The sequence below is a fragment of the Mytilus galloprovincialis genome, chromosome 12, assembly GCF_965363235.1.
Source record: "Mytilus galloprovincialis chromosome 12, xbMytGall1.hap1.1, whole genome shotgun sequence".
NCBI lineage: Eukaryota > Metazoa > Mollusca > Bivalvia > Mytilida > Mytilidae > Mytilus > Mytilus galloprovincialis.
The window spans coordinates 9,737,042-9,858,468 of NC_134849.1; the positions used below are offsets into that span (position 1 = coordinate 9,737,042).

Sequence of the window (121,427 nt, forward strand, 5' to 3'; positions counted from 1 at the left end):
TATTTCCCGTTGTATTGCCTTTCTTAGATTTCCAAGGGTCCAGTCGTCGTTTCCGTTTTCTCTTGTGATATTACTTTTTACACTAATAGGGAGCTTGCCAAGCATAACTGGGATTAACAGAGAACCATACGTATCTTGGCACTGTCCTAAAGATTCTAATCCGCGGATATAAACTTCTGACTTATCCGAAAATTACGGATACTATCTAATGTGTATGAGGGTGCTGGCAAATCTAAAAGAGCTTTCATTTAAGCGTTCACAATTTTGTGTGTTTTCCCAAAGCGTCTTACTAATAACTCCACGGCTTTGTGATAGTTTGCGCTGGGCAAGTTTAAACCATTTATGACATTCATAGCGTCTGCATCAAGAAGTGATTGTAGGTACGTGAATTTCTGGACATCAGTAAGTGTATGATTGCTGTGAATTGTGTTTTCAAACGACTCCCAAAAGTATTGCCACTCAAGATTATCTCCAGAAAAAGTAGGTAGGGTTAGCTTCGGCAAGCGGTGATTTTGACTAGACAGGGAACTAGTTTGTGAAGAAAATCTTGGGATGAATTCTGTGTTCATTACAGGACGGGTTTCGGAATTGACTTCATGCATGTTCATGACGGGGCGTGTGTTTGGAATACTTTTGTGAGATAATTCTGTACATGTATGTGTAACAATTTGTGCTAATTTCTTATAACGGTGTAAATGCGTTTCAAGATCTAAATTATACTCATCTGCATCTGTGATTTCAACTTCTATATCTTCATCCGATGTATTTTCCAAAATCTGTTCATCCAGTTTAAGAATTACACTTTGTTTTTTCACTATAGCGTCAATAATTGGACCTGCAATGTCAATATCCATCTCCGAATCGGTGTTCAGCTCATCTAGTTTCTTGAAGAATTTCTATTTCCAGCTCGAATAGACTTGATTCTCGACGAATCCATCTTTTATCTTGGTCTCGGTACCAATCTCGTGATCGTATAATTGTAGTTTGCGTTGTGTTTTGAATAGAGAAAAAAGACGTCTATACAAATGGATGATTTAATGCTGAAATACAATGACGTTAATACATAGCAACCATGGCCCAGTTGTTCAAAAGTGTCGTTAAGCTAACGCAGTCGTTAAAGTGTCGTTAGAGTGTCGTTAAATTTAACAACTTCGTTAACTGTTGTTCAAAAAATTTAACGACAAAAATAATTATAACGAGTCGTTAACTTTAACAACTTCTGGGAGGTCGATTAAATATTTAAGTTATTGTTAAATATGGCCGCCTTTAGACAAGTACCTGTTCCACCTCACAGAAAAGAAAGGCATTTTCGCCTGAAAGATGACCTTTCTTTGAATTTGTCAAATGAGGAGTTACGAGAACGGTATCGATTTGGAAGAGAGGGAATTAATTTCATTTCTAATCTAGTCAGTGATGATATTACAAGAAAAACAAAGAGAAACCATGCTCTCACTGTACCACAGATGGTCATGGTGACCCTGAGATTTCTCGCTACAGGCAGTTTTTTGCAAGTAGTTGGAGACACAATAGGTAAGATTTCATTTATATATTTATCATATATGATTTAAAATTAAGTAAACATTAGTAAAATTGTGTTAATTAATTGCTATAATGATCTTTGACTGATGTTTGAATGATAATTTCAATTTGTTAATTTTCGAATAATATGTAAACAAACGCCGGTAAATACACATTTTATTTTTTGTTCTTAAACGATCTCCCAAATTGTATGCTTTTGGTCTGTTTACAGGTTTGCACAAGGGAACTGTCTCGCGTATTGTGTCTGATGTGTTGACATCACTTTGTAACAAACGGGATCAATTCATCAAGTGGCCAAGGAATGTGGACGAAACAAGAGGAGACTTTTACCGTCTAAGTGGTTTCCCGAATGTGCTAGGGGCAATAGATGGGACACACGTCCGTATCCAGGCTCCATCAGAAGATGAAGCATCATTTGTTAATAGGAAAGGGGTATACTTTGTAAATGTGCAGGCTGTTTGTGATGCCAAAGGTAAAACATTTCTCATCTAATATGACATTGACCTTCGTAAATAATAAACTGGTATCAACTTTTCATATAGAGAGCTGTAACGCGTATAAGTACATGTATGAATCCCGCGTAATGTGATTGTCTCTATTTATCCTCGACAATATATCGGCAGACAGTCGCTATTCTTATGGGTATCAAAAATGCACAACTAATGACTTATTTGTTTTACTCCTATGAAGCACCATTTATTACAGAACATTCAAACACAAAAATCTTGCATTTTACCATTTTTTTAAAAAGATCTCCAATTTCATTTTCAGAAAAAAATAAAATAACAAAAATACCGAGCTCCGAGGAAAATTCTAACCCGACAGTCCCTCAGCAAATGAAAAAAATCAAAAGTTCAAGCACATCAAATTGAAAACAACTATCATATTTCTGACTTGGTACAGGCGTTTTCTTATGTGGAAAATTGTGGATTAAATCTAGTTTGATAGCTAGGTAAACCTCTCACTTAAAATTACAGGACAAAAAATAAACAGAAATTAACACCTATACATCACCGTACGGCATTCAACAATCAGCAAAGCAGACACTGCATAGTCAGCTTTAAAAGGCCCCAAAATGACAAATGTAAAACAAATATTAGTATGATATGACTGTGCATGTTTCACGCTATACAGACTTCGTAAGCAGTGTCAAGGTCCTCACACAAAAACTACTCCATCAGAGTTAGACTTAAATCGACACTACATACATAAAATTAACTGGCACTATCACAAATGTGTTGACAGACACTTAGTGTTATCTTCTCTCATATCTGTAAATACCAGTAGTATGCTGGTGTTAGTTTAAGAAGAGAATCACTGAAGAGACATTAATTGTAGAATTGCCCTTCTGGTGCAATAAAATTAGTACTGTTTATGTTATTTAAACTGATTGTTGGTAGATTACAACATCTGTTAACTGCTGCCTTCTTCGTCATTTTCTTTTAAAAATTTGTCCTTCCTTTGTTCTCTTACAAAAATGTACTTTTTAACTAGTAATTTTTTACTCCTTACAATCTTCTATAAGTTTGGCTATTTATCTTAGTCATACAGTTCCCAATACTATAAATTCAGAAACAAGTGCATGCATCTATTATTGCAATTTCAACATTAGACAAGAATTTGACAATAAATAAAATAAAAGCTGGATACAAATATATGCCATAGATTTTGGAATGCTAGTTGTTATTATGATACAAAACCAGTTGCATTTATCCCAATCATAAAATCCTCGCAATAATTTTAAACTATGGTATGTATTTTAACATCCTTAGTTTTCTCATGAAAGAAAATCCTGAAAAGCACTTTGAACATTCAAATATAAATTTTATTTTTTTTGTTTCTTACTTTTCTTAATATCTTAAATATTTAAATGTACTTAACAGTGAGTGGTGAATCCCAAATGGCCCCCAACAATAGTGTAATACTTACTATCAATTTCTTTGGGCAAAGTTAGTCCTTGGTAAATTTTTATGAATTTTTTTTCATTGTGTTTTTTTGGCTGTCATTACTTTACTTGAAAAGGTTATTAAAAAAACAAAGTCTGGTGCACAAAGAAATCAAATCAATTGTTTCTATAAAACCATCTGAAATCCACTATTTTTTTACATAAGAAAATGCCTGTACCAAGTCAGGAATATATTACCCATTTGTTTGATGTGTCGGAGCTTTTGTTGATTTTGTCATTTCATTAAGGAAGGACTTTCTGTTTTCAATTTTCCTCAGAGTTCAGTATTTTTGTGATTTATACTTTTTTGATATACATATAAATTCAAACGTTTAGCAGATGATACTAATTGACACCATGACTTGTGTACATGTTTATTATTAATTTTCAATAACATTTTCATGTGGTTAAATCAAAAGTAACAACAGTTAAAATTAAAAAATTAAAAAAAACAGCCTGAAATTCCAATCACTTGTAATTTATGACTGTATATTATACATGAAGAGTATATGCTGCTCAAATCAAAAATAATAATTCCACAATCAACACACTTACCAATATATACTACATTAAAATGAAAAACAGGTATTTGTATCTGTGATTATGGTGCAACAATTGCAGGAATACAAATGTTAGCAGAAAACAAGTATTTCAAAATATTTCAACATAAAATTGGGGAAGCATCAATGACACAACAGCCTGGCCAAAGAGCAGAAAACAAGAGTAGTTTTTATCTAAATATTTAGGATTATAATTGCAATTAGGTCATGAATTTTTTGTGCATGGCCAAGAATGATTAGATGTGTAACAAAACATAATGATAAAAGAAAATTGTAATTCAAAAAGCACACATCTTGAATCTTTCCTCCAACAAATGGTATCAATCTCAGTGTGTGTCTGTGCTTTGTAAGTTCAAACAAAAATTACATATTAAGCCAGATGGAGTCATGTTAATGTGTTATGAAATAAAATTTAAACACTGCCTTATACGGAAGGTGGTATATAACACTATAGGGAGATAACTCTGTAAAATCAGCTGAACATTTTAATAACGTTCTATTGTTAAGAAAATATGAAGCTTTTCAATTAGTGGAAGATATTAGCAAGCAAAATCGAGGGAATTGTGCAAATGATGATACAAGCATGAAAATTACCACAAAGCATCATTATTATATACTTTTTAAGAAATATCTGCTGGCCATTAAAAAAAATATTTTTTTCAAGATGGCCACGGCCATTTTCTAAAATGGCTGTTTTCTTTAGTTTGAAAATACTGATTTTTCTGAAAAACTTTTCTTTGAACTTCTTTTAGTAAAAATTCGTAAGGGTTCCACGGAACCCAGTGTCTCGCCTACTTTTGCTGTTAATCGCAGACTCAACAAAAATGAGGAAAAACATCAATAAAAATTTCCCTCTCGATACTGTCTTTTGATTGAAAGAAGCTTCCAAGTTTGGTAAAAAAATCCAGGATAGTTTATGAATCTAATAAATGATTTATAAACTTTAACTGCAGACTGTATGTAATGTTAACTGGAAGAAAAACTAAGTCCATTTATAAGTAAAATACGGAAAAAGTGATTTTTTTTTTTTACAAAATTTACTTCTGAATAATATCTTATGATCAGAAACAAGCTTTTGTTTAAGTTTGGTAGAAATCCAGGATAGTTTAAGAACATTATAAAAATTTTAAAAACTTAAACCACAGAGTGAATGTTTTGTTTCTGGCAAAAAAACTAAGTCCATTTATAAGTAAAATACGGAAAAGTGGAAATTTATTTTTACAAAATTTTCTTCTTGATACTATCTTATGATCATAAACAAGCTTCTGTCCAAGTTTGGTACAAATCAAGGATAGTTTATGAAAGTTTATTAAAATTTTAAAAACTTTAACCACAGAGTGAATGTAATGTTTCCTCGCAGAAAAACTAAGTCCATTTATAAGTAAAATACAGAAATGTGGAAATTTATTTTTACAAAATTTACTTCTTGATACTATCTTATGATCATAAACAAGCTTCTGTCCAAGTTTGGTACAAATCAAGGATAGTTTATGAAAGTTATTAAAATTTTAAAAACTTTAACCACAGAGTGAATGTAATGTTTCCTCGCAGAAAAACTAAGTCCATTTATAAGTAAAATACGGAAAAAATGGAATTTTAGTTTTACAAAATTTACTTCTGGATACTTTCTTATGATCATAAACAAGCTTCTGTCCAAGTTTGGTAGAAATTCAGTAGAGTTTAAGAAAGTTATTAAAATTTCAAAAACTTTAACCACAGAGTGAATATTTGTGGACGCCGCCGACGACGACGCCGACGACGACGGAATGTAGGATCGCTTAGTCTCGCTTTTTCGACTAAAGTCGAAGGCTCGACAAAAACCAATTACCTGGTTTGGTGGATACCTTCCATACATCAAATATTTATTCAAAATTAAGATTTGACATATCCAGTATTTGCGCATGCGCGAAAATGTAACAAAATTCTTTCAAAAACATTTGAACTATTTAACATATACATGTATTTAGTGTTTTTTGGATTTCTAACGATATTATGAATTGGTTTAATAACATTTTTCAAGGTTATGATACACATGTGTTTAACACTTTTGCGCATGTGCAAACTATTTATAGACATCAAGAGCGATTTGTATGCACTACCAAGCATTTCTCAGGTACTCGATGGTTAAGGCGAAAATGTTGTTAATACCGGAGAAACATCCATTGTAACTGCAGATCAGCCACTTTTGGAAATGCCTAATCAAATTCAGTGGGAATGGCCTGATTTGTAAGGAAAAGATAAGTGTATCGTCATGTTTGGTGGATTTCACATTTAAATGACTTGTTATAAAACTCTGGGTGATATATTGCGTGATAGGGGATGGACATTTCGTCTTACTGAAGCCAATATTTCCACACCAAGAGCAGCAGATTCTTTTAATGTATTTTCAAATGTACCTAGAACTAGACAGGCGTATCAGACAACCGCATGTATTTTGCTTGAATTGTTAATTTCGGATTAAGAAAGCTCAACTCAGAATATATAATTATGACTTGACTCTGTGCCTTTCAATGATTTAAAAGACTGGTGTAAGGAAATAGAGTCATCTCGACCACAGTTTAGTGCCTTGCGTTCAATTATGAATTAAGAGCTTCTTCTGATTTTGGTATTATGCTCATTTCATGAGTGAGATTTCGTACTTTTCAAAAAGTCCATATAAAGCACGAAAGCGTATTGTTTAAGGTCTTATAAACTATGCTAGATCGTTACCGACCGTCTCCGAGATATGACTTCCCTTCCCGAAAACAGAATAATGCAATTGTGAAGGGCGATGTTGGTGCCATAGGATTAACCGAAGATCCCGTTTAGACAAATGGATTGTAGCTGGATCAGGAGTCAGTATACTAGAAGATGAATTTGAAAGATCTAGTGGTTTGGGTCATTCCACAACAGACGAACAACATAATGAAGACTCTACGAAAACACAAAAAGATTTCTTTAAACAGCTTTAAAGGCATTGTAAAGTGATGAACGAGTTTGGAAATTCATTTCTAGAAGAGTCGTCAGATTTGTAAAAAAAAAAATACTCCGTTTAGGAAATTGTTGATTCGGAAACAGGTAAGATATGTAAATAAACTTCAAGATATTGGTCCAAACAAAACGACGATCTATGAAGAAAATGCAAATCGAAGGAGAACCTGCTTTTTATAACCAAATAAAAAAGAACAACTTCCTATTTTGGCCACAAAATTAAACTGGAAATGTCTTTGTCAAAAACAAAGCTAGCGAACCTTAAAAGTGATTTCGATATATATTTTATAGGATTTTCATTTCTTGTCACAGTAGACAGTTTTACTTGGAATATTTCTTTATCCATAAAAACTAAACTGCTCGTCCGTCTTTATCTCAGGATGTCACTTGAAATAGTGGTATTAAATCGCTGCAAAAGGATTTACTTGAAACATTCTGCGATTTGCTGATCCAATTTCGGACGCATTTATCGTTGGTGGGGCAGCAATGGTTAATTCTAGGGCACAAAATTGGGCAAAAATATTTCATGATTATGCTAATGATGTCATTCTGCCTTATATAAAGTCGTGCATCGATAAGTATTCAAAAGTAGACATTGTATTTGATGTTTACTAAATGAATAATTTAAAGGCTGTGACAAGACAAATGCAAGGTTCCTGTGCCAGATTGAAAGGTGTTGATTCTGGTAGAACACCAAGGGTTTGTAGTAGTTTTCTCTGTGAAGATGACAACGAAACGAAATTGTTCAAGTTTCTTGCTGACAAAATTGCTTCTTAAGAGACTAATAAAAATGTGTATGTTACTCATGGTGAAAATATTCTTTGCAATTTCAATAAAGATACTTCCTTTCTACCCCCTTGTTATCATGAAGAAGCAGATACACGAATGTTTTTTCCATGTTCGGCATGTTTATGAAAAGTGTTGTAAAATGTTATTTTATGTAGTACTGGCACAGATGAAAAGTTTCAGGAATTGCAGCAATCGCAAAATTAGATAGTACAAATTGTGGATAGGTTATGGAAGGAATAACGACTTTTGATGGCTTCCTGTACATGACATATCAAATGCGTTTGGTCCTTGTGTAGCTCTTACTTTCGTCCATGCATTCAGTGGATGTGGCACTTTGTCGAATTGTCGTGAGAAAGGGAAGATGTCAGCTTGGCTTACAATGGAAGGTTTTCCAGATGTAAAGGACGTTTTTTTCGGCTGAATCATGAAGCGAGGCACGATGTGAATTGTTTGCCAGAAAGCAGCGGCATTGTGCTGCAATTCCGCCTATAAGAGGTTCTTTTCCAGAGCACATCAAAAGATAAGTGGGCTCAGCCTGATTCATGTATTCTACAGGTACATGTACCAAGTCATGAAAACTGGGGTTGGATGAAAGAAAGAATGACAGTTGGAAACCAAAATGGACTTCTTTGACTGCCGTTGCATCCTCATGTCAGGAAATTTTGAAATGCGGAGGCGAAATACAGCTGTGTTGGTAACTGTAGATGCTACCGTTCTGGCCTTCCTTGTACGGGTTGTTGTATAGGCAACTATCAGATAATTAAAAAGAAAAGCAACCTGTCTTTCTAACCAAACTAGGTATTTAAAATTAACAAAGAGTGTTATCACTTGTTAATTTGATGGAAATAATAAAAATCTTTTCTACGTATTTGCCGCCATTTTTTAACCGGAAGTCATCATTTTTTTCATTTATGTGTTGTTTTGTCGAACTTAGGAACTGTTTTTAACGTTTAATCATAACTTACATTGGATAACACCTATCACACATCTTTCAAGGATTTACATCCCATGTGAAGTTGCTTGAAAGTATAAAAATTTTGACTTTTTGGTCGGAATTTTGAAACCGGAAGTCACCTTTAGTTTCTTAATGTATTGTCTAGTCGTAAGAACTGCCATTTACTTTTTATCAAATCTAAAATTGGATTTTACATTTAACACACCTTTCAAAGGATTACCGAATTATTGCCAATTTGTAATGACGCCATTTCTGAAATGTGTGGTGGCCATTTTGAAAAAATGATTTTTTTTTCTGGCCAGCAGCGGATTTTTCCTTAGTATCATTTAATCTGACTTTATACCAAATTTCATGCTTGTATCACGATTTGCACAATTATGTCCATAATATCTCCCACTAAATGATCAAAATTAGTGTTTGTCAAACTGCTATATATCCAAAAATTTTTTTCCAATAATGTGGCTGGTTTTTTTTTGAAATTTGATATTTTTGTCCAAGGATCAAATTAAATACTTTGTCAATTTTTTTTAAAAATTAAACTTGTCAAATACTTTTAGTCAAGGTGTGTGGTACCAACTTAACTGACACTTTTGAGTAAAAAAAAAGCAGTTTAAGGAAGACAGGTCTCCCTCCCAAGACTGGTATATTCTGACTGAAATGCATTTGTATTGTTTAAGCAAAACTGGTTTTACTTTAAGATTTTTGTTTTCTGGACGTAGCATAAATATGTGGTTTAAATTTTTGCGTTATATTCTGAAGGTTTTTCTTTATAAACATTTATCATAAGAAATAAATTTACTTTCTTAATGATCATCAAATTAAACACCATCTCAATTCAATTCGTTTGTCAAAATTGTATTCATTTTACCAATGTTCAAATATTAACAATATTCGAATGAAAAAAATATATTACATGTTAATAAAATACCTTTTAAAATACAATAAAACATTTAAAAAGACTATTATGTGTTAAACACTAAAGATCCACATCAGAGACAGTGTAACACTCCCTCCAGTATCTATGAATATCAGTGGTCAAAATGTGCATTGGTGCAGCAAAATTTGCATACTGTAAGTTATTTCAATGACATATTCTAACTAGCTAAACTACAATGGACCCTAACTTAATGGGTAAAAAATGGCAAATAAAGTATGCCTCTTTGTTAAAGAAAAACAAAATCAAAATTTACCAGTTATCTCTTTTATAAAAAAAAATTCATGTCAATATCTACAGGGTAAATGATTTTTTTTATTCAATTATTGAATTTGGTATAAAATGAAAAAGGACAGATAAATAACTATAGTTGCTGTGGCAGAAAAACTTGTTTATATCCCTACATATATTGCTTGTCAAGACAGGGTTTCACAAAAAGTGAATAATTGGCAAGAAAAATAATGAAGCGTAAGCTGTTCTAAAAAATGTGTAAGGGTTCCACGGAACCCAGTGTCTTGCCTACTTTTGCTGTTAAGCACACACTCAACAAAAATGATGAAAAAAATCAATAAAATTATTCCTCTTGATACTATCTTTTGATTGTCAGAAGCTTCTGTCTAAGTTTGATAAAAATCCAGGATAGTTTAAGAATCTTAAAAATGTTTTAAAAACATTAACTGCAGACTGAATGTAATGTAAACTGGAAGAAAAACTAAGTCCATTTATAAGAAAATACGGGAAAAATGGAATTTCATTTTTACAAAATTTACTTCTGGATACTATCTTCTGTTCATAAACAAGCTTCTGGCCAAGTTTCGTACAATTCCAGGATAGTTTAAGAAAGTTATTAAAATTTTTAAAACTTTAACCACAGAGTGAATGTAATGGTTCCTGGCAGAAAAACTAAGTCCATTTATGAGTAAAATACGGAAAAAATGGAATTTTATTTTTACAAAATTTACTACTGAATACTATCTTATGAACATAAACAAGCTTCTGTCCAAGTATGGTAGAAATGGTAGAAATCCAGGATATTTCAAGAAAGTTTCAAAAACTTTAACCACAGAGTGAATATTTGTGGACGCCACCTACGACGGAATGTAGGATCGCTATGTCTCGCTTTTTCAACAAAAGTCGAAGGCTCGACAAAAATCATAAGAATACCATAATGAAAGTTACCCATTACAGTCCCACACAAATAAAACCAACTTCCCTGGTAAAAAAAACACATATACTACAGATTAAAATATTGAAGCAAAACTATCCTTCTAAATTAAATTCTTTGAAAGATAATTCAATTATAAAAAATGGCCACTCACTATTTTTATATTGTATTGGTCAAAGCAATTCATTGCATAAATCTTTATACATTTTCAACAGACATATTCCAAATAATGATTTTTTTTTTCAACAATGAAATATTACTAGGACAGCACACATCTTAATTGTAAACACTTTTTTTAATAGCTTCAAAATATTGATTTTTCTTTCAAACTTAACAAATTTAACACTCTGCAATCCTACTGTCTATTTTATCCTACCAATGAAATTTGAAATGAAAACCTGATGATCTGACATTTTTCAATATATTGAAAAAACCTTAAATAACTCTGTATACATTTCCAAACAATTCCCTACAAATTTACTAAAAATTGATTGCTAGGGGTGTTCCATAAAAACAAACATAGGACAAAAAAGGCACTTTGAAATTTCAGCTATGGGTTGTGTTAATGACGTTTTAGTAGTAAAAATGCAAGAGATATTGTTAAAATGATACTATACTTGTAGGTGGTAAACCAATTTTTAAATTTCCACCTAGGTACTAATTATGTATTAATTGAACAGCCTTTCCATATAAGCATTAATGGAACAGCCTTTACATATACAGTAAAACTTATTCCAACAATTCATGTTGATTCAATGGATGATATTTTAAAGAAATTTTTATTCCTTCCACAGATTCTTACTCTGTGTGCCACACAGATCATGTGTGATGAATAATGTGATCATGTCTTGTAAGATGAAGATATGTTTAGTTCAAAGGTGGATCATGTTTTGCGTAATCGTTTATTTGAAGTTGGCGTCTGTGATGAGATTCTTTTACTCTGCCTTGTTGGTGTAGAGGGTACGGATGAAGCAGAAGCACTTGATATCACTATAACATCCTCAGGAACATTCAGAGTACCCCCAGAGGCTCTGGTCGAGGGCTGAGAAGTACCTCCAGAGGATCTGGTTGAGGGAGAAGGGGTAGTTCCTGAACCTCTGGTGGAGGGTGTTTGTGTTCTGGCTGGTGGTGTCAAGGTAGTTCCTGTGCCTCTGGTTGAGGGTGCAGTTGTATTTCCTGAACCTCTGGTCAAGGGTGTAGGAATTCTGGCTGGTGGTGTCAGAGTAGTTCCAGAGGATCTGGTTGGTGGTGTCGGAGTAGTTCCAGATCTTGTTGGTGGTGTCGGAGTAACCGCTGAAGTTCTGGCTCTTTTATTTGGTGACGGGGCATCACTGATTGTTTTTGTCTGTATGTTAGGTCTACTTGGAGGAATAGATCTTGTATTCTGCATTGTAACACCTTAAAAATAAATTTGATTATTTTTACTACAACATTGAGGATATTTTTAGGGTTTTCTTGATAGGTTTCTCAACAACATTTATCTTACCATATAACTAATTTAGATAAGACTAAGAGTGGCCCATGTTTCCACGAATAAAGAAGTTGGAACAGTACAGTTTATAAAGCCATCAACACTGTTAAATGCAGGTTTGTTTGTTATTGTAGCAGTTCAGTGATTCTGTTGTTATGCCTTTTTCCTCTTACGGTTGATATGTTTCCCAGAGTTTTGGATTGAAACCTTGATTTGTTTTCCCTAAATCAATTTATGACTATTGAACAGCTGTATACTACTGTTGCCTTTATTCAAACAAAACAATAAACATGAAAATGTTTTATTCATTACAACAAGCAAAAGATCCTGAAGTGTACAAGTAGTCGAACATAATGTGATCAGAATGTAAAATGAAAGTTTTATATTTAAGTGATTAAAATACTCTGACTTGATTTTCAACAAATAAAAACATTGTTAAATACAGGTACTACCAGAAAGGCTCACAAAATGATACATCTGCTCCCCCAAAATAAAACAATGGAAAAGACTATGATTAACTTTAACAGCTCAATCTAAAAAATTAAATAAGTTTGCGATCTGGTTATATGGGGCAAAAATTGAGAAATCTGTGGTAATAATAATGAATTTACAGTAAAGGATTTTCATTTACCTAATTTATACTCTACATCTTTGAGTTGTTGCTCAGCTTCCCGACATTCTTTATGTTTACTTTGCATTTCAGCATCTTTATAATGGTCTACTTGTTCTTGCAGTTCTTCCTGGGCTCTCTGTGTACGTAACAATGCTGCCTTATAACTCTGTACAGTACCTGTAATTGTAATTCATAGATAAATCCTCAGTGAAAGGAAAGGTCATTTATATTTTCTGAGGCAAAAATAAGAATTTTTTCCTATTAGAATATACATTTTCACATGTTGCTAGGATGGCTTGTTTATTCCCTGCTGCAAAATTTTAAACATATGAAACATATCTATAATTTGCATTTTGTGGAGAATAATATTCATTTCCGTACAACCGTACTCCTTTCCTCACACACAAATAGTTCCCAAGCACACTCATTTGATGTATTTCACCTATGATTTATGCTGTTCCACAATAGGCATTTCAGGATTTAAAGGACTATTGGTAATTTACTGTTTGTACCCCAAAATAAAAATAAGTGTCACAGCATTGGTTGAATTGCCATTGGTTTGGACGATTTGAACCAATCAATCCATTTGATGTACACTTTTGAGGATATATTAACCAAATTGCTTCCAAAGTTGAAAAGGTGAACTATGAACTTTAAATGTCAGTCCTATATTGATATAGAAATCATTGACAGAAGGACTGAGTAGAGGTGTCAAGAGGATTAAGATCACACCTATGTTTCCCTGGTTCATTCCCTCTATTCCCACTTTTTATAAATCTGGTAAGAAAAGGTAAAATTTCATGTGGGAATAGAAGGAAAACTTGTGCAAACAAAGGATTATACTGTACAAACATTTTTTAATCAACTGTTAATTGACCAGGTTTTTTTTATTAGAACAGGTAATAAGTTATTTTTGCATCTGTTTAAATTCTGGTTTTTTTTTAAACAAGATAAATAATGAAGTTAAGTTAACAGTTTTCACACATTATTTTACATCTTTGATTATTGGTCCAAGTAATTATATTTTAAAGTATACTTTTATTCCACATCTTAAGCCAACAGGAATCACCAAAAGCATTAAATTATCGTTTATTTAAAGTTACTTTGGAGTTTGAGAAACATTTATTTTGGATGACCGGCAGATATCCTTATTTCTTAAATTTGGAACTTTGAACATGAAATCTCCAAAAGAAACTGGAAGATGGCAAAACATAGAAAGAGAAAACAGAAAATGTGTATTGTGTAATTCAGATGCCATTGGTGATGAATACCATTACATTTTTAATTGTTCAGCTTTCGATAATTATAGAAAACAATGTATTGCATTTTACAATTATTAATTATAGAAATAGAACAAACACATTGAAGTTTTATGACTTAATGATCATGAATTCCCCAAAATGTACAGAACTGAACGAACTTTGTAAACTTATTAAGGAGATCAATAACAAATTGAACTTTTCTGGGTGGACAATTGTGAATGCCTCTATCTACATTCATACATTATTTATTTATGTAATTGTATTGAAATATGTATAATTATCTCTATACCTTTCTGTAATTTGGTTTGTGAGAATAAAGATATATATATATACATATAAGATTATACTTGGTTATAATATTATTTATATCATGATTTATTAGTAAAGCAGACAATTTTTTAAAGTTACAAATTCAAAGATTTAAAAATAAATCTGACTCCAATCTATTTATCATAATTTTTCTTCATTTTTAAGTACAAATTCAAAAGTTTAAAAATAAATCTAACTCCAATCTATTTATCATAATTTTTCTCTATTTTTAAGTATCAATTTGATGAAAAAAGAAACATATTACAAATAAACAAGGTATTATACCCAAACAGTGTACCAAATATGTTATGCTTTAAAAAAAAATACAGGTAAATCTTAGGTGAAATTCTAATTAACCCTGATTGTTATAAAAACAAATTATTTATCAAAACATCTATTGTTATTTGCAAGTGGGAATAGAAGGAATAGTATTTTTAAAAAGTGGGAATAGGAGGAAGACACCGTTTCCCTTTCAAATCACATACAAATTTACCACAAATTAAACCCAAACCTACAAAAAATAATTCCTTTTCCAAATGGAGAACATTAAATGCCCTTTTAATATTTATTTTAAACTACAACTAGAACTTAAAATAAAATTATTGGTTCACATAAAACACAAAGAAAAATCTCTTATTTTCAGGATTCATAATTTTTTGGAAAATAAACTTACTAATCAGAGTTGATGACTCATCAAAGGTCGTAGGTAATGGTTCACCAAACACAGCTCCTCGTAACTTTTCTATTGGTAAAGCTTTGTTCATTAATCCTCCAAATTTACCATTACTTCTAACTCTGTCACCATCTCTTGTTAGTATGGTGGGACAATGGCAAAACTTTACTAACTAAAATACAATAAAATATCATCAGCAATGAGCGATTCTTCTCACTCTGTTGCCATCTCTTGTTAGTATGGTAGGATAATGACACAAGAGTGCACACGCTGAAATGTCTCGCCTTCTATACTAATCATTGATATTATGTTGATAGTCCTAAGTAAAAAGCTAAGCTTTATAACAACTGTACCATAAACTTAACATTAACCAAGATAACTAAACAAAGACCAATGAACCTTGAAAATGAGGTCAAGGTCAGATGAACCATGCCAGGCAGACATGTACAGCTAACAATGCTTCTATACAACATTTATAGTTGACCTATTACTTATAGTTTAAGAAAAATAGACCAAAACACAAAAACTTAACACTGTGCAATGAACCGTGAAAATGAGGTCACGGTCAAATAAAACCTGCGCGACTGAAATAAAGATCATTAAATATTTCCATACACCAAATATAGTTGACCTATGGCATATAGTATTAGATAAAAAGACCAAAACTCAAAAACTTAACTTTGACCACTGAACCATGAAAATGAGGTCAAGGTCACATGACATCTGCCTGCTAGACATGTACACCTTACAATCATTCCATACAACAAATATAGTAGACCTATTGCATATAGTATGAGAACAATAGACCAAAACACAAAAACTTAACTTTGACCACTGAACCATGAAAATGAGGTCAAGGTCACATGACATCTGCCTGCTAGACATGTACACCTTACAATCATTCCATACAACAAATATAGTAGACCTATTGCATATAGTATGAGAACAACAGACCAAAACACAAAAACTTAACTATAACCACTGAACCATGAAAATGAGGTCAAGGTCAGATGACACCTGCCAGTTGGACATGTACACCTTACAGTCCTTCCATACACCGAATATACTAGCCCTATTGCTTATAGTATCTGAGATATGGACTTGACCACCAAAACTTAACCTTGTTCACTGATCCATGAAATGAGGTCGAGGTCAAGTGAAAACTGTCTGACAGACATTAGGACCTTGCAAGGTACGCACATATCAAATATAGTTATCCTATTACTTATAATAAGAGAGAATTCAACATTACAAAAAATTTGAACTTTATTTTCAAGTGGTCACTGAACCATGAAAATGAGGTCATTGGACATGTGACTGACGGAAACTTCGTAACATGAGGCATCTATATACAAAGTATGAAGCATCCAGGTCTTCCACCTTCTAAAATATAAAGGTTTTAAGAAGTTAGCTAACGCCGCCGCCGTAGCCGCCGCCGTAGCCGCCGCCGCCGCCGGATCACTATCCCTATGTCGAGCTTTCTGCAACAAAAGTTGCAGGCTCGACAAAAACTGAACTAAAATACAACAAAATATCATCAGCCATCAATTATTCCATCACTATTCATAATGGCTAGATAATGATAAAACTTACTTAAGGGGGCTCGCGGGTCTAAATTATTTTTTTGTATTTAATATAGGGTTTCGCTATATTTTTCTATAAATGAACTTTACCTCATACTTCATAGAAAAATGAAATGAAAAGATGGGGTTGCCGTCCATTTACGCTCACAATCTGCCTTTGAAAGAAGCATACATTTTTGTAAAAGTGCTTATTTTCTGTTGAACTGATAGGAGAAAAAGAAGTAATATCGAAATAAAAAAATAACTAAATTACAGAAACTGCTAAAATTTTACAATTATTTAGTTAAAGTACAGCTTATTCGAAAACGACAATAAAAAATATAGGTCACCAATGAGTTAAAAAAGATATTTCAATTTTAATGCCAAAAAATGGCATTTTTGCACTAAAGGGAGATAATTTGGAGCTTTTCAATGCTGTTTACATTTTAAAAATCACCTGGGGCAAACAGGAATTGATTTTTTTGAATGATTTTTGTACCATATGATAAAGTAACTAGAGGTAATTAATAAAATTTGTAATAAAAAATGTTTAATTTTTTTCTGAAAATCTCTTACCCGCGAGCCTCCTTCAATACAACCAAATGTCATCATCTCAAAATGTTGGAACAGTCAAAAGTATTTATCCATTGAAACACAAGAAAATTCTTCATACTGAAAACCTATCAAACTTGAATTTGCTTAAATTGGAAATTTAAAAATGGAAACATGTCTTAACTAGTATGAAAATTATGCTTACTACCAATAGCATAATCTTACTCTGTGAAAACAGTTGGAAACCTGTCTAAACTTAACATTCCTGTGAAATGTTGATCCCTGTGAAATGTTGATCAGGGTCAGAGGACAGAGGTCATAGACCACACATTGAGGGTTTTTCTCATAGTTGAAGCCGTAGCGGTACTTCATTTGGACTTTGATGGATAGTTGTCTCATTGCAATCATACCCCAAGTCCTTATTTTCATATTATCTTCAATTAACACTTAAGTTGTGAGTTCGAACCCACGGTATAGCTCAAAAAGTTGTGCTTTAATGAGGCGTTAAAACACCAAAAATAAAAACAAAATTATCTACATAAATACTGCAGGATAAAAATTGTATCAAACAGACATATACAAAATATAAATTTAAACCTAAGATGATTAACTATACCTCTTGCCTGTATGTGTTTGCACTATCTATATTGTCTAAAATTAATGTATCTCCTAACAGCATACCAAATACTGTAAATATACAATATAGCAATATGGTACATTCATGGTTAACACATAATAAATGGTAAAATTACAAATTTCTATTGACAGTCCCATATATCCCATTGTCTACACAAGAAAATGCTGGTAACAAGTCAAAAATATGACATTTTTTTTATCCATTCATTTGATATCTTTGAGCTTTAGATTTTTCCATTTGATTATTGACGTTTCATTTTGAAATTTCCTCTTAGTTTGTTATTTTTGTCATTTTGTATTTTCTATATCCTTTCAGCACTCTTCTGTCTTTCTAAAAGTTAGACATAAAATAATGCAAATGGACAACTGATGTGTAGATCTCCATGTCAAAGTAATAGGATTAATACTTGAATCTGCGTTACTTTATCATATGCCCAATTACCAAAACATATTTTTAAAAAATAAAAGAGCAAATACAACATTTTAAAAAGCTCTATATTTGATTTTACTTTAATTTTCAAGAGAATTCAAAAGGTAAACAACCTGCTGACCACAAGTTGTTTGAAAACTACTAATGTTGCATGACAAATTTAACAGTAAAGGTTTTGAAGTCTATACGTGTAAGGGGCATAAAACTCTGTGTTAAATGAGGAAGCTATAATATTAAGTTGAAAATCCCCATAGTACTTTCATTTTGTTTTGTAAGTTCATATCATACATATTTGTTTTTCGTTCATTTTTTGTACATAAATTATGCTGTTAGTTTTCTTGTTTGAATTGTTTTACTTTGTCATTTCGGGGTCTTTTATAGTGGACTATGTGGTATGGGCTTTGCTCATTGTTATTGGCGGTATGGTGACCTATAGTTGTTAATTTCTGTGTCATTTTTGTCTCTTGTGGAGAGTTGTTTCATTGGCAATCATACCACATCTTCTTTTTTTTATACATAAGAAAATGACAAATAAACAACAACTGTAGTTCACCAACACCTTAACTTCTATATTAATTAGATGTCAGAAGATGTGGTATGGGTGCCAATGATTTTTCTCTCTATTCAAGTCACAATTTGTAAAAGTAAACCATTAAATGTCAAAGTAGTCTTTAACACACTTTGGCTCACAACGAACAACATTATTTCCTTTTAATTAAAGACTTGGCAAGTAAAAAATTTCATTCCATAATAAAGAAATTGCATAAATTGATAATAATCAATAAATTATAGTGAATGTATCAGTTGAACATCATTTCTACATAAATGACAATATTTTAGCTTACCTATTTTACAAGACTCTGCTTCTTTAGGGAAATTTAAGAGATCTCTGGCATACATGGGGTTACCAGGAGGACGCCAATTTCTTTTGTGTTTTATATGTGGTAATGGTCTATAAAACAACAAAGTTGTAGAGGTTCAAATTATTCTATTCCACAGAAATGGGCCAATATGTGCAGTTCAATACTTTTAGGTTTTAAGGTGGTACCTAACACTACAGGGAGATAACTCTGTAAAGTCAGCTCAACATTTTAATTATGTTGTGTTGTAAAAGGAATATTAAGCTTCTCAATGATCAAAATTGGTGTTTGTCAAACTGCTATATAACCAGTGTAATTTTTCTGACAAAACGGTTGGTTCAAAAGTTTTTGAATTTTTATATTTTTGTTAAAGGGTCAAAGTAAATAATTTGACAAAATTTAATGAAAATTAAACTAGCCAAATTAATTTTAGTGAAAGTGTTGGGTACAACCTTAAACAGTATGAATAAACATTTTGAAACTTAAATCCCAAGTCAAGAGCCTATAATTCAGTGCTTTATATTTGTTGCTGATTATCATATCTATTTCTTGTCATTGTTTCGTACCATCATTTTTTTTAACATTTGTCATGTCAGGACTTTATATGGCTTGCTAGGGGATTGCTTATTGTTTAAGATGGGCAGAAGATACCAGAGTGACATTCAAACTCATAGATGGAAAATAAACTACTTGTTGACTTACAACTTCTAACTTCTATGTCATTTGGTTGAAAAGTATCTCTTTAGTAGTCATACCATATTTTTCACCTGATGATCATTAATTATACGGAAGTGTAAGTATTCAGAAAACAGGAGAATTAATATGAAAACACATCACAATGCACATGTGATGTACAGGTGCTCACATGAAGCTTAAACAAAATTTGCTGTTATGTGTAAGATTATATATGTATTGACAGATAAATTAAAAACTCAGGTGCACATTATTTAACTAATATATATAATACTATTGAATTGCACACAATTTTTCAAGAATTATTGATGTGTAAAAAATTTCCATATTTTGTATTTTGAATTTTCAGTTCAACACGTTAATATAGAAAGTGAAATATTTACTTATTCCAATCTGGTAGTGTTTTTCTATAAATAGAATCCAGGGGAAGCACCTGTTGTTTCCCATCTGTTCTTCTGTATAATTCCTTTGCCTGAAATAAATTTAAAATCAAACATTTTAATCATTAATAATTACAACATATAACACTTAAGTATCCTACATGTATGTTGAATGTTTCAGTTTTACTATAAAACATATGTATAAGTACATTTTAAAAAAGAATATCATTTATCTTTATTGAAATCTTTAGAAATGCACTGATATTGAATTTTTGTCACCTACTTCAATTATCCAATAGTTTTTCCATATGCAATAATCATAACATGAAGCCCTTTCATTAGAACTTAGGTGAACATATGCCAAGAAAATGCAGTGATGAAAGAAAAGCAATGGAAGTTAGACAGTGTTGATTCTAAAGAAACATTTAATACACCAAACTATTTAAATTGTTCGAAGAAAGATGCCTTTCATCAACGATCCATCACAAGGTCTATATGTAAGAAGGCATGTTCAGAAGTTGTTGTATGTTGATGTGGTTCAAAAGCGTTTCTCAATTCTTGTTTTTTATATAGATTAGACCATTGGTTTTCCAATTTGAATGGTTTTACACTAGTCATTTTTGGGGCCCTTTACAGCTTGCTGTTTGGTATGAGCCAAGGCTCCTTGTTGAAGACTGTGCTTTGACCTATAATGGTTTACTTTTACAAATTGTGACTTGAATGGAGAGTTGTCTCATTGGCACTCATACAATTTCATATATCTTTAATTATAGATTCAACAATTCTTCCATAAAAACTTGTATGTTGCAATGCATTTCAACTGGCTAAATCACTTGAAAAATTTAAATAAAATCCATGAATGCATTGTTATTCAATCAAGTGTTTGTGTAGGTGACAACTGAATGTATCATTACCTTATCTGTTGTGAAAGTGACAACTGAATGTATCATTACCTTATCTGTTGTGAAAGTGACAACACAATCCATATCTGAAGACATGTGCCATGACATCACACGAGCTATATCTGTGTCAGCTACCAAAGCCAGATGTCCAATCTACAAATATATACAATAATAAACATGAGAACACAGGAGCTATATCTGTGACAGCTACCAAAGCTAGATGTCCAATCTACACATATATACAATAATAAACATGAGAACACAGGAGCTATATCTGTGTCAGCTACCAAAGCCAGTTGTCCAATCTACAAATATATACAATAATAAACATGAGAACACAGGAGCTATATCTGTGACAGCTACTAAAGCCAGATGTCCAATTTACAAATATATACAATAATAAACATGAGAACACAGGAGCTATATCTGTGACAGCTACCAATGCAATATGTCTGATCTAAAACATTAAAAAATATACATATGAATACACAAGCTTGATCTGTGTCAGCAACCAATGCTAGATGTTCTATCTACAAAATATACATATGAATACACAAGCTATTTCTGTGTCGGCTACACATGCAAGTTACTAATTCTATAACCTTGCCTTTACTATCTGAAAAATCAAATTACAAAAATTATTGAACTCCCAGAAAAACTCAAAACGGAAAGTCCCTAATCAAATGGCACAATTAAAAGCTCTAAACAAATGAATAACAACTGCCATATTCCTGACTTGGTACAAGCATAAAGAAGTAGAAAATGATGGATTAAACCTGGTTTTATAGCTAGCTAAACCTCTGACTTGTATAAGTCACATAAAATCCGAGAGTTTGTGGTTTCTGTTGTCAGAGCTAGAACCAGGGCTTCCAAAACGGTCATATTTTCCGGTCATTTGTATAATGTCCGGTAAAAGTCCGGCCGGGCAAAGCATGAAACGGTCATATACTTTTTAGTTTTCAAGGCTTTTTCGGTCATTTTTACATAATTCACGATCTTTTTGACCCAACCTTTTACCTTTAAAACATCAACACATTTCCGGTCATAAATGTGACATGATGATTAATTACTATCAAAACAACACCTACTTCAATACTTTCTAATTTTAATCAAGGCTAATTAGTAGTTGGACAGCTGAAATCTACCTGTTCAGTTGACAGGTGAACTATGTTCGGTACCGGACATCGTATAAATTAATCGGTTTATTCACAGTTTTTTTCTTACTTTTCAGCGGTTTGTTTCTAATTGATTTAGTCCAAAAGATTAAAATTATTAGAAATTAGTTTATCAACATGATTTGATAAAAAATTTAAAAAGGTTTTAATTGAAAAATCGTCAGAACTACGTCGTATGAACTAGAACACGTGTGCGCATGTGCACAGGTGGGAAATTTAATTATGCATCCTACATTTCTTCAAAAATGCTAAAATTATCATTGATACCTGTATCTAACGTTCATTTCAAGTATTTTGTTGAAGAAATAATGTGGAAAGAGCTTCTTCACTCTGTCGTTCTTTGTAAAACGTACACGGATTTTACGTATCCGTTTATGGTCCATGTTTTACCATTGTCAAGTCAACATCCGGTTAGAACAATGTGAAAACGAAGTTTTTGACAATGTCATTTTGCACAAATAAAAAGTCTAAGGCAGATATGAGCACGCTGATGTGCACACTTTGAATGATGCACTGTCAATTTAACAGTTACATCCGAACATCAAATTCATATCATATCAAAGTAAAGTTTAAAATCGTTTTTTTAATGTAATGTCAATCATTGAAATGGCCATCTGATTACCATAATTGCCTTTTGTGACTAAGTCTTAAGGGATTAAAATCGGGATCAGATATGAAATGTCCGGCTGGCTCAAATATTGTTTGGAAGCCTTGGCTAGAACCATATAATTTTTATAACATCAGCTTTCCTAGAAATTGCAGTTCTAGTGGAGCTGAATCCACGCTGATTTTATTAGCTCACCTTTTGTGATTTGTGGTTCTTGTGGATCCTCAACCATATGAATAATAAGCTCACCTTTCCTAGAACTTGTGGTTCCTGTGGAGCTGTAACAAGTGAACATATCCTCCTTGGAGCTGTCATTATATTTTCTCTTTGCCTAGTTCTCTCAGAAATTAATCGATCTACACTATCAACCTATAAAATATGTAACACTTCAAATTCTGACAAACTGTTTAGCAATGAAGGTCATCAGCAATCATTTTATTCTAAAAAGTAGGTTTCTTCTTTGATAGACTATTAGACAAATTAAGGAATATTTGTTTTTATATTTTTTTTTAATTATATACATTTATAAAAACTGAAAATTTCAAAACAATCTATTAAAGGACTGTTTATAGTAATGTCAGTTTGATAATGTGAAAGGTTTTTAAGCCTTACAATACTTAGGGGTGTTCAGAAGTTCAAATTAGTGCATATATGTGGTTGTGTGGATCATAGGACTTTTCATTTTTAAATTACAAAAGTCATGGACCTACATACCCATTGGTAGCCTTTGGCTGTTTTCTGCTGTTTTCTGCTATGTGGTTGCATTGTTGCCTCTTTGACACATTCCCCTTTTTCATGCTCAATTTTATTCACACTGATAGTAATGCTTGATAAACGACCATTAATTCCTTATTGAGGACCCTTTACTTTAAATATTAAATGGTCCTTGACCTTTCATTGTTTGAAGCAAATTTGAACCTGTAGGGATTGTGGTAAACTTACTATTATTTTCAAGAATAAATGTACAATATAAAACTCACACTTTGTAACTGTACAAGGGGTATTTTCTGTCGTCGTAAATCTTCCTTTATTCTGTTCTCCTCTAACTGTGCCTCATGTACAGAACCTAACAAATAAAGAAACAGAAAATTATCTATAGTCAGATATTATGTTGATTTTCTATGAAGTCATCCCTCCCTCCTTTATCAGACCAACTTTCCTTTGCATTTACATGCAAAATTTCCTCCATTTATGGTAAATTCCTTTGTTAAGCCAGTGGCCATCATTAAGATGTTTAAATTATAAAAATTCTCACTAAATACCGCTTAACAAATAGAAAATATGTGAGCGAGTACATTTCAAATATGGCAAGACATTTCAGTAAATTACACACAAAAAGAATGTTTCAATTTGAATAAGGCTTTGTTTGGATGTTTATCTTCATCATTCTTAACTTTATTTTTACAATCTTAAACTATCAAATACACTACAACCCTACTTTTGAGTTCCTTGATCAGCTGTTCAGTTGTTTCAAACAAAGATTTGTATGTTCTGATCACAGTTTGAAGTTCATCTCTGTGTTTGGATAAAGCTGCCATTTGTGACTGTTTCTTTGCATCTGAAAAACAAAGAATTCATTTTGATTTATGATAATGCTGCAATTTTTAACTGTTTCACTATATTTAATGAAAGATTTCAGCATGCAATCATCTTTACTTGATTGATTAAAATGAGATATGGGTGTGCATCAATCAAATAGCAACCCATAGACACAAACATAGTAACTTTGACCTTGAAGATAGACCTCAAAATCAATACAGATTATTCTCTCATTATAAGTGACCAATTCAACTGATTTTTATAGTTTGTTCTTATGCTGTACTGTCCCAGGTTAAAGGAGGGTTAGCACCTTCAAACTAGTTTAATCCTGCTACATTCTATATATGCATGTCCAAAGTCAGGGGCCTATAATTGAGTGGTTGCTGTTTGTTGCTGTTTATCATATTTGTTTAAAGAACTAATTTAATGTGTGTTCTTGTTTTGTGCTGTATTACGACTGTCTTCCGTTATGCATTACTTTGAACATAAATCCAGCCATTAGTTGTCTTGTTTAAATTATTTCAAATGTGTCATTTCAGGGCCTCTTGCAGCTGACTGTGTCGTATTGTTTTTGCTCATTGTTAAAGGTCATAAGCTGACATATAGTTGTTATTGTTTGTGTCATTTGGTCTCTTGCTTCTCATTCCAATCATACCACATCTTCTTATTTTCATATATATCAAAGTAATGTCCCAATCATATAATTAACATTTGCTTCAGCATTTAAATTTCTTACTTCTGGACATCAGTTGTCTTAAATTTCTTCAAAACAGAAATAATGCACATTGTAATTTGGACAGAGTGTGAAACAATGGTTTTCGTTAATGTAAGCACAAAATGGTTCACATGAGTCTTAAGCTTGGGAAGTAGAAAAAACATCTGGCCAAAAAAATGGTCATTAGATAGCTTAATAGCTACCTTTTATTAATACTGCAAAAGAGGCCTAGGGTGAAACAACTAAGTCACACTATAACAGTTATAAATGAAAGGAAATATTTAGCATAAAGCTAGATCAATAACTCAGCAGTGTATTCTTTTAACACTACATTCATTAATAATTCAATGTTTGTATTGTTTTAATCAGGTTAAGTTTATTGATCAAACAACTCCCTGCTGATTATACAAGTACAGGTAAACCAATTAAAGTCTTGAAAAGGTGTTTATTTTCATTTATTATTCAATAAAGATAGAAAAATACCATCTATATTGTTAATAAATCAACTTGTTTCTTTTGTAAAAAGAGATGAATTTTATATGTGAATGAAACACAGGATGGCTTACAAAGAGCAACATTACTCGCAGAAATTGGGATTTATAATCGTTAATGGACAAAGTTTCTTATACAGCTAAGAAAGTGCCTTCCACATGTTCTAACAACCTGTGAAATTATCACTGTAAAAGAAGGTAAGATTAAAGGTAAAGTAATTTTCACATTCAATATTTTCTTTATATTTCTTATTTATCATAATACTGTGGATTCATTTATTTTGTGTACCGATTTTCATGGATAAAGAAAAGCTCGTATTTCAATGGATATTTGATTTCCTAGTTTTGTCAAATTTAGCTCACATATATACGCCTTTAAACATTTTAAAATAGTTGTTTACTATACCATGATATCATGAAATATTGGTACTCCTCAAATAATACTGTATTGAATCTACAGTATATATTTTTAAGTTTAATTATTTTTTTTGAATATTGTAAAGGCATTTATGCTTGATTTTTAATAAACTACATCTGGTGAATGGTGCAGAATTGTCTGCATTATATTTATTTTGTCATAATTAAGTCTTTTGTTGTTTTTAAGGAATATATTTCCCTTTTTGTTTGCAAAGATCTAATTCCTTGACTGATTTTGGCTAAACTTTTTGTTCTTTTTGGTTTATAAGCTCTTTATTCTTTTTAGATTTTCAAGTTTCAGCATCACTGAAGATTTATTTATTGTCAGAATGGAAAACTTGGTATCATTAATCATGTTAATGTTATTGCAGACGAAAATAACTCTTGTAAAAGTTTTGTCAATAGAAAATATTTGACCTTGCAAATCAAATATAAATATTAATTAAAAGACAACAATTAATTCAAAATTCAAATTATAAATTTTTGGCCTTTAATAAATGTATGTATAGCCCTTTGTCATAGCTTTTTTTTAACAATCCAATCAATGTTTATATTACAGATTTAACACCATAAGATGTCTGTTGCCAGCTCGGGATATGATTCATGGAGTAGGAGAAAGGGGAGACAATCTAATGAGAATCAGTTACGTTCTAAATCTAGATCAGCCACACGGTCTCAAACAAACCATCCAATTTACTCCGTGTTCAGAAATCCTCAGGGTTACACAGAATTAAATCTGACCAAGCAGCTTCTAACAGTCGTTCCACAGGAAGTATCTCAGTTCAATAGACTTGAAGTCCTGAATCTGTCACACAATGCATTAGATGACCTTCCAAGCTCCCTTGCACGGATTCGAACTCTGAAGTTTCTTCTGGTAGCCAATAACCTGTTAACACATCTGCCTGAGACAATCACAAATCTGACACATCTGATAATGTTAGATTTAACACATAACAAATTGACAAGTCTTCCACAGAATTTGGGGTCATTACGAGTCTTACAAACACTCAAACTAGGTCAAAATCAATTTGAAACTTTACCACATGACATTGGTCACATGACCATTTTAAAAGATCTTGATCTTCATAGTAACAATCTGTGTTATCTCCCCTTTACGATTCAAGGATTACGAAAGCTCAAATATTTAAAATTAGCAAATAATCGGTTCGATCAGGTGCCGATTCCAGTCTGTAAACTGCATTCACTCAAAGTTCTCAATTGCCGTGGAAACAATTTACAAAGCCTTGCACCTGATTTTGAAGCTCTTACAAATCTGAGGGAACTCAATTTATCCTACAACCGTTTTGAAAGTATTCCAACAGCTATTTATAGTCTGAGTGAACTGAGATATCTGAATTTAGCAGGGAACCAGTTAAAACATGTGTCCCATCACCTGACCTGTTTACAAGGACTCCAGGTTTTACATATTCAGGGGAATAACATCACATCTTTTCCCGATGGTTTTGTTCAGATGCAGTATCTCAATATAGCATCCAATCAACTTACAACATTATCAGTGGTCAACAGTCGAAGACTGAAATATCTAAATCTGAAAAAGAACAATCTAGAAAGTATGCCACTGGGAGTTTACAATATTTCTAGACTGGAAACATTGAATCTGAATAGTAACAAAATCACCAGTGTTTCTAAGGATATTGTACAACTAAAGAAGCTGAAGTATTTAGATCTAGGTGACAATGTTTTATCCTGTTTTCCAACTATAATTGACAAGATGAAGAAGCTGGACTACTTCAATCTTATTGGCAATAATATAAGTCATCAAGTCAAACTGAAGAACAAAGATAATCCTGAACATACTCATTTCCGTAAATCAAAAAGTGCTCACAAGCAAAAATTATCAAGTTCAAGATTACAAACAATTAACCACTTATCTATGATTGGTTCAACACCAAAACATTCCCAGAAATCAATGTTTTCTGAATCACATGACCTAGATGAACTGTTGCAGAATGGATTCTCGAGGAAGTTACTGGATAACAATTACGGATCAGTTATAATTCGAAGACAATCAAACGACCTTTCTGATGACTGTTCGTCCTTGACCTTACAGAATCATTTTATCCGAGGTAATAAGAGTGATGCTGGACACAGTGTTGTTACCTCCAAGACAGAAGATGACCTGTTTGGAATATTAAACCAGTTAGAGACCTTCCTAAATCAAGATTTCAGAGATCCATCTAATCTCTCTCTGTCAGGCAGGTCAGCATGGTCAGTGATATCTATAAAATGAAAATGTGGTATGATTGCCAATGAGACAACTCTTTACATGAGAACTGAATAACACAGAAATTAAAACCTAATAGTCACCATACAGTCTTCCACAATGAGTAAAACCCATACACCATTGTCAAGCTTGCTTTATGGGAATTAGAGAATCACTCTCTGTCATATCATGTTCAACTTTGAGATAGCAAAATAGATAAAGATGCAATATTTCGAACTTTTCAGAAAAGCTCTGTTTTAAGGTATATTTATAACAGAGGGCAGAAAAAATGATTAAATACAACCTTAAATAATAAAAGTCTATACCCGAGGCTAAGAACCTGCTATCTGATAATTACAGGACAGTTACTAGCAATATATGGGACCCAAATGAGAACAGAGCCAGTCAGAGTGTTATGGGTATTTTCCTCTCATGACTGAGAGTTTATCTGTCACTGAGGCCCACAACACTAACTTGTTACTACCTTTTTAATACAGGACAGTAACTAGCTGTATCTGGGACCCTAATGAAAACAGAACCAGTCACAGTGTATTAATTATGGGCATTATTTCCTCACGAACTGAGAGTTAATATGTCATTGAGACCCACCAACTTACATGATACTTATGTACCTTTTTGTTACAGGACAGTAACTAGCAGTATCTGGGACTTTAATGAGAACAGAACCAGCCACAATGTTATGGGAATTGTTCTCTCAAGAACTGAGAGTTTCTCTGTCACTGAGGCTGGTGGCAACTTCATATCAGCAGTTGAACCTAATATGTCCATATCTATACCTCAAAAGTCAATAAGTGGAACATTACATGCTAGTCTTAAGGTATGTCCATATATTAAAATTGAGAATGGAAATGGGGAATGTGTCAAAGAGACAACAACTCGACCATAGAGCAGACAACAGCCGAAGGCCACCAATGGGTCTTCAATGCAGCGAGAATCTTCTGCACCAGTGTTGTCCTTAAGCTGGCCCCTAAATAAATATATATACTAGTTCAGTGATAATGGACGCCATACTAAACTCATTAGTCTAAAGGTACATCCCTATATTTATACATGATAGTCTAAATGTAAATTCCTACAAATTTTAAAAGCATTGTTTAAGTGGTTCAAATTTCATGGAATCAACTTTTTCTAATATGGCAAATACCAAAACTACTGAATCGGAAAAGTGAAAATCAACAATTTTTAACTTGACCTCCATTTTGTCATCAGTAACAACATATGATAATTTGAATACCATTGGTAGAAGGAATCATACATTTTTAAATGGAAACAACATAAAGTGCACTTTTCCAATATATCTAGGACCATCTTCTAACCGGGTAAAGTGAAAATCATCAATAGCTTCATCTTGTCATTAGTATCAACATTTTAAAATTTGAAATGGAAGTCTTGGGTTCACAAGTAATTGCAAAGAAACTTTAGGCCAACATGTTTGTCCACCTTGTTTAAATAATTTAATAACTTGATTTTTCCTATTAAACACAGTTTATAATAAAAATCATTGCATGCCTCAAAAATTTAATTCCTATATATATTTTACAGATTATCAAGGTAGAAAAAGAGATGTTGAGTAACCTTAGAGAAGACAACACAATCATTGCTAACCTCTTGTCTGTTGGACCTATTGTCTTCCTCAAGGCTAACAAAGATACAGACTTCAACCATCTAGTAACCATGACAATACCTTCACCCAAACAAACATCACATGGACATTTAATTCTACTGACAATCAGGGAAGATAACTCATGCATACCCACATCAAGTGGTCACCGGCAGAGACATGGATATATCACCCTGAATGCTTGGCAACTAACAGGGTAAATATTGTACAGTATATCCAATTATTTTCTTGTCTCCTTTTGTTAACAGTTTGGGTCTGAGATGGAACTGTTAAATCACACGATATAACAGATATTTTACAAATATAACTATCTTAACAGGACCTTCATTTTACACTTGATAATAGCTATAATTTTTTTTCCCTGTTGATATAAAGTTTTCATGTTCTTTCCTTATACATGTTATACATTTGACACTTTACTTTATAAGACTAAAAAGAGATAAACAGGTATTTTTCATTTTTGTTAATTTGCTTTAATTTTCATATGTCAATGTATGTAAAGATAAATGAATATCATGTTCTTTATTTTCTTTCATATCCTTTATTTCAGAAAAGTTGCTGTAATAGCCCAGGCCAAATGTAAATACAAAGCTTGCAAATCTATGGAGATGTTACTGAAAGTCATAGAACAATCTGTATAGTCACTTTTGATTTAACTGGAATTGACCAATGCATCTGTATAGTCAATATATAACTGAATAGAATTTAACCAGTGAATTTGTATAGTAAATTGTAATTCAACTGAAAATAACTGCAAGATCTGTATACAAAATTGTGATTTAACTGAATTTGATAGAATCTGTATAGTCAACTGTGATTAGCTATAAAATTTAACCAATGAATCTGTATAGTCAATTGTGATTTAACATGATTAAAAGGAAGAATCTGTATAGTTGATTTTAATTTAAATAAATTTCACAGAATTTGACTGATGATTCTGTATAGTAAATTAATTTTTAACTCAATTTAACCAATGAATCTGTATAGTTAATTGTGATTTAACTGAATTTAACAAATGAATCTGTATAGTTAATTGTGATTCAAAGGAAGTTAACAAAAAAATCTGACACTCACATGTTTCAACTGAAAATATACTTGATTCCATTCTAAAGCATACACACACCTTAAAAATGTTTAATGATTTACAACGGAAGCAAACTTTAATATGACATCATATTCTTTGGGTGAAAAAGTCAAGTAAAACAGTCTGCATAGATGCCAACCCCCTTTTGACACAATCAGTAACAAACTATCAAATTTTCCGTATTTTTGAAAAGTTTTCAGTAATCATTCATAAATGTGCATTTACCAATAAAAATTACTGACGAGTGGTTGCAAAGTGATGTGCACTAAAATTTGTCGTTTAACATGTTGTCTGTGGTAGCATTCCATTCACTAATTGTTCAGATGTTCTCTACTCGTACATTTTCGTTTTGTCAAGGAGAAGAAGAGAAAGGGGGAAAGCTACTTCATAAAATGCAAGTTTGCCTCTTCGGAAGTCAGTTAGTTACCCAACAATAGGTTGATAACTCCTGAGAAACCAGAAGCATTACATTGGCGTTTTCTAAATACCGGACCACTCACCAGGACGGAAAAGTAATGATAAAAATCTGCGTTTTACAAAAAAATAGAAGAACCATCAGAAGTAACCAGGCAGGATATAAAATGTGCAGCAAGAGAAAGTGTTTTAAGAAAATGGCAGAACCAATGGGAATCAAGTCAACGTGGCAGAAATTATTACAACTATCAACAAAAAGTCTGTCAGAAAATACCAAAAGATTTACCATCCAAATGGTCGTTTTCAAGTCTGGTAGATTCAAAAACACTATACAGCAAAAAACACTATAAATCTATATCAAAATTAAGTCAAATTTTTTTAAGCAGCAGCCACAATTTCAATTAAGTACATGAGTGAACATTACATATGTGAAGAAACTACAAAAGAGGAAACGTACACAAGTGTTTACAGTGTCATGTGAGACACTTACTAAAGACTAAAAATGAACGGCGATGATTGGGAATCCGTAACTATTCGACTTTGACCGTAATAGCGTAGTTTTAATCGCAAAATCGGAAAAACTACGGAAAAATCGTAATGGTTGGCATCTATGAGTCTGCTCCAAAAACTTTTTATCTACTAGTCTGGAAACTAAATTTCAAAACTTATCCTTATATGACTATATAAAATTTTGAAAATTTTCACTAGTCCGAAACAATATTTACTAGTCCTGGGCATCAGACAAGTGGCTAACGGTGCAAACTGGTACAATGTCGTCAAAATTTTCTTTTTCAACCAAGGTTCATTTTCAATATAAGAGAAATAAGTTTAACACCATATGACAGTTGGATACTGAGTTGGATATCAACACTCGTTATTAAAAGCTAAAGGCTCGTTTATTATCATATTGAATTAAAATACCTAAAACTGATATCAAGCCATATCTAATTCAATTCTCACTTGTTATGAAATACTTGGTTGGGCTAACCGTTACAAAACAGAAATGTAATGTTACATGGTGGTATTGCATGGTTCTTGGGTAGTTTGTCATGAACCAGTTGACATGGACTTACCGTTACAAAACAGAAATGTAATGTTATATGGTGGTATTGCATGGTTCTTGGGTAGTTTGTCATGAACCAGTTGACATGGACTTACCGTTACAAAACAGAAATGTAATGTTATATGGTGGTATTGCATGGTTCTTGGGTAGTTTGTCATGAACCAGTTGACATGGACTTACCGTTATAAAACAGAAATGTAATGTTATATGGTGGTATTGCATGGTTCTTGGGTAGTTTGTCATGAACCAGTTGACATGGACTTACCGTTATAAAACAGAAATGTAATGTTATATGGTGGTATTGCATGGTTCTTGGGTAGTTTGTCATGAACCAGTTGACATGGACTTACCGTTATAAAACAGAAATGTAATGTTATATGGTGGTATTGCATGGTTCTTGGGTAGTTTGTCACGAACCAGTTGACATGGACTTACCGTTATAAAACAGAAATGTAATGTTATATGGTGGTATTGCATGGTTCTTTGGTAGTTTGTCACAAACCAGTTGACATTTCAGTGTATATTCAGCACCATCTCTGCCTGATGAATTCTCCTGTAGCATCACATTCTACAATCAAGAAAAAGGTGTTTATACTCCTCTTCTTCAAATGTACAATTGAATAAATATCTTCATCTCTTACAAAAGTATTTTCAGAATTGTTTTAAGAAAAATCTGAAATCATTGGGTTAGGGACGACATCAAAAGATCGATGTAGGATAAAAAACTTAAATCAAATAGTTTGGGGGGGGGGGGGGGGGGGGGGGGGTCAACATTGCTGCAAGGTTTGTTAATCTAAAATCGATTTTATATATATCCCTATTGGTCAATCAATTTTTCCCAAATTAAGTTAAGAGGGGGGTGTGGGGGTCAGTGAAAAAACTTATGTGAATTAAGTTTTTTATCCTTCATTGAACTTTTGATGTCGTCCCTTAGTAAATTTGAAAAAAAAAAAAAAAATAATCCAGAACAGAAAACAAGAGGCTACCTTGACCATGTAGCCCTTACTCACCTTGAAACTTAATTGGCTCATTTACAGGTTATACACAACTATGTTATTAAAAGGAGACAAAATCACTTACTAATAATCTGAAAGGACTCTGAAAGAACTGTTCCATAAAAGGCATGTAGCACCCACAGAAGGCACTGTGAAATCTCAACAGAGACAGGTGATTTTATAAGAGTAATTCAGAAACTGCCTCTTAAGACATCTTGCATATATATATTCAAGAAACAACTTAGTAATTTTAAAGCTTAATCATATCAAATTACATAATCTCATCAAGATCAAGCTTTTTCTTGGGTGCACATATACTTTTATGATTCTAAACATACCTTAAATTTTATGGAAATCAAGGAAAATGAAGGAAAATGAAGAAATTTTGTCATAAATACTAATGGCAACTATTATCACTTCTTTCTCTATTATATACTTACGGAAACACTACACTCTCCATTGATGAACTTAAATTCCACATGTTTGACTCCCCCAACAAAACACGGTAATTCTTTTTCCCCTGGTTCTCCAAGAATCTCCAGTTTTAATGTCCCATTATAGCCATATCCAGCAAAATTACTTGAATCATCCTAAAATATTAATTTGAAATTAAATTATCTATTATATTTATTTTTACAAAATATATGCCTATAATAATTGTAACGTTTTAATTTGTAAATATCTTTGAAATGTTTCTTAATGTTAATGTTCTTCAACAGAACAATTCTAATTGTAGTCCAAAGGCCTCATTGGAACATAATTGATAAGAGACTTTCCATTTTCAACTTTCCTCAGACTTCCAAACTTTTGTTGCTTTACTTTTTGATAAATAGCAATTAATGAACTATTTTTTTTTAATTTTTAGTACATGTCATGTATCATATATGTCATGGTACGATGTATCATGATCTGTGGGAAAACACTAAGGAAAACAAGAACTAGTCCAAAGTACACGGATGCCCCACTCACACTATCATTTTCCATGTTCAATGGACCGTGAAATTGGGTAAAAACTCTAATTTGGCATTAAAATTAGAAAGATCATATCATAGGGTACATGTATACTAAGTTTCATGTTAATTGGACTTCAACTTCATCAAAAACTACCTTGACCAAAAACTTTTACCTGAAACTCCCACTTTCATTTTCTATGTTCAATGGACCATGAAATTGGGGTCAAAAGTCTTATCTATAATACTAAAATAACGAGGTCCAAATTGTCAGCCTTCATCACATAAAAACGATGAATCAAAGAATGCAACTTTATATACAACTAATATAGTACAAAGGTGTAGATAAAAAATTACACCACTCCAGGCCCTTTTGTTTTCCAAGTAATTAATATTGCCAATAATTAAGAAGTTCCATGTCGAGTCCGATACCAATACCAATAGTATATTCACCTGTTACCTATTACCTTATCTGTACGTTCCACATCTGACAGGCGCACTAACAAACGGTGTATTTAGGATTATGCTATTTACACAGGTCATAATCACAGGGTTGACACTACTAAATTCCATCAATCATTGTCAAATTGTTACCTATTGTAGTATTTTTTAATCAGTAAGACTTTCTAAGATAACAATACGAATACTAAAAATCTGGACTAAAATAAGGTGTATAGGTACAGTTTTCAATTTGTTAGCGGGCATGACGTAAAACAGCGAATCAAAGAATTCAACTTTATTTATAACTAATATAGGACAATGCTGTTATTAAAAAATACTCCATTCCAGGACCTTTTGTTTTCCAAATTATATAATTAATATTACCAATAATTGATAAGTTCCAATTCGACGGGTTCAAACAGAAAGATTTGAAAGCAGAGAAAACTGTGTATCTTATAATCAACATGACTTTATCAGATGACAATAATAATACTGAAATAAGGCTTGCGCATAGTTATATACTTTAATTCAGTCACGGACCCGCAATATCACGGGTGTGTTCTAGTTTGGCTTTAAAATTAGAAAGATCATATCATAAGCAACAAGTGTACTAAGTTTCAAATTGATTGGACTTCAGCTTCATCAAAAACTACCTTGACCAAAAACTTTAACCTGAAGCAAAAGGAACGGACGGACAGATGGATGGACGCACAGACCAGAAAACATAAAGCACTCTACTAGCGTAGGTGGGGCATAAAAACATTACCCTTGTAAACTTACCACTAGCTGGAATTGTGTATTTCTAATTAAAATCCTTGATTGTGGATTACGTGTGTTAGATACAGTTGGGGTACCAGGTAGTTCCAAGGGACATAACTGTGTTGGTTTTCCAGGATTTAGTGTGAAATTAAGCTGAAATATATAAAATAACTTTTATTCAGTGAAAAAACTGAATCTATGTATTATTAAAATCATAATATTCTCCAAAATCCATAAAAACTTTTGTTAAGGTGTTTTCATATATAATATAACAAAGCCTTAGTATGGAATATCAATAAGATGTGGTATGATTGCCAATGAGATAACAATCTACCAAAGAGCGGCAAAGACCATGAGACAAGCCACTGTAAAACTTGTAATATCATAGCCCATAACTTGTTTTCTTTGTATTTTCTTACTGTAGTAATGTATATTTAGAAACTATTGCGATGTTTTTATTATTGAAAAAAGTGCTACAGAGTTAAACATTTCTTTATTCTGACCAAATAGAAAAATTGGAAAAAAATGTGATTCTCGATATCTTTTAATTGCACTAACAATTGTTTAATCAACATTTTTCCAAAAAAGTCTATATTCTTAGATGAATAGATGAAATTGTAGTTTAATTCTAGTTTCACCATCATCCAACTTTCCTTGCCATGTTACTAAGGAGGCCATATTTCCCATGGTTCATCATTACTTACCACATTACTAAAGAGTTCATGTTTCCTATGATTCATCATTACTTACCACAATACTGGAGAGCTAATATTTCCCAAGATTCATCATGACTTACCACAATACTAAAGAGTTCATGTTTCCCATGGTTCATCATTACTTACCACAATACTGGAGAGATAATATTTCCCAAGATTCATTATTACTTACCACAATACTAAAGAGTTCATGTTTCCCATGATTCATCATTACTTACCACATTACTAAAGAGTTCATGTTTGCCATCATAGTAGGTAATAAGAACATTATATTCTCCTGCTTGTTCTGGAAATTTTTTATCCCTAAAAAAACATAAGGAAAGGTATATATCTTTTAATGAACTGTACAGTTGATAGTGAACTTGACTTGTATTTCTATATTTTTTAAACTTCTTTTAGAAGCTGTAATCTTGACCTTGGACATGTTGAATTTAAAATCAATTGCATTTTTCCACATTCATCCTACATCTTCAATCTGTATGAGTTTTCTTTAAATCAAGCAATTAACACAAGTAACCAACCAACTGAGAAAGCATATTCCCCCCAAAAAAGAAATTGGTATTAGTAGAATTTTCTTCTAATTTTGACCTCTTTACCCCAAAATTGTTAGGTATGTCTTCAATCTGTATAAGATTCATTCCAATGAAGCAAGGGAAACTCACTTAACCATCTAGAAAGTATTTGTACTGGACATCCAGATGGGCTGAACATTTTTCAAGAGGAATTTGAACCACTCTGTAATTGGTATTATTATTACTGCACCCTTTTTTATCAAATAATAATAATTTTAATCTGCACACTTACCTGAATACAAATTCCCCTGGACTATTTTTAACAACTTCTGGACTGTATGATGTGGCCTGAAATTCATTATACTTAAATCAGTGTATAAATAAAACTAGATGTGTCAAAACAACATGAATGGCCCGTCTCAAAAAGTTGAAAAACTGCAATTTCAACATGTGGACACAAACATGATGGTAGTCTTGAACATAAAAAATCAACTCAAATTTGAAGTCGTATAAAAAAAAGTCTGTATAATAGTGATTTTTGACAATTTTCAAAGTCGTAAACCCTTTATTTTTACAAAAATCAGCTGAGCATAACCTAACTAAAACTTGATCTATAACTCATCATGGTTAACTCACATAACAACAAGAATGTGTCCCAAGTACATGGATGCCCCACTTGCACTATCATTTTCTATGTTCAGTGGACCGTGAAATTAAGGTAAAAACTCTAATTTGGCATTAAAATTAGAAAGGTCATATCATAGGGAACATGTGTACTAAGTTTCAGGTTGATAGGACTTCAACTTCATCAAAAACTACCTCGACCAAAAACTTTAACCAAAACTTTAACCTGAAGCGGGACAAACGGACAAACGAACAGACAGACAAAGGGACCCACACACCAGAAAACATAATGCCCCTCTACTATCGTAAGTGTGACATAAAAATCAGCCAAACATCTGAAGGCGTTTAGAAAAAGTCTTTATAACTAATTTATGAAAGTCCAAAGCCCGTAATTTTGGCAAAAATTAGCTGTCTGAGCAGAATGAAACTTAAACTTGATCTGTATAAACTCATCACAGTTAACTTACATACAAAATATCAGCCCAATAACTGAAGGCGTTTAGAAAAATAGTCTGTATAATGGTTTGTTGCGGAATGAGGGACAAATATAAAACTAAATATGGTGAGACAGAGAGTGTATGGAAAATATGTTCTTTATAAATATCACTAGAATAAGACTTTGAAAGTTCCTTCCTTAAGTAAAACAATGTTTCTTGAAGTTTTGAAGAATTGTTCTGTGGACCAGCCTGAATTTGACTTTTCAGAATCTAAAGGACCATTAGTAATATCATTGTTGGTACACCAAAATAAAAATAACTTTACGTCAGTGGTTAAATTTTCATTGTTCAGAATGTTTTTGACGAATTACAATATTTTGCTGTACGCTTTTGAAAATATTACCCATAAAGCATTAGATTACGAATTTGGTATTCCTTATTCCCTTACCCTAGATGCTGGTGTATTATTACTCTTTGATCTGTTGTCTACTTTCCATAACTTCATTGACAAACTGGAGTGTTTAGCATTTGACATTTTGTTTCCATCTTCAGCAATAATGCCAACATAGATATCTACAAAAAAATCACATTTACTGTATAGTGTGTTGTAAATGTATATGGAGGTCAACTCAATAGTTTATTAGATTACGTCTACACTAAAATATAAGAAATATTATCAAGCCCCTGATTTGTAAATTGTTTATTTTAGACTTTTTATAATTTGAATAAATGTTTTAATATGTTATTAATCAAATATAAGAATTTAAATCAAATTGGTGATTATAAATTTGACAGCTAGTGTCCCTTTAATGCATGAAATTGACCTTCATATAGTCATAAGAGGTATTACAAATGTGCGAGTTCACAACGCTAATGGTAAAAATCTAGTCAATCAAGTGGAAAATCTGCTTATTATCTAAAATCAAGTTGCACATACCAGGTAATTTATCTCCAACATTAAAAACAAACTTGTGTCCAGAGTTGACCTTCATCTCAACAGGTTTTGTGGTATCAGGTTGTATCTCTATAGTAATCTTAAAGCTTTGTATTGGTGGATTGCTGTTCATAGCTTTAGGCTCTATTTCGTACGTCCCTCTGAAATATAAAAACATTTTCAATGATGGATTGATGTAAATTTTTATATAGTGTCAGACCAGCAAACATATTTGAGTCGCTGTTGACCTCTTTTCTTCTGATGATATATTAAAACAATCGCAATGTTATACAATAATGCATGCTAAGTTTCTGTTAGGTTCTGTGTAAACTGCTGTAAATTTTAAAAAGTTGAGTTCATATTCATGTATTATTGCAATTGCAAGTGACGCCACCAAATTTTACACTGGATCTGTGTTTTTTGGTAATAAGCATTGTGTATAAAATCATAATATTTGATAAAGGCATACTAAAGTTAAAACAAAAAATACAGCAATTTTTTCCATTTGTAAAGGTCATAAATATAGAACAGCTAGAATGATGCAACCCAAATTCAACTTTTATCTGTGTTTTGAGGTAATAAGCATTCTGTATAAGTTTCATAACATTTGGTTGAGACAATATAAGAGAAAAGAAAACCAATTTTGGGACATACGGATGTAAAGGTTAAACTTTATTATGCCTTCATAGATTTGGTTGGGGGGCTATAGATTATATGTATCAGATATCAGAATGTAAGTTCTTATTATTACAACACTGACCCTGTCACATACTTTGCATTAATAAAAACCTCACAATTATTGCTAGGTTTACAGTACTAAGTTGCTTCACTATAATGATTATAACAAAGACTACTGTTTAATTTACCTTGTTCCCGATACAAATAATATACCAAAGTTGACAGATCCTTCTGGGTTTGTCTTCATCATTGATGGTGCTGGCATCAGCTGTAAAATACACGTAAAATCATTGTTTGGTGGAATTATAAACTAATTTCACCACACGTTATATCGTGGCAACCAGTTGTATAAGTGTAGAAAGCAGGAGTACCTTGAGAGACCACAACTTTTGATGGGAAGAATAACAATCCAAGTCAATTACAGCAGAATGCATTGAATGTGTAGGTGAAGGTAGAATCTTTGGTTAGTTTGATTGTTAGCTGAACCATGAAGTCATTATTAGGTTAGATATACTACCCTCCTTTCGGAATAGTCTAGTCCTACAAACAGATAGATTGAATATCTGTCGGAATAGTTTACTCTTAAAGGAGGGTAGTATACCTAATCTAATAATAACTTCATGCTTCAGCTAGTAAGCAATCATTCCAAAGATATTACTTTTACATACACAATATATGCATTCAGCTGTAAGATAGCAGTCAAATACACTTTGCTGAGGCAGGGTTAAAACTCATAAACTCAGTCAATATTTAACAAATGTAATTTGCATGTAAATTTCCCAAATTTTGTCATTGCTTATTTAGCTGATGACATAAATGTTTGAAGACTATTTTTGAAAATTGAACATTAAAGACTTACAAGGAAAATGTGAATTGAGGATATCACAATCGCACTATCACCTTACAATGTTCAGTGGAAGACATATTTTTTATTGTAAGATTTTTTGGTAAAATTAGTCTCTGTTACATACATACCTTAATCTTTGGATCTTTAGCTATCTGTATTCTTAAATCTGGAATTCTACAATGATTTCCGTTGACATCACAAACTTGTACCATCAAAGCTCTGGGTAATTTGTTATCATTTAATACTGTAACAGGCTAAAAGAGAATTAAACAAACTTGCACCATCAAAGCTCTGGGTAATTTGTTATTATTTAATACTGTAACAGGCTAAAAGAGAATTAAACAAAATTGTGCATGGGATGTTTTAAATTGTAATTGTTCACTAGTTTTCTTTTTATCAGTCCCAGTCATCATGATTAAAAAATGCATTTATACCTTTTTTGATTCTAGCTTCACAGATGAGTCTTTTTTTTTAAGAGGAAAACACGCAACTGGCATACAATAACAAAATTTCAACCCTGATATTTACGACGATTATTTGATAAAAATTCAGTCTAGTACAAAGCAGGGTTAATATTCATATTAAATTAACATGTTCTCATCCTGAATATGCATATTAATTTGTCTCTGGATGTAAAGCAGTCATTCATCATTCTCATCTGGTGTATTGAGAATTAAAGGGAGGTAATAGCATCATTTTGTCAATTTTCATTCATCAAATGTCTATTTTCAATTATGTGATGTGTGATGATTGGATATTTGTCCTCAAAATAAATAAAATTACAACCATGTGTGCAGTACACTTGTACAGGTCCTAAATGTTTTGACACACTTATAATATTACAGTACTGCAAATTCAGAAATAAATGCTGGTTTTTTATTACCCCAAAAAATGCAAATGGATTATAATAGCAATAACTTAAACTCCCGTTTTGAAAACTTTAATATGAATTAACTGTAAAGGATTTTTCTCAATATCATAAAAAATTAAATCACATTTTAATCTCAAATGACAAAATCCCATTAATACATGTAAATGCACACCATAATTTCTGAATTTACAATAATTGCCAATTGTTGTTTTAATTTTTTTTTAACTATATTTATGAATATTTAGTTGATACAATATCGAAATATTTTCAATCTATCATGATACATTCTTATAAATACAAAAAATTAGATTAAACAATGGAAATGATGTCAAGGTCAAAAGTCATGTGTTAGGCCATATACTAATATATTGCACTCATCTATATTTATACTAACTGAGGAATAGAACTTTTTATTATTACGCTGTTGGGTTGTGAAAATCTGTACATGTATATACAAAACATACCTGATTAAGGTCCCAACCAGGTGCTATAAGCTTTGCTGGGGGTCCTGCTGCCACGTCTATTTTGACAAAATCTCTGTGTTCTCTCCATTGGACTTTCACATCCTTTATACCCATTGTAACACCTTCAAACTGTATACCTTGAATTACAAATGTTCCCTACAAAATATCAAATACAGTTAATTCAAAAATCATTGTGAACAAGAATGTGCCCACAGAACACAGACAGATGAAGGACGAACGGACAAATGAATGGACCCACAGACCAGAAAACATAATGCCCCTCTACTATTGTAGATGGGGCATAAAAATGTAACAGGCTTGCAATAATTAAAACTTGCATTTACATTTTCAGAAGTGGTGTTCTTTCATAAAATATTTACAATCACATAAATAATATTTAGCATTTTTTAAGTGGTCAAGGATTATTGACAATAAATACACACATTAAATTCAAAGATGTTACATAAAATTATCACATTGATTTGGAAAATTGCCTCATTTGAAAAATGAGTTCTTTCTACATATTTTGTAGAAACATTAATTTTCAAAGAGTTAAAATTTCGTGGTTTTGTCTCTATATAAGATTTCATGAGGATTTAATTTCATGGTTTCCAGTAAATGGAAATTATATAATATGCAAGTTAAATTTTTTGTGGAGGTTTTAACTTTGTGGATATATTTTTTCAACGAAATAAACAAAATTAAATCCTCCACGAACATTTCTGCTTTTACAGTATAGAAAAATCTTCAACAATAAACTGTTACTAAAAGTACAAATTAAAACTTGAAAATTTGTGTAAAAAATATTCAAAATGAAAAGATAGCTCTTGCTTTGAAGAGTTTGATAAAAAAAAATTGGTACTCAAAATTTAAAAACAATCAATAAAGATTCCCTACAATAGATGTGAAAGCATTTCACAGTGTGCAAAACATAAAGCATGATACCAAATTTCAGGAATCTGAAATTCTAAGATCATGAGAACCTAAGCAAAAAAAAACAATATATTACATTGCATTGATGATTTGATCATAGGTAATATTCCTCTCTAATTAAACTAACCTTTGACTGTGTAACTTTAATGATATTAGTGTTCAGTCCTTCACCAGTGACTATAAATTCACTTGTTGTATTCTTTGGCAACTATAAAAAAAGAACAACCTATAATCAGTTATCTTGTTTGAATTCTTGAACAATTTTTTCTTGTCTGGGCATATTCTACCTGGCTTTACCTTTTTGTTGACAATACAGTGACACTGTAATTGTATGGATAGTTGTCTCATTATCATATCTCCTATTTTTCATATAATATTAAATATGAAACACACCTTTACTCCAGTCGCAAATTAGACAAAATAAACATTGCTTCATCATGTTCATTTAAATCGTAAATTCTGAAATTTTGCAATGTTTGTAATATTGCAAAAAATTGCAAGCAGAATGGTTTTGCAAAGGTAAAATTTTCAATTTAAACAACATTTTTTGTTTGCAACATTTCTTGAATTCACAATATTAAACATCACAGTTTTGTTAACTATTCAATTAATTGTAATAATAAATATATGCTAATTTTTTTACTTACAGTTTATGATTATTTCTCTTTGCCCTACTAAATATACATTTTTGTGTCTGTCCCATTTTAGGAGCATCTGGATTTTTGTGGGTCTTATATGGTTTTTATTTCTAATTAATTTTTAGGTTTTGGAGTTTAGTTTGCTGTCCATTTTCACTGAACTAGTATTCAATTGTATTTAGTGGCCAGCTGAGGACACCTCTGGTGAGGGATTTTCTCACTGTGTTGAAGACTCATTGGAAGCCTTCAGCTGTTGTCTGCTCTTTGGACAGGTTGTTGTATCTATGACATATTCCTGATTTCCATTATCAACTTTATTATCAATTTCTAATGCCTAATCTAAACAACAAAGTAAATCTCACATCTGATATTTCATTCCCGAATCTGTCCTTGACCTTGACATGTATCTCTGAGGCCAATACTTCGCCAATCTTGACCACATTAAATCCCTCGCATTTACATTTGATTTGGTTTGGTTCAGCAGGTTTACCACTAACAATGAAGTTGAAGTCCACACCTGACCCGTCCTGTATAGATATCTGGCAGTATTTGACATCTGACGTGATGGCCGGAACTCTGATAACTGGTAGTATACCTTGTATTACTTTCTCCTTAGGAGTCTTTGGTGTCCAATTTACCTAAAGAATAAAAGAATTTTGTTAAAAAAAGTATTCTTAAAGAGCAGAGTGCTAGGACCAAAATCAAATTTAAGTGAAGAATTATTTGTGTGATCTTTATCTCTCTTCTGAAAGCAGAAATAATAAACCATTCAAAATATCTTTACATTGTATAACATTTTCTAAATTGAATTGTTTCATATTTAACATGTTGGAGACTTTTATAGCCCACCATACATTATTGGTTTTTCTCATTGTTAAAAACAATACAGTTGCCTATGATAGTTTACATCCAATTCATTTTATTAGGTGGATAGTTGTCTCATTGGCAATCATACGACATCTCCTTATTTTTATAGAGTAAATTATTCATCTTTACTTACTTTAATCTTTTTTTTTTCTTTTTTTGTTATCTCTTATTTGTTTTTCAATAGTCAGGATTTAACATACACGTACCTCTTCACTACCACCTGACAAGGGTGTCAAGGGGTTACATATAGAAAATAATTTAATATACAATATATTTATATATATTATTGACAAATTGATATTATGATTGTAAACTGATGAAAGGATGGGAAAACCAATTTGAAAAAAGTCCATGAATGGGTTTAACAAAATAGGAAAGGAAATTATGTACATTTAATGAATTCAGATTTTTAAATTTATTTTTTGTAAATGAACAATATATTTTCAATTTAGAACCAAAACTAAGTTGTTCTCATATGGTAGTTGCTGATATAAATCATAGGAAAATGTATATATTTTGAAATGAATATAGACATCCATTTGCGCTGATCTAGTACACATTTTTATTCACAGCCAAGTTGAAGCTTGCCTTCAGGTGCAGGATTTTTCTCAATGTCTTGAAGACCCATGGGTGGCTTTTGGCTGTTTTCTGCTCTTTGGTCGGGTTGTTGTCATTTTGACACATTCCCATTTTCCATTCTAAATTTTATAACAGTATTGCAATCTGCTATTGAAATATCTCTTGGTGATCTACAGCATTTGTTTTTCCTGCTTGAATGGTTTTAGACAAGTCATTTTGGGGCCCTTTATAGCTTGCTGTTCTTGGATTGTGACTTGGATGGGGAGTTGTCTCATTGGCACTCATACCGCATCTTCTTATATCCATTCCAGTCGTGTGATCCATAAAGGGCAGATGGACGCTTACATTTTCGAACCATCTTTTGAAGTTCATGCAATTCTATCTTTTTTTTGGAATATTTCCTTTATTTTTTTTCTTAATCGCTTTATAAGAATTGTTGCCTTAATTCAACAGATCAAAACCTATCAAAGTTTGATTATTTAAAGATGCACAATAATCAGAAAATAATGAATTTCCGTCTTCAAATGAAAAAACGTTATCCCTGCATTGGATTGTTTACCCTTGTTTAGCATGTTAATAAAGAATTAGAACGTTTAGCCATGTGCTTTCAAAATCATTTCCCAGAATGAATAGAATTCGTAAACATCTACATATTCAGTACCTACCTAATATGATGTTTGCCTTCCATGATGATTGTTTTTTTTTTTTATCTTTTATTTGTTTTTCAATAGTCAGGATTTAACATACGTGAACCCCTACACTACCACCTGGGTATCAAGGGGCTACATATAGAAAAAAATTCAGTTTATAGAGTAAATTATTCATCTGGAAGATTTACTTACTTTAATCTTTGCTGCAATAGAATCATCAATCTCAACCTTTCTTCCAGCTTCATCAGTCAGAGAAAAACCTGAAATATAATATAGGTGTTTGAAACAATATTATATTAACCAAGTGTTCTATGAGTATAGCATGGCAATACATAGTCCCCTGTTAAAAATTGATTGGAATAAAATTCTAACTTGTCATGGTGTAAACTGATTACTGAAGAGAATCTTCTAAATCCAAGGACAATAACTCTGCACAAATCATAAGACCAGAATAAAATTCAAAATGATCTGTAACTTGTCATGATAAAACTATATATTAATTTTCAAAACAATATGTTCATGCATGTGTGAAAAACTAGCTATTTGAGTGAATTTTTAAAGTCCAAAGACCATAACTCTGCACAGGGGACTAACAAAAGAATATGTTAATATAATGTAGTTGTTTGAAATAGTACAAGACTATTCTACTATATACATGAGTTGAGCCCTTTTCCACTGATTTTTTAAGTTTTTTCTTGTGTTGTTCTGTAAGACTCTGGTCCAGGTTTTTGGAGGGTTAGTCCCTCAAAATTTTTTACCCCCCTCACATTCTTTATATGCCTATCCCAAGTCAGGAGCCTGTAATTAAGTTGTTGTTGTTTTTTCTTATCTGTCATTTGTTTTTTGTAAATTGTTTCCTGAATTGATTTTTTCTTATTTTTCATGTTGGAGCCTATTAAAATAATCTGTTCAAATACAATAGTGATTGTAACACTTTCCTCTAGGAAAAAATATCATCACCCATAAAGTAAAAATTGAGAATGGAAATGGGGAATGTGCCAAAGAGACAACAACACGACCATAGAGCAGACAACAGCAGAAGGTCACCAACAGGTCTTCAATGCAACAAGAAATTTCCGCACCCGGAGGCATCCTTCAGCTGGCCCCTAAACAAATATATACTAATTCAGTGATAATGAACGCCATACTAAACTCCAAATTGTAGACAAGAAACTAAAAGTTAAAATAATACAAGACTAACAATATATTTACTAGCTGTACTCACTTAAACCCTGTATCACCTGTCCAGCAATTGCAGCAATTGTCTCCCCTTCTTTCATTGCCACTGTTTTACCATTGTCTTTCAAGTGATGGACATCTATACTTGACACTCTTCCACTTGGTAAGACCCTGACTTTTCTTTCAATAGCTTTAACATCTTTATATCCCTGTAATAAATACATGTAGTAGTAGCAGTAAGACTGCCAATGAGTCAACTATATACAAAAGACCTAAGGACAAAGATGTCAACAACTTGTCATACTGTGGATTAATTAATGTTTTCGTAGATTAAAGAAAACTTGCATTATCGTGGATATATGATTTCGTGGTTTTGCCTATATCTGCGTACAAAGCCAATTGAAAATTTGTTATTGTTGAACATTTAAATTAGTGGTTAACCTGTACCCATGAAACCTACGAACATTGGTATCCAACGAACAAAGGACCATGAATAATTCCATTGTTCTTATCCCTAAATGGAAACAATTTTACCTCATTAGTTGAATTTTAATTGTTTGTTACATTGTTATCCAATCACAGTGTTTTGATGTATGTTTTTGAAAATATTACCCAGAATGCATTCAAAATTTTCAAAGGTGAATAACAGGCCATCTTACCAGTATGGTTAAAACTTCTCGGCAAGATAAGTAAATTTTGATGTTTGCTATCAAATGCAATAGGTAAATGTACATGTTTGTTGATGGACAAAATAAAATGAAGCAATAAACTATCATCCCTAAGAAACATTTCTGTGTCTCTGGGTTTCAAACTGTACATATAATACAACTAGATGTGTCAAAGCGACATGAATGGCCCAGTCTCAAAAAAGTAGAAAAATCTGCAATTTCAATAACACATGTGGACACTAACATGATGCTAGTCTCACATTGATATGTTCATAATTAGAAAATTAACTGTTAATGTGGAGGCCTATAGAAAAAAAGTTTGTATAACTGTGATTTTCAACAATTTTCAAAGTTGTAAACCTTTAATTTTGCCAAAAATTAATGGAGCAGAACAAAACTTAAACTTGATCTGTAACTCATCATGAGTAAATCACATACCAAAAATCAGGCCATTAACTGAAACCATTTAGAAAAAAGTCTGTATACATTTTTTTGTAACTGTGATTTTCAACAATTTCTCAAAGTCCAAAGCCCCTAATTTCAGCAAAAATTAGCGGAGCGAAATGAAACTTAAACTTCAGCTGTATCTCATCATTGTTAACTCACATACCAAAAATCAGCCCAATATTTGAAGGTGTTTAGAAAAAAAAGCGTATAATGGTTTGTTGTGGAATGATGAAATGACAGAATTTCGGAAAGGGTAAAACTATATGGCACAGACAACTTCGTTGCGGGGCCATAAAAATGCTTCCAAAAATTTAATGAATTTCACCTTCTTTGTTTTTTAAAATCCAATGAATAATCATGGAAAATCTATGCTTTCAAAGAAACCTTAACACAGATAGTTTTATTCAAATTTCAGATGCATTTTCATCAACTTAAAACATTTTTTATCTTGAAATATTGAACTAATTGATCAAGGTCATTTACACCCTTACAGAACTAACTCATATAAACAGGAAAGGATGTCAACATTTAACAAGAATGTGTTCATAGTACATGGATGCCACACTCATACTATCATTTTCTATGTTCAGTGGACAGTGATATTAGCGTCAAAACTCTAATTTGGCATTAAAATTAGAAAGATCATATATTATGTGAGACTACCTTTCCCAAAAATTTAACATGAAGTGGGACAGACGGCCGAACAGTTGACCAAATGGACCCACAGACCAGAAAACATAATGTCCCTCTACTATTGTAGGTGGGGCATAAAAAATCCAGCAAACTCCTTCTTACTTACTTGTAGTTCAATCTTAGCTGTTAGTATCTGAAAATCTTTAAGTTTCTTTAAAGATATTGGTTCACCTGTCAACTTTCCAAATCCTGCTGCAGAACAGTCTAATGAGTAGCTTGGCAGTCCACTCACACCTGAGAACTAAATATTTTATACAGATAGAAATTTTATCAACATCAGAAAACCAATTTTTTTATATTATAATTCTTTACATAAAGCTTGGCATAAATGCCTGAGAATTAAATATTTGATACAAATAGAAAGATCAGTATATAAAGTTTGGTATTCAAAATATAATATTTTTAAAGATATTAATTTCATATAAAAAGTTGAGTTCACACCAAATATGAGGTCCAGTCAATTATCATTATTGACCAGTTAATACATGTTTCTCTGAATAATAAATAATACACTACCTTGCAAGTACAAATAAGTTTTCCGTCATTTGTAATATTCCCAGAGTTGTCATGAACTTCTAAGTTAAAAGTGACAGGGTTACCATTCTCTATTGCTACTTCTTTGTCATGTGGTACGACTAAAAGAGAAGGCGATCCTGCAAAACAAAAACATTCAAATTATTACATTCTGTTACACATTCATGTCTCTCAAGTCTTGTCTTGGCTTAACTGTAACATAGACCACAACTCAATAAGACCAAAAATAAAATTTAAATTGTGTGACTTTGACTATCTACCCATCTTACAAGCAGCCTACCCAAATAAAATCAAAGCGCTGTAAGCGATGAAGGCAGTTAACCAAAAACCAAGGCAACCGTAATTATGAAAACTGTGTCAACATTAAACATTCATATATAGTATACATTCATGTTTATCTAATGATTTATTTATTAAGGCAAATAATTTATATGTTATCAAGGTTTCAAAAGCAATGCATATATCAATGTATATTTTTTTATGGTGAGTCTGCAGTGGTACAAGTTCCCAATGATTGCAGTTGTTCTACTTGGTAGTTAACCTTGGTTTTTATTTGACTGCTAGAAGTTCAAGTTGACTTAATATGAACATGTAATAGTATGAATGGACTGGTTTCCCTGGAAAGAAAACTGAGTTTGTGTTCTATAGTACAAAAGTTATGAGACATGAATCAGACAAATGTTCACTACTACAGGGATCAAAGGTGAGGTCTGACTGACCTGCCCATAGTAAATGTAAATGATTTGTTATTTTGTCCCATACATATGAATATATATAATTTAGGGGTGGGGATCTCAACGATTATCAAGTTCTCAAAAAGGTAGGGGTAGGCAGAGGATTTAGGGGGGGGCAGGGGGCCGCCCCACCCTCTTTTTGGGAAAAAAATTGGTTGCTTATATCAGTGTTCTCCCCAGGCCGTTTTAGCGTCGCGGTACCGCGACGCTATATTTTTTCACCGTGATGCTATAATAATTCCCGCGACGCTATAATTATTTTGAAGATGCTATTTTACTTGTCCTCAATTTTGAACTTTCATCTATTATCGATTATGATTATAAAAATTATATCACCTTTAATTGTAATCCCTTTAAGTCGGACACTAAAGGCAATTAAGAGATTAAATAGCTAGGTGTTAATTGCCCTCAGGGTGATAACTGTTTGGATGAGAATATCCTAAGCTGACACTTGTGACATGACTAATACCACGTGTCTGCAATCACCAATTTCGACATGGAAAAATGCAATCACAAAACAATTTGAAATCTACGTTTTGTATTACGAAATTTCAAAGATTGAAACGATTTTTTTTTTTTTTTTAAAAAGGTCGTTTATTTGTGCATCTCTCCAAAAATTACTTTCTGTCTCTTCCGGTAATACGAGAGCGAGAATTTTGGTTTAGAGCTAAACTAAGTTTAATACTTCTTTAAAAAGTTATCATAATTGGCTTAAGTTTATGTTTAATCCATTTAATACATTAAAAGCGTCTTATTCATGCACAATCTTTTGTCAAACAATGTTTATTCTCGGACTCATTTTCGTAAATTTTTCTACGGCCGCCATTGCACATTTTTGTGTAAACTGTGGATCGGAACCGGACCAGATATGACAAAAATCCGCATTTTCACGATAAGGACAACAGATGGACAGTAGACAGAAAAAATATACCAAGAGAGAAAACTACGCATTAACAGACTATTTGTTAGATAACTTTGTTAAAAATACATATCATTTTTATGTAAAGATAAGAAAAAACTGGGACTAATTCATTGAGTGCCATGAAACAATGAATTTCATAAACATGATAAAAAAAAGTTTTTAAATTGATTTTTTTGTTGCTACTTTTGCTACTTTATCTTTACTTGATATAATTTAAAAAATAGTTAATTTTGTGTACTAGATATTTAGTTTTGTATATAAACAGGTTGATCTATAATGAACCATTCATTCATTTGACTTATTGTTGGGTAACTGAAACCACATATTTATATTTATTTGGCACAAGAGGAAAAAAATAATTCTGTAACTATAAATGAATAAAGAAAACATTAACTGAAACAACTGTTTATGTGGTTATAGTTTAATTGTATTCTCAGTTATGAATTGAACAATCTAAACTAAAACATATAAAGGAAATACAGCATCAACGCGACGCGACAAACGACATTAAAAAAAAATACAGTTATTTTTTTTACGCAAAATGTGATGCTATCCAAAATTTCTGGGGAGAACACTGTTATATAGGGAATCACTGAAGCGTGACTGGAACGGGCCCTCACTTATGAAAATTTCTGGATCCGCCACTGGGGGTAGGGTGACCCTATAGGGACTTCCCCTACATTTCATTTTATTTGTTATATTGTCCCATACATGAATATATATGGTTTAGGGGTGGGGATCTCATTGGTTTCCAAGTTCTCAAACAGGAGGGGTAGGGTGACCACAAGGACTTCCCCTATATTTTATTTGATTTGTTATATTGTCCCATACATGAGTATATATGGTTTAGGGGTAAGGATCTTGACCATTTCCAAGTTCTCAAACAGAAGGGTGTACAGTGACCTCAGGGACTCCCCTATCTTTCATTTGAATTCTTATATTGTCCCGTACATGAATAAATGGTTAAAGGGTGGCGATCTCAACGGGTTTCAAATTCTCAAACAGGAGGGGTGGGGTGACCCAAGGGACTCCCCCTATATTTCATCTTATTTGTTATATTGTCCCATACATGAATATATATGGTTTAGGGGTGGGGATCTGGACCATTTTTAAATTCTAAAACAGGAAGGGTGGGGTTGATCCCCAGCGACTCTTCCTATATTTCATTTGATTTTTCATATTGTCACAAACATGAATATATATGGTTAAGGGGTGTGGATCTCGACCGTTTCCACGTTCTCAAACAGGAGGGGGTGGGGTAATTCCAGGGACTCCCCCTATATTTCATTTTATTTATTATATTGTCCTATACTTGAATATATGCAGGGGCGGATTCAGGGGGGGGGGGGGGGGGGGTTTGCGGGCTTGCACCCCCCTTAAATTTGCAAAGCATGGGTTGTTCTCAGCTTAATAAAGAATATTCCGATAATTTTACCTCAAATTTTTTTTAGCCTCGCTCTGCTCGGCGAAAATTTAAGTTTGTGCCCCTCCTAACCTTAAATCCTGGATCTGCCCCTAATATGGTTTAGGGGTGGGGAGCTCGACCGTTTCTAAGTTATCAAACAGGAGGGGTAGAGTGGCCCAAAGAATGCCACCTATATATCATATGATTTACTTACATTTAGGTATATATAATATAGTTGCATTATTTGTGAAAATAAAGAAACTTCCAGCTACTTTAACTGACCCTTCAAAATTGAGAAAAACTAATAACCCTTCGAAATTGCAGTAATATTTTTAAATTAAAATTTGTCAAAAAGTAATTTTGAGTTTCTGTATAAAATACTTTTTCTGTTTTTTCTTTCTTTTACATATATCTTTTGGTTTACAATTCTAGTGTTTATATTCATTTACCATGCATAGATTTATTTTTTCACCTGCTTTGATTTATTTTGTAAATGATCGCCAAACCCGGAATTATCCTTATCCGCTTCCGGAATCGGATCCGATATTGTAAAATTTTGTCTTCACGGCCGCCATTGTTATGTGTTTACAATGTTGTTTTTGTCAATCAGATACGATTTTACTCGAATTTATACAATATTTGTCGGCGATTTTCTGTATAAAGCTAGCGGTTGAACAAAATGAACATCGCTGTCATGAATAATAATGATAAAAATAAGTTTTTAGCTCGTATAATTGGAGACTTTGGTGACTTGCATGGAAGGTTTGCAAAGTAATTTCTTATTTTCTTTCAAGGTGACTACGTCGGGCGTAGCTAGAAACCAACTATCCTAGTCGAAATTCCGCTTGCAAAAGTGGAAAGTCGCGGACCTCGGACCACCGCTAATTTGCACACCTGCCTCTAAATTGAAAAGCTATGAAAATTTCTTTTTCTAATTTGAAATTGCTGCCAACAGCATGAACAGTTGAACTTATTATATAATAGACTACTGACGTAATTGTACTACGTATTGATGACAAACAATATCCCTACGACTTTTGCCATTTGGGAAATCTAAACTACTTGCCTTAATAGATTTTCGGCGATTAAATATTTCATACAATTGTTCTTTGACATCTTATCTAAAAGCACAAGTCGTAATGAACTACACAAGGATTCTTAATAAGCACTACTTCCTATGTGTAACTTCAAAACTTTTGGATAAATCGACGATCATTTAAGGTTTTTCTGGTCATATTTTTTGTAATCCAGAATAAAAAGTATTAAAAAAGTGTTCAATTAGTTATATATAACATAGTAGCGAGCTAGATAATAACAATGGCAAGTATTTCAGCATTTATTGGGTAGAACACAAATCGAGGGCGCTCGCATAATGCAGCTTAACTGCATAAAAATGATGACACAAATTATTTCAATTTTTTTTATTAAAGTTTTTTTTTCAGCTCTGGCGTCTCTTTTCTTAAAATATTACTATTGTTGTTTGCCCAAAAGAAAATATGGCATATTATCTACCCAATCTTACAATAATAAGATACAAGACGATTAATTGATTGCTGGACTTTTCAGTGGAAAATTACTGTAAACCAACTTATTTTCGTGAGCGATCAATTTTCGCAAGTAGAAAAATAACACAAATATAAATAGTCAAGAAAATGTAAAACTTGGATTTCCATCTTAAACTACATCATATAAATTTGAAAATTGGGAAACTAAATAGTAGCGAAGTGGCAAAGAAAGGAAAAAACGCAAAATAAAGTATCCGCAAAAATAAGATAGAAATATCAAGTGTTCTGTTTTATATTAAACATACCTGGTAAAAATCTGATCTTGAGTGTCTGAGATGCTTCTACCAGCTGTTTGATCTTTACTGTTAAACTGAAACTCTAAAATAAACAAAGAGACCTTCAATTTATTCAAGACACAACTATCTTGTCCATCTGTATAACCATATATACTTACAAAAAAAATTTAATATGTTGGCATGAATCTAATATCTGTTCTCAAACTAGATGTGTCAAAGTGACACGAATGGCCACATCCCAAAAAGTTGAAAAATCTGCAATTTCAATAACACATGTGGACACATTCATGATGGTAGTCTCACATATCAAATATCAGCTCAAAATCTGGAGGTGTATAGAAAAAACAAGTGAAACTGCGATCTACTGTTCACTGATGATACCCCCGCCGCAAGTGGATAATACTAATAGTGTAAAAATATGCAAGTGTTCGGTAAACAGGAAGTTGTCGAGTGATGAATCTGAAAACGCATCACACAGTATAGCTGACTTATATAAATCCTGAAACCAAATTTCAGAAATCCTTGTATTGTAGTTCCTGAGAAAAATGTGACAAAAATTTTCAACTTGGCTATCATGTGTAAAATCATACAAGTGTTCGGTAAACAGGAAGTTGTCAAGTGATCAATCTGAAAACGCATCACACGGTATAGCTGACTTAGATAAACCCTGAAACCAAATTTCAGAAATCCTTGTATTGTAGTTCCTGAGAAAAATGCGACGAAAAATATTCATGGGACGGACGGACTGACAGAGGTAAAACAGTATATCCCCCCCTTTTTTAAAGCAGGGGTATAAAAATCCTTATAACTGTGATTTTCAATAATTTCTCAAAGTCCAAAGCCTGTAATTTCAGCACAAATTAGCGGAGTGGAACGAAACTTAAACTTGATCTGTAACTCATCATGGTTAACTCACATACCAAAAATCAGCCCAATATCTGAAGGCGTTCAGAAAAAAACTCTGTATAATGATTTGTTGTGGAATGACGGAATTACAGAATTTTGGAATTACGGAATTTCAGAATTACAGAATTTCAGCATTTCGGAATTACATAATTACAGAATTTCGGAATTTCGGACAAGGGTAAAACTATATGGCACCGACAACTTCGTTGCGGGGCCATAAAAATCAGTGACGTTTTTGATAAAGAAATATTTAAAATTGGTGTTATTTTTCTTTGTCCATAATTGTAATCATTGGCGGATCCAAGGGGGGGGTCTGTGGGTTCGAAACCCCCTTTTTTTTGGCCGATCAATGAATTTGCATGGGGACATATAGTTGGAAACCCCCTTTTGTCCTTGGTTGTGAACCCCCTTTTTTTAAAATGGCTGGATCCGCCCCTGGTAATTGAACCAATTTCATTATATATACAAATCATAGTACTGCCTTCCAATAAGTGATACAATGCAATGCACACAGACAAGCTACAATTTCTTTTTTCTTTTCTTAGAATTAAAATTGATAACAAACCTTCCCAGATCTTTCTCCTACGTTGCCCTTAGCAACACAACCATTGATGAGTAGGTTATTTCCCTTGACTTTTGTTGTCTGGTAGCTTATATCTATTTCACTATAAGTAAACAAAGGAATCAATATTAAATGAACTTTCTTCTCAACATGCACTACAAAAAGCAAACAAATGGGTTGGACACATATGAGACAATAATACACCTTATCGCTTTTTGTCAACTGGACATCATTGAAATTACCATAAAATTTTTACATCGAAGTGAATATATTTTTACATCATAAAAGTAGTGATTTTTATCTGATGTGTCAAAAATTTCAGGTCAAGAGTGGGTGAATATCACCTAGCCATTAAGTCTATCCCAGAAAAAAGTAAGAAATCACTAACATAAAAATGTCAAGGGAAAGTACATTAATTTTTGTTTTTCATCTGTTTAATAGTTCCTTGTAGGTCTTATAAAATGTTTCTGATTATTTTAAGAGAAATCTTAATAGGACCTATAAGTACAGTACCTTTTATTAGAAAGTTGAGTCTTCAAATTTGATTTGTGTTGTCTGTCTTCTCCAATCAGAAAGCAGAAACAGAGTCCATGTTTTAGAACAGAAACCCCCAAATCACACAGATAAAAAAAAAAGCTCCATAAGGGCTATTCCAGAAAAAAATGTATGGGGGGGCGTTGGAAGGCACATTATATCAATAATACATGGGTGATGGGTATCAGAGCAACTTTTCACACTATAATGCACTATAATTCTCAATTACAATTGTCTGGGTGGCCGGTGCTGACAAAAATTGCCTTCCAACCCCCCATACATTTTTTTCTGGAATAGCCCTAACTATAGCTTATCTTCAAGAATTGATAAGTTTGGTTGAATTCTGTGAAGCTATAATTAAACAGTTTTGAATTAGTAAAGTAGGAGATGAAAGATGTGATCCCTATTGGTCACCCTAACTAGACACTGTCAGACAACACAATAAATCAATGTTATTAAGTCAGGGTGAGTGTTTATTGAATAAACTTCACAAAGCTTTATTGGGTAGTTACATTCAGAAATACAAACATAGCTATATAGAGGACTATGGGATATGGGTTTCACTCATTGTGGAAGGCTGAACAGTGATCAATTTGTGTGTCATTTGGTCAATTTTGGAGAGTCGTCTCATTGGCATTTATGTCACATCTTCATATTAATTACATTATATTTAATATTCCTTGAAATCTTTTAATCCTGATGTCTTGTTTGGTAAATATGTGTTAATTCCTATTGAGTTCACACAGTTATCTGAATGATATTTACTCCACATCTGCTTATAATACTAAATGATATTAATTGCCAGAAATCAAAAACTACTTATTTTACTATTTTTGTCTGTTTCTTTTTTAGCCATGGCATTGTCAGTTTATTTTCGATTTATGAGTTTGAATGTCCCATCAAAATCAATTTTTTTTCACACAAAGCATTAGTTGAATGTTTACCTTGCTTCTAACACTGGTGTAAAGGTATCATTAGGTTTCGCGGGGTTACCAAATTCATCCTGGAATTCCAAAGGAATAGTGAAGGGTAAACCTATACGGAATGGACCGTCCAGCATGCCAACACTAAATTTCTCTGGGTCACTTTCTGTAACAAACAAGAACAGTTACAATTATTTTTTTGGGATGCTTCTGGCTTCTGATTATTTCAGTGAATACTACATATGATACACAGATAGTCACTTTGAAAATTTTGTAACAGCCTAAAGTTAATTTTAAAATTTCACTTTAATACTGTAGATTCAGAAATTATTGTGTGCATCTATTATTGCTATTATGTGATTTTAGACTAAATGCAATTTCAATTTTTTGTGATATTGAGAAAAATCCTGTTTAATTGATATTTAAAATTTCAAAATGAGAGTTAAAATTATTGAGAATATACCCCTGTCACATTTTTCGCAATAATAAAAAGATCACAATAATTTCAGAATTTACACTACATTTTACACATGAAATTTGAGTTATCTCCCCCTATTTTTCTAATTAATAGAAACAGAAAACAAGTCAAAAAGACAATAAAAAAAGTATCTGAATATTTTTGAATAGAAATGTCCAGCAACTTAATAGCTTCAATACAATTATACAACCCATATAATTGGTATGGGTTACTTTACATTATTAATCAAAAATCCAGCTGACTGTTCAATATATATATAAGGTGTTAGGTGGCTGCCTGATATATTGTACAAGTCAGATTTCAAATCAAGGTTGTTAAATAAATCCATCATCATGTAAAGAACAACACTTGTTTTTCACCAATACTGTATGTATTCTTTATTAATTCTTACCTATAACTGTAAACTTGATCTTGTGTGATGGTAGCTCTTTGCCAGAGTACACTGTATTACCACTTTCATTTAATACAACTTGTAGAATCAAGGTATGTGCACCTAAATTTCTAACATTCTCTAAAAAGAAAAAAAATAATCATGTTATTATTTGATTCCTCTCAACTTTTAAATAGAAAATTTAAATTGAAAATGGCAGATATGAAGGTATAAATGTAAATGAAAGGTATTGTTTTAATTGTAGAAAAAAATATTTGAATATAACTGAAGATGAGAAACATGTTTTATTAGAATGTTCAGAATATGCAGATTTTTTGCAAACAATATTTTATAACAGTGTATGGAATATAGAAAGTTGTTTTAGTAATTTGAGTAATGAGGAAAAGTTTTATTTATTTTTCATGATGACATAGTTTGCTATTTTACAGAGAAAAAGTATTGTATACTCGTAATAAGTGTATATAATGTTGTTTGTTTTTGGTATAGTTATTTTCTAATACAAGAATGCACACACTGACATGTCTCGTCTTCTTTACTAATCATTGATATTGTATTGATAGTCCTAAATATAAAGCTTTATCACAACAGTCACATAAACTTAACATAAACCAAGACAAGAGGCTGTCACAACGACAGCAAACCGGATTTATTAACATTTATTTGTGTCCTGGCAATATCACAAGAACCATTACTGATGAATGGTGAAAGTGAAAATCGTCAATATCAAATTTGACCTCCATTTTGTCATCAGTATCAACATATAAAAATTTGAAAAGCTTAGATTGAATGGTTCATGAGTAAATGCAACAGCGTGAATGGAAACGCCATTTTACGATCTTTCAAGAACCATAACTCCTGAACGGTAAAAGTAAGCTTTGGTTGAATGGTTCATGAGAAAATGCACGGACACGACTGGAAACACCATTTTTCAATCTTTCAAGAACCATAACTCCTGAACGATAAAAGTCAAAATCATCATTATTGAACTTGACCTCCATTTTGTCATCAGTGACAACATATTAAAATTAGAGAAGCCTTGGTAGAACAGTTCATGCGTAAATGAACGGACACGACTGGAAACTCCATTTTTAATCTTTCAAGAACCATAACTCCTGAACGGTAAAAGTCAAAATCGTCATTATTGAACTTGACCTCCATTTAGTCATCAGTAACAACATATAAAAATTTGGGAAGCTTTGGTAGAATAGTTCATGCGTAAATGCACGGACACGACTGAAAACTCCATTTTTCAATCTTTCAAGAACTATAAGTCCTGAACGGTAAAAGTCAAAATCGTTATTATTGAACTTGACCTTCATTTAGTTGTCAGTAACAACATATCAAAATTTTAAAAGCTTTGGTTGAACGGTTCATGAGTTAATGCACGGACAACATTTGATTGCCGCCCGCCCTCCCGCCCGACTGACCGACAGGCCGCCCAATGTACATCCCCAAATCAATAACCAACATTTTTGTCACAAAAATCCGGTTAAAAACTAAACATTGACCAATGAACCATAAAAATGAGGTCAATGTCAGATGAACCATGCTAGGCAGGCATATGTACAGCTAAGAATTCTTTCACACAACAAATATAGTTGACCTATTGCTTAAAGTTTAAGAAAAACAGACCAAAATACAAAAACTTAACACGGAGCAATGAACCGTGAAAATGAGGTCAAGTTCCAATAAAACCTACGCGACTGACATAAAGATCATAAAACACTTCCATACACCACATATAGTTGACCTATTGCATATAGTATTAGAAAAAATGACCAAAACTCAAAAAGTTAACTTTGACCACTGAACCATGAAAATGAGGTCAAGGTCAGATGACACCTGCCAGCTAGACATGTACACCTTACAATCATACCATACATCAAATATAGTAGACCTATTGTATACAGTATGAGAAAAACAGACCAAAACACAAAAACTTAACTACAACCACTGAACCATGAAAATGAGGTTAAAGGTTAGATGACACCTGCCAGTTGGACATGTACACCTTACAGTCCTTCCATACACTGAATATACAAGACCTATTGCTTATCGTATCTGAGATATGGACTTGACCACCAAAACTTAACCTTGTTCACTGATCCATGAAATGAGGTTGAGGTCAAGTGAAAACTGTCTGATGGACATGAGGACCTTGCAAGGAAAGCACATACCAAATATAGTTATCCTATTTCTTATAATAAGAGAGAATTGAACATTACAAAAAATCTTAACTTTTTTTTTCAAGTAGTCACTGAACCATGAAAATTAGGTCAAGGACATTGGACATGTGACTGACGGAAACTTCGTTGCAGGCTCGACAAAAATGATGTTTTATGCTAAGAAATATTGATATTTGTTAAATATGTAATACAAATGTATTTTTAATGTGTGTTTTACACTCTCTCATAAATCTTTTTAGAGTGGTTCTTTTGTAAAAAAAAGTATTTGTTGTTGTTGTTGCACAAATAAATACTTTGAGATAAGAGAAGGACCAATTTTGTATTTGATTGCTTAGTTTTTTGCTGTACACACTGTAACAGTTTCCTAGCAGCACACCATTTCCATTTCTGATCCAATATCCAAAGTTTACCCTATTCAACAATTTTTCTAATGTTATCTTCAAAATTTTTACCCATTTTTCTGAACCAGTATCCCCAGTTTTTACTGTACTGACTAATGTGAGATACTATAACTTCATCTCGTGATGGTCCTACAAATAAACAAGTTAAACATTGTTTTATTTTCAGAAATATAATCAGTACCAATTTAAAAGCACAATCAGTATAAAATTTCTCTCTAAAGTCTGAATCACACATCGAGCGAAAATTTATCATTTCAATTTTTCTTTCTGATAACCTTTTTTGCAGTCAAAAATGTCTTTTAAGAAACAAATAACTATTTTCTAATACATTTATTCAACCACATTCAAGTTTGCTATTTTTTTTATTTATTCTGCATTATCAGTGTAAAACTAGAGGCTCTAAAGAGCCTGTGTCGCTCACCTTGGTCTATGTGATTATTAAAGGAAGCAGATGGATTCATGACAAAATTATGTTTTGGTGATGGTGATGTGTTTGTACATCTTACTTTACTGAACATTCTTGCTGCTTAAAATTATCTCTATCTATAATGAACTTGGCCCATTAGTTTCAGTGGAAAATGTTAGTAGAAATTTACAAATTTTATGAAAATTGTTAAAAATTGACTATAAAGAACAATAACTCCTAAGGGGGTCAATTGACCATTTCGGTCATGTTGACTTATTTGTAAATCTTACTTTGCTGAACATTATTGTTGTTTACAGTTTATCTCTATCAATAATAATATTCAAGATAATGACCAAAAACAGCAAAATTTCCTTAAAACTAACAATTCAGGGTCAGCAACCCAACAACGGGTTGTCCGATTCATCTAAAAATTTCAGAGCAGACAAATGTTGACCTGATAAACAATTTTACCCCATGACAGATTTGCTCTAAATGCTTTTGGTTTTGAGTTATAAGCCAAAAACTGCATTTTACCCCATGTTCTATTTTTAGCCATGGCAGCCATCTTGGTTGGATTGCCGGGTCACCGGACACATTTTTCAAACTACTAACCCAAAAGATGATTGTGCCCAAGTTTGGATTAATTTGGCCAAGTAGTTTCAGAGGAGAAGATTTTTGTAAAAGATTACTAAGATTTACGAAAAATGGTTAAAAATTGATTATAAAGGGCAATAACTCCTAAAGGGGTCAACTGACCATTTCAGTCAAGTTGACTTATTTGTAAATCTTACTTTGGTGAACATTACTGCTGTTTATAGTTTATCTCTATCTATAATAATATTCAAGATAATAACCAAAAAGAGCAAAATTTCCTTAAAATTACTAATTCAGGGCCAGCAACCCAACAACGGGTTGTCCGATTCATCTGAAAATTTCAGGGCAGATAGATCTTCACCTGTTTAACAATTCTACCCCATGTGAGATTTGCTCTTAATGCTTTGGGTTTTGAGTTATAAGCCAAAAACTGCATTTAACCCCTATGTTCTATTTTTAGCAATGGCGGCCATCTTGGTTTGATGGCCGGGTCACTGGACACATTTTTCAAACTACTAACCCAAAAGATGATTGTGGCTAAGTTTGGATTAATTTGGCCCAGTAGTTTCAGAGGAGAAGATTTTTGTAAAATATTACTAAGATTAACGAAAAATAGTTAAAAATTGACTATAAAGGGCATTCACTCCTAAAGGGGTCAACTGATCATTTCAGTCATGTTGACTTATTTGTAAATCTTACTTTACTGAACATTATTGATGTTTACTGTTTATCTCTATCTATAATAATATTCAAGATAATAACCAAAAACAGCAAAATTTCCTTAAAATTACTAATTCAGGGGCAGCAACCCAACAACGGGTTATCCGATTCATCTGAAAATTTCAGGGCAGATAGATCTTCACCTGTTTAACAATTCTACCCCAATTCAGATTTGCTCTAAATGCTTTGGTTTTTTAGTTATAAGCCAAAAACTGCATTTTACCCCTATGTTCTATTTTTAGCCATGGCGGCCATCTTGGATGGTTGGCCGGGTCACTGGACACATTTTTTAAACTAGATACCCCAATGATGATTGTGGCCAAGTTTGGTTTAATTTGGCCCAGTAGTTTCAGAGGAGAAGATTTTTGTAAAAGTTAACGACTACGACGGACGCCGGATGCCAAGTGATGAGAAAAGCTCACTTGGCCTTTTAGGCCAGGTGAGCTAAAAAGTTAAGTACAAACAAAATTAGGATTTTTAGCTCTGGTGCCTGGCAGGAATTAAAACTAACTTTATACTATAAATCTTAAGGCTCATTCAGACCAAGTTTAGTTAAGTTGAATTCAGATGAAAAGCATTTCTAAAATAATCCTTAGTCAAAACAACTCACCATGCCAAATGATTTTGAGTTCTACCAGCAAACGTTTAGATGAAGCAGCATTCCCAGGAAGCTTACTGATAGTCTCCCCTTTTTTATTGGCTATCTCTATCTTAATGGCACCTAAAAATAGATTGAATAGATTCAAATACTGATCATACAATCAATTAAAATACAGACTAAATTACTGACCTTACAATCAATTATAATACAGACTAAATTACTGACCTTACAATCAATTTAAATATTATAAATATGTTATTCAAGTCTCAGACAGGGTATATACTGTGGCATTTCCGGCTTACAGTTTATCTCTCCTAAGCAGAAGACATGTCAGTTACTGCTAGTAATCCATTGTTAATTTATGTACCATTGTTCAGTTTGCTCAGTTTCTATTCTAACTTCAGACTCAGACTTCTTTTAAACTGAATTTTACTGTGTGTATTGATGTGTTTGTTCTTTCTAAATTGGCTAGAAATATAGACAGGGGGTTGAAATCTCACTAAACATGTTAACCCTGCTGCATTTTTGCACTTATCCCTGGCCTTAGTTAGCCTTGTATCAATTTTATAATTTCAGTTCATTTATAAGTTTTGGGGTTTTGAATCAAGGCTCACATTACTTCAGAATTATAGGGAGAAGTGGCTTCTCTTTTTGAAACTGATAGGGAGAAGTGGTGAGATTTGAAAGAGAAGTGCTCATTCGCACGGTGTTTGGATTTTACTATAGTATAAAGGGTCATATGTAAATAATGTTCTTTTTATATTATTCAATTCATATCTGAGTATACAATTAAAGTAACATTTCAAATTAAAAGTTGTTTAAGTTTAACTAAGGTTTTAAATGAAAGGTTAAGCAACTTTGAAACAATCCATAAAAAATATAGGGAATTATATACACCAATCAATTAGATGTAACCAAAAGTCTCTTAATGCGTGTGGAATACGTAATTTTTCCGTAGTAATTATTGTAAAAGTACGGACTTCGGTCATAGCTGGTCCGGTTCAGATCCGTAGTTTAGAAATCGGTCAATGGCAAACGAATGCAAGAAAATTTACAAAAATAAACGATGTTTGACAAGTTATTTGGAAAGGAACATGATGTTTTTAATGCAATAAATGGATTGAACTTTTACTGGAGGCAACTTTTATCACGTTTAAATGAAGTAACAAACTAATTTTGCCGCCGAAATTTAGGTTGATGTACGTTTTCGACCACCGGAACTTGCAGAAATGCACGAAGTGATAAAAAGTTGTATTTTCATCAAATAACCTGCTACACACTGCAAAGACAATGCTTCAACCTCTTTTCTTAAGATAATCAATCGTTTAGGTCTAAATTTCTTTAATTATCAATAAACTAGAGGCTCTAAAGAGCCTGTGTCGCTCACCTTGGTCTATGTGCATATTAAACAAAGGACACAGATGGATTCATGACAAAATTGTGTTTTGCTGATAGTGATGTGTTTGTAGATCTTACTTTACTGAACATTCTTGGTACTTAGAATTTTCTCTATCTATAATAAACTTGGACCTTTAGATACAGTGAAAAACATTTTGTAAAAATTCACAAAAATTTACCAAATTAGTGAAAATTGTTAAAAATTGAATAAAATGGGCAACAACTCCTTAAGGGGTCAACTGACGATTTTGGTCATGTTGACTTATTTCTAGATCTTATTTAGCTGAACATTATTGCTGTTTACAAGTTATCTCTATCTATAACAATATTCAAGATAATAACCAAAAACAGCAAAATTTTCTTAAAATTACTAATTCAGGGGCAGCAACCCAACAACAGGTTATCCGATTTATCTGAAAATTTCAAGGCAGATAGATCTTGACCTGTTACACAATTTTACACCTTGTCAGATTTGCTCTAAATGCTTTGGTTTTTGAGTTATAAGCCCAAAACTGCATTTTACCCCTATGTTCTATTTTTAGCCATGGTGGCCATCTTGGATGGTTGGCCGGGTCACCGGACACATTTTTTAAACAAGATACCCCAATGATGATTTTGGCCAAGTTTGGTGTAATTTGGCCAAGTAGTTTCAGAGGAAGAGATGTAAAAGATTACTATGATTTACGAAAAATGGTTAAAAATTGACTATTAAGGGCAATAACTCCTAAAGGGGTCAACTGACCATTTCGGTCATGTTGACTTATTTGTAAATCTTTTTTTGCTGAACATTATTGCTGTTTACAGTTTATCTCTATCTATAATAATATTCAAGATAATAACCAAAAACAGCAAAATTTCATTAAAATTACTTATTCTGGGGCAGCAACCCAAAACCGGGTTGTCCAATTCATCTGAAAATTTCAGGGCAGGTAGATCTTGACCTGATAAACAAATTTACCTCATGTCAGATTTACTCTAAATGCTTTGGTTTTTGAGTTATAAGCCAAAAACTGCATTTTACCCAAGGTTCTATTTTTAGCCATGGCGGCCATCTTGATTGGATGGCTGGGTCACTGGACACATTTTTCAAACTACATACCCCAAAGATGGTTGTGGCCAAGTTTGGATTGATTTGGCCAAGTAGTTTCAGAGGAGAAGATTTTTGTAAAAGATTACTAAGATTTACGAAAAATGGTTAAAAATTGACTATAAAGGGCAATAACTCCTAAAGGGGTCAACTGACCATTTCGGTCATGTTGACTTATTTGTAAATATTACTTTGCTGAACATTATTGCTGTTTACAGTTTATCTCTATCTATAATAATATTCAAGATAATAACCAAAAACAGAAAAATTTCCTTAAAATTACTAATTCAGGGGCAGCAACCCAACAACAGGTTATCCAATTTATCTGAAAATTTCAGGGCAGATAGATCTTGACCTGTTACACAAGTTTACCCCTTGTCAGATTTGCTCTAAATGCTTTGGTTTTTGAGTTATAAGCCAAAAACTGCATTTTACCCCTATGTTCTATTTTTAGCCATGGCGGCCATCTTGGATGGTTGGCCGGGTCACCGGACACATTTTTTAAACTAGATACCCCAATGATGATTTTGGCCAAGTTTGGTGTAATTTGGCCCAGCAGTTTCAGAGGAGAAGATTTTTGTAAAAGTTAACGACGCCAGACGACGACGGACGACGGACGACAGACGACGGACGACAGACGACGGACGACGGACGACGGACGCCAAGTGATGGGAAAAGCTCACTTGGCCCTTTGGGCCAGGTGAGCTAAAAATTGATGTTTCATCAACTTGGTAAAAATTGAAAATGTCCGATAACGGAAGCGACTGAAAGCGGGTATCGTCAAGAACAGGGCGACTTGTTTTCGCTTTTGGGGGTCGGAGAAAGCGAAGTGATGGTCGGGAAAGCGACTTCTTCGCCCAAGTCGCCTGGTAGCGTGAGCCCTGTTGAATGACATCCATTTTCACTGAACAAGTACACATTTTTGTTTACGGGCCAGCTGAAGCACACCTCTTGGTTCAGGATTTTTCGTGCTGTGCTGTGGCCTCAGCTGTTTTCTGCTCTTAGGTCGGGAATGTCTCTTTGACACATTCCCCATTTCCATTCTCAATTCTATTTTATTAAATTAAGTTGCTTATTCCTGTAAATAGACATAGTAAGCTATATCTATAGAAAGTTATGTTATTATTTCTATAACACAAATATCAAAATATGTAAGTAAGGGTTGTTCCATTCATCGTATACATTTATGGCAGCCAGACTTGGGGTCAATTACATTGGAATGTAATTAATTAAATTACACATTACATTGCAAAAATGGTCAATTACACTAATTACACATTACACAGTTTTTGAAATGTAATTAATTAAATTACAATTACTTTACTAAAGTAATTAATTAAATTACACATTACATTTCATCATGATATTTTTTAACAATAATTTACATGTTTATATAATGCATGTGTAAAAATTTTCATGTAAGCAGAGTTTAAGCGTTGCATTTGATAATCATTTAATATAGTTATTTTAATGTTTTGTCAATTATTCTGAATCTCTCTGGTCTGAAAACAGCACTTGTACATAGTCTTTCGACAGGAGCTAATATGGTACAAGATATTGTTTGATCAGGACATGGAAGTTTTTTTATTAGAAGATCATTATATTGATAGGAGAGGGAATTTGTTCCTATTAACTTGCCAATACATCAAGGGGTATTTTGACATCTCAGAAATGAACTCATTTGAATTAAACATAATATGAATAAGGAAATTATAAATGAATTTAAAATATTTTTTTATTTTACTTTAAAAATATAAAAAAGTGCATGTCACAATATTGAAAATAATTTTTAGTACAAACAATGTATATAATGTCTCAGTATTAGCAATATTTTGCTAATTAGATAAAATATCTGTAATAGTGGCATTGCCCCTGGACATTTTAATCTGATTAATTGCTGTTTGTTTTTACAGCTGTTAATTTTTATTTCTATAATCCTTTTGTGTATACTAATTTGACAAAATGATTGTATGCAGTGATTTTAAATTCTAAATGAACTGTCTCAGAAAGAGGTTTCACACTGACACATTTTATTGTTTTTGTTTAACAAGGTGTTTATTACTTATCAATCTATTTAGTTAAAGATCTTTCTTAAAAACTGAACAACCCTAATATATATGATTATCACATTTTTTAAATTATAAGACTATTAAAAAAAATCTGTAGGTCAAATAAAATATATAAAAACTTAAGAAAAAATTACAGACTTCATATATTAAAAAAGCATTGATATTAATATTTGAAAAATATATATAATTTTACAATTTATATTATAAAACACAAATCCTTAACTGTAACACCATAAAAGGACATGTAATTGAAATGTAATTCAAAAGTAATTGAGCATTACATGCTTTTTTCAATGTAATTAATTAAATTACCATTACATGTAATTAAAAAAATGCTCAATTACACATTACATTCAATTACATGGAAAATTGTAATGCATTACACTTAATTACCATTACATTTTTAATTACCCCATCCCTGATGGCAGCACTTTGACCTATATAATTGTTAACCTTTTACACATTGTAACTTGGATGGAGAGTTGTCTCACTGGCACTCATACCACATCTTCTTATTTATATTTGACTGTACAACCATTAGTTTTTACATACCTACTGTTTCTCCTGCTGCTCTACTTTCATTTTGTTTCACTTCAAATCCTTCTGGCCAGGACACTAATAACATTGATGGTAGTCTACAACAACAGTTAATCTTGTCACTATCAGATTTAAAGGCTTAGAGGCTCTTTTAACAAAATATCTTACGACAAAAATTTATCCTAGTAAGTTATACTGAGATGTTCATTAATTACAACTATTTTTTTGAAAGATTTTTGTGAAAATGTGTCACAGAATTGTGTTTTAATGAAAAAGTAGGGCAAAAAGTACAGCCTCACTCATAAATGAAAACATGACTAATACCAGGCCAGGACCTTTATTTGAATAAATATTTTTGTAGTTATCTATGAATGATCCATGAAATTCCTAATTTGGCATTAATTTTAAGAGTAATATCGTAATAAATACATGTATCTAAATTTAAGTTAACTTAAAGGAAACTTTATAATGGACATGCAAACCTATTTGCGTTTATAGTGTGTCTTCCTATGTTGTAATTATAATATACTGTTAAAGTGAAGATAAGCACCTATATAGATTGGTTTTCTTATTTGAATGGTGAACTTTTAAAAATTGCATCCACTACTATTACAAACACAAAAATATCATCTGGAGTCCAACCTTCCCTTAATTTTTTTCCTGGAATAGCCCTAATGTTTGGAAAGGTAATAGGGGAAGAAACCAATAAAATTGTCTAACAAAAAAAAATAAAAAAATCTGTTATAGTCCTTACTTACTTAGCTTCTTCTTCCTCTATGTATTTCTTTATAAGATGTGGTGAGGCCTGTCTGTCAAGTTTAGATAATGGAACGACCTTGACCTCATCATACAGGGATCGTGGTTCCTAAAATACATGAGAAATTATAATCATACAAGGGTCTGTCAGTGTCTATCAAGTTTAATTATAGGAAAGACATTGACTTCATCATACAGGGATCACAGTTCCTAATATGTCAAGACAGTAACTGTCAATTTACTTAATGAGTAAATGACATCAGAGGAACATCAATCTTACCAAACACCCCAAGGTTGACTTAGGTCACCTGAGGTCTATTTTTTAATGGTAGTAAAACAAATGTGTGGTTCAAATTTTTTGAAATTTTTATCTTTTTGTCAAAGGGTCAAAGCAAATATTTTGTCAAAATTTTATGAAAAATTGACAAGACAAATTAACTTTAGTCAAGGTGTTTGGTACCATCTCAAGGGAACTTTTATTAAATTAAGACAAGGTTATGAACATTATTATCTGACCTTAACATACCTGTATGACCTCTAAGTCGCCACCAGTAGCAAAGACATCACCTTCATACTCTCCGTACAAATAAAATCTTTTGATTGTTCCAAGCAGTGTGGGTAATGTACGGGTTATTCTAACCTACAATATAATAATAAGTAGTGAGATTTGTATGAGCATTCATCTTTATTTTTTGAGTTTCTCCTTTCTACAATTCGAATAAAATCTTTGGAATATTTTGTTCAGAGCAGTGGTATGGGTATTTTTTCACTGTGATACATGTAGATCAGCAGTTAATTCCAGTAAATATGTCTTTCCTGTAGAACGAGCACATGTTCACATATCTTTAAATATCTTTAAATATCATTTTATACTATAAGCTTATACACTATGTTCAAGTTTATTTTTAGCTAGATATTTCTCGCCTTACATTGAAGAAAGGTTAAAAGTGTCAACTGTTTTTGTGTTTGTAAATGACAATATTAATGACTATCAATTGTGTGTATGGAGCAGGGCTTCCAAAATTTTTTTGAGCCAGCCAGACATTTTATCCTGATTTTAATCCCCAAGACTAAGTCACAAAAGGCAATAATACTAATCAGATGGCCATCCCAATGATTGACATTAGATAAAAAAAAAAAAACGATATTAAACTTTACTATGATATAAATTTGATGTTCTGACATACTGTTAAAATTGGCAGTGCATCATTCAAAGTGTGCACATCAGCGTGCTTATATCTGCCTCAGACTCTTTATTTGTGCAAACTGACATTGTCTAAAACTTTACTTTTGTTTGTCACATTTTCCAAAACCGGATGTTGACTTGACAATGGTAAAACATGGACCATAAACAGATGCGTAAAATCTATGTATGTTTACAAAGCACGACTGAGTGAAGAAGCTCTTTCCACATTATTTCTTCAAAAAAATACTTGAAATGAACGTTAGATACAGGTATCAATGATAGTTTTAGCATTTTTGAAGAAATGTAGGATGCATAATTAAATTTCCCACCTGTGCACATGCGCTCACGTGATCTTTTTCATACAACGTAGTTCTGCCAATTTTTCCTTTAAAATTTTTTTAAATATTTTATCAAATCATGTTTATAAATGTATTTGTTATTATTTTAATCTCTTGAACTAAATCAATTAGATACAAACCACTGAAATGTACGAAAATAATTGTGAATAGACCAATCAATTTATATGATGTCCGGTACTGAACATAGTTCACCTGTCACCTGAACAGGTAGATTTCAGCTGTCCAACAACTAATTAGCATTGATTAAAATTAGAAGGTATTGAAGTAGGGGTTGTTTTGATAGTAATCATCATGTCACTTTTATGACCGGAAATGTGTGGCTGTTAAAGGCAAAAGGTCGGGTCAAAAAGATTGTGAATTATGATGACCGAAAAAGCCTTGAAAACTATAAAGTAGATGACCGTTTCATGCTTTGCCCAGCCGGACTTTTACTGGACATAATACAATTGTCCGGAATATATGACCATTTTGGAAGCCTTGGTATGGAGCAGCTTGTATTATAACTACCATGGATTTATTATTATTCATTGGAGACCAACTTTTCATGTATTTCGTGGGTATTCCTTCATCAACGAAAATTGGTGCCCACAAAAATAAATAAATCCACAGTATTAGCATGATAAAAATTATACACTAACCAATTGCCCTTTTTTGAAGATTTTCCCATCCCATTCCACCTGTTGGAACTCTGCCCATGGAGTCTGTCTCTGTTTTGGTAGGTCAGCACGTACTACCTGACCTTTGAACTCTGTGAAATGAATCTGTTTATCACAATGTTCATGACATTCCTTCAGCCATTGCAGAAACTCCTTGTCTATAGCTGTTCTCTTTTCCTAATGTAAAAAGATGTTCACATGGTCAGGAGGTAGTTATTATCTAGATCATAATCTATAATAAGCATTCTTCATTCCTTTCAAAATCTATGTTAATTAATTGATGCAAAAGTAAATTGAAAATTTTGAAATGTGAGGTCACCATTTTGCACAAAAAAAAAAACTCACACCAAAATGTACATGTCAAGCTAAATATCTCTATTGCCATTTACTTAAAACAGTCAAATTGAATTGAAACAACAGTCTTGGATTTTCATTAACATCAATATCTTTGTGTTTTAGTGATTTTAGTTTGTAAAAGAAATACTTTTGCGACAGATATTGCTAATTTCTGTATATGAATGATATGATAATTTCTTTAATTCTGTATGCATTTAAACTTGTTCTGTCAAGTTTCATAAATTCTTGAAAATCCAAAATTGTTAAAATTTGTCTAGTCTTAATTTTCCCCCAATTTTGTTAAGAATGTGAGATTCTGTATTTACTGTTAAATTGTTGGAGAAAGAGATCATACCACCTAACCCTGTTGACTTTAACATCTGTCTTCTCTACATAGTTAAAATTCAAATCACACTCTTCCTTAACTACCTCCTACTGGGTGGTGGTAAAAACTTTATACTTCAAATGGGTTAGTCAGTCAAAAGATAAATACATTACAAATCATATTATGTTTCTGTATTACACACAACAACTGTGACTGCACTTGCTATAATAATGCATTGATAAAACAAGCAATTTTTTTTATGTAACATCTTAATTTTATTGTTGTGAAATAAAAATGTAATCATATTAGAACTAAATTTGAATGCCTTTTTATTATTTTTATAGAATTGTAAAAGCTTTGATAAATGTTCTTTGATCAGTTCTTTTTCACTCAATAAAATTATAAAAAGAGCATTCAATTCTTAAATTCATCTGAACTAGTCATGCTAGCACCCAAAATTAAAAGTATCCCTCCCCCTAGTTTGTAATTTAAAGATACAATAGATTTTCCTCTTGTTAATAATCACCTGTCCGTTATGTATTCTATGATAGGCTGTGTTTTTTTCCTTCATTCTCATTTCAAGGTCAATGAAGGTCAACTTATTAGTACTGACTTGGAAATGATCATTAGTAAACAATACACCAGAAATTCTGAAAAGAACGATTCATTCTAAATAACGTTATTGTAAGCGGTCAAATGAATGATTGTTTTTTTTTATCTTAACCCACAAGCAAATAGTTTGTTGAATATTCAAGATGAAGAATTGATATACAATTTAACATAATTTACATTATATAACTTAGATCAATCCATTTCACATAAAATATAACAAATTTTCTTAATTTAGTCTGAATATTTATGTATAATCAGGAAATATGTGTGAAATCATGTAAACGGTAGGTAAAATAATTTACAGTAAATTCAGAAATTATTGTGAGCATTTATTATTTCAATTTTAACATGACCAACCAAAATTCAGGAAAAGCTACATACAAATATGTGAATCAGATATCAGCATGTGAGGTCTTATATTTGCAATTCTCAGCCAGTGGTTTAATTGGCAATCAACTACATTTACATTACCCATAATGCATTTGATTAAGGAACAGGAAATTGTACAGTATGAATTACATACCTGTTGTAACATTCCAATGGTAAGTTTTTCCCTTTTTTTGGTTCTGCACACCATTCAAAACTATAAAAAAATAATCAAAGTACACTCAACATAATATTCACTATCTTTATTTGTAAGTTTCCTCTGTCCTATCAAATTTGTTTAGCTGTTCATCTCATTCAAAGGTACAATTTCTTGAGAAAAATTATGGAATCCTGTATATTTTACTTTCCAATTGGAATAAGGAACACTGAAAAGTTTTAACCAATCAAATTTCTGGATCAGACTCTGAAACTTACTCTTCTATAGATGTATATGGAATAAGTCTGCCATTCCAGTAACACTCAAATATTGGTCTCCTTCCCCTTCCTGGTCTGTCATTGGCAGCATAATCATGTTCATCAAACACCTCAGGTTCACCTATAATAAACAATGTATGTCAGACATTCAAGAATCAAAGCACTGAGGGCATTAAAAGTACAGAATGCAGGCATTTTCAATGTGAAAAGTTATGCATTGGAGCATATGAGCAATGGATGGCATATTTTTAAATTAAAATATATTCTTTGTCCATCAACTACAATAATAAACAAACTCTAATTATAATATTAATTTTAACCCTTTAACATTCAAGGATTTTTTACCTTTTCTTCCCGAATAAAGGATATCTGTTTTCAATCAATTGCACATTTCGATAAAAAGCTCACTCAAAGGACAAGTTAGACTCATCTGATAGATAATTGACCAAGGTTTCAGGAAAACTTGATTTAAGGAAAATAATTTCTTACGTTGGTCACGTGATATCCCTCAAAAGTCACGTGACATGCTGAATTAAAGTGACAAAAATGTACAATTCAAGCGGAAAAGCGGTTTTACAGACATTTAGTGACAAAAATAGAACATAGTTTTAGTGTTAAATTAATGCAAGAAGACTTTCGGAAACGTTATCGGTGAAAACTTTATACAGAAAGATGCAAAACTTGTCTGATTGGTAGAAATATCAAGACTCGAAACACCGAAAAATAGTGGATTTTTTTGAGAATTTTTGTCATAGTCAAATAAATGGCCCAAGTTTATGTTAAAGATGTTCTATTCATAACTGCTTACAGAATAAGCCTTTAGGATAGAATTTTGAGTAAATATTGAATGAAAATCTGGTATTTTTGAGTGCCCAGGCTAAGAATGTAACAAAAACAGAGAGAGGGGAGAAAAAGGGCGGGGGGGGGGGGAATTTTCTTTTTGATGTAAATCATGTATTTCAGTTGTCTTAATTGAAATTGAAAGTAAAGTTAAGTTAAGTTACATTTAATATAGGAATTAATTTTTTCATCCTCCGGCAGTGAGGTTTGAACCCGCGATCATCCGGGTGTTGGACTGTGCATCTTTCCACTGAGCTACAGAAACCATTGGAAAACTTATGAAATTTAAGCATATAAGTCACCTTCTCTGTAAGACTAGAAATTAATGTTGGGAGAACATAATCAAACTTCGTTTTCTTAAGAAGCTATTTTTTGAAAATTATTATTTTTTGAAGCAAATTTGTAAGAAAGTTATTCAGAAATGTTCTTTTTTTCGTCTATATGTCACTATTTCTATACCTTAGCGATACGATATCCAACACCCTCATAACCAGACACTAAAGAAACAAAGATTTGTTATTGCTATTTCGACCTGGCTAACAATTTTTAACACATTTTGGATGTTCTCATCTCTTTTGCTATAAAAACTGACAAAACAAAACATGAAAATTCCTTGTAATTTGAGTTTGTTTCAGTGTTGATACTCTATGAATCAGATTTTTTGTATGTGTATGAGTTTTACTTACAGTTTTGATAGTATTCTTGTAAATGATCACGGCACAGTTATCAAAATTGTCATTTTTAAACAAAAAACAGCAACAATTTGTCTTGTGACATTTTGTGAAAATATTCTATTTAAAAATAGAAATAAAACAGTTTTCCCCCAAAAAAATCTTGTCAATATAGGGCAAATTGACATGATGCATGGCATTTTGTTGGTTTCAGACACCAAAAATCAAGTTGGTGGTATACTGATCTGCAATTTGAGCCCACAACCACATATGTACGTTAAAAATTGTCAACGATACAAAACTTCATGCAAACTACTCCGCCACAAATTTTGCTTATCGGTCAAATTGACCGGTAGGAACGTTAAAGGGTTAAGAATCGTACTTAACCCTTTAACATTCAAGGATTTTTTACCTTTTCTTCCCGAATAAAGGATATCTGTTTTCAATCAATTGCACATTTCGATAAAAAGCTCACTCAAAGGACAAGTTAGACTCATCTGATAGATAATTGACCAAGGTTTCAGGAAAACTTGATTTAAGGAAAATAATTTCTTACGTTGGTCACGTGATATCCCTCAAAAGTCACGTGACATGCTGAATTAAAGTGACAAAAATGTACAATTCAAGCGGAAAAGCGGTTTTACAGACATTTAGTGACAAAAATAGAACATAGTTTTAGTGTTAAATTAATGCAAGAAGACTTTCGGAAACGTTATCGGTGAAAACTTTAACAGAAAGATGCAAAACTTGTCTGATTGGTAGAAATATCAAGACTCGAAACACCGAAAAATAGTGGATTTTTTTGAGAATTTTTGTCATAGTCAATAAATGGCCCAAGTTTATGTTAAAGATGTTCTATTCATAACTGCTTACAGAATAAGCCTTTAGGATAGAATTTTGAGTAAATATTGAATGAAAATCTGGTATTTTTGAGTGCCCAGGCTAAGAATGTAACAAAAACAGAGAGAGGGGAGAAAAAGGGCGGCGGGGGGGGGGGGGGGGGGGGGAATTTTCTTTTTGATGTAAATCATGTATTTCAGTTGTCTTAATTGAAATTGAAAGTAAAGTTAAGTTAAGTTACATTTAATATAGGAATTAATTTTTTCATCCTCCGGCAGTGAGGTTTGAACCCGCGATCATCCGGGTGTTGGACTGTGCATCTTTCCACTGAGCTACAGAAACCATTGGAAAACTTATGAAATTTAAGCATATAAGTCACCTTCTCTGTAAGACTAGAAATTAATGTTGGGAGAACATAATCAAACTTCGTTTTCTTAAGAAGCTATTTTTTGAAAATTATTATTTTTTGAAGCAAATTTGTAAGAAAGTTATTCAGAAATGTTCTTTTTTTCGTCTATATGTCACTATTTCTATACCTTAGCGATACGATATCCAACACCCTCATAACCAGACACTAAAGAAACAAAGATTTGTTATTGCTATTTCGACCTGGCTAACAATTTTTAACACATTTTGGATGTTCTCATCTCTTTTGCTATAAAAACTGACAAAACAAAACATGAAAATTCCTTGTAATTTGAGTTTGTTTCAGTGTTGATACTCTATGAATCAGATTTTTTGTATGTGTATGAGTTTTACTTACAGTTTTGATAGTATTCTTGTAAATGATCACGGCACAGTTATCAAAATTGTCATTTTTAAACAAAAAACAGCAACAATTTGTCTTGTGACATTTTGTGAAAATATTCTATTTAAAAATAGAAATAAAACAGTTTTCCCCCAAAAAAATCTTGTCAATATAGGGCAAATTGACATGATGCATGGCATTTTGTTGGTTTCAGACACCAAAAATCAAGTTGGTGGTATACTGATCTGCAATTTGAGCCCACAACCACATATGTACGTTAAAAATTGTCAACGATACAAAACTTCATGCAAACTACTCCGCCACAAATTTTGCTTATCGGTCAAATTGACCGGTAGGAACGTTAAAGGGTTAATGATTATTTTAACCAGGTGCTCCACAGGGCGCAGCTTTATACGACCGCAGAGGTCGATCCCTGAACAGTTGGGGCAGGTATGGACAAAACATTTAAGCGTGATACAGCTCTGAATTTGGATTGTGATCAAATTTTTGACATTATATGGGTTTTTTACACAAAACAAATGTCAAGCCACTCCATCATCATCATCATCTCAATTCAAATTTTAAATGGACTTTGCAACCATAAACACTCATTTAAATACATCAGAAAATTATAAAAATAGAAAATGACATGATAGTCATGTCTGGCAAAATGTCCAACATACATTATCTAAAAACATTTTAGATAAGATAAGGAAAAAAAGCTTCATCAGCAACATTTTATATTGGCAAATTTCCAATGAAGTTATTTACATAAAGTTATTGGCAAAAATAAATAGAAAATGACATCATAGTCATGTCTTGCAAATTTCCAACATATATTATCAACTACTATTCTATACAAAGAAAGATAACTCCAATTGAAAATTAATTGCTATTGCACAATACTTGATATGGAATCCTGATTTGGACCAACTTGAAAACTGGACTCATAATCAAAAATCAAAGTACATGCTTAGATAAAGCATATCAAATAAGCCCAAGAATTTAATTTTTGTTAAAATCAAACTTAGTTTAATTTGGACCCTTTGGACCTTAATGTAGACCAATTTGAAAACTGGACCAAAAATTAAGAATCTACATACACAATTAGATTTGGCATATCAAAGAACCCATTTATTAAATTTTTGATGAAATCAAACAAAGTTTAATTTTGGACCCCCATTTGGACCAACTTGAAAACTAGGCCAATAATTAAAAATCTAAGTACATTTTCAAATTCAGCATATCAAAGAACCCCAAGGATTCAATTTTTGTTAAAATCAAACGAAGTTTAATTTTGGACCCTTTGGACCTTAATGTAGACCAATTTGAAAACGGGACCAAAAATTAAGAATCTACATACATAGTTAGATTCGGCATATCAAAGAACCCCAATTATTCAATTTTTGATGAAATCACACAAAGTTCAATTTTGGACTCTTTGGGCCCCTTATTCCTAAACTGTTGGGACCAAAACTCCCAAAATCAAACCCAACCTTCCTTTTATGGTCATAAACCTTGTGTTTAAATTTCATAGATTTCTATTTACTTATACTAAAGTTATTGTGCGAAAACCAAGAATAATGCTTATTTGGGCCCTTTTTTGGCCCTTAATTCCTAAACTGTTGAAACCAAAACTCCCAAAGACAATCCCAACCGTCCTTTTGTGGTCATAAACCTTGTGTCAAAATTTCATAGATTTCTATTCACTTAAACTAAAGTTATAGTGCGAAAACCAAGAAAATGCTTATTTGGGCACTTTTTGGCCCCTAATTCCTAAAATGTTGGGACCAAAACTCCCAAAACCACTCCCAACCTTCCTTTTGTGGTCATAAACCTTGTGTTAAAATTTCATTGATTTCTATTCACTTTTACTAAAGTTAGAGTGTGAAAAGTAAAAGTATTCGGACGACGACAACGACAACGACGACGCCAACGTGATAGCAATATACAACCAAAAAATTAAAATTTTTGCGGTCGTATAAAAACAGATTATGTCATTTTCAATCTATAGTTTAATTTCTACACAAGTATGTTGATATGTGTACAAACTATTTTCCTTCTGAGGTCATTCATATAAGACGACTTAAAGGTCAATACTTACTTCTGGGGTCATTCATATCAGATGGAAATGTTTCTTTGTCATACAAGAACGGATGATATCTGATAATTCCCTCCACAACTCCCGATCCTTCCACCGTAGCTTTGAAGTCGAACACACTAGCACCAGATCTGACATATAAAGTCTGCATGTCGTCATCAATGTCTCGCAGATTTATAACTTGTGGCACTGTCTGCTTTGGCATAAATAATTTCACCTGTAACACAAATAGGAATAATTACATTTGTAATTGTAACTGTATCCCCTGCATACGATACAGTTACAAGGGAGGTCATGACGTTGCTAATATAAAATGTTATTTTCGCGACGTCAAACTGTGACATATCGGGGAAAAGATGCATTTTTCGACTGATTTTTATCATTCAAACTGATTTAATTTGAAAACGAGTGCATGGACCCCTATTTTTTAAAACAACATTTTGTTTCTTTTTACAGGGAGATTATGTGGACCAAATTGTATAAAACTGTAAATAGTGCATTTTTTTTAATTTTGATAAATATACAGCAAAAAATTATGATTTTTTCTTAATTAATGACTTTGATAAATATGAGTTATTTCTGAATAAAAAAAAGCATAAATTTTAAGGAGACTTATAAAATGCCGAAATTACAAATTATTTAACAAAAAACAATTTGTGTTTATCTTTTAAAACAAAAAAGTTATGTCTTTCTTTCGAAAGAAAAAATACGGCCACAAATCCAAATTTTGAGCAAATATACGAAATTTCGACCTCATTTAACTCAAAAAGGAGCACATGAAGGTATGTTTTTATTACATATTTGATTTAATCAGGCAAAAAATAGCCTATATGGAAATTTTCATCAAACTGTAAATACAGGATCAAAACTGTATTGTATGCCCTTAAGTAACTAAATTCTTCACATGTGTGAAAGTATTCATATAAATATTTATAGACACTAAAACGTAAAATACAAAATCATTAATATCAAATTAAATGAAAGAGACAAATATATTTCTTAGCAACTTAACTTAATAAATGATCATTTCCTGCCTTTTGTTCACAATGAAAGATATTTTCAAAGATTACAGACTGCCTGGATATATCTGACCAATATTAAGTCCACCTAAAATTTACATAGTTCCTACAAACTAACCTCTATATCAATATTCTGGAAGGGACTTGGAGCTCTATTATTTTTTACCGAGGACTCATCAATGTTTCCCTGTGGTCCATGTATGTAATAATGGTAAATATGTCTACAAAATAGTGAAACTTTGCATCATTAGGCATTTGTACAGAACATGAGAATTGTGAAAGATAATTTTTGTGTAAAAAGGCAATTCTTCAATATACATTAGTGTTAATATCTTTTTCAGTGGCATGTTACTGGCCATGAAATAATAACAATAAATTTTTGACCTTAAGGATTCACTACTTCTATATAATTTTCAATTGTTTTATTGTCCAAATAATAAATTCAACTAATTTTCACTTCTTCATAACAACTTACAAATTATATTAAATGTTGTACCCAAATGATAACATATGCCAATTGTCATGTCCAAATAATGACTTACGCTAATTGTCGTGTCCAATCTTTGATTCTACACTTGAGATAACTAAGATGGTCAGGATTTATATTTTTGATTTGTACCACTGTAAAATTCTCTCTCTTCTTTTCTTCATGGATAACATTTCTCACAATTTCATCGTCTGTAGAAATATGGCTGGCATCTCCTGGCTTATAAAATAGTCAATAGTATTACAACATACAATATATATATAGAAAATAGAGAATGACAACAAGGAAAGTGTCCAAGAGACAGCAACCTCAGAACAGCCCAAAGCTTTAAATAGGTTTTCTACACATAGAGACAATCTTGCACCTTGAGGCAGGCTTCAGCAGGATGCTTAATAATACTGTAAATTCAGAAATTATTGTGTGCATTTATTATTGCGATTTTGTCATTTTAGACTTAAATGTGATTTTAATTTTTATGATTTTGAGAAACATTCTGTTTAATTCATATGAAATGTTTCAAAATGCGAGTTTAAATTATTGCGTTTACAACTCTGTTGCATTTTTCGCAATAATAAAAACCTAGCATAAATTTCTGTATTTACAGTATGCATGTATTTCGGTCCCATGTATGTGACAAAGATTACATCAAACAGAGTAAAGTGTTTAACAGGGAGCTGAGGAGCTATTGACTTTAACAAAACACATTCTAAAATAAAGCATGCTCACATTGATATTGATACCAAATTACCAGAAGTCTTATTTTGTAGTGCAGGATAAAATTTGACAAGGTAGTGGGACAATTAAAGAAATAGTAAACAAGTCCTTTGTAAAGGTATTATTAATTTACAATAGCATTTGGTCTGTAGCAAGTTTGATTTGCTGAATAATTATCTTCATTGTTTTGGGATGACATCAAAAGTTCAATGTAGGATAAAAAAACTTACTTCATATAGTTTTTTTCACTGCCCCCCTTACCCCTCCTCTTAACTTAATTTGGGAAAAATGATTGACCCAATGAGGATATATGTAAAAATCGATGTCAGTTGAACAAAATTTGCAGCAATTTTGACCCCAACCCCCAAACTATTTGAATTAAGTTTTTTATCCTTCATTGATTTTTTGATGTCGTCCCTTATTCATTTCTTTTTAATCTAAATCAAAAAGGGGTAAACATATTCTTAATAACAAAATTAATAACTAATGATATCTATATTGTATTTGAAGATTGGTCTACGTCAAAAGTCAGTTTTACTTTTTCAAATTGAGTTTATCTACCGAAATCAGCTTCTTTAAGTTACAGACAAGTAGATAAAGAATTTAACACTTGTTGTCATCCAATCAGAATCATTGGTACATAATGATTGCATTAAAGAATTTAACACTTGTTGTCCTCCAATCAGAACCATTAGTACATAATGATTGCATTAAAGAATTTAACACTTGTTGTCCTCCAATCAGAACCATTAGTACATAATGATTGCATTAATATATCTATACCTAACACTTGTTGTCCTCCAATCAGAACCATTAGTACATAATGATTGCATTTATTATATCTATACCTTTCTATTATGTATAAAGCCACTGTAGATTGCCTCTTGGTTAAGTTCTTTCTGTTGAAACTCTTCCTTAGATATGGTCAGCTCATGTACATCCTTAGACTCTCTAGCTTTGGATATCATCTGTTAAATAAAGATGAAAATAATATACATTGATAAACTCTGAGAAAATTATGTTTAATACTATAGTGTAATTTAACATAAAAAAAAAAAGCTATTTTCAATAAAATTGTGTAGGCGGCGTGAAAATTTATTCTAAAGACTTAAGATGAGAATATAAGAGAAGTATAACCTAAGGAAAAAAATTTTTTTTACAGGAAAGACTCAATATTGACTGAGGTCAGATACATCAAAATATACATCTGATGAGTTAAACACTTTTCAACTGATTTTTATGTTGAACTGTTAAACCTCTGTCCCAGGTTGGGGGAGAGTTGGTGCCTTCAAATTAGTTTTTTCTCGCCACATTCTGTGTTTGCCTGTCCGAAGTCAGGATCTTGAAATTCAGGGGTTGTCATTAGTTGCTGTACATATATATTTTGTTTAATGTTCATTATTTTTTATATAAATCAGGCGGCATTCTTTCTAGTTTGAATTGTTTTACATTTGTCATTTCAGGGCCTTTTATAGCTGACTATGTGGTACAGGTTTTACTCATTGTTAAAGGCTGAACAGTGACCTATAGTTTTTTTAATTTTTGTGCCATTTGGGAATATGAGGAGAGTTGTCTCATTGGCAACAAGAAGTAATTGTAACAGGATGCTGTTACGAAGTCTCCCAAACAAAGCTCCCATAACTCGCCATTTATATGGTCCCATGTTCATTTGATTTGATTTTTTGTCCAATACAAGAATATATATGGCTTATGGGTGGGGATCTCCACCATTTACAAGTATTCAAACAGGAGGGGGTGGTGGTAACCCCCAGAGACTTTACCTACATTTCATTTGATTTGTGTTATTGTCCCATACAAGAATATATGTGGTTTAGGGGTGGGGATGTTGACCGTTTACAAGTTTTCAAACAAGAGGGGGTGGGGTGACCCCCTCGGGACTTCCCTTTTATTTCATTTCATTTGTTTTATTGTTCCCTACAAGAATAAATATGGTTTAGGGGTGGGGATCTGGACCATTTACAAGATAATAGCACATTCTCAAATTGAACGGGGTGGGGGCAACCCCCAGGAACTTCCCTTTAATTTCATTTGATTAGCTTTATTGTCCCATACAAGTATATATATGGTTTAGGGGTGGGGATGTTGACCGTTTACAAGTTTTCAAACAAGAGGGGGTGGGGTGAGCCCCTAGGGACATCACTTTTATTTCATTTCATTTGTTTTATTGTCCCCTACAAGAATATATATGGTTTAGGGGTGGGGATCTGGACCATTTACAAGATAATAGCACATTCTCAAATTAAACGGGGTGGGGGCAACCCCCAGGAACTTCCCTTTAATTTCATTTGATTAGCTTTATTGTCCCATACAAGTATATATATGGTTTAGGGGTGGGGATGTTGACCGTTTACAAGTTTTCAAACAAGAGGGGGTGGGGTGACTCCCTCGAGACTTCCCTTTTATTTCATTTCATTTGTTTTATTGTCCCCTACAAGAATATATATGGTTTAGGGGTGGGGATCTGGACCGTTTACAAGATAATAGTACATTCTCAAATTGAACGGGGTGGGGATGACCCCCAGGGACTTCCCTTTAATTTCATCTGATTTTTTTTATCGTCCCATTCAAGAATATATATGGTTTAGGGGTGGGGATCTGGACCATTTACAAGATAAAAGCATATTCTCAAATTGAAGGGGTGGGGATGACCCCGCAGGGAATCCCCCTATATCTCATGTGATTTGTTTTATTGTCCTATAATCATTTCTGAAGACTGCATGTATCTATCACTTTCAGTTTTTAAGTTATATTCATTTGAAAATTTTAGAAAATAAAATCCCATAGGGTTCTATAGTAAACCCCTCCCTCCTTTCTACCCCCCAAAATACCCCTTAATAGACCCCAATGCACAAACGAAACATTGATGGCTCACCTAGACATGTTAGTCTAACATATTGTAAAATCCTAAGTAAATCTGACAAGCCGTTTAGGAGAACCGCTGCGGACAAGTTCATTTTTAAAGTGGCGGAAGAAGAAGAAGAAGAAGAGGAAGAGGAAGAATAATAAAAATAATAAGAACTGACCAAAAACAATAAGTCTCCAAACTTTGTTTGGGAGACTTAATTATACAACATCTTTTTATTTTTATATTGTAGCCAAGGGGGGAAAAATTACATTAAAATTTTAAAATAGGAGTTCTATTGAGATCACTATGATCCCAAAGTCCGACCTTTTCAAATACTGTTGAGGACTTTTCCGTTAAAATGAAAGTTGGAGAGGACGAAAGAAAACTCCTATCTACCCTCCAGTTTCCCTTGAATGGAATAGCCCAGATATTACATATAGCCTACCCTGGTTGAAGTACCAATAAAGAACACAGCCTGTTTCCCACCGACACCAAAGTAGGATATATCACTGTTAAGTGAAAGGGGAACATTAGGCTGTATCAGGGAACTGTTAGAATCTTCATCCTCTGTCTCTATAAAACTCCTATAATATAAAGTCAAAATCAATTTAATATAAAATATGGGAATTCCAGTTTGAAAATTCACATACGTAAGTAATTCAACCATAAAATATCAACATCAAGAATGTGTCCCCAGTACATGGATGCCCCACTCGCACTATCATTTTCTATGTTCAGTGGACCGTGAAATAGGGGTAAAAAAACTCATTTGGCATTAAAATTAGAAAGATCATATCATAAGGAACATGTGTACTAAGTTTCAAGTTGATTGGACTTCAACTTCATCAAAAACTACCTTGACCAAAAACTTTAATCTGAAGCGGGATGAAAGGACGCACGGAGGAATTAACAGACAGACAGGCGAACGGACGTACAGACCAGAAAACATAATGCCCCCTCTACTATGGTAGGTGGGGCATAAAAACAAATATTTTTGGACATATTTTTATCACTTACTATACATTTGAAGCATATTTTCAAACTAATTCAAAATGAAAACTGGTGTTGTAGATAAGAAACGTGCAAGTTAAGGTAATATCTTTAATGATTTAATGGGAATTTCTGAGTGAAGTGTTGTGAATGAATATTGCAAAAAAATATTCAATACAATTTTAACGTGACGCAGCATGCCTATGTCTGGAATGAGACAGTAATATATACTGACAGTTAACAGATTAACTAGTATTAAATGAGTTGACAACAGGTAACCCATAGCAAACTGTCACATTTAAGATATAAAGACCCGGAGGTATGGCTACTCACACTTTATCTCGTTTGTCTTTACGTATAAACTTTGACAGTCTGTAGATCGCCCAGTTATTGAGCTGACGAGGTGTCATACCTTTCCCATTATCTATTACAAATATACAATTATCTTATAAAGACCCAGAGGTCTGGCTACTCACACTTTATCTCGTTTGTCTTTACGTATAAACTTTGACCGTCTGTAGATCGCCCAGTTATTGAGCTGACGAGGCGTCATACCTTTCCCGTTATCTATCACAAATATACAATTATCTTATAAAGACCCAGAGGTCTGGCTACTCACACTTTATCTCGTTTGTCTTTACGTATAAACTTTGACAGTCTGTAGATTGCCCAGTTATTGAGCTGACGAGGCGTCATACCTTTCCCATTATCTATCACAAATATACAATTATCTTTGGGATTCTTCTCATCAAAATGCTACAATAATAAATGAAATTCTTATTTTTACTCATAATAAGAGGTAATGAAATCCCCCCCCCCCCCAAATCCATTTTATTGTGAGGTTTATATTGTGTAGTCTTGTGTTAACTGTTTTATTTTGGACTGATACCAACTTATCTTTTTTTCTTTTTTACCTTAATGTTGTTTGTCTTTTATGGACTTTTTTTTTTTATGAAAACAGTATTTAATGTATCAAAGAAGAGGGGGTCGGAGGGGTCCTGAGGGGTAAATCTATCCTGAAATCCTGAGCTTAAAAACACCTGATCCTGATGTCCCGAAAAAGGTCCTGCCCCGCTCATGTGTAGTCTTGTGTCAACTGTTTTATTTTGGACTGATGCTAACTAATCTTTTTTCTTTGAACTTTAATGTTGTGTGTCTTTTTTTGCAACTTTTTTTTATGAAAAAAATTATATAATGTATCAAAGAACATAAAGCCACTTTTTCAAAACACCTCTTCACCTCAATCATGCTAAAATTGTACAACCATGAGTACAGAGGGCAAAAACATGTATAATATCCATGATGCATTTTCAATGGCATCATACATTTAAACAATTTATAATTATAGTCGCCGTCACAAAAAAAATTGGCACCATGTTTTTTGTAAAAAAAAATTTAAATATCAGCCGCGTTTACTCGAGATGATGTTTTTCATTTAGCGGAAGTAAAATCCTGTCCAAATATCCACTACTGTCTTACCTTTTATTGTGTTTGCACTGTATAATCCTGACCTTCACATTTTTCAAGATTATTTACATTGTATAACCGCCATCTTGGTTTCTATGAGGGTCCCTTATTCCATAACATTCGTTACTCTCCGGTAATATCATTGTCATTAATGATACAGTTTCCTGCGCTTTTTACGTAAAGATGATGAAAAGCTCCGAGAGACACAAGAAAATGGAGAGCACGTGGAACTCCACGGCAACACTTCCGGTAATAACAATGGCGGATTCCACCATACAAAATAATATTGGATTATGTGAAGGTGAGGATTATACAGTGCAAACACAATAAAAGGTAGGACAGTAGTTGATTTTTGGAATGATATTTGATTCCGCTAATTGAAAAACATGATTTTTAGTAAACGCGGTCGATATTTAAGAAAAATTTGACAGAAAACATGGTGCCAATTTTACGTGACGGCGACTATAAGCCTCAATTTATGCTTGAACCAATGATCAACTTTCCATAAACAATGATAAAACATTTTTTAAAAGCACTTTAATTATAAATTACTAATGATTTTGATTGCCTCAGGCTTATACATGTACCTACCAATCTGAGTTCTATTTTTCTGGGCCCATCATTGTTAGCTGTTGCAGACAGAGCATTATCTATCAACTCAGCAAAGGCATAGGCTAAAACAGAAAAAAGGCAAATAGATTTATCAACTAAAATTACATTAGTACTTAAAATATCTATAACAGGTTTCTTGTTTAGGCAATACATGCATTCTGAGAATAGTGTAGGTATGGACCTTACTTGACACAAAACTTGGCTGCAATCTGACCCCTTTTTAATATTTTAATATCAAAAATCTGATTTACAACCTTTACACAATTAAAAAAAAAACACCAGCATGCATTGTAAGTTAACAACGGAGAACATTTTTTGTACTAAATACCCTTGTATCTACTATTCACAGAGTTCACGAAAATGGTTGATCCTGTCGGTCATGATGAGGCTCAGACAGTATTTTGAAAGCTAGTGCCGGTCCCTATAACCGATGTAAAAACAGCTGTTGCAGTGCCTATCTTTATCGTTAATTAGTTGAACCGCAACTCATACATGCCTCCCTTACCTTGAATGTACTGTAAGTTGTGTACTTATGTAATGGATTCTGTTTCTTCGATTATAGTACTCATACATGCCTCCCTTAACTTGTATGTACTGTAAGTCGTGTACTTATGTAATGGATTCTGTTTCTCTGATTATAGTACTCATACATGCCTCCCTTAACTTGTATGTATTGTAAGTTGTGTACTTATGTAATGGATTCGGTTTCTCCCATTATAGTACTCATACATGCCTCCCTTAACTTGTATTTACTGTAAGTTGTGTACTTACGTAATGGATTCTGTCCCTCTGATGCATAATACTCATACATGCCTCCTTTAACAATGGTATCATAATGAGGCAGGAAGTTCACTCTCTCCTTAGCAGGGGCACATAACTCTTGGTTTATGGATTTCAACACATACAATGTGTCACCTTTATCAATAATGTCTGAAATATAACATGTAAATATGAAATATCAAAATTTGTGACAGTATATAATCCTTACAACAACTATCCTATCATTTAAATACCATTTAGACAGTATATAATTTAGAGGCTGCCATATTGTATAAACGCCTGTCAGTGAACCTCTACTTTCACTTTTGATTTCGTGTTTAGTTGCTATTGCTTTTATAGATACCCCATATCTCTTTCCTATACACACCGGGTATACTGATTCGATCCTGTGGAGAGCTATGAACCCAGAGTAGCAATGAATGAAAAATGTGTAACAGTGGGAAGGTAGGATCTGTACTTGTACATGTACATAACGTGATTGTGTTATGGTATAAAGATTATGTATTCTTGTCTTTTGTCTTGACATATATTTGTTTGTTTTTTAAAGTGATTAAGATAATAACATAGTGTTGAATGCTGTATCCCTATTTTAACATTTTACTCATTATGTCTGTATGTATTATTAACACATACTTGTCATTATAATGGAATTTTATGTGACAAGTGAGAGGTTCAGCTAGCTATAAAACCAGGTTCAATCCACCAAAATGCCTGGACAAAGTCGGGAATATGACAGTTGCTATCCATTCATTTGATGTGTTTGAGGTTTTGATTTTACCATTCGATTAGTAACTTTCCATTTCCTTGGGAGCTTGGTATTTTTGAAATTTTAATAGAATTTAATCAAAAGGTGGACGATACAAATGGATAATTCAAACTCATGAGTTCCAAGACAAACAAGTCTACAAAACACTTAAGGATGCATGTACACATCTGAGGAGCCAAACATTTCTAGAATTAAACTTTTTTTTTTAACCTGATTTTTTGTGTTTATAAGACTGTAACAAAATGATTGGTGAAGAAAAATCATATGTTTTGGAAATAATTCAAGAACAAGATGTCAACGAGACTGAATGAGACTGAAAAGTCAGAAGAATACATCCTTAAGAATGAGCAACATGTATCTTAAAGTCAGCTGATCTTGTATGGTGAATCTAGTTCCACTAGTGGAAACCATCATTTTGCTACTGGAAAGTGGAAAGTACTACAATTTTTAAAAAAAAGTTAAAGCTGTAATAAACTTTTACCCCAAGATGGATCATCTTTAATTTCTTCTCTATTTGTTGTGGCAATGACAAATTTCTCATTTTTCTTTATTCCAATAGTCTGAAAAGATAAATACATGTACTTGTATACAAAACACATATAATTTTTTAAGGATCATGAATTCTTGTGTTGATTCAATGATAAACAATATATGGAAATATCATAGAAAAATCTTGTTTGCATGAGACTGAATAAAATATATATTTATCAGTGTAGTAAAATGTAGGATTGGAACTCAATACCAATTCATTTTTAATATGGGTACATGTACAGTAGAAAAATAAATTAAAAAAAAAAAATGGGGAAAATTTTGGGAAATTTTCAGTGTACTAATGAACTCAAAATCGTTCAAACTTTTTTTTCAACTATAGATGTTCACTTTCTCAATTTGTATAAATTATAATAGTCTCTATAATGTTCACTAAATTGCATCGGTCTCCTTTTTGGTTTATCAACTGTTTTCCAAGTTCTCTTTATCCGCACAGGAGGGGGCAGTGGACATACAAAATTATTGGCCCCCCACAAGAAAGGCGCGGGAGGGGCAGATAAAGAGAACTTGGAAAACAGATGGTAAATCAAAAAGGAGACCGATGCAATTTAGTGAACATTATAGAGACTATTATAATTTATACAAATTGAGAAAGTGAACATCTATAGTTTATCTTTATTACAAAAACCTTAGTGAACAATACAGAGACTGTGATAGTTTAATTAATGAATAACTTCATTTTACATTTATATAGTCATTTTCTAATTCAAAGTTAAGGAGGAATGTAATATCTGTGATTATTCCGGGGAACGTCATGCACAAACCTTCGGGGCATTTACTTATTACGTAACGTCCCTACGGTGATACCAATTGTATATTTTGTACCCATTATTAAATTACTATCTGAACCATCAAGTCTTGCTCCGATCTTTCACCCATTCACATACATGTGTAGATATCATGATATGGCACAAAATGTGCACCTGAATATAGGTATCTTGTTTTGTTACCCATTGCCTGCCTCACATTATAATTATGAGTGTATAAGAGGGAGCCTCCAGATGTTTCAATGAGTGGGAACTCTCCTGTTTAAGAGAGATTGCTATGCTTAGAAGAAGTTCTATATATGTTATGACTTTGTTTGTAAACAAACAGACATGACGGACACCAAGCGAAAAACCCACCTCTCGGACCCGTTTAACAAAGTCATCATAATTCCAAAGTCCTCCAGTAGGTATTTTGACTTCCGGGACTTCCTTGTCTCTGCGATCAAATATGAAAACGAATGCATCATCATCTTCTAGCTGTGCAGAGGCAACCCCCACGCTTTTTCTGTGGGTGGCCATATTTGTTATTACCCGCGTTCAAAAATTAACCCGGATGTTATTACAATAAACGGCAAAACATATCGGATAAGAATAGAAATTCCGAATAGAAAGTTTTAAAGTCATCTTTAAATATGAAAAAAGTTGAACATGTCTAATATACTTGAACAGCTATGTTTTACATTAGTGTATATAATGTTGTTGTGTTACGGTTGTTAATTTATTCTTCAGAAATGAATCTTTTAAATTCCCAACTACATGTACATGTATTGCATACATACATAGTACTAAAGTTTAGTTATAACTATTTTAAATGTATTGGCAAACATGCTACACCGAGCGGAGCGAGGCAAACATTTTTTTGAAGGGTTTTGGAGCCACTGAAGGACCAATAAGCTACTTACTTATTTACTTAATGAGGTAAAATCATGCTTTCTGGGTGTTCCGAAGACCCTTTCATAATCTGGAAATGAAGTTTTGTTTTAATATTTTTTTGACAATATTTTGGTCTCAAAGTAAAATGTATAAATTCAGTGTAAGACTGAAGTTTCTAGGGACAACATCAAAAGACCAATGTGCATGATAAAGCAAAAATTGAATTCACATAGTTAAGCCTGTGGCTGCTCAGTGTTTTTTTAAAACTCATGATCAAGTTCATAACAAAATTACTACAGAATACAGAAGGGCAATCAATGAACAAAAGACAAATAAATAAGAAACATTAATCCCGAAAAATCCGGGCTATAAGTCTGAGGGAAAACAGAACTTTCTTCTTGCAAGGCAGTGAACACAATTGGATATGGAGACAAGCGTTTGGTTTTGAAATTTCCTACATGTAGTTACGGCCCTGTTAAAATAAAAGTGAGGTAAGGTTCCCTGAGACAATATACCTCAAGTTAAATGAAACCAATTTTCAGACATTTCAAGTATATTTAAATTATATTTATACTTTTGTTATCAAAAAATTTGGGAAGTCTTTCCCGATTTTTTTGGGAACTTTTATGAAGAATCTGGTGTCATGTGCATCTCATACTTTCGATTAGACCTGCTGAGTTATTTATTTTCTATAACATTGCAAGTCAGGTAATTTATTTTCAAACTTCCACAGAACAAACCATTTATTTTTGTGATTATCAAGGCTGAGTTATTTATTTTTAAAATCCTCCTGCCCCCCCCCCCCCCCTAGAATATAAAATGGTTCGTCCCCTAACAATCGAATCGGGACATATGGAGGTACTATGGATACACTCCTACAGTTCCACTTCTTAAAACACAATTAGGGATCGAATCATGACTTATATTATCCTCCTACAGCCCCTCCTATTAAACACAATTTTGATTTTAATCATGACATAAATAGCATCTTTCTGCCTTTTGAAATTTTAATTGATTCGTACATTTAAGGAATATTTATAGTCTCTTGATAGTTGACTCATTTGCAATGATACCAATACTGTCTTATTTTATACCTATTTCGATTAACAAAATAGTATAAAAAAAGATCTTAACTAGGAATTAACTAGATCTTTTTAATTTTTTATATAAAAAAAATCATGACTGATAGAAAATGCAAATATTGATGTGTTCATGTCACCAACGAGCATACTTCTGTGATAATCCGGGCAAATATGAAAAAGAATATGCAGTATGTTTACCAATGAGGCAATGCATCACAAGAAACCAAATGACGAAGAAAATAACAAATACAGGTCATCGTACGACCTTCGTCGATGAGCAAAAATCATATATACCGCACAGTCAGCTATAAAAGGCCCGTGACAAAATGACCGTGAAATGTGAAAAAATTCAAACGAGAAAACTAGCAGCCTAATCAGTATTGTACAACATATTGAACAAAAAATAAATATGCAGCACAGCATCAAACGACAACCACTGAATTACAGGTTCCTTACTTGGGGCAGGCACATACAGAATGTGGCGGGTAAAATATGGTAGAGGGCGCCCAATCCTTCCCTTATCTGGGACAGTCAGAGTGGTGTAACAACACAACATAAGAACGAACTATTAAAATCAGTTGAAAAGGGCTTAACTCAGCAGATGGATACTTTGGTTTGCATGAGAGTATTAATTTTCGCATGCATCTATTTTCGGTTTTTATTTATTAATTTATAAAACTAAAAAGTATTCAGTTGTGGGTTTTCCATATTTTGTTGGTAGAGTTATTTTCTAGAATTGGCTTCCTCTGTTCTTTGTGAATTTCTTAGAAGTTTCTTTGCTGTTCTCAATTGAGCGTGTGGTGGATGGTTTTGTAACGGTTCAAGGCCCGATTTTTTCAATGTGAATAAAGTAATTTACATAATTTCATGTTTTCGAACAATTGGCATTGCTTTACATTTTGGCCCTTGTTTTTTAATTGGTTTTGCTGGAACAACTTATTTTGTTGCTTTGATCAATTTGTTTGTATTGGTTTAAAGTTGGTCTGAAGTTGATTCATCGTATTGAATTTCAAGGAGTCAGTTCTGATAATTTTGAGTTATAAGTTTGTTTGTCTATTTCATCACAGAGTAGTTTTTTGTATGAAGTTCCTTCTGTTGGTTTTTTTATTTTACAATTTCCACTTATGATTTTAACTGTTGTGCTTTCTTTTTTCTACTTGCACGTGAGCTGAGCTATTTGTAACTGTACGGTTCCAAATTTTGTGCTGTTTTTATATTGATAGATATGTGAGGATGGTTGCATGACCAGGATGATGAAAGAAAGTCCTTTTTGAATCCTAATTTCTTGCAGTTAATTGAAAGCCTTATTCTTCGACCGTCAAGTTTTATCAATAGTTTATCATGTCATAGTTGTTTGGTCAGTTTTCAGGACTTTTTTTCGTCTTGCTTGCAGACTTGATAATTGTTATATTGTTTACACCATGACAATTAAGTTATATATACAATTAATTTTTGATTGGTAGTGGACTATGACACGGGTTTTGTTCTTCTCATATATTTCATGATGGTATAATACTAAACCCCTAATTCTAACAGGAGGGATTGTGTCCGATATTGATATGATGAAGACATAATCTTTCAATCAGTTTAATTGAGGTCTGGAGCTGGCATGTCAGATACTGCTAGTAGTCTGTTGTTATTTATGTATTATTGTCATTTTGTTTATTTTCTTTTGTTTTATATTCTGACATCGGACTCGGACTTCTCTTAAACTGAGTTTTACTGTGCTTATTAGTGCGTTTGTTTTTGACTAGAGGTATAGGGGGAGTGTTGAGACTCAAAAACATGTTTAACCCCGCCGCAATTTTGCGCCTGTCCCAAGTTAGGAGCCTCTGGCCTTTGTTAGTCTTGTATGATTTTTAATTTTAGTTTCTTGTGTATAATTCGGAGTTTAGCATGACGTCCATTATCACTGAACTAGTGTGTTTAGGGGCCAGCGGAAGGACGCCTCCGGGTGCGGGAGTATCTCGCTACATTGAAGACCCATTAGTGGCCTTAGGTTGTAGTCTTCTCTATGGTCATGTATAGTTGTCGCATTGACACATTCACCATTTCCTTTCTCAATTTTATGTATTGGCATGCGCACTACTCACAGAATGCTTGTTTTAGACAAAAAAAAACTATATGTAGAACATAGTCTTGGTATGCTGGCATTTAAGATAGCGCCTTCCTCGTATTATTTTTGTATCAAATTGAAATCGTAGACTATCTAGAGAGGGTGGTAAAGGGGGTGCTTGCACGGAAAAAACGTGATATAAGACATCATTTCACGTTGAACGTAAAATAATTTCTGTCATGAACGTTGCACGAAAAATAAAGACTTTGATGTGAATCTTCTGTGACTGAGTCGCTGTCCTTTTACAAGTATATATACAAGTATATAAATAAACTCTCTGTTTTACATATTATACCCAATTTAGTATACACTTTTATGCTAAAAATTGATTTATGACTTTTAAAAAAGTATTTATCAATCTTCTCACGGAACTTTAAAAAATGAAAACAAAATTCAATCAATTTTTCCTTCAAGATTGCTGCCTAGTGTTTGAAATTTATTTGAAAAATACCATGCCAAGCACGCAAAATAAGCAATTGAAACTCACGATGCACGTAAAATAAATTAAGCAGAACACGTTGAACAAGTCGCCTTTCTTGCACTTCTGAACGTAGTCGCCTTTCTTGCACGTCAAATAAAAAAGTAAAAACACGTTGAACGTCAATTAAAAAACGGCGATCATGTTGTACGAAAATAACCCTTTACCACCCTCTCTACTGAGACATTCAGAGCATTCCGTGATCAGACGAGTCTGTATCGTTTGTTGGTAAGCATGCATGCATCATAAAAAGAGTGACCCATTATTAAAAACAAATTATAGACCAGTTAGTGTCTTACCCATATTTTCGAAAATCTTTGAAAAATATTTGAAATTCAATTAACTGATTATTTTGATAAAATATTTAATCCATTTTTGTGTGCATTTAGACGTGGACATGGATGTCAGACCACACTTTTCAGAGTGTTAGAAGACTGACACGAAGCTCTTGATAAAAACCAGTCACATTGCAGCGGTATTAAGGGATCTTTCTATAAGGCTTTTGACTGCCTGCCTCACAATATTATGCTAGATAAATTATCAGCACATGGTTTAACCCCAATGCAGTTGCTCTTTTAAAGTCCTATTTATCTAATCGAAGAATTAAATTAAAGTCAACAATGTTCTGAGTGGTTGGGCTGACATCCATAAAGGTTCTATACTAGGGCCATTGTTGTTTAACATATTTATAAATGATATTTTTCTTTTTGTTAAAAATGGTATTTTATATAACTATGCAGATGACAATACTTTGTCTTTTTGTACTCCAGATTTCGATTTATTAATCTCAACTTTGGAATCTGATTAAAAAATACTTATTGAGTAAATGCAAGCAAATCCTGACAAATTTCAAGTTTTGGCTGTTGGCAAAAAGACCTTTGAAAAGAACCCATCTATACATATTCAAAATTAGAACCTTACATGTGAAAAAAAAACAGTAAAATTATTAGGCATTGAAATAGACTACCAGCTAAATTTTGATGTTCATATCAGCTCAATCTGTAGGACTGAGGCATCACAGCAATGAAATGTTTTAAAACGTTAAGGCTCAGTTTTGGATAGCCTTAGTAATTTACTTTTGTTCTTAGTAATTTTATTTTTTGCCTTTGGCATGGCATTTTTGCACTGAGAAAAAATTCAAAAAACTAGAAAAGGTGCAGGAAAGAGCACTCCGTTTTGTATATGAGGATTTTACCAGCTCCTACGAGGACCTCTGACTTAAAGCTAAGGTGCCCTTTGCGGATCAGACGGCCATGATAAGAACAATGGCTCTAGAAACTTTTAAAATTATAAACAATATATAAAGTTCCTGCGTGCTTACCAAATTTGGTGAATGTCAGATAAAAAATCTGAATATTCTTTCAGGTATGTAAATATTCTTGAAATTTCACAGGTAAAGTCAACCCGTTACGGTAAAAAAATCGTTCAAATTTGCTGCTGCTACTTTATGAAACAGCCTTCCAAACCATTTCAGGACTGTCAAAAATAGTTTTTCACATTTTAAAAGTATTGTTCAGTCCTGGAATGGTTTGGGATGTCGCTGTTCTGTTTGCAGATAATTCTTGAGCTGTTTATTATTTATGTTGCTTTTGGTTGCTCTGGTCTCTAGCATGTTTTTACTTCATCCGAAAATTTGTTGCTTATTTTTATTGCATGCTATGTATGTGAGATTTCAACTTTGATCACTTTGTATTACACGGTTTTATATGTCAAAATGCACTGTTTTTATGTTATTTATATGTTTTTATATTCGGCCAAAAGCTCCTTAGAGCTTGTGTTGCTTATTTGTACTGATGCCGAATCAAAATAAAGTTTTCTTATCTTATTTTATCTTATTAATTATGCATAGATTATAGTTGTCAGTTTATTTTCGATTTATGATTTTGACTGTCACTTTGGTATCTTTCGTCCCTCTTTTATAGTTTAAGTAGAGTGATTGCTACAATTTTTATTTTTCCATCTTTTTGTTTCTTTATATTTCAACTCCATGAAATTGGCCATATAAAATTAGAGACCCCTGATTTGCTTTTTGGAAGTTATGATTTTTTTAAATTCCGGAAATGTTTTCATCTCCGCAACCGATATGGTATGGTTACATCGTAACTTCCTGTGATCTTTCTTTTTCCGGTTTGAAACTCCATCATGGGTATGCAAAAAATATTAACAACTTAAATCCTACTATATCTCAACCATCGGGAATACATAGAGACATAAACTCATTTAACAATAAAGTCATGTTTGTTTGCAATTTCGATAACACGATTTTGAAAGACATGACGTTTTTTTAAACCTTAAATTACCTGAAGAAACTTGTATCGGGTTTATCTACAGGCACGTTTGGTTTGGTACATTTTAAAATGTTCAGAGTTCATTGCTAGCCCTGACATTATGAACAGAAAAGTTAAAAGTTATATTTGTGCACGAAATGAACTCCCTATTTGAATGAAATTCGTGAATGTTCACTTGGTGACACGAAATTTTAATTTCCATGATACATTTTGTACATGTATTGAATAGTTTTGTAAATTGCGATTTTGAGTTAAATGAAGGTATATTAGCTATCGCTGATTGCTAGTTTACGTAATTACTAGCTATTCATAGTTTCTCAAAATTTTGAATTTCCCGATAATTTATCATTATATATGTTATGGCATTTTGTATAGGGACCACTGGGGACCTTACTTGGAAATTAAAATGTCTTGTATAGATCTGAAAATTGGATCTTTTATTTTCTGTATTGCACTTTTGTAGGTCCCGAATGGGCCATTTTCACATTAGAAATAAAATTGTTACAATATTATACATGTGCATGACAAGTCACAGGGCAAGTCAACTGTTTTGGCAGAAGATGTATGCACTCCCCCCTGTTTTGACAGACAAGCTGGGAATGATGGAGCTTGTCCCATATTAAAAAGTAGATATTTGCCTGCCCTAAATGGATAAGTCACTTCATTGCTTCTGGACCGGACTAACTTATATAATATGCATAGTATCAGGCCTCACTTTGTTCATTTTTCACTGACATATTTTCTCATAACAATTTTTACAGAGACCCATTGATTCCTCTATTTTAATTTCATTTTGAAAAATTGTCACATGACAAGAAAAAGCCTCAATGAATAATGGTATCGGATTTATGCAATTGACCCTGGTTCAATGTGAATTCATTTATCTAACACCTCGTTCAATTATGATCCAAATAAGTTAAATGGCCGAGTGTATTCTGATTGTTTTTATGGTTGCTGAAATTACCTTAGAAATTTGTGTTCTTCAGCTAAGAGGCTGTGAAGTCTGTCATAACTTGACAATAAGCAGTATTAGTGCATCCATTTTGGACAGGCAAATATCCACTTTTTGATATGGGATGAGCTCTGATGTCCCAGGGCCATTTGACTACAAAGAATGAGAAAATGAAAACTATTTGTCAGAAAGTAAAATTTTGATTGTCTTTCCCATGCAAAAGTACATTTTATTCTCTCGAAAAGTGAAAATTCTCTTCTCATTTAAAAAAAACCAGTAGGTTTCTTTGTTTTATGCATGTACCCATTGTGGATACAGTCTGCACTGTTAAGCCAGTAGTCTGATGTTCCCAACTAGTAAATATTGATTCGGAATAGTGAGAATTTTCAAAATTTTATATAGTCATATAGGTCCAATTTTTTTATATTTAGTTTCCAGACTAGTAGATGAAAGAGTTTTTGGTGTAGACAGAATAATGAATGAAAAAATTCTTAACCCAAAATGTTTATTACTACTAGATGGTCTAGTGTATGAATTGATATTTCTAATACTTGAATATCTTTGTTTAAACTAGGTATCTCTCGTGATAAATGGCACAAGAGGAGGAAGACTGGAGGTCGTATGACCCAGATGAGAAAAAAGAGGAAGTTTGAATTGGGACGTCCTCCAGCAAACACTAAAGTAAGATATGGTAACAAAAACCTACCATGAACTAAGATTGAGGAAGATCCTCTAAAAAGAGGGGACGAAAAATACCAGAGGGACAGTCAAACTCATAAATCGAAAATAAAATGACTACGCCATGGCTAAAAATGAAAAAGATAAAACAAGAAATAATAGTACACATGACACAACATAGAAAACTAAAGAAATTATAAGCAACAGGAACCCCACCAAAAACTACCGGTGATCTCAGGTGCTCCAGAAGAGTTAACAGATCCTATTCAACATGAGTATTAAACACCAAAACTGGCATCAATTTTCAGTGATAAAAATATAAATTTGAATTTACAGATTTTTCTGTCATGGCACAAACATGGACAATTTTTTGCCTCTATAATAAGACGGGTTGACTGAAATGTCATCAGAATAAAGTTTTATGGTTATCAAAGTAGGTTTTTTTGAAGCCATTATCTTTATATTCATTTTTATATATGAAAGATGGTGTTCCTGGAAAATGTTGCCAATTCGCAAATATTTGCACCATGACAGTTATCATAATGAAGTAAAAATTTCTGTTTTTAATCACTGCAAATAGATACCTGATTTTAATAATAATACCCTGGTCCCATAATGTGGATAATACCAATTTATGAGAATCATTTCATCTTGATGAACTTGGAAATTATAATAAAAAGTTAATTCAATCAGATTTCTTGCGATTATGAAGAACACATATATTTAAAAAAAATAATTAATGATGCTGTATGTGGGGTGCAGTAATTTCATAGCATTTAGAACTTTAAAAATCTTTAAAAAAAAAACTTTAAAAGGGTAGCTACGGAACCTGCCAAAATAAATCATTTGACCCTAAACAACGGTTCCCCAGCCTCTATAAAGAAAGTCCCATAGCCATTATTCAGTCCCCACCGAAAAAAATTTAAACCACAAGTGAAAGACCAACATTCCAATTGTTACAGATGTCTTACTAGTTCGGATCAAATTTTACAAGTCTGTGGAATCGATGGTATCAATTATAATCCCAAGTTTTTATTCTTGCTTGTTTTCTCTTCGATTATTTTCCTTTCTAAGGGGTTATATAATGTTTTTCAGCTTGGAACACAGAGAATACATACAGTAAGAACAATGGGTGGAAATAAGAAATACAGAGCATTACGTTTGGATCAAGGCAACTTCTCATGGGGATCTGAAGGTATGCAATAATCCAAATAGTTCCTCAGCTTTCTCTTTTAGGATGACATCAAATTTTAAATGTCTGAGAAATAGTTTCATCACAAATATTTAATGGTCAGGCCAGAAATAAAATTTGATTAAAGGACACTTTTTATTTAGCCATTCGCCAAAAAAATATTGGTCATCTATTAAATCATATAAACCCCCCTCCCCCATTACATTAATACCTTTAAAGCCATTACAAGTTTCACCACTGTTAGGTTGCTGTCTCAATAACTTCTGCATTTATTTCTGTCTTATTAAGTTTAAATGTCACAATGATGTCAATTATAATCCCAGCTCGCTTCGAGTCAAAAGACGATGATGATTATTATTTCTGAGTGACAAGTAATTTACCTTTGAAGAGAGTCTCAACAAAAATAAGTATTGTATGTTACTGTCACAGAATACCATCAACACACGAAAAAATGAAGAAGTAAAGAGGGTTTTATGCACCAGTGTCGTCAACTCTTGCAGGAATATTACCCATTTCAAATGTTTTCTTCAGATTTAAAGTGACAGAATCCACTATTTTTATTTTTCTACTAGCATGAACACAAACTACATCGATTGATAATTTAAACAAGTGCCCTGATCCCAGTTGTGTGCAAAATGTGGTATCAGAATTCTTCAAACCTCATTTTAAAAGATCACCCCTCATAATTCACAGCAAATGATTCTTGATACTGTTAGATGCTGTCTCAATATATAACTTCTATTATTTATAATTACTTTTAAGTTTTAATGTCACAATGATGTCACTTATAATCCCAGCTCGCTTCGAGTCAATAGACTTTGATGATTATTATTTCTGAGTGACATGAATGGTCCATTCCAACCAGGTAATCCCAGCTAAAATAAGTGGTGTATGTTACTGAAACAGAATACCATCAACACATGAAAAAAAAACAGATATAAAGAAAAATATCAACTAATTTCTACAGGAATACTATCTACTCGAATGTTTTCTTCAGAATATGAGAGTCGGAATTATCCAGTTTTATTTGTTTACTCGCATGAACAACAACTCAACCGATTGAAAATTGAAACAATATGCCCTAATCCCAGTCACGTGCAAAATGTTTTTTTTTTTTATTGGAACCTCATTTTAAAGATGGCCTCTCTAGAGCGGTCACCTTTGATAATTCCCACAATCGATTCTTGGAGTCTGGCAGTTTCATATGTTTCACCACTGTTAGGTTACTGTCTAACTTCTCCATTTATTTCTATCTTAAGTTTAAATATCACAATGATGTCAATTATAATCCCAGCTCGCTTCGAGTCAATAGACTTTGATGATTATTATTTCTGAGTGATAAGTAATTCACCTTACCCGGCGAGTCACAGCTAAAATATGTGGTATACATCAATGAAACACTGACTTTTTGGTCACAGGGATGATTCCAGGTGTTTTCAAATGGGTCCCTTGAACATCAAATTGGGAATTTTTTAAGCATAAAATCTAAGACGAAATAACATTATTTTCCTGAAAAACAGAAAATGTATATTATTAAGTTTAACCTGTACACTGATGTTCATGTACAGTACGCCCAAGGAGTTTGTAATCCCAAACTCCATACTCCGATATTTTTCCTGGTGTAACACCAGGAAACTCCGACATCCCTCCCAAAATTCTCGGAGAAATTTGGGAGTATTCCCTCCGACTTCCGCGTAAATCCGCTACCTTTTGTTTATTGTATTAGCGACATCTCTCCCAGTCTGGTGTGACGCGGTGTGACACCAGGTAATTAATTGCCCTAATCCGTCTGATCTATGCCGGCACGCGACAGTCAAGGTATGTGAGATTTCTAATGTAATTAAACAATTGTATTTCCTGTCTATTGATTATCAGGTTATATCTGATTGCTTGAAACAAATGAAAGATTAAAATAAAAAGCAAAACCAGAGGAGGGACGACACTTTGCACACACTCTGAAGCAAAACGTTGTTGTTAATTCTTTCAATCTTTCAATTACACTGTACATTTTAATCAATCGTTTTTAAACAACTATATTTGATTTTGACTTCCGTTTTTTTATCAGTAAATAAATATTTAATTTACTAAAAGAGATATTATTGTGCAACAATAAACGGAGAATAAATGAGGGCAGTTTAAAGAAAAATTACACGTCTCAAAGTTTTTTATACTACAAGTAAAAAAGAAAATATTATTCACTATCTGTTATGCTAATAATTCTACGCCATTTCCATTTTACGATTACAAAATAAAAGTTTTAAAATCCAAAACGTTGTTGTTAATGCTTTCAATTGCATTAAAGTTTTATAAAAAAAATCTATACTTGATTATGACCTCGTTTTTTATTTAACGGTAATTTATATAACTTACGAAAAGAGACATACTTGCGTGAAAATAAACGGAAACTAACGCTGAAGGTATAAAATGTGAGCAGTGAGTTTAAAGAAAATTACGTGTCTTAAAACTTGTATATGCAAGTAAAAAAGAAAATACTATTCACCATTCGTTATGCTTAATAAGTCTACAGCATTTTCTCTTCACGATTAGCATTACTTTAGGATATAATACATTTCGGCTACAACAGGAATACTGCTATAGCTGCATCAACTCGTCGTTGCATAATATTCATTTACGCACAATGAATGTAAACTTTTGTGTTGTATTTAGAACAGTGATCTTTAAATATTTTTAAAACAATTAATTGCCGTGGGAAGACGACACGCATCTCAGTGATCAACAGTGCGTGGTTGAACTTGAACTTGACTTCGCTCACAATATTGAATGCTAAAAATAGTGACATCAATTTTGTCCACGAGATTTTTATTTGGCGGGAAATAGTATCATGTAACAGTAAACTCAGGTGACCTTTCTGGATAACCGTGGGAAAATTCATTGAAGGTTTAAACTTGCTTTGTAATGATTGACATTTGTGTGCGTTAAGATTGAGGCTCTAGAAGGTCCTTTTACAATTGATTAACCGGATTCTAAATTTTATTCCTTTTCTGAATAAACGAACATCAGCCTTTTATTTATACGTTTCTCAGTCAACAGAGGACATAAACCTGGACATTATTTATACTTCCATAGTCAACACTATACATTAATGGTAGATGAAAACAGGATGCATGTCGTTCAGTTCCTGATGGGCGTTGGTGAGATCCTCTGTGAAAATGTGTCGATCGTAAAAATCCGATCCACATTTTTTTTTACATATTTCTTTCTTGTACGATATAATTTCATTTTAATATTCTATAGTATAAATTGTTGAAATACTTCTTTTTATATTTCGCCGAGGACTTTTAACGAGCAGTAAAATACGGATTGCGCCAATCCAATTTTATTTAAAAAAAATAAAAGATCCATAACAGATCATAACAGATAAAAAAACGATTTTATTTCTTCATATAATTAAATAAGGTTGTGATTATTGTGTTGGTTCTGGGCGGGGAATTATCTCAGTATTTATGAATATAGGGCTGCCACATTGCATACAAAACTATTTGTTTCTTTTTTAAATTCAAATATTTCAAGTCGGTAATCTACCGAGGTAGTGAAACATAATATTTTACATTTCAAAATAAATTGAAAGTAACAGAGTTCACTTATTGGTCCGATAAATTAACTCTAGGGTTTGATTTAGATTGGACAAATTACCGTAAAAACATCATTTTGTTTTAAGCCAGTTGATATTAATTATATAATATTAAACTATTGATGAACCGGATATTGCTCACTGAGTAGGTCATAAAAGGTTCTAATTGTGGTAAAATCATCTTTGTTGAAACTTTGTTGAAAAAAACAAAAATTATGACCTGATCGGACTATAATGAAAATACTAAATAAGTGTTTTATTCGTATTTTTATACGTTTTTACGTTTTATTTCATATGACAATGACATGGGCATATACATACAAGAATAATTATCTTATTTTAAATAAAAATGTCACACTTTTATCTGACAATGAATATAACGTATTTTAAAGCACACAGGTGCAATCAAGATCGATTAAATGTACAAAGGTAATAAATCTGGCTAATCCGATTATGTTGTCACGCGTCATTAATTTTCAGTTCATCCGATGGGCAATAAACCAATTAACAGCCACGCGGTGTTGGGAGAGAATCTTTGGAGGAAATTGGGAGTAGAATCCGTGATTCGCGGTGTCACACCGCTACACTCGGAAATCGGTGATAAAAGTTCGCGATTACAAACTCTCTGGGCGTACTGTAAGTTGTAACATTTTGAATAATTCTGGTTGGGCTACTGTTATTACATAAATATCATTGAACATGGTGCACTAGTCTATCATCTTAGCTATAGTTACCTAGGCCTATTACAAAAACATATATTTCAGCTAACATAAACCACTGAAAAAAATCATTCTTCGGGTATTTTTTCAACAGCAGGTCATCTCTATAAATTTACCTTAATTCAAATGGATTTCAAATTGAACTGGTCAATTGTCGAATTCAGAAGAGCAATTACAAAAGTTCATATACTTAATTGATAAGATATTTAAAGCATTGAACCAGTGTTCTTTAAAATTATTTGGATCATCTTCAAAACTTTTGAAATAGTTCAATAATGATGACATCGTATTTCATGAATATTCTATCATCAACATTATTTTCAAAAAACGCTCAAACTGTTGACTTTTGAGGAAATAATTTCTGTTACAAAACAAGTTTTCATCATATTATATAACCTGCTCTGCTGGGCGATCTGCTTTTACAAGATCCAATAGTCCCATAACATATTAATCAATTGTATTCGGCTGCTAAAATTGTTTCCCACATGTTGACATAATTAAATCGTTGTTACTAAGATGCGATCGTAAACAGCATTCTTATCCGGATTTTAAAACGTTTTGACAACAAACTATATATAAAAAATTATAGTTGCCTTAACCGGTGACAGAAACTTTTCCGGAAATATCGATTTTTATTTTATTTTCCTGAATTGGGAATTCATTTTCATGTACATTTTTTTGGGGCCGCTGGCCAATTTAAGGACCGCTAAGCGGCCCTAAACTATATAGTGGAATCATCCCTGGGTCAAGAATAAAAATTACTTGATAGATGTGTGTAGGAACAATCATATACTGTTAAACAGGCAATGTTTTCACTGTTTTTTCATGATGTTAATTGTGTTTTGAAAAGAGGATTGCCATTTACTGAATAAATAATTTATATGTTTCTCCAATGTTCGGTGCTGCCTCCATAACTCTTGTTATTTCTATCAAGTTTAAATGTCACTATGATGTCAATTATAATCCCAGCTCGCTGACGATGATGATTATTATTTCTGAGTGACAAGTAATTCACCTTTCCCAGATAGTTGGTAGAACTACATGTATGACAGTATGTGTGGTATATCTTAATAACACAGCATATCACCAGCACACACTAAACCCAGAAATCACCAGAATATTGTGTACCTGTGAAAAAAGACGAGATTAATTTGTGGAGCTGTCCGGACATCTCATATTCATGTTGTACGCAAATGAAACAACAAACCATCAACATAAAAATAATCTAAACATCAACACAATTTCATGCCACAGTGACTTTCATGTTAAGATTAATAATTACTAGATAGATGTCCTGTTTCAGCAATTGTGTACATGTACTGTATAAGACCCTGTTTTCACTAGGTTTTGTTTTTCATGATGTTGATCATGTTTAAAAACTGAGGATTACCATTCACTGTATAAATAATTTTATGTTTCTCCAATGTTGGGTGCTGTCTTGATAACTGGTGTTATTTCTATCTTAAGTTTAAATGTCACAATGATGTCACTTATAATCCCAGCTCGCTTCGAGTCAATAGACAATGATGATTATTATTTCTGAGTGACTAGTAATTCACAAAAATCCAGATATCAACAGAATGTTGTGTATGAGTGAGTGCAATTGTTCAATGTAAAAAAAAAGTGAAAATTGGTCTGAAGGAAAATTAATTATCTACATGTATATATAACAATAGAGTGACTCGAATTATTTTTTTTTCTATGAAAACAAGAAATTTAAAATTCCATATCATTTTAGCTATTGCAAGAAAGACTCGTATTATTGATGTTCTATACAATGCCAGTAACAACGAGTTGGTGAGAACTAAAACTCTGGTTAAGAGTGCCGTTGTCTCTATTGATGCTACACCATTCAGACAGTGGTATGAAGCTCACTATGCTAAACCTCTTGGTAGAAAGAAGAATGTTAAACTGGTTGGTATATTGTACAGATGATATTTACTGATCCATAAATCATTATCCACTGCAGAATTTCAAACACTAGTCAAATCAGTTTTAACCCATACCTAATATAGAGCTAGTTTGCACAAAAATCCTTCCGAATACTGTAAATTCAGAAATTATCATGTGCATTTATTATTGAGATTTTGTCATTTCAGACTTAAATGCGATTTTAATTTTTAGTTTTGAGAAAAATCCAGTATAAAATATTTCAAAATGTGACTCTAGATTATTGCGTTGCAACTCTCTCAATTTTTGCTACAATAAAAACCTCGCAATAATTTCAGAATTTTCAGTACTAGTCTCAAAAAAAAAATACTCTGACATTTTTCTTGTGCCAAAAAAAGTGTTGCAAAAACACCAGTGCCAATACAGAAAAGGACATGTTATCATCTATCACACATTTGACAAATGCTTAAATGAGTAAATTTAAATTGGTCTGGAGTAGGGGAAAATGGTGACATAAATTTGACAAGGGTTGAAAGTGGTAAGTTGTAACAAACAGTAGATTGAATTCAGTATCAATGATGATTAAATCTAACACCATCTTTCGGCTGAGTCCTGATGGATTATTTTATATCTGATGATACTGTGTGACATACAAGTTGAGCAGGGTTTGAGATATTGGTCAGACATGCATTTGGCCAGGATTCGAGGGGTAAAATGGGGCCTATAGTTTAAGCAAGTGTTCAATGTGTTAGATGTGACATAGTTTGAAGTTCAAATGGTGATCTGAAGTATTACAATGGTTTAATTATGAGGTTTGGCTAGCCATAAAACAAGGTTAAGCCCACAATTTTATTTCTTAAAATGTCCTATACCAAGTCAGGAATATGGCAGTTGCTATTGAATAGTTCGTTCCTACACTGCAGCTCAGGTGGATTTTGCTTTGTCCACCCGTCCACAGTGGGAGTGGGCACCGGGTGGGCAAAACTTCTAGCTTGTCCACTCTGCCCACCCATAGGAGTGGGCATAAAATTACTTTTGTTGAATCAAAAGACTTGCAAGTACAATCAATTGAAAAAAGCAGATAGGCATTTGTAATCACTATTTTTACAAAAAAAGAGATAGCTAGGGTGGGCACGGGTGGACTGCCTACGGTGGGCCGGTGGAAAAAGCAAAATCCACCCGGACTGTTGTGTATGTATGTTGCTTTGTTTGTTGCACTTCAGTGTTTCTCTTGTTTTCCTCTTTTAGTTGATGTGTATCTCTCAATCGATTTATGACTTTTGAACAGTGGTTTACTTCTGATGCCTTACAATTGCTTTACAATGCAGTTTTTCAAGTTGACAACTATTTATCACTTATAGATAAAATTAAAAATTAGTGTTAACAGTAGTTTGAATTCAGTATCTGTCTATCAATGATGATTAAAATTAACACCATCTTTCGGCTGAGTCCTGATGGATTAATTTATATCTGATGGTACTGGGTGACATTATCGTGAGGTAAAATTGGTGACATAACATTGGACAAGGATTGAGGTTGAATGGTGACATGAGGTTTAACAGTTTTATAACAGTTGAAATGGGAACATAATGTTGGACAAGAAGGTGACATGAAGTGTGACAAGGGTATATGGGATAAATGCAAAATGGTGACATGAAGTGTAATGAGAGTTTGGGGTTCAAATGGTGACAGATTTACAAGGGTTAATAGGGGTAAAGGAAGGAAAGAAATAAGTTGGCAAGGGTTTAAAGGTCTTAGGATTATAGGGTTGGCATACAGTTAGACATTGATTACAGGAATAAGGTAGTGCCCCTAAAAATACTGTGATAAATAGTTTATTCAGTATCTGTGATGATTAAAACTAACACCATCTTTCGGCTGAGTCCTGATGGATTATTTTATATCTGATGGTACTGTCAGAGTGCAATTATCACATTACTGTGAAAGTACTTTTATTCGTGGGGTACCAATTTTCGTGGTTTTCGTGGATGACTTTATCCACGAATTTAAGTGTCCAACGAAATAAAACAACCATTGCCGATATCAAGACATGGAAAGATCCCCATCGGTAGGTTTGACTACTGATATGATCTATAGAATATATTGAATAACGCCAAATCTGAGAATACTTTAATAGAAGTCACAGAACTACAACCACATGCAGGATTATACCCATTTAGTCTTTAATAACCTAAACTGTACAACTTTTAATTTTGATCTTTTAATTCTCATAAAAAATATTTTTGATCGATGAAAGTCAGGATTCTGGTAATGATATGTCAGTATGAAAAAGTGTTCATTTTATATCCTCACAGTTCTGGTACATATGGGAAATAATAATTTCATGCTGAGCTTGATTTTGATACTAAGAATTATTTGACAATTCAAGAAAGGTTTATAGCATTTGTTTATGTTACTGTTTTCTTTGGGTGACATGTGTATGGCCTAATTAACACCGTTGATGGTCTTTAATATGTTGATCACTTTATTATGGGTAAATTAGTGTTGTCACTACGATTTACATGGGTCAATGTTTACTAAATGCAATTTCCTTCAATCCAGACTATTAGTAACTTTCGTTTTTTAAGGCTTTAGTTTTTCATTTTTTGTTTAGAAAAACTAAAATCCACGAATTTAAAAACCCACGAACATGTAAATATTGCTCAAACCACGAAAATTGATACCCACGAATTGAAGTACTTTCACAGTATGTTGGAAAAGTATATTAGGTTTTGATTAGTTATACAATGTTGGACAAGGATTGAAGTTTAACTGATGACATGATGTGTGACGAGGGTTCAAGTGGTGACATATGACATAGAGTTAAACTTAAGGGTTTAAATGGTGACAGATTGACGAAGAATAATAGAGGTAAGGAAAGAAATAGTTTGACAAGGGTTTAAACGATAAGGGTTGGCATAAAGTGACATTGATTCCAGGTAGTGCCTAGTGATAAACAGTTGATTCAGTATCAGTGATGATTAAATCAAACACCATCTTTCGGCTGAGTCCTGATGGATTATTTTATATCTGATGATACTGTGTGACGTATCTTTTAGAAAGTGTTTGAGGTTTAAAATGACATAATGTTGGACAGTCTTGAGGTTTAAATAGTGACATGACAAGTAACAGGGGTATAAGTGGTGACATACTGTTTAAAAAGTGTTTGGGGGTTTAAATGGTGACGGATTGACAAAAGTTGCAAAAGTTTAACAGGAACACCTCTGATAGGATGAGGTAGTAGGAATAAGAAGTGAAATTAAGTGTTACAAGGGTTATAGGGATAAGTTCAGACAAATGATTCCAAAAATTAGGTGCATAAAAAAACCCAGTTTGAATTCAGTATCAATGATGATTAAAACTAACACCATCTTTCGGCTGAGTCCTGATGGATTATTTTATATCTGATGGTAGTCAAAACATTGTCCTGACTTGTTCTAAAACCAATCCCTGAAATAAATCAGGACATTTGGTTTGTCTGTAAATGAATTAAACTATTTCACACAAACTTAATATAGTTAAAGAGTAAAGCAGACCTGTCATATGCTATACAAACTCAGAACCTCAAGTGTAACTGCATAGATGCACAATGAATGAATGAAATTTTATTTCCTCGGATGTATATGAAGATTTTGCATACAAAGAGAAAATAAGTAATCATTTACACAATAAACAAAATATACATTTTGAGATGCATGTAAATAGACAATGAGAAACAACACACAATGCACAGATTCTGGTATACACAACAAAACCATGTTTTTATACCCCAACTACTATAGTAGAGGGGCATTATGTTTTCTGGTCTGTGCGTTCGTCCGTCTGTCCTTCCGTCTGTTCGTCCCGCTTCAGGTTAAAGTTTTTGGTAAAGGTAGTTTTTGATGAGGTTGAAGTCCAATCAACTTTAAACTCAGTACACATGTGCCCTATGATATGATCTTTCTAATTTTAATGCCAAATTAGAGTTTTTACCCCAATTTCACGGTCCACTAAACACAGAAAATGATAGTGCGAGTGGGGCATCCGTGTACTATGGACACATTCTTGTTTCAATCAAAGTCTATTCAAAATTAAACCTGTTTTCAAATAATACATGTCTGAATTTTTAAAACATGGTTTGCTATGTACAATGTTATACATCATTCTAGATGAGATCGTATACTGCATCATTAACAGCTCCTAATAGTACTTCAAGAGTCCTATACATATGATCTGAACAAGGTCTAAACTGTCATACATGTATTTTATAGTTTTGTGATATTTTCTCTATTTCAGACAGAACAAGAAGAAGGTGTTCTTAACAAATTAGACAAAGCCTCCAAGAAACTTGTGAAGAAATACCAGGAAAGACAAAAGATTGCTAAAGTAGAGCAAGGCTTAGATGAACAGTTCAGTGCTAGTCGAGTTATGGGTAGGTACAAATGTAGTATAAATTAAGAGGATTGATATCTGGATGAAGATTGTTGGCAAGATGCAAAAAAATATTCCAATGGTGGCCTAGCCAATATTTTTTGTGGCCCAGTGACATGTGGAATGTCGAGAAAATTTGGGGCCAAGCTCAATTTTATGGCTAAGGACTAATATGCATGATGTTCAAAATTATACTAATCAAATTTAGGTGATGTCACCTTTACCATTTTGGAGTTATGTCCCTTTAAAAAGTTGTATGCAAGCAGGGTTTTTGGAATGTGAACATGCTTTTCATCAGTACTAAGTGATGATAAATTCTAAACCTAGAAAATGGTGCTAAATGTCGTCTTGACTATAGCATAACCACTTTCTGTGACTTGGTTGTCATAGTTACACTGATAGTACTGATACATTTTCATTTAGTATTTTTTTTTAAATTATGCACATGGGATCAAAGTTAATATGACCCCTTTAGACCAAAAGAAATGGAAAGGTAAAAAAGTTGAAATGTTTAAATATTTTTTATGCCCACGCTGTAAGTTTTACCCTTATTTATCACTAAAGTTTGCTTGAACCAAATGTTATGAAACTTATACACAATACTTATTACCTCAAAACTCCCGATCAGGTACAAATTTGGGTAACGTCTCTTTTAACATTCTTCAGTTTTACATGACTTAATGATGCTAGTACTCAATATATGTGCATTATATTGTCCAAAACAGTCCATATTTATGTAGCAGAAGCATTCTACTTTTCAATAAATATCTTAACGATTACATATTCCCAATTTTCTATAACTGCTATATTTTGGGGCCAAATAAAGGCAACAGTAGTATACCGCTGTTCAAACTCATAAATCCATGGACAAAAAACAAAATCGGGGTAACAAACTAAAACTGAGGGAAACGCATTAAATATAAGAGGAGAACAACGACACAACACTACAATGTAACACACACAAATTGGGGTCTTACTGAATCTACTCCTTTGGAAACTTTACGTCGGTCAAAATTTTTATTTAACCAAGTATTATTTAAGATGAATGAAATGTCAGAGAAATCCTCTACACGAGTATTTGACAGATATCCTGTGGAAGGTTGTTGGTTGAGTCCATTCTCTCCAGGCACTCTGGCTTCCAATAAATTAACTAATTTGCAGAGAATCCGTTCATACTGTACCAGATTTTTAGTAGAAACTCCAGAATTAATGTGCATATCTAATTGATGGCTTTAAATGATGATGACTACTTTGACCCCAGGGAGATGTGCTGTAGTCGTTCTGACAGCAGCGTAACTTCTCCCAATGTCTGTTGTCATAGTTACTCTGATACTAATGCCAAAGATTTTTCTGTGCTCATAGTTACTCTGATACTAATGCCAAAGATTTTCTGTGCTCTTGTGGTTAAACTTGATATTAAAATGCTTGAGGTTGATGTTAAATTAATGTGTGAACATTTCATTTTTTCTTGACATAAAAAGGGAGACAACTTTTACTAATCGCCAGGGACCAAAGGTCAGTGATGCAAGGCCCTATTATCTTCCACTTACTTAATCAGGGGTAACTGCTTTCATTATCAGCTATTCTGACTTTTTATCGTCAACTCTTCTTTTTATCCAAAGGCTTGATTTTAATTATTCTTGGAGAAAATCTAATCTGGAGTTACTCTAAAATTTTCTTGCCCAACCTGACACATATTATGACTAAAGTAAGGCCCCTCTTAGGGGTGTCCAAATAATCACATATAGTCACATAATCATCATTTATTTTTAAACAAATAATCAAAAATTCATTAGATATTTGGTTTCTTAATCTAATCACTATAAAAACAACCATATGATCAAAAATCAGTAGCTAACCGTGCAAGGGCTTGCCAGCCAGTCAAGGTAGTTAAAGACCATCTTTTCATCAAAATTTGACAAACCTGGCTACCTTATATGGCTTACACGACCAAAAGAGCTGTGAACCTTTTTTTTTTTTAATTTACAAATTGGAATGTCACAATGATGTAATTTATAATCCCAGCTCGCTTCGAGTCAATAGACGATGATGATTATTATTTCTGAGTGACATTTAATACAGTTCATTTTAAGTCCACCGGAAACAGTGATTTTGTTTGCCTTTAAATTACTTCAGAAATACAGCTTTATCCCCTATGAGAAAATTTCCAATTACTCAAAAAAAAATGGCATAAAATTCCTCCCAATACACTTTACACTTTCCCCTATTCATATTCATGTTAATATGTTGATATTATGAAAGCGCTTTTGAGATCAGGGTTTCTGATTAGAATCATCACGGTGTTTGTAACACATGTGGGTTTCAATGTTATAAGTACCATCATTGTTTCCATTTCTTTCCCCTCCCCAAAAAGTAGCTTTCAGGTTGAAAATGTCTTGGCAACCAAAATGTACGTGAAAAAACTGCAAAAAAGACAGTAACGGTCAGCAAAAATCTTTGATGTGTTATAAAAACTTTCCAGTTTCAATAAAAAATTATGCACTTTTCCCAAATAAAAACAGTAAAGCTAGTTTTTGAAAAAAGACAACAATATTACTGAGAAATAACGTTTAATTTAGTATATTTTTGTCTTGGTCAACTGGTCATGTAGGATCCATCCTTCCAGTCTTGAAGTGGTCTGATATGTACAATTCATGTCTGACTTCCATCAAATTTATGTCAACAAATTATTTGTATAATTCGATATTAGGCAGATCAATTATTTTTCAAAAAGAATTAATTTTATGGAAAATTATACTTCAGCCCTCTTGTACATACAAAAACTTTCTAGATTTTTTTGTCAACAATGTCTATGACAAGTTAGAAAATCTGTACCTACCAAATGGTTTTCAAAGAGGTTTTATCTTGATTTCATAGTTTTATGGAATTTCCATTATAAGCACTATCGTGTGTACAACTCTATATCAAAGTTCTGTAAACGTAGTGCTGACAAAAAGTACCAATTTTATTCTTTTATTTAATGTCACAATGATGTAATTTATAATCCCAGCTCGCTTCGAGTCAATAGACGATGATGATTATTATTTCTGAGTGACGAGTAATGATGGTTCAGTTAAAATTGACGAAATTTGAGGAGATTTGACTAACATTTTGAAATAAGTACTGGTTAATAATTTCAAATGTGCATTTAAATTCTATTTTATGTAATTCTCTCCGTAGAGTTTGAATTCCCTTTCTTAATTTCCAAGATGGATTGGGAGGAGTCATTGGTCATGGGGTTCTTCATCTCTAAGTCACTGTGCCTTTATATTGAAGTAAAAAAAATGGAACTAAAAACCTAATTAAGGTTATTTAGTTAGTCTTCTTTATTCCACATAATTGAATAGATATTGTTCTTCAGTAAATGTCACAATGATGTCAATTATAATCCCAGCTCGCTTCGAGTCAACAGACTATGATGATTATTATTTCTGAGTGATGCAAATTAACACAATGCTTGATAAATATTTCTTCTCCTTTCTCCTTCAAATTCTATTTTCAAATTCTATTTTTTTACTATCATTTTAACTGAATTATCATTGATATGGTCATAACTAAAAAAAAATCTGTTCACAAAACTTTGAATTTTTTCAAATACTGAGGCTTTTCTACCTCAGGAATAGATTACCTTAGCTCTAATTGGCAAAACTTTCAGGAATTTTATCTTAAATGTTCATCAACAGCGTACTTTATTTGGCTTTTTAAACTTTTTTGATTCAAGTATCACTTTTGTAGACGAAAGTAGATCTGGTGCAAATTCAAAATAAATTTACTATCCTGGTATATCTCTGATGAGTTTGTTCAGAATAAGATAAAAGATAAGTTTGTAGAATTAATATCTATTGTAGTTACAAAATTTGGGACAAATACTAAGAACTTGTCTTTCTTTATTTTTAGCTAAGCTTTCCTCTCGACCTGGAAAATGTGGAAGGGCTGATGGCTACATCCTAGAAGGAAAAGAACTTGAATTCTACATGAAAAAAATCAAGACCAAGAAAGGCAAATAAACTGTGATGTGTCTGCAGAAATAAAAAAAAATATGATGAAGAATTGATTTTATTTCATTAGGGGGCATTAAGTGTTACCCTTGATAGTATGTCTGTCCATCTGTCAAATGTTTTGTTCCCATACCCTTAATTTTAGTTTGCGTCATACAAATTATATGAAATTCTTACTCAATATGCTAGCAGGCAGTGTTTGAATTTTGACAGTGATTCATTTACAGTTCTAGAGATGTGCCCCTTTCTATCTTTAAAAAAGCTGCTTCAATATCTGATTCTTGCGATACTTAACCTAGTTTTGTAATTTGCAGAAATAAAACCTGTCACTAATTTCTGAACAGTATAAATGTATTGTTTTAAATGAACTTATTAATTAAACATCAATGACTGGAGATTTAGGTAATTGTTACAAGATTTTATTACTACTAAACCTTGAGAGGTGTAGGTCTATAATCAACAAATATATGGGTAATGCATTGAAATATATATGAAAAAAATATCCAGGAGGGTCAAAAAGCAGATCGTAACTTGTCAAAGGTTGGAAATAGATATAGAAAGATGTGGTATGAGAACTCTCCATCCAAGTAACAATTTGGAAAAGTAAACCATTATAGGTTAAGGTACGGTCTTCAACATTGAGCCTAGGCTCACACCAAACAGCAAGCTATAAAGGGCCAAGATTGTAAATGGTGGATGAAGACTGAAATCCTATGCTCTGTAAATTTTTTTAGTCCCCTACCAACTATTTTAAGGTGAGCAGTCTGTTCAACAAATCAGTTCTCCACACTTTTTTTCATGCCTCTAAATATGGTTTTGATTTAATAGTGTATTGTTTAACCAAGACAAGTTGCAGATTGATTTCGAATTTTGCCTTGGTCTGATTATTTTGTGAAGAGTTCTTTGACTTTCACTAAAATAATAATTTTCCTCGTGCTAAATTCAGTCGTTAATTTGTGATGAAATACAAGATTAGCCCATATTACTGAAAAATGTAATGCTTTTTAAATTTTTGGATGCAAAGTGTTTGACCAGTGGAAAATTAAATGCATATTCAGGATGAGAACGTGTTAATGTTATATGAATATTAACCCAAATTAGCACTAGACTGACAAACTGATTCTGATTTAAGCTGTAACAGAACATTAACTAATTAGATAATCAATTGTAATTTTTTGTCATATTAAAAAGATACCGATATTTAATTTCAAAATTATGTTTTCAGTATGGGGCATACACAAACAATATGAACAGTCCATCACAACATACAATATTTTTTACTTGCCACCCTAAATTTGGAATATTATCATATTTAATCACAATTTTATAAATTAAATTATGCACCTCAAATTTATTTCCAAATATTTTTGTTTTTGTAAATATATATATATATAGGCCACGCTGCACGCGCAAACAGTAAATAATCTTCAGATCATTGAAGGACTACTGAAAACCTAGAGAAGAAGAAGATCTTGATATTTTCTTCAAAATTATCTAATAAATAAATACTAACTCTTTTCGTAATTTTATCGTCCAATTAAAACTCTGGGTTCCCTTCTTAATACATGTGATTATAATATGTCGTCTGTAAACACTGAATAACAAAATTGAAATGTCCGATTCTTCAGAAGAGGAACTCTTCGGTTTTGAAGCCGATGAAATTCAGCAGGCTGCTCAACGGTACGAGCAATAATTAATAGATCAAGGAATTGGTGATGATTTTGAATTCAATACTTCAGGAATTGAGTCCGAGGACTCAGAAACAGAACCTATCGATGATACCATTCCTATTTATAATGTCAATGACCAAGTAGTCCCAGATATAGACAATGTTGGAAACAACTGGCATAACAATTTTGATATTTATGAAAGGGGTTTACCTCATTTATTTCAACCTAGAGGCCAAGATGGAAGGGCAACTGGCCCAGCTACTATTTTAGCTGCTGATAAGGGTCCAATTGATTTCTTAAAACTTTTCTTGAATGACATATTATTTGAACATATAATTAATGAATCTGAAAGATATGCCAATCAACAAATTACTGAAAACCCAGACGGTAATAAATCTGCCTGGTCAAAACCAAGTCTTAACAGAAATAAAAGCTTTCATTGGTCTTTGCTTTCTGATGGGAATTGAAGTTAAACCAGAAACCAAACTATACTGGTCAACTGATCCCTTCATGGAATCTCCAATATCCGAAAAAACAATGCCCAGGAATAGATTATGCAAGTCATGAGGTACCTTCATTTTAGTAACAACCAGGTCATCCATCATATGATGTACTTCATAAAATAAGAAACATCTTGAATATGTTTAACACATCAATGAAAAGAGAATTTGTCCCTACACGCCAGGTCTCAATAGACGAATGTATGATCCCCCTTCAAAGGAAGGGTCAAATTCAAACAATATATGCCATCCAAACCAACTAAATGGGGTATAAAGATATGGGCACTTGCAGATTCAAATACAGGATACATCTGCTATACAGGTGTTTATACAGGAAAAACTGCAAGGCCAGTTGGGTGAACATGTAGTAAAAAAATGTATAGAGGGGGCTGATATTGTTGGGCAGGGATACCATGTATATGTTGACAACTTCTTTTCATCACCAAAACTATTCCAAGACCTGTTTGATAACTATCAAACTGCAGCATGTGCAACAGTCCGCAAAACAGAAGTGGTTTACCAGCTCAGTTCATGTTAAAACGGCCTGTTGGTATCAATACTAGGGGGAACATGCAGTTCTGTCAAAGGAAGTCTATTTCTGGTGTCTTATGGAAAAAAAAAATTGTAACAGCAATTTCAACAATTCATGATCATTCTATGTCTGAAGTACAGCGTTTGGTTCAAGTAGATGGACAATTTAACAAAGCAGACATACCATGCCAAAAAATCATAGTCGACTACACTAAGTACATGGGATGAGTCGACAGAGCTGACCAGTATATACAGTACTACTGCTTTAACCATAAAACACAGAAGTGGTATAAACGGGTGTTTTTAGCTCACCTGGCCCAAAGGGCCAAGTGAGCTTTTCCCATCACTTTGCGTCCGTAGTCGTCGTCGTCGTCCGTCGTCGTTAACTTTTACAAAAATCTTCTCCTCTGAAACTACTGGGCCAAATTAAACCAAACTTGGCCACAATCATCATTGGGGTATCTAGTTTAAAAAATGTGTGGCGTGACCCTGACAACCAACCAAGATGGCCGCCATGGCTAAAAATAGAACATAGGGGTAAAATGCAGTTTTTGGCTTATAACTCAAAAACCAAAGCATTTAGAGCAAATCTGACAGGGTTAAAATTGTTTATCAGGTCAAGATCTATCTGCCCTGAAATTTTCAGATGAATCAGACAACCCGTTGTTGGGTTGCTGCCCCTGAATATGTGATTTTAAGGAAATTTTGCTATTTTTGGTTATTATCTTGAATATTATTATAGATAAAGATAAACTGTAAACAGCAATAATGTTCAGCAAAATAAGATCTACAAATAAGTCAACATGACCAAAATTATCAATTGACCCCTTAAGGAGTTATTGCCCTTTATAGTCCATTTTGACCAATTTTTCGTAAATTTTTGTAATCTTTTACAAAAATCTTCTCCTCTGAAACTCCTGGGTTAAATTTAACCAAACTTGGCCAAAATCATTATTGGGGTATTTAGTTTAAAAATTGTGTGGCGTGACCCGTCCAACAAACCAAGATGGCTGCCATGGCTAAAAATAGAACATAGAGGGGAAATGTAGATTTTGGCTTATATCTCTGACACCAAAGCATATAGAGCAAATCTGACTTGGTAAAATTGTTTATCAGGTCAAGATCTATCTGCCCTGAAATTTTCAGACAAATCAGACAACCTGTTGTTGGGTTGCTGCCCCCAAATTAGTAATTTTAAGGAAATTTTGCAGATTTTGGTTATTATCTTGAATATTATTATAGATGGAGATAAACTGTAAACAGCAATAATGTTCAGCAAAATAAGATCTACAAATAAGTCAACATGACCAAAATTTTCAATTGACCCCTTAAGGAGTTATTGCCCTTTATAGTCAATTGTTAACAACTTTTTCGTCATGTTTTTAGGAAATATTTTCCACTGTAATTACTGGGCCAAGTTCATTATAGAGAGAAATATTTGTAGCAACAAGAATGTTCAGTAAAGAAAGATCTACAAACACATCACCATCACAAAAACACCATTTTGTCATGAATTTATCTGTGTCCATTGATAATATGCACATAGACCAAGGTGAGCGACACAGGCTCTTGAGAGCCTCTAGTTTAAATTTCTGGAAATTGCATACAGGCTATTTTTGTTGAGTCCAAATCATCAAACCGTTGGAAACTCACCTGCTATGACATATCTCCAATCATCACGTCAAAATTGCCAGTAGTTTGATAGATGGTTACTGTGGCATTAGTAACAAAGGTCGTCAAGCTGCAGCCCCAGTACCATCACGTCTTACAGAGAGACATATGCCAAACATTGTTGGAAACAAATCATGGTGCCATGTGTGTTGGTCGAAGGTTGCCGCTGGTGGGCAGGAGAAGAGAAGACAAACCATTTATGGATGTAGTATATATGAATATGGTAAACACTTCTGCCTACCAGAGTGCTTTACAGCCTACCACGCAAAAGCAAAATACTGTTGATTAACTACTAGTAGTTATTCTTTAAATTGTTTGTTACTTTGTTGGAAATCGTTTGAAATATTTTTTCTAATCATGGAGACTTAAATTACTGTTGGAGAAAATTATTTGAACTTTAAAAACTGTGAATTATAAAGTAAAACAGCTTTCAACCAGTGTCAGTGGTTATCTGAGGTTTCTGCATAAAAAACTTTTTATGTTTTCTGGGACTCCTTTCTTGTTAAAAGTAAGTAATTGTTTCACCTGTTCATAAAAGTTGACTTAATTGACTTGTAGTTGGCAATGGGATCTCATTCATTTCATTATCATTAGCTTACGGAAGGTTTAAACTAAACTAGACCCGTTTTGGGCCCTCAAATCCCTCGCCGGGGTTGGGGCGTATACTAAAAAATAGAGTACACTGCACATGCTTTCGTATTTTTTCAAGCTCTGTTTGACTTCATGTCATAGGTTAAAAAAATATAGGAATAGAATAGAATAGAAAAGAATATTTTTATTCACCAAATTAGGGCCCCAGGAGGGCATATAGCATACGACAATATTATTATAAACAATAACATATGCAATACACAAACAATAAAAGATATGTAACAAGTGTTATAAAAATAATAAAATAAAATAATATACCACAGAAAATACCTCAACAAAATAGTAGCAATGTATTATTATTCAATGAATACTATGTTGACATTGACTCAAGTGCACCCGGTAAGTGTATTTTCACTTTGAAAATACAAACATGAGGCATTAGTAGTTTGTGTGGAGAAATCTCAATATAAAAAATACAAAAAATATAACAAAAAAAAAATAATTAAGCACTCGCACATTTGACTATGAGGTATACTGCAAATAATATAGGTAAATCGTCGACTCGTTTTAACTGCATACAAATAATTTTTTAACGACCCATATCAGTCAATGAAATATGATAATTCCTGGTGGCTCGTTTGTTTCATTTTCAATGTTGACATTCTTTTCGTTTTACCGCAGAATGTATTGACACGGCCACCAATCCCAATCCAACTAAGTCATACACAAATAATATGAAAACAAGTGCGTTAATCCGACTTCCGAGTATGCAGTAGAAGTAATAAACAATCGAGAATTGCTATACATTCTACGGAAGCGTATTAGGGACATAAAATAAAATTGGCAGTGAACTCTTTTTTCAAAGTCGAAATTTTGACTTTTCAAATCTCGAAATTTTGACTTTAATTTCGAATTTTGACTTTTCAAATCCCGAAATTTTGACTTAAACTTGAAATTTTGACTTTCTAAAATCTTGAAATTTCGACTTATTGAAAAGTCGAAATTTTGTCTTTTTTGAAACTCGAAATTTCGACTTATGAAAAGTCGAAATTTCCAGTTTAAACTCGAAATTTCGACTTTTTTAAAACTCGAAATTTCGACTTATTTAAAACTCGAAATTTCAACTTATTTTAAACTCAAAATTTCGACTTTTTTAAAACTCGAAATTTCGACTTATTTAAAACTCGAAATTTCAACTTATTTTAAACTCAAAATTTCGACTTTTTTAAAACTCGAAATTTCGACTTATTTTTAAACTCAAAATTTCGACTTTTTTAAAACTCGAAATTTCGACTTATTTTAAATTCAAAATTTCAACTTATTTTAATCTCAAAATTTCGACTTTTTGTAAACTCAAAATTTCGACTTTTTTTTAATCGAAATTTCGACTTTGATCTCAAAATTTCGACTGTTGAAATCTCGAAATTTTTACTTTTTCTTAGTACTTTTAAAACTTTGATGTTAGTATTCATATATATATATATATATATATATATATATATATATATATATATATATATATATATATATATATCTTTATTTCCTCCAATAATGAAGAGCATTAGTTAGATCGATGGTTAAAGTAAAGTTGGAAGATAGGACAGTATATTTAATTACAATATATCAAAATTAACCTTTACACAAATATATAAACGTGAAGAATACGTAACAAGAGAATAAAATTAAATGTTTATCAGCCTAAGAAAGTAGCAATGTTCACACAGTAGAATCTTATACACAGTTATTACAATTTTAGAAGGAGTAGACATGGACGCAAATTATTAAAGCTTCATCCACACATTTTGGGAATTTATATTTTGAAATTGGTTTTGTTCTTGAATTAAGATATGGATTAGCATTTAATATTGAATTCGGAAAGAACATGCATGTTGACAGAAAAAACAAAATGTGTTCCCATATTCCATGTTTTAGTTCCCACGACACTGTCATAGAATCGTCAGATCTGAGAACATTTAGCATCGCAGTTTCAAAGGCCTGTTTGGTTTCCCAATAGCAAGTCACTGACTTTGCCTTGTTTAAACAATGGTAAATCAAGTAGCCAAAAATGCCATGCATATTCAGGACGACAAATGAGCTGCTCGGTTTTCTAGTTTTGGAATTTTGAAATAATGGTTCTTTTTTCTGGAACATTGATTAAACTCTACAAATTGAAACATATTTTATTTATTCTTCGGCAAGAACAAGATTTTCTATCTAAAATAAACTCTTTAAAAATGGTTTAGTTTATTAAAATGTGCTTATTAAGTTTATGATGTATATGGCTCTTCGCTTGCTGATATAAATGACTGTGAATGTGGTAATCGCAAACGTATAAATACTGAGGAAAAGTCGAAATTTTGAGTTTAAAACAAGTCGAAATTTTGAGTTTAAAAAAAGTCGAAATTTTGAGTTTAAAAGAAGTCAAAATTTCGAGTTTAGAAAAAGCCGAAATTTCGAGTTTTAAAAAAGTCGAAATTTTGAGTTTAAAGTCGAAATTTCGACTTTTTATAAAGGCAAAATTTCGACTTTTTATAAAGGCAAAATTTCGAATTCTAAAAAAGTCAAAATTTCGACTTTTTGAAAAGTCGAAATTTCAAGATTTTAGAAAGTCAAAATTTCAAGATAAGAAAAGTTAAAATTTCGAGTTAAAGTCGAAATTTTAAGATTTGAAATGTCAAAATTTCGACTTTGAAAAAAAAGTTCACTGCTAATTTTATTTTTTCTATGTCCCTAATACGCTTCCGTAACATTCACAAGGCAAGTCACCTATTTATATCATAGGCTTTATATTTTTCTTAAAACCGAGAATGTCATTCGACCCTTTATTTTGTTTTCCTTCATGTGTTATCACAACTTTGTTGTACATTGAGTAGTATTTTTTTGTCGAGCTTCGACTTTAGTCGAAAAAGCGAGACATAGCGATCCTACATTCCGTCGTCGTCGGCGGCGGCGGCGGCGTCCACAAATATTCACTCTGTGGTTAAAGTTTTTGAAATTTTAATAACTTTCTTAAACTACACTGGATTTCTACCAAACTTGGACAGAAGCTTGTTTATGATCATAAGAAAGTATCCAGAAGTAAGTTTTGTAAAAATGAAATTCCATTTTTGCCGTATTTTACTTATAAATGGACTTAGTTTTTCTGCGGGAAATCATTACTTTCAGTCTGTGGTTAAAGTTTTTAAAATTTTAATAACTTTCTTAAACTATCCTGGGTTTGTACCAAACTTGGACAGAAGCTTGTTTATGATCATAAGATAGTATCCAGAACTAAATTTTGTCAAAAATTAAATCCATTTTTTCGGT

The 121,427-nt window shown here is 32.6% G+C and overlaps 3 protein-coding genes and 4 non-coding genes across 9 annotated transcripts; 6 read left to right on the forward strand and 1 right to left on the reverse strand.

The window, feature by feature from the left end:
- Window positions 1–11,533: 11,533 nt before the first annotated feature.
- LOC143055648 (structural maintenance of chromosomes flexible hinge domain-containing protein 1-like) lies at window positions 11,534–89,442 on the reverse strand. 2 transcript variants are annotated; one of them, XM_076228811.1, is made up of 49 exons: window positions 89,248–89,442; window positions 88,056–88,134; window positions 86,800–86,958; window positions 86,008–86,090; window positions 84,569–84,705; window positions 83,405–83,543; window positions 80,942–81,061; window positions 79,435–79,598; window positions 79,011–79,113; window positions 77,877–78,090; window positions 72,674–72,794; window positions 72,396–72,455; window positions 71,787–71,910; window positions 70,582–70,776; window positions 68,925–69,038; window positions 68,401–68,507; window positions 67,658–67,740; window positions 62,561–62,671; window positions 60,282–60,359; window positions 57,644–57,763; window positions 56,796–56,940; window positions 55,321–55,420; window positions 53,859–53,931; window positions 48,970–49,106; window positions 48,560–48,694; window positions 46,692–46,854; window positions 45,659–45,726; window positions 43,733–44,008; window positions 42,860–42,940; window positions 41,800–41,955; window positions 40,593–40,718; window positions 39,806–39,885; window positions 38,943–39,100; window positions 38,454–38,578; window positions 37,237–37,292; window positions 36,651–36,735; window positions 35,738–35,869; window positions 34,007–34,156; window positions 33,007–33,139; window positions 24,421–24,540; window positions 23,963–24,048; window positions 23,232–23,351; window positions 21,252–21,353; window positions 20,302–20,390; window positions 19,211–19,317; window positions 17,916–17,986; window positions 15,186–15,357; window positions 12,960–13,118; window positions 11,534–12,255 (listed from the first exon to the last, which is right to left on the reverse strand). In XM_076228811.1, exons 1-49 carry the CDS (start codon window positions 89,407–89,409, stop codon window positions 11,741–11,743), a joined length of 6,393 nt encoding a protein of 2,130 aa, XP_076084926.1. In that variant the 5' UTR covers window positions 89,410–89,442; the 3' UTR covers window positions 11,534–11,740. The 2 variants fall into 2 exon arrangements, with proteins under 2 accessions (XP_076084926.1, XP_076084927.1); XM_076228812.1 differs by lacking the exons at window positions 84,569–84,705; window positions 86,008–86,090; window positions 86,800–86,958; window positions 88,056–88,134; window positions 89,248–89,442 and adding an exon at window positions 84,283–84,391 and having other exon boundaries at window positions 11,535–12,255.
- On the forward strand, window positions 25,749–30,938 carry LOC143055649 (uncharacterized). Of its 2 annotated transcripts, none has more exons than XM_076228813.1 (5): window positions 25,749–25,925; window positions 26,704–28,373; window positions 29,014–29,206; window positions 29,932–30,206; window positions 30,561–30,938. In XM_076228813.1, the coding sequence occupies exons 2-5, from the start codon at window positions 26,719–26,721 to the stop codon at window positions 30,649–30,651; spliced, it is 2,214 nt and encodes a 737-aa protein (XP_076084928.1). In that variant the 5' UTR covers window positions 25,749–25,925; window positions 26,704–26,718; the 3' UTR covers window positions 30,652–30,938. The 2 variants fall into 2 exon arrangements, with proteins under 2 accessions (XP_076084928.1, XP_076084929.1); XM_076228814.1 differs by having other exon boundaries at window positions 26,704–28,364.
- Window positions 89,443–95,501: 6,059 nt separating the features above from the next.
- On the forward strand, window positions 95,502–113,210 carry LOC143055650 (small ribosomal subunit protein eS8-like). Its single transcript, XM_076228815.1, has 6 exons — window positions 95,502–95,585; window positions 97,254–97,360; window positions 98,453–98,552; window positions 104,599–104,774; window positions 109,026–109,161; window positions 113,058–113,210. Exons 1-6 carry the CDS (start codon window positions 95,582–95,584, stop codon window positions 113,165–113,167), a joined length of 633 nt encoding a protein of 210 aa, XP_076084930.1. The 5' UTR covers window positions 95,502–95,581; the 3' UTR covers window positions 113,168–113,210.
- On the forward strand, window positions 105,318–105,393 carry LOC143055706 (small nucleolar RNA SNORD51). The gene has a single exon (XR_012972140.1). It is a non-coding gene; the product is annotated as a small nucleolar RNA SNORD51 (small nucleolar RNA).
- On the forward strand, window positions 106,155–106,232 carry LOC143055708 (small nucleolar RNA SNORD51). The gene has a single exon (XR_012972142.1). It is a non-coding gene; the product is annotated as a small nucleolar RNA SNORD51 (small nucleolar RNA).
- LOC143055709 (small nucleolar RNA SNORD51) lies at window positions 106,591–106,666 on the forward strand. Its single transcript, XR_012972143.1, has one exon. It is a non-coding gene; the product is annotated as a small nucleolar RNA SNORD51 (small nucleolar RNA).
- LOC143055707 (small nucleolar RNA SNORD51) lies at window positions 107,717–107,792 on the forward strand. Its single transcript, XR_012972141.1, has one exon. It is a non-coding gene; the product is annotated as a small nucleolar RNA SNORD51 (small nucleolar RNA).
- Window positions 113,211–121,427: the final 8,217 nt, after the last annotated feature.

Coding starts and splice junctions, on each gene's coding strand:
- LOC143055650 (XM_076228815.1), top strand. Junction 97,361..98,452: donor GTCCTCCAGCAAACACTAAA/GTAAGATATGGT, acceptor AATGTTTTTCAG/CTTGGAACACAGAGAATACA. Junction 98,553..104,598: donor CTTCTCATGGGGATCTGAAG/GTATGCAATAAT, acceptor ATATCATTTTAG/CTATTGCAAGAAAGACTCGT.
- LOC143055649 (XM_076228813.1), top strand. CDS start 26,719: ATGTCTGTTGCCAGCTCGGGATATGATTCATGGAGTAGGAGAAAGGGG. Junction 29,207..29,931: donor CATTACATGCTAGTCTTAAG/GTATGTCCATAT, acceptor TATATTTTACAG/ATTATCAAGGTAGAAAAAGA. Junction 30,207..30,560: donor AATGCTTGGCAACTAACAGG/GTAAATATTGTA, acceptor CCTTTATTTCAG/AAAAGTTGCTGTAATAGCCC.
- LOC143055648 (XM_076228811.1), bottom strand. CDS start 89,409: ATGGCCACCCACAGAAAAAGCGTGGGGGTTGCCTCTGCACAGCTAGAA. Junction 34,157..35,737: donor ATACACAATTCCAGCTAGTG/GTAAGTTTACAA, acceptor TTAATATTTTAG/GATGATTCAAGTAATTTTGC. Junction 33,140..34,006: donor ATGGAGAGTGTAGTGTTTCC/GTAAGTATATAA, acceptor TCTTGATTGTAG/AATGTGATGCTACAGGAGAA.